The sequence below is a fragment of the Cherax quadricarinatus genome, chromosome 83, assembly GCF_038502225.1.
Source record: "Cherax quadricarinatus isolate ZL_2023a chromosome 83, ASM3850222v1, whole genome shotgun sequence".
Lineage (NCBI taxonomy): Eukaryota > Metazoa > Arthropoda > Malacostraca > Decapoda > Parastacidae > Cherax > Cherax quadricarinatus.
The window spans coordinates 3,175,998-3,320,176 of NC_091374.1; the positions used below are offsets into that span (position 1 = coordinate 3,175,998).

The following is a 144,179-nucleotide window of genomic DNA, read 5'->3' on the forward strand; positions in this document are numbered from 1 at the left end:
TGTGAATGTTGGGGCAGTGTGAATGTTGTGGAAGTGTGAATGTTGTGACAGTGTGAATGTTGTGGCAGTGTGAATGTTGTGACAGTGTGAATGTTGTGGCAGTGTGAATGTTGTGACAGTGTGAATGTTGGGGCAGTGTGAATGTTGGGGCAGTGTGAATGTTGTGGCAGTGTGAATGTTGTGACAGTGTGAATGTTGTGGCAGTGTGACTGTTGTGGCAGTGTGAATGTTATGGCAGTGTGAATGTTGTGGCAGTGTGAATGTTGTGACAGTGTGAATGTTGGGGCAGTGTGAATGTTGGGGCAGTGTGAATGTTGTGGCAGTGTGAATGTTGTGACAGTGTGAATGTTGTGGCAGTGTGAATGTTGTGACAGTGTGAATGTTGTGGCAGTGTGAATGTTGTGACAGTGTGAATGTTGGGGCAGTGTGAATGTTGGGGCAGTGTGAATGTTGTGGCAGTGTGAATGTTGTGACAGTGTGAATGTTGTGGCAGTGTGAATGTTGTGGCAGTGTGAATGTTGTGGCAGTGTGAATGTTGTGGCAGTGTGAATGTTGTGGCAGTGTGAATGTTGGGGCAGTGTGAATGTTGGGGCAGTGTGAATGTTGGGGCAGTGTGAATGTTGTGACAGTGTGAATGTTGTGGCAGTGTGAATGTTGTGGCAGTGTGAATGTTGTGACAGTGTGAATGTTGTGGCAGTGTGAATGTTGTGACAGTGTGAATGTTGTGACAGTGTGAATGTTGGGGCAGTGTGAATGTTGTGGCAGTGTGAATGTTGTGACAGTGTGAATGTTGTGGCAGTGTGAATGTTGTGACAGTGTGAATGTTGTGGCAGTGTGAATGTTGTGGCAGTGTGAATATTGTGACAGTGTGAATGTTGTGACAGTGTGAATGTTGTGGCAGTGTGAATGTTGTGACAGTGTGAATGTTGTGGCAGTGTGGTGAATGTTGTGGCAGTGTGAATGTTGTGGCAGTGTGAATGTTGTGGCAGTGTGAATGTTGTGGCAGTGTGAATGTTGTGACAGTGTGGATGTTGTGACAGTGTGAATGTTGTGGCAGTGTGAATGTTGTGGCAGTGTGGTGAATGTTGTGGCAGTGTGAATGTTGTGACAGTGTGAATGTTGTGGCAGTGTGAATGTTGTGGCAGTGTGAATGTTGTGACAGTGTGAATGTTGGGGCAGTGTGAATGTTGGGGCAGTGTGAATGTTGTGGCAGTGTGAACGTTGTGGCAGTGTGAATGTTGTGGCAGTGTGAATGTTGTGACAGTGTGAATGTTGTGGCAGTGTGGTGAATGTTGTGGCAGTGTGAATGTTGTGACAGTGTGAATGTTGTGGCAGTGTGAATGTTGTGGCAGTGTGAATGTTGTGGCAGTGTGAATGTTGTGACAGTGTGAATGTTGTGACAGTGTGAATGTTGTGGCAGTGTGAATGTTGTGACAGTGTGAATGTTGTGGCAGTGTGAATGTTGTGACAGTGTGAATGTTGTGACAGTGTGAATGTTGTGACAGTGTGAATGTTGTGACAGTGTGAATGTTGTGACAGTGTGAATGTTGTGACAGTGTGAATGTTGTGGCAATGTGAATGTTGTGACACTGTGAATGTTGTGGCAGTGTGAATGTTGTGACACTGTGAATGTTGTGACAGTGTGAATGTTGTGGCAGTGGGAATGTTGTGACAGTGTGAATGTTGTGGCAGTGTGAATGTTGTGACACTGTGAATGTTGTGACAGTGTGAATGTTGTGGCAGTGGGAATGTTGTGACAGTGTGAATGTTGTGGCAGTGGGAATGTTGTGACAGTGTGAATGTTGTGGCAGTGTGAATGTTGTGGCAGTGGGAATGTTGTGACACTGTGAATGTTGTGACAGTGTGAATGTTGTGGCAGTGGGAATGTTGTGACACTGTGAATGTTGTGACAGTGTGAATGTTGTGACAGTGTGAATGTTGTGACAGTGTGAATGTTGTGGCAGTGGGAATGTTGTGACACTGTGAATGTTGTGACAGTGTGAATGTTGTGGCAGTGGGAATGTTGTGACACTGTGAATGTTGTGACAGTGTGAATGTTGTGGCAGTGGGAATGTTGTGACAGTGTGAATGTTGTGACACTGTGAATGTTGTGACAGTGTGAATGTTGTGGCAGTGTGAATGTTTGTTTACTTATAAGTAAAAAATTAGTTTAAACAATAACATGTGTGTAAATTACTTAAAAAAATCCCAGTGAAAAAAAATGAATCTGACTTATTTCCATAAAACATACAAAATAAAACATACAAAATAAGGAAAACTTTAGAGAAATAAAAACTGGTTTACAATTGGTGCTGATAAGGTGATATTATTGACGTATTTTATATAAAGATCCTGGTTATACCGAGCATTTCTGGCAGCCTTAAAAATAACATAACTTATATCTGCTTGTAACATGTGTCAGCTATGGTCTGTATACATTGTACATATACTCGTAGAAATAAAGATTATTATAATTATTATTTCATTGTGGCTAGTAAGTGGATGGGTGATCACGGGGACATAGGTTCTACCGGAGTTACGAGGACATCAAGTCACCAGCAATAATAATAATCTTTATTTCTACAAGTACATGTACAAAGTATACAGACCATAGCTGACATCAGTGACATACTACTATATACAAAGTTCCTTGTTATGCTGAGCATTTCCCACAAATTAGGTCAGTTTTGTCTCAGGGATGCGACCCACACCAGTCCACATGCATCCAGGTACCTATTTTATTGATAGGTGAACATGGACAGCAGGAGTCTTAAAGGAAACACCTCCTAATGTTTCCACCCGTACCGGGGATCGAACTACGAACCTCAGTGTGTGAGTTCATTGCGCTACCAACCGAGCTACTAGATACCTTACTAGAAGTTAGTCACTTCGTTTCCCTTTTATGAGTTATCTTAGGTAATTTTCACATTATTACTATGTATGATAATTGTGATCATGTACATTTGTTCAGCTGTATTTATGTGTAGCTGTACTTAAATAAATTTACCCCGGTTGAAATTTAAACAAAATAAAATAGTTTACCTTTTAGATTGTCAGGCTGCACGTTTTCTCTTACTATTTTGTTGGTTCTTGTGGGAGAACGTTGATTCCTTCTGTTAGAGGCAAAAAATGTTTTGCTTAAGTTAAGTTTATTAAGGTATACACAAATACAGTTACATAGATTATCTTACGTAGCATCATATGTGTAGAGAACCTAGAATAACCCAAGAAAGTTAGTGCGTCATCGAGGACTGTCTTATTTCCATTGTTGTCCTTCAATCTTTTCCCCCAGGATGCCACCCACACCAGTCTACTAACACCCAGGTACCTACTTGCTTGCTAGGTGAACAGGGACAGCCAGTGTAATGAAACATGCCCAGTGTATCCACCCATGCCGGAGACTGAACCACGGAGGTCAGTCGAGTCATTGTAGTAACAGAAGTCATTATGCCAGTGTCAATAGCTTCTCTGATTATTTTTTTTTATAGAACGGAGTATATTTTTTTCAAAGTGAATATCCAAGTATTATTCACCAACATTAGAAACCGATGGAAAGTATTCTCCACTTACCGCATAGAAACCTGTTTACTTAATATAACTGGCAAATTAAAACTAACACAGTCCACACTTGGCTGAGAGGACAGAAGGTCTAAGGTTGACGTGATAAAAATATACAAAATACTGAAAGGAATTAATGGGTTAGACAGAGTCAGACTGTTCGAGAGGCGGATATTAGGTACACAAGGGCGCAACCTGAAGCTAAAAACACGGATGAGCCACAGTGTTATTAGGAAATAATTCATTATATAATAATAATAATAATAATAATAATAATAATAATAATAATAATAATAATAATAATAATAACAATAATAATATACAGACCATAACTAACACCAGTGACATACTATATAGACAATTCATGGTTATGCAGAGCATTTCAGGCAAATTATGGTTAATTTTTGAGCAAAATAAGTGTCAGGGGCCCAAGACTGTTCAATTGCCTCCCAGCATACATAAGGGGGATTACCGGTATACCCCTTGTTGTCTTCAAGGTGCTGGACAGACACCTCAAGTCAGTACCTGACCAGCCAGGCTGTAGTTCGTACATCGGTTTGCGTGCGGCCAACAGTAACAGCCTAGTTGATCAGACCCTGATCACAGACCGGGCAACGGGGGCGTTGACCCCCCGAAACCCTCTCCAGGTATAACAAAAATGAATCTTCATGTTTTAATTAACGCGTGTAATAAAAAATATAATTTGTAAATAAACAAAATTTTGACTTTCATTATTAAAATTACAGTTAACACGTAGAAGATTCTAGACTTTATTAGACCTCTCATTTTTACCACCAACTGCAAAATATATTTGATATATAAGCATATGAGTTATATATATATATATATATATATATATATATATATATATATATATATATATATATATATATATATATATATATATATATATATATATATATATATATATATATATATATATATATATATATATATATATATATATATATATATATATATAAACTTTATGTACTATGTATTCAGATATAAAATATATAATCATATACGGAATGTTATATGATTAGTTTTAAATTCTAAGTAATAAAAATGTATTAGTCGAAAAGATAAATTGCAATTATTTACAATAGTTATCCATATAATTTAGATGCTAGTTTTCTTTGTTGCATTATAAGAACGGAGAATGTTGTAGTAAGATGGAGAACATTGTTGGCCTCATATAAGCAGCGGCGGCGGTGGTCACCAGCAGTCAGACACAAGCTAAAACAAGAACCAGAAACTTACTGTAGACGCCACAAGCGCTACTACATTCCTGTGTGTGAAACACCTGAACTAGTTAATTATCTAAGATTATTGTGTGTTGATTCTAGAGCAAGAAGACACGGTAAACACAATGTCAGCTCCAGCAATTGGTATCGACCTGGGCACCACGTACTCCTGCGTTGGTGTGTTCCAGCAAGGCAAAGTGGAGATCATAGCTAACGACCAGGGAAACAGAACTACACCGTCCTATGTGGCCTTCACTGACACTGAACGACTCATTGGTGACGCAGCTAAAAACCAGGCAGCCCTCAACCCCAACAACACAATCTTTGATGCCAAACGACTTATCGGTCGCAAGTTCAATGATCCCATTGTTCAGACCGACAAGAAACATTGGCCTTTTGATGTGGTCAATGAGAACGGTAAACCCAAGATACGTGTTGAGTACAAGGGAGAGAGCAAGAGCTTCAATCCTGAGGAGATCTCATCTATGGTGTTAATAAAGATGAAGGAGACAGCTGAGGCGTACCTGGGTCAGAAAGTGAAGGATGCTGTCATTACAGTACCTGCTTACTTTAATGACTCACAGCGTCAGGCTACCAAAGATGCTGGTATCATCGCTGGACTTAACGTTCTGCGTATCATCAACGAGCCCACAGCAGCAGCCATCGCCTACGGCCTCGACAAGAAGACTGGCACAGGAGACTCCAGAGAACGTAAGGTGCTCATCTTTGACCTGGGAGGTGGAACCTTCGATGTGTCTGTTCTGAGCATTGACGACGGTATATTTGAGGTGAAGTCTACAGCATGAGACACTCATCTTGGTGGCGAAGATTTTGACAACGGTATGGTCAATCACTTCATGCAAGAGTTCCAGAGGAAATACAAGAAAGATATTAGCGGCAATAAACGTGCATTACGACGTTTAAGAACGGCCTGTGAACGTGCTAAACGTACTCTCTCGTCCTCAACACAAGCCAACGTGGAGATTGACTCGCTATTTGAGGGCATCGACTTCTACTCGTCCATCACTCGAGCCAGGTTTGAGGAATTGTGTTCAGACCTGTTTCGTAACACATTGCTTCCCGTGGAGAATGCTCTGAGGGACGCCAAGATGGACAAGAGTCAAATCCACGACATTTTGTGCTGGTGGGTGGATCAACCCGGATCCCCAAAGTGCAGAAGTTGCTGCAAGATTTCTTCAACGGTAAGAACCTCAACAAATCCATCAACCCTGACGAGGCAGTGGCCTACGGTGCCGCTGTTCAGGGCGCCATCCTTCGAGGTGACCAGTCAGACGGTGTCAAGGATCTGCTACTTCTGGATGTGGCACCTTTATCCTTGGGTATTGAAACAGCTGGAGGTGTCATGACTGCCCTCATCAAACGCAACACTACTATACCCACCAAGCAGACACAGATCTTCACCACATACTCAAACAATCAGCCGGGTGTCTTTATCCAAGTGTATGAAGGGGAACGTGCCATGACCAAAAACAACAATCTTCTGGGCAAGTTTGACCTCATGGGTATTCCTCCTGCACCAAGAGGAGTACCACAAATAGAGGTCACTTTTGACATCGATGCCAACGGTATCCTTAATGTGTCAGCCGAGGACAAGTCGACAGGCAAACAAAACAAGATCACCATCACTAATGACAAGGGTCGTCTCAGCAAGGAAGAAATAGAAAGAATGGTTCAGGAAGCAGAGAAATATTCAGAAGAAGGTAGTCGCCTGCGAGAAAGAATTGAGAGTAAGAATCGTCTGGAGTCTCTGTGTCTTAACCTGAAGAGATGCCTGAGTGAGGAGAACGTCTCCAGCAAACTGACGGAGGAAGAGAAGAAAAGTGTCACAGCCCAGGTGGAGGAGACACTTGTCTGGCTTGACAACAACCAGCTGGCAGAGAAGGAAGAGTTTGAGAGTCAACTCAGCAAACTGGAGGACCACTGGAAACCCTTGGCTGCCAAGATTTACGGTTCAGGAGCTCCAGGACCATATGGTCGAGGACCAGCGACACCTAACACTTCCAGTCGGCCAGGACCAACTATAGAGGAGGTCGACTAACTTACTTGATAATATATTTTTGTTTTAGAATTTACCTTCATCTATTATTTCTTCAATACTTCATGCACATTATTTTTGCAATTCATCTAGCCAAAACAGTATTTTGATTCACATTGAATTACCTGGAGTTTACCTGGAGAGAGTTCCGGGGGTCAACGCCCCCGCGGCCCGGTCTGAGACCAGGCCTCCTGGTGGATCACAGCCTGATCAACCAGGCTGTTGCTGCTGGCTGCACGCAAACCAACATACGAGCTACAGCCCGGCTGATCCGGAACTGACTTTAGGTGCTTGTCCAGTGCCAGCTTGAAGACTGCCAGGGGTCTGTTGGTAATCCCCCTTATGTGTGCTGGGAGGCAGTTGAACAGTCTCGGGCCCCTGACACTTATTGTATGGTCTCTTAACGTGCTAGTGACACCCCTGCTTTTCATTGGGGGGATGGTGCATCGTCTGCCAAGTCTTTTGCTTTCGTAATGAGTGATTTTCGTGTGCAAGTTCGGTACTAGTCCCTCTAGGATTTTCCAGGTGTATATAATCATGTATCTCTCCCTCCTGCGTTCCAGGGAATACAGGTTTAGGAACCTCAAGCGCTCCCAATAATTGAGGTGTTTTATCTCCGTTATGCGTGCCGTGAAAGTTCTCTGTACATTTTCTAGGTCGGCAATTTCACCTGCCTTGAAAGGTGCTGTTAGTGTGCAGCAATATTCCAGCCTAGATAGAACAAGTGACCTGAAGAGTGTCATCATGGGCTTGGCCTCCCTAGTTTTGAAGGTTCTCATTATCCATCCTGTCATTTTTCTAGCAGATGCGATTGATACAATGTTATGGTCCTTGAAGGTGAGATCCTCCGACATGATCACTCCCAGGTCTTTGACGTTGGTGTTTCGCTCTATTTTGTGGCCAGAATTTGTTTTGTACTCTGATGACGATTTAATTTCCTCATGTTTACCATATCTGAGTAATTGAAATTTCTCATCGTTGAACTTCATATTGTTTTCTGCAGCCCACTGAAAGATTTGGTTGATGTCTGCCTGGAGCTTTGCAGTGTCTGCAATGGAAGACACTGTCATGCAGATTCGGGTGTCATCTGCAAAGGAAGACACGGTGCTGTGGCTGACATCCTTGTCTATGTCGGATATAAGGATGAGGAACAAGATGGGAGCGAGTACTGTGCCTTGTGGAACAGAGCTTTTCACCGTAGCTGCCTCGGACTTTACTCTGTTGACGACTACTCTCTGTGTTCTGTTAGTGAGGAAATTATAGATCCATCGACCGACTTTTCCTGTTATTCCTTTAGCACGCATTTTGTGCGCTATTACGCCATGGTCACACTTGTCGAAGGCTTTTGCAAAGTCTGTATATATTACATCTGCATTCTTTTTGTCTTCTAGTGCATTTAGGACCTTGTCGTAGTGGTCCAATAGTTGAGACAGACAGGAGCGACCTGTTCTAAACCCATGTTGCCCTGGGTTGTGTAACTGATGGGTTTCTAGATGCGTGGTGATCTTGCTTCTTAGGACCCTTTCAAAGATTTTTATGATATGGGATGTTAGTGCTATTGGTCTGTAGTTCTTTGCTGTTGCTTTACTGCCCCCTTTGTGGAGTGGGGCTATGTCTGTTGTTTTTAGTAACTGTGGGACGACCCCCGTGTCCATGCTCCCTCTCCATAGGATGGAAAAGGCTCGTGATAGGGGCTTCTTGCAGTTCTTGATGAACACAGAGTTCCATGAGTCTGGCCCTGGGGCAGAGTGCATGGGCATGTCATTTATCGCCTGTTCGAAGTCATTTGGCGTCAGGATAACATCGGATAGGCTTGTGTTAATCAAATTTTGTGGCTCTCTCATAAAAAATTCATTTTGATCTTCGACTCTCAGTCTGGTTAGCGGCTTGCTAAAAACTGAGTCATATTGGGACTTGAGTAGCTCACTCATTTCCTTGCTGTCATCTGTGTAGGACCCATCTTGTTTAAGTAGGGGCCCAATACTGGACGTTGTTCTCGATTTTGATTTGGCATAGGAGAAGAAATACTTCGGGTTTCTTTCGATTTCATTTATGGCTTTTAGTTCTTCCCGCGATTCCTGACTCCTAAAGGATTCTTTTAGCTTAAGTTCGATGCTTGCTATTTCTCTGACCAGTGTCTCCCTGCGCATTTCAGATATATTGACCTCTTTTAGCCGCTCTGTTATTCTTTTCCGTCGCCTGTAAAGGGAGCGCCTGTCTCTTTCTATTTTACATCTACTCCTCCTTTTTCTTAGAGGAATAAGCCTTGTGCATACATCGAGTGCCACCGAGTTAATCTGTTCTAGGCATAAGTTTGGGTCTGTGTTGCTTAGTATATCTTCCCAGCTTATATCGGTTAGGACTTGGTTTACTTGGTCCCACTTTATGTTTTTGTTATTGAAGTTGAATTTGGTGAATGCTCCCTCGTGACTAGTCTCATTTTGTCGGTCTGGGGCTCCACGCATACATGTCTGAACCTCAATTATGTTGTGATCTGAGTATATTGTTTTTGATATGGTGACATTTCTTATCAGATCATCATTGTTAGTGAATATGAGGTCTAGTGTATTCTCCAGTCTAGTAGGCTCTATTATTTGCTGGTTTAAATTGAATTTTGTGCAGAGATTTAAAAGCTCGTGTGAGTGTGAGTTTTCATCAGAGCTGCCTCCTGGTGTTATTTCTGCAACAATATTATTTGCTATATTCCTCCATTTTAGGTGCCTTAAGTTGAAATCCCCCAGGAGCAAGATGTTGGGTGCAGGAGCTGGAAGATTTTCCAGACAGTGGTCAATTTTTAACAGCTGTTCCTGGAATTGCTGGGAAGTTGCATCCGGAGGCTTGTAGACTACCACAATGACTAGGTTTTGGTTCTCGACCTTTACTGCTAAAACTTCCACTACGTCATTTGAGGCATTAAGCAGTTCTGTGCAAACAAGTGACTCTGCAATGTACAGGCCAACCCCCCCCTTTTGCCTGTTCACTCTGTCACATCTGTATAGGTTGTAACCTGGGATCCATATTTCGTTGTCCAAGTGATCCTTTATGTGGGTCTCAGTGAAAGCCGCGAACATTGCCTTTGCCTCTGCAAGCAGTCCACGGATGAAAGGTATTTTGTTGTTTGTTGCTGGCTTTAGACCCTGTATATTTGCAAAGAAGAATGTTATCGGACTGGTGGTATTGTTGGTACTGGGGGGGGATTTTTTTTCCGGCATTAGTATCTGTATCTGTTGGTTTGGAGTGGAGGCCATCGACTGTGGTTCCACTCCAGGAATGACTGGATTTGGTGTACGATTTCTGCCATTTCCTGCCAGTTTTTTTTCCTTCCTGGCACTAAAAAACCTCTCCCTCTTGAGTGTCTGTGGCTACCCAGGTTTTCCCATGGCCTGGATGTTTTGTATCTTTTTGTCCCCTTTAGATGGTATGCCTGGCAATTTAAGTTATAGCACAGTCTTTCCTGTACTGAAGAGGTACACATTTCAGGGTGAAAAAGCTTACAGGAAGGGAGTTTGCATTTTCCTGTTGTCATATGGACATGACATTTTCTAGGGTGGTCATAGTTGCATGTCCCATCTGTTTTTCCAGATTTCCCATGCCAGCAGATACCAAGTGCATAGTATGTGCACAGGCTTGGTTTCCGTTTGCCTTGGGTTTCTGTGACTGTATTCCCTGTTGGTGCATGTTTCCCTGTCTTATTCCTATCCTCCCTAGCACCAACAATGGAGCTCCCACCAGTTGTTTTTGGTAATTTATCCTCACTATTGCTATTGGAGTCCTCTTGTTTGCTATTTCCTGCGGTATTTCTTGTTTGCAATATTGGTTTTATCTTATCTTTGACTACACTTGTTTCCCTACTATGGCTCCTGTCTTCTATGAGGTCATTTATATGTATTCCTTCCTGCGTATAATTCCCGACTACCTGGACAAAATCTCCAGCTTCACCATTACTGTCTCCCAGGACAGTATCTCCAGCTTCACCATTTCTGTCTCCCAGGACAGCACCTCCAGCTTCACCATTACTGTCTCCCAGGACAGCACTATCAGCCCCACATTTACTGACTACCAGGACATCACCTCCAGCCTTACAGTTTGTGACTACATGGCCAGTATCAAGGGCAGTACCATTCAGCCCAGACTTTTTATGTTCCCATCTGTTGTAGAAAGCTTCCAGGTTTTCTATGAAAGCAGCTTTGATGTTGTCCTCTTTTAATACCCTTGTGATTTTAGTCCACAGATTTTCCTCATTTGGGCATACCCAAAAACACTTCTCTGTTTTAATACTGCTTGTAGCTAGTTCTGGGATATCTGCACAAGGAGCGTGACACCAATTTCCACAAAAATGACAATTTATCCATGTGGAAGCCCGTTTGTTTGACTGACCACAGACTACACACAGCTTCATAATGATGTGAATGGTTGATTTACTGCAATTCTACTAGCAACCTCTTGAATATTATATTAATAACCTTAAATGAAGCTCTAGCTATTTGTATTTCTGTTTCTAACTCTTTTTGTATATTGGACAGCTTACCGTCACGTTCCTGATTTTTAATGTTTGTGTTTATAAGGGCGCCTACAAACCCATCCGTTTACAGTCTGCTTTATTGTTCAACGAAACTGTTTGAAACCAGTCCCGGGTTCGGACCAGTCAAGGGTTCGGACCAGTCGATCTGCTCTGATCAGTGGGTCACTTATTTAAAACATACTGGTCGGTGATTTGAGCTAACACATGAAGGATCTACTGGAAATTATCTACCCGAGTAATATGTGATTTGACTGATACAAAAGTATAACTTGCGTGTTGAAGAGCCGGTGATATCTGGCAGCTCCTACAATGACGTACAGTCGACCTCTTTGTTTATCAATCGCTGTATCTGGCTTTTCTATTTTTGTTTTTTCCGTCTCCACCACAATAAATGCTATATTATCACTATAGTTGACTGGTGCAAATTTTGGAGGAAGGACGCTTTTTCTGTAGTAATAATTGCTTCTCGTTGTGTATATTGCGACCGCTGGTAACTACAGGTTATATGAAATTCACAGTAACGTCTGGTATTTCAAGAAAAAGAAACTAATGAAAGTCACTCCACTCCACTAAGTACCATTATAATACTGGTTAGTTGCTACTACAACACTGTATTCTGCTATTCACTGGTATCACTAGATTATATGCGAGTACACTAGCAAGCCAGGAAGATTATTAAAAACAGCTGACCTGTGGTAAGTTTCTGGCGACTTCTGGCACCTGCCTCTATAGGCTTATCACTTCAATTACAAATTCACCTGTTTTCAAATGACACTTTAGCCTTTATCATCAATATACTAGGGAGCCACTGTAGTATACACTATACACTATGTATACTCAATGCTTTCAGGGAGACTTTCTTTCCTCTGACACAAAGTTCAATTATTATTATTTTTTTCACACGGGAAACAGGCCTATGATTCCCCTCTGGCAGTAAACTCTGCTAGGTAATGCACACTAATTCTCCTTTTTTGACTCAGTATATAATGTTTTCCGCCCAAGATTGGTTCCAGGCGCTAGAGGGATGTATCGTATAGGATTGATGACACAAATTAAAGTTCTAGCACGTAAGAGCGACCGTGAAAACAAGAGAAAAACCGGGACAACGAGGCACGCTGACAGTCACGCTAAGTCACATGAAGATGTAGTGTTTGAAAATTATTTATACAAATAAAAAAATATATTGTATATCTTTGTTTACTTTGAGCCTTTGCAAACACGTGACATAGATATGAGTTATACGCACTAATTAGCACGATAAGAAACACCACAATAAGTGTCAGGGGCCGAAGACAGTTCAACTGCCTCCAAGCATACATAAGGGGGATTACTAATAGACCCCTGGCTGTCTTCAAGAAGGCGCTGGACTGCCTCGCAAGACCCTATGTCTACCTCTTATACAATGTCATATGGACTACGCTTGCTCTTCATGGTACTCTGCCTTAACAAAAAACTGAAAGATAAACTGCAAATCACCCAGAACAAAATGGTAAGATTCATCTTGGACCTGGGTCCAAGAGAGCATGTAAGCCAGGATGAATTACAATTGGATATCCTGAATGTGGAAGACAGAATAAAACAAGTGAAGTTAAATCAAATTTATAATACTGCTCAGTGTCCAGAATATCTTTCTGCCAATTTTGTCAAGGTTGGGAACCGAAGCAATCATAGTATACTAGGTGGAGAGAGCACATCTTTGTAGTACCCACAGTCAGTGGCCAGGCTTCAAACACCTTTTATTGTACAACAGAGGATGGAACGGATTGCCTGCACATGTCAAAGCCAGTCATATCATGAACCAGTTCAAGAGTGTCAAAATGTACCTAATGAATGTAGCGACAAAAAGAGAGGAGAATGATTATATATTTTATAGCTAACACCCATATAAATGTAAATAACTTATTTTACCTTATTCCTAGTATATCTCCTTTATAGTATTTTCAATTCTTCCTTCATTATTAACTCCCTTGGCTTGATGTATTCCTCCATTTACCCCCTTACTTCCATACAAAAAAATTTCGCCATCATAAAGGACAGAAAAACAAGGTCAGAAAAAAATAAATTATTCAGATTTTGCACAAAAATAGTCACCCCTTGCCATGTAATTTTTTACCCCCTCCCCAGGGGTAAGTTTACCCCTGGTGTATCACTGTCCTGGGTTGTCTACACATGTTGATATGTATGATAATCTATGTAACTGTATTTATGTATACTTGAATAAACTCACTATCTAGTGGTGGTGTAGTAGTATCACCTAGTGGTGGTAGTGGTGGTGTATTAGTACCACCTAGTGGTGGTGTAGTAGTACCACCTAGTGGTGGTAGTGGTGGTGTAGTAGTATCACCTAGTGATGGTGTAGTAGTACCACCTAGTGGTGGTAGTGGTGGTGTAGTAGTATCACCTAGTGGTGGTAGTGGTGGTGTAGTAGTATCACCTAGTGGTGGTGTAGTAGTACCACCTAGTGGTGGTGTAGTAGTACCACCTAGTGGTGGTAGTGGTGGTGTAATAGTACCACCTAGTGGTGTAGTAGTACCACCTAGTGGTGGTAGTGGTGTAGTAGTACCACCTAGTGGTGGTGTAGTAGTACCATCTAGTGGTGGTAGTGGTGTAGTAGTACCACCTAGTGGTGGTAGTGGTGTAGTAGTACCACCTAGTGGTGGTGTAGTAGTACCACCTAGTGGTGGTGTAGTAGTACCACCTAGTGGTGGTGTAGTAGTACCACCTAGTGGTGGTGTAGTAGTACCACCTAGTGGTGGTAGTGGTGTAGTAGTAGTACCACCTAGTGTTGGTAGTGGTGTAGTAGTAGTACCACCTAGTGGTAGTGTAGTAGTACCACCTAGTGGTAGTGTAGTAGTACCACCTAGTGGTGGTAAGATAAGATAAGATTTCGTTCGGATTTTTAACCCCGGAGGGTTAGCCACCAACGTCAAAGACCTGGGAGTGATTATGTCGGAGGATCTCACCTTCAAGATCCATAACATTGTATCAATCGCATCTGCTAGAAAAATGACAGGATGGATAATGAGAACCTTCAAAACTAGGGAGGCCAAGCCCATGATGACACTCTTCAGGTCACTTGTTCTATCTAGGCTGGAATATTGCTGCACTCTAACAGCACCTTTCAAGGCAGGTGAAATTGCCGACCTAGAAAATGTACAGAGAACTTTCACGGCGCGCATAACGGAGATAAAACACCTCAATTACTGGGAGCGCTTGAGGTTTCTAAACCTGTATTCCCTGGAACGCAGGAGGGAGAGATACATGATTATATACACCTGGAAAATCCTAGAGGGACTAGTACCGAACTTGCACACGAAAATCACTCACTACGAAAGCAAAAGACTTGGCAGACGATGCACCATCCCCCCAATGAAAAGCAGGGGTGTCACTAGCACGTTAAGAGACCATACAATAAGTGTCAGGGGACCGAGACTGTTCAACTGCCTCCCAGCACACATAAGGGGGATTACCAACAGACCCCTGGCAGTCTTCAAGCTGGCACTGGACAAGCACCTAAAGGCAGTTCCTGATCAGCCGGGCTGTGGCTCGTACGTTGGTTTGCGTGCAGCCAGCAGCAACAGCCTGGTTGATCAGGCGCTGATCCACCAGGAGGCCTGGTCACAGACCGGGCCGCGGGGGCGTTGACCCCCGAAACTCTCTCCAGGTAAACTCCAGGTAAACTCCAGGATAACCCAAGAAAGTCAGTGCGTCATCGAGGACTGTCTAACTTATTTCCATTGGGGTCCTTAATCTTGTCCCCCAGGATGCGACCCACACCAGTCGACTAACACCCAGGTACCTATTTGCTGCTAGGTGAACAGGACAACAGGTGTAAGGAAACGTGTCGAAATGTTTCCACCCGCCGGGAATCGAACCCGGGCCCTCCGTGTGTGAAGTGGGAGCTTTAGCCACCGGGGCCACCGGGTGGTAGTGGTAGTGTAGTACCACCTAGTGGTCGCAGTGGTGGTGTAGTAGTACCACCTAGTGGTAGTGTAGTAGTACCACCTAGTGGTGGTAGTGGTGGTGTAGTAGTACCATCTAGTGGTGGTAATGGTGGTGTAGTAGTACCACCTAGTAGTAGTAGTGGTGATGTAGTAGTGCCATCTAGTGGTGGTAGTGGTGATGTAGTAGCGCCATCTAGTGGTGGTAGTCAGAGTTAGTCAGGTTATCAGTGATGGTGTTATAGTGAAGGTCAGAACAGTGACCAACCTCAAGGTCACTAAAGGTCAGTTGAACTTCAGTGGTCATACAGAAGAGACATGTTGCTTCTCCACCTGCCACCCCGCCGGCTTTACTGCTTCCTCAGCCTTTTAATACACCTAAATAAAGTAAGTATTGTCTGGTGACGTATTTGTCAGTACAACAGCAGAGTTGAGCTGCAGCTCCTGGTCTCCACCACCAGTTTGGTCACCAAAATATTAATATTTTAATAGTCTTAATTTAATTTTCTTTGGGGTCAAATGTCTTGGAGGGGGAGGGGGGGGTGATTGACCTTAGTGGAGTGGTTTTGATGCGAGGAACTGGAGCTACTTCCCTTCTGATCAAACAATAACTCTCACACTAGGCGTTACATAACCCATAATGGTGTATCCAGTTCTGGGCTATTTTTTTTTTTTTTTTTCATTATTGAAAAATAACTTAGTGAAGGTTTCTTGATCCAAGGACCTTGCGCCTTGTGATCCAGATATAGACTTCCATGTATACAAATTGTTAGTTTATGTGAAAGAAATATTTATTTAAGAAACATGGCTTACTGAGTTGAACATAAACGTTTATAGGAGTCAGGCAGTAATGTTACTAGTTTATATTACATGGTAATGTTTACCCGTGTGTGTAATGTTCATGGTTATAATGTGAATGTGTTTTGTTTCAGGTGTGGTAACAGGGGTGCTGTGCCTGGCTGTGTCTGCTGCAACATTGATCAACACAGCAACATTGACCAGTCTGAGGGGTGGAGACAACCACACTAGTAAATGGTCTGACCCCATAACATTTTTTTTTTTATATTTTATTGAAAATACACTTCATTACAACAATGAACCCTGTAACCAAGGGTGAAAAACAATTAAATCATAAAACATACAATGTTGCACCATACTGGCATACACAGTTTACCTATAACCTATTACATGTGACAGACAAAAGCTAACAGATACACACTAGAGATACATATAACTGAACATACGTTATACAAGAATCACCTACACCAAAAATACAATACATTAATATACACATCACTGACCATATTATGAACTTCGCCTTTGAACAGCACTTGCTATACATGTACCTACATGGCTAGGCTCACAAAGAAAATGGTACAGTGTATATGGTACTAACCAGTAACTTGGCCTGACACTACATCAGGTTATAAATTTAACTAGAGCAATTTAATAAGGACATACATGATGCATGCATCTGTTAAAACCAATAAAAGAACATACTACCGTATAGTGACTTATACCGGCCTTTCCCACTTCCCTAAACAGATTACAACTCGTGCCTAATAAATTAATTATTTCCCCTCCTACACACTATGCCAAACGACACAGCGGCTACATCATACATTCCCCAATACACCTAAAACATAGGTATGTTATACCACAAAAATACAAATGCATACCCAATCATACAATTATAAACCAGACATGTATCCAAGCCCTCGCCTTGCATATTACGTAATTGTTCCCTCTCAACATGATCTCAATAATGTTACTCCCCCCCCTCCCTGCTATACCCACCCCTCTGGACATCCCCACATAGTTGCATATGTCAGGATCACAAGATGTCTTTGACTTTCCATAATTATTAACATTAAGTATCATGATATCATACCTGAATTAGTTTACAATGGGAGTCACTATCTTTTTTGCTGTCCCATGCAGCGTTATACGCTACTACAAAGGCTTTCTTCAGAAGACATTAATTAACAATATGAATTAACACAAAGAACACCTGAACAAAGAACACCCAATTACACAATCCTTTTCACGTGCACCTAACATTCACCCACACACATGCACGCCAAACCAACATCTTTCGTTTGGCAAGCCCGTTTGGTACACCCCTCCTTTTATCGGAGGCGTTACACAACAATCTAAACTAGCTCCCCCCCCTCTCACAACTCTAGCAACTCCCCAACGGTGATTGGCCTATAACCCTCAGTGAAATCTTCCTCCCATCTTCTTCCATAAATTTCCCGATTCCTATTCATTGTCCAACAAAAACACCTCGCTAAAACTCGTTTCCTCGTCTCCCCATTATCCACCCCTCTCATTCCCAACGATATGTACACGAAATCCACCATTATATAAGCGACACCCCGTGCTACATTCTCCCCCACCCACCCTATATCAAGACAGTGCTCTCAACACCGACACCCCAGTCCCTCCTATCCTCCTGACCACTTTCCCCAGCCATTCCCTCACTCTCCCTAAATAATCGCAAAAGTATATGCCACGTGATAGGTTGTCTCCAACTCCCCACATAACCCACACCAACCCTCCTCAACGACACCTCTATTTCTGAGGACTGATCCAGTAGGCAGAATCCCGTGTAAAAATTTAAACGTGATCTCACGCACCCTGGGCCCTAGCTTTAGTTTACCAAACAGACTCCATATAGTGCCTCATGCATACATCGGGAACAGCCCCTCAATTGGGGCCGTCTCCTCTACCCTCAATATTCGATATAAATCCCTCACCTTTAATTTCTCTGGCACGTGCGCCCACAAAAGTGCCCTCAACAAAATCTCTCACTCCCTCCATTCCCCACCTCCATACATTCCCCTCAAAATGTCATGCAACCTTTGCATGTGTGGCCTCCTCTGTCCCCCTAGTCTTTTCCACTCCCACCTGATGAAAATGAATTTCACCCCTCCTTCCCAGGTCCAACAAACCTAAACCTCCCTTCCTCACCGGCAAAGTCACCACCTCCCTCTTCATCCATTCACATCCTGAGCCCCATAAGAACCTAAAAACACCTCAAAGAATACGAGTAATCTCAGCCGTCATCAATGGAAAAACTGCTGCTACATACCATACCTTACTGTACAGCAATACATTAATAACAATCGCTCGTTGCAATAATGTCAAGTGATAAGGCCGTAACATCCCCAACCGACGTTCCACACGTTCCACCATTCTCGACGAATTCACCTCCCTAGCCTCCCGTGTGGTCACCCCATACAAAATGCCACATATTAATAACTGCCCTTCCCGCTTTCTCACCACGTCACAGTCCCAATCAACTCTCTCTCTCCACGCCCCCAGCCCCATGATCTTTGTTTTCTCTACATTTACCGTCATACCTGTCGCCCCTCCAAACATGCAAACCACCCCTCCCAGCTCAATCTTGTTCCCTTCCGGACTAGGAGTGTCGTGTCATCTATGTAACCTATCACATGATGCCTAATCAAGCCCTCCTTCGACCCCTCCCTCCCACACACTTTGGTTTCTACCAACCTATAAAATGGATCTTGCACACATGCAAATAATAACTATGATAGTGGGCAACCCTGCCTCAAGCCCCTATCCATATTCACCACACTTCCCACACGTCCATTGATCTGAATTCTCGCTTTTGCCCCCTTGTACAACGTTTCAACCCACCCCACAATCTCATCCCCAAAACCTTGTTTGCTAAGGATCTGTCTTAAACCCTCCCTTTCCACCTGATCATAAGCACCCTGCCAATCAATTGCCACCATACCCCTTCCTGTGTTCCCTCAAAATTCTCAACAAACCCCTTTAGAATTCTGTGCCCCATTACCATCGACCGTCCTGGCAACCCTAGTTGACCTTTTGATACTACTCTTCCCACTACACATTTTAACCTATTCCCCAAAACCTTCGCGAACAATTTGTAGTCCGCACACATGAGAGTAATCGCCTTGTAATCCTTAAGTGTACTCTGCACCTTACCCTTAGGCACAAGCACAACGACCCCTGTACTTTGCTTCTCGCCCAGTTCTCCTCCCTCTTTCATTCTATTGAACAGCGATACTAAAAAACCCCTTAACTGATCCCAATTTTTTAAGTAAAATTCACTTGGCAGTCCATCAATACCTGGTGCTTTGCCCCTGCGCATGTCTACAAGCGCCCTCCATATCTCCCCTTCTTCAATATCACCACCCAAAGCTTCCCTGTCCTTTCTCCCCAGAGCTACGGGCTCTACAGCACACACCCCTTCAAGATCCTCCCTATTTACCCCTTTACTTTTCCAATATTGCCCATACCACTCGTCTGCGAACATACTCATCCCCTCCGTTGTTTTTAACACCTGCCCCTCCCTAAAACCTTTCACCTCAGAGTGCACTTCCAAATCCGCTATCATGGTCGCTGTCCTCCTCTGCTGTTGCCTCTGCAACACACCTGCCATGGTTTGTCCCCCAATAGCACTTCCTCCACTCCCGCATGAAATCTCTCCTCCTGCTCCTCTCAACCTTCTCTTCAGATCATCCATTGCCTCTGTTTGGAATACCCCTCCCACCACTCCTTGCTCATGATAGTATCCTATTCTACTTTCCAAATAATTTGTTAATCCATACTTTAGTTGATTTATACGCTTCCCCACACCCACGTAAAACCTACAAATCCTCTCCTTGGCCACACTGTCCCACCAACGTACAACATTATCAACCCTTTTTGCCTCCTCACTGAGCTTCCTCCACAACGAAGCAAACCCTCCCCCCCTCCACTTCCTCATCCTCAAGGAGTCACGTGTTTAATTTCCAGTAGCTTTCAAACCATTTCACTAACGAATCCCATGCCACCCCCACCACCACTGCCCTGTGATCTGAATAAATTGCTTATATGGTATTAAAAGACTACTGAAACCCCTTGCGTTATATAGATCCTATCCAGTCTAGCTGCATAATCCCTCCTTACATACATATGTTGCACTTCACCTATTCCACCCCAAAATGCATCTCGTACCCCAGTATCTCTACACAAATCTCGCAACACGTTTGAGAAATATCCCACCCCCCCTGGCGTCACATCAACTCTCCTTATTATGCAAGTCCAATCTCCCCCAATCAATGCAACCCTGGGTAACACACAAGAAATAGACCAGATCATCCCTTACAAATGCTGATTTTACCCTCACATCATTCTCCGCCGGAGCATACACTCCAACAAGACACGCGTTCACGCATCCACTACCCGTCCACTCTCATTATTCTTCCCTCACCTCCCCCCCTCAAACCGTTGCAAAACAAACGGGCTTGCCTCACGAATTAAAACACCTACTCCGCCTTTTAAACGTGTCGTTGGCATTACAAAAGCCTTATATCCATTCACCTCCAGCAATTTTCCCATTTTCAAGTTATGCTCTTGTATAAAAGCCACATCTTCCTTGTAACGATACAGCAGTCCTCTCAACCATACACACTTACCACTATTACATAAACCATTAACATTAATTGTCATACACCTTAGGCCTGCTTATGTTTTCCACCCACGTTTCCCCACCTCATTTTTCCACTGTCCTGTAGCCTCATACACACCCTTGGCACTCACCCCACCCCCTCCACTCCTAACCCCTTGCTGGCATTTGTTTCTCTTTGCCTCTACACACACCTTCAATCCCCGCCTTTTCCCCTGGTCTTTGTGCTGGAGTGAGGACGTCATCCGAGTCAGACATGACTGCTGCCCGCTTCCTCGACACTTCCTCTTCCACCATGCTTGTCTCCTGACCTTCCTCATTGTGCACCTCCACCTCTATCACCTCATGCCCCTTCTCACTACTTGGCAAAACCAACATTTCATTTCTTCCTCCAGACCCGCATGCTTCCCCTTGTCCCGGTACCTGTTCTCCCGTCTGTACCTCTGTCAAGGTTTCCTCCGAGTTAGGGAACATCTGCAAAACCGTCTCAAGCACTACATCAATTTCTACATTCATTCCGTCCTTGTCCGCCCTGGGCGTCACATCCTCTGCAGACGCACTCAATTGCTTCACTGCACCCTTATGCTCCACCTCACGTTGCAATTCCTCCACTTCCTCACTCCACAACCGACCACGCCTACGTCCATCCTGGCGGTTCTGACCAGTCACCGTAGGTCCTCGCCTCGAAATGTCACTCCTTGGTATTCCCTGGCCCGTCCTCCGCCTCACACATTCAGCCGCTATGTGACCATAACCATCACACAGTCTACAAGTTCTACGTTGTCCAGCGTAAGTTACAAGTATTTGTGTCCTAAATTCCTCGAAAAACACATACGAAGGTATTGGTTGCCTCAGAGTCATCTTGAGGCTAAAACTACCTTCTGGATAACCCTCATAAGCCCCTGCCGTCCACTTGCCTTGTTGAGCTACGTGTACAGTTCCAAACTTCCCAAACACACTACGTAGGTCAGCTTCATTCGCCTCGAAAGGCACATTACGTAACTTAACATACGTAAATTGGCTCGAAACATCGACCATCTTTACCAGGATGCCCTCATTAACCTCGATAGCAACATCCTGATAATGATCGAGTAGATCCTCATACACCTGTGATGACAGGTAGTTTCCACCATGAAGGTCGCAATCCTCAATCCCATGTCTCTCAAATAATCAGAGGCAACAACGTCAACGCCGAATCTTGATTAATTGTACCTCAGTAATTCTATGCCAACAGTGTTAATTCTGCGGCGCACCCCAACCACAATTGTGACAGCCTGGCTAGCACTTGCGCCTGTCAGAGAGGTGTAGCAAACGTCTACCCTCACCGGCAGCTGGGCGAGGAATGGACAGATAAGATAAGATTTCGTTCGGATTTTTAACCCCGGAGGGTTAGCCACCCAGGATAACCCAAGAAAGTCAGTGCGTCATCGAGGACTGTCTAACTTATTTCCATTGGGGTCCTTAATCTTGTCCCCCAGGATGCGACCCACACCAGTCGACTAACACCCAGGTACCTATTTGCTGCTAGGTGAACAGGACAACAGGTGTAAAGAAACGTGTCGAAATGTTTCCACCCACCGGGAATCGAACCCGGGCCCTCTGTGTGTGAAGCGGGAGCTTTAGCCACCAGGCCACTGGGCCCCATAACATGTGTTATGTGGAGATACAGCAGTTGGAGACGTCGTTAGTGATGGGCGGGGCCCACTTGTAAGGTATTTCCAGGTTATGAGTCCACTAAAGTTTGGTTATTGAAGTAAATAGTAATTGTATTAGGTGGAAAGGTGGTAGGGAGAGTATAGGAAAGATTGTAATTTGTATCAAAAGTAACTTAGTGGGAAGTATTAACTTATCTCCCGACCAGAGATGAAATCTCTGGCCAGGAAATAATGAATGTATTCTATAGGTTGCCTTGAATGAGGTAAAGTGAAAATTGGAGAAATGGGTTGTAAAGTTAAGAATTGAAGACTGTAGGAAGCAGAGATGAAACGTGTAATATATCACGGCTCAGTTGATAGTGGCGTCAACTGAAGAACCGGGATTCGATCCCGGGCACAAGTGAGCATGTTCCCTTATATCCATTGGCGCTGTTCACATAAGAAAGGAGGAACACTGCAGTAGGCCTACTGGTAGGGGTCGCATCCTGGGGGAGTATAAATACCCTAGTAAAATTGTCATAGATGTTATCCTGACTTGATTGTGTAATTGTGTTAATCTACCGGGATAATAATTATACCGAGATAATTTAGTGTGGTGAGGGTAATGGTAGAAGTGTTGATGCTGGGTGTGGTGAGGGTAATGGTAGAAGTGTTGATGCTGGGTGTGGTGAGGGTAATGGTAGAAGTGTTGATGCTGGGTGTGGTGAGGGTAATGGTAGAAGTGTTGATGCTGGGTGTGGTGAGGGTAATGGTAGAAGTGTTGATGCTGGGTGTGGTGAGGGTAATGGTAGAAGTGTTGATGCTGGGTGTGGTGAGGGTAATGGTAGAAGTGTTGATGCTGGGTGTGGTGAGGGTAATGGTAGAAGTGTTGATGCTGGGTGTGGTGAGGGTAATGGTAGAAGTGTTGATGCTGGGTGTGGTGAGGGTAATGGTAGAAGTGTTGATGCTGGGTGTGGTGAGGGTAATGGTAGAAGTGTTGATGCTGGGTGTGGTGAGGGTAATGGTAGAGGTCTTGATGCCGGGTGTGGTGAGGGTAATGGTAGAGGTCTTGATGCCGGGTGTAAGGAAAGACTATTAAATCAGGCATATCTATTATTAAGACAAAGGAGCATTGAAGCAGGCCTATTGGCCCATGTTAGGTAGGTCCAGCTCTCAACCACTTATTTGTCTAACCTGGCTTTTAAAATTACACAACCAAAGTTTAGCTTCACATATCGGGATAATTTTCCTTAGGCAGAATATATTATAGCCGGAAAAATCAGTAACAATTCCTCAAATTGTTGTAGAGGACCTGGCCAATTTTATGCTCTGAAGTCCCCAAAATATTTTCAGTATAGCCTTGTGGGTTTAGCGCTTACGACTCCAGAGTCTGTATTAGAGCATCTGGGGGGGGGAGCATTTGTTTTAAAATTAGGTTATACAGTGTATATTTACAGTATCTGTACTGTATAGTCCTTGTGGCTTAGCGCTTCTTTTTGATTATAATAATAATACAGTATCTGTAGACTGATCTTACCTAGACTCCCTTGATTTTACCTAGACCACCTTGATCTTACTTTTACCTCCTTTCATCCTCCTTGCGCCGCCACTGCTCTGCAAATTAGTAAGGCCTATACCTGGAGTATGCTGCATCGTTGTGGTGTATATATATAACACTTTGTAGGTCTACAATTATTTAGTTTCTACTATCAAAATAACTTATAGAATTAGTTGGTGTTAAGTAGGATAGGGAAAGTATAGAACTGGACCATCTGCTATATGCATTATGAATGCATATAGCAGGGGAGAGTAATCTCCCCCGAAGACATAGATTACATAGAACTGTGGGCCTGGGAACCCACCAACGACCTTCAGTAGCTGTGCGCAGTCTGTTACTGCACGTGGTTTCTGTGGGGATGTTGGTGGGTTCCGGGCTTTGGGTAGTGGTTGTGGTGGGTGTTCTACGTATTTTATGTCTTTGGCAAGTCTAATGTTGCTTTGTTTATTAAGTTCACAGCAGCGCTGTATAGCCCTTGTGGCTTAGCGCTTCTTTTTGATTATAATAATAATAATACTAAGTTCACAAAACTGACACTTGGGGAGGAAACTTTAGACGTTTCAATATAACCTGGGTTGTTTTGAGACCATTTTCGACGGCACCTGTCCTTAGTTTTGATACCTTTTTTCCTGGACCAGATTTCTCTAACTTTTGTTATGTTTTCACATTATAGTGTACAATACCAAGCTGGTAAGAGACATTGTGACAGGTATCATTATTTATGAAATGTTTTACTTGGGGAGTAGACTATCTGTCGACTACAGAGGTGACAGCAGTCTTGGAGACTAAATTGTCGAGTTAATTTTGAGCTCTTATCCTTCAACCTTGATAAAAGATGATCAGTCTCTTAGCCAGACTTTATTTACTTCTAATTTCTTACCTAACATTGACCAACAGGAATATTGGAGTTTCTTTTCATGTCTGTTGTAATTTCCTGTTGAACTTTATTATTGAAGGTTAACTTGTCGCAATTTCCCCACTGTTTTTTGTACTGACACTATTTCAGCTACGAATATTGTTACTATTACTACTATTAATGTTACTACTACCTCCACTACTACCAGGACTTGCTGCTAGATTGACTACCAGCACTTCTGTTATTGCCAGTACTAATACTACCACCATTATCACTACCGCAAATCTTACCAGTACTACCCACACTTCTGTTATTACTACTGCTTTTACTGCTACTGTATACCACTCCTATGCTGTTTTTTTGAAACTTGGTCAACTGACGTCCTTTCTAATTTCACCCCCCCCCCCTCCCTTTCCATGGTTTTCGCAACTTTCTTGTTGTCTATTATACTTTTTGACTCTTGGTCTGACTTGATACTTGTCCAAGAGAAACCAAAAAATCGTCTCGAATTGCTTCTCCATTGTTGGTTTCCGTAAGTATTGTAAGTAGTTTTATATATTTAGGTAGTTAAGAATTAACTGGAGAATCTGCTATATGCATTATGAATGCATATAGCAGGGGAGAGTAATCTCCCCTGAAGGCATAGATTACGTAGAACTGTAGGCCTGGGAACCCACCAACGACCTTCAGTAGCTGTCTGCAATCTGTTATTGCACGTGGTTTCCGTGGGGATGTTGGTGGGTTTCGGGCTTTGGGTAGTGGTTGTGGTGGGTGTTCTACGTTTTTTATGCCTTTGGCCAAACTGTGCAAAGTTAAATATTGATTTAGTGAGTTTCACACAATTTCATCATTTTGGAAAATTTAAGCGACGTTCAGGTTCCTATGAATAGAAAAGTATTATCGTTCAGAATTGCAGTTGGTCTGATAGCTTGTAAGTTGTGAAGTTAACTCTTCTGGCACCAGTATGTTAATGATGAAAATAATGAAAACCTCTGATGTGAAGTGTTAGTCGGCAGAAAGGATTCACTAACATCTGATGGTGATGAGTATAGTTAGGAAGGTGATTGATTGGTATTAGTGAGAATAGGATTATTAACCCTGCTGGGTTAGAAACCCAGAAAGAGTGGGGATTGAATGTAGTGGTCCTCAGGTTGTGTCTAGGATGCCAACCACAACTGGCAGGTAAGGTAGGTTATGAATTAAGGCTAGCATAGTGGTGTGTTAGGAAACTGGTATACGGCAGGACTCCAACTGGTTAGATAACCCGTAGTGTTGGTTGTTAGCCTAGTGTGCTATGAGGGACGTGGAAGTGTAGGAGAAATACAATGTTATCTTAATGATCCTAACTACCTTCATGTTAAATCTGGATGCCCTTCAATGAGTGTCTCTGTACTAGTGGATGTATCTTGATACAAGCAGTTGCAAGTGCCCTCCCCTTCCTTGGATCAAACCCGATTGCCAAACATTCCCCAAGCTGTGTATAACCGATATGGATAATTTCCCTTAATAGTTAAGGGAAATTTTAATTGGGTAACTGTACACGTAAGTAAAATAAATTGAATGGGGGGAGGAGCAGCTGTAAACTCTAGGGGACAAGTCGATGAAAATCAATTAGGTTTGAATCGGAGGAGAGTAGTGCAAATGGATAGATTTTTTCCAGTTAGACGCCTATATTTAAGGTATATTAGGAGTAGATTTGGCTAGGTTATGTATCTTATGGTGTTTACCCTCCAACTTGTTTACTTGCAGCAGAATCCTCTTGTCACTGGTGTTCTAATGTCATGGCAGACAAGGTGATCGTAAGTGTTTGCAGTGAAGATGGTGTACGTCTGTCCATTGCCCAGCGTCTCAACACTTTTAGCTTCCTGACAGTACAAACAAGGTCATTAAATTTAAAAATGTATCATACCTCAAACTACTAATAATAGCAGTGTTGAGGATGTTCGCCTCAATACTACTAATTGTTAGTAGGGTTGGGGTAGGCATATATTTTTTTTTTTCCCCGAGCTTAAAGCTCCCGAATTGTGTGAATGTTGTCCTCCTGCTGACAAATACAGCAGTTGAGGCTTGTCTCAAATTTCCTTTTTTTATTTAGTTTGTGTTCAAGGAACACGTGTGTGTTCCTTTAACATTTCTTTATGATAAAGATAAATAAATTGTCTATTACATTTTAATTAACTCATAAGTTTATAGAATCTTTTAGGTTGAAGAGGTCGTCCGTGTTGTGGGCAGCTGCTGTGTGGCGACGTCCGTGTTGTGGGCAGCTGCTGTGTGGCGACGTCCGTGTTGTGGGCAGCTGCTGTGTGGCGACGTCCGTGTTGTGGGCAGCTGCTGTGTGGCGACGTCCGTGTTGTGGGCAGCTGCTGTGTGGCGACGTCCGTGTTGTGGGCAGCTGCTGTGTGGCGACGTCCGTGTTGTGGGCAGCTGCTGTGTGGCGACGTCCGTGTTGTGGGCAGCTGCTGTGTGGCGACGTCCGTGTTGTGGGCAGCTGCTGTGTGGCGACGTCCGTGTTGTGGGCAGCTGCTGTGTGGCGACGTCCGTGTTGTGGGCAGCTGCTGTGTGGCGACGTCCGTGTTATGGGCAGCTGCTGTGTGGCGACGTCCGTGTTGTGGGCAGCTGCTGTGTGGCGACGTCCGTGTTGTGGGCAGCTGCTGTGTGGCGACGTCCGTGTTGTGGGCAGCTGCAAGTCTTCAGAGATGTCATCACCAGCAGTAACTCGCCAAAACAATGTCTGCAAAGATAAAAGTATCGACATTACTAGATTTATGAACTGCAGTAAGCAATAGTTTGAAGTCTATGTATTTAGAATGCTTCCTTCACCATTTTGTAGAAAGAAAAAAATGCTAAAATATTTTCAAAGCTGACCCATCAAAAATTATCATGAAATTGGAGTAATCCAAGTTTTTTTAAATTACCACAGGTTGATGGAACTGGAAGAGCTGGAGGTGTTGGTGTGGTGAATTGCAGAGGAGTGACTAGTGGCGCCACTATTCTTGACCTCCATAGCTAAATGGCGCCAATGACCTGGAGGAAAGGGGTGATGACGTCAGTGGTTGTGGGGAGGGGAAAGGTCGTTAATGAAAGGGTCGAGAGTTGGCTGCTGGTGGAAGGGTTTAGGAGTGAGTAGTTCTTACTGGTGGGAGGGTGATGGGGTAGGGGGGGAGGTGGTTGTCACTTAGTAATTACTAAGGGACTAACACAGTCTTGTTACTGTGTATTAACGTGGCTTTAACCTTGATATTTGAAATGCCCTTGACAGTAGCCCAAAGACACTCGTTTGCCACATATTCGTAATTCTAATGAACAATATCAATGGAAACTCTCCTTGATGTTGGGTTTACGTATCTGACATTGCTTGTGGGCTTGGGGCTTAGTTTTGATAGTAGTGGTAAGCCGTGTCTTCCTTTGTAGAGTACACCTGAATTTGCATGACAGTGTCCTCCATTGAGGACACTGCAAGACTCCATTCGCTGCCTGGATGAGGTAGAGTGCGGTCGTGCTTTGCACCCCTCTACTGTTTTCCCAGACGAGCTACTCTGTCAACATGGCGCCAGGTGTGCGCAGGAGAGTAAATACTGTGGGCATTGAGCTCATTGGTGGGGCTTTAACGCCTACGTCAGTTGATGTGTTATTGCCCAAAAGTGTAAGAGAGACATACGGCATCAGAGACGAGGATTTGTATGGAGTGGCACTGAACGGTGTGTATAGAATATTCGTGAAGGTGCTAACTGCTCAAGTATACGAGGCGTTGATGGATCATTATCAAGATGTCAGCATTAACGTAACACCGGCAGTGAGGGTCAAGTTGACGGATGTATCACGACATTATTCGTGGGTTAAGCTCCGCAACATGCCTTTTGAGGCTGATGAAGTGGATATTCGCAATGTTTTCGAACGTTATGGAACTACATCTAGCCCAACCTGGTAAATGGGTAAAAGGAGCTTACACAGGATATCCTGAGGGTTCTTTCAATCTCAAGGTGATGCTAAGGCATCCTATACCCTCGTATGTATATCTCGAGGAGTTTAGAACCCAGGTAATGGTAGCGTATGCTGGGCAGAGGCGTACATGCCGACTGTGTGGCGAATATGACCATATGGCGGCAGACTGTGGCAAGCAGAATATGGCTCCTGGGCCGGCAAGGGGTGGAGCACCTGCGCATGAGAAACCGATGCCTAAGGAAGAACGGGGGCAAGAAGGAGGGCGTGGTCGCTTGTGGAGTGAAGAGGTGGTGGCTCCTGTGGAATCGGAAGGAGAAGTGGTCCATGAATCACCTGGCCCATCAACAGTACAGTTGTCAAGTGAGGTGCAGGTGGGTGCAGCAGTGCAAGCTATTGAGGAGGAGTTGGAGGCGGTGATACAGGCTATGTTACAGTCTATGGAGGTGGAGAGTCACAGCGAGCAGGAACCTGAGATCAGGGCAGGTGTGTGTGGGGGGGGGATATCAGGTGGCACCTGTGATGGACAGTGCGAGTGCCATGGAAGAACATGGAGGCGGTTTAAGGGTGGTAGAGGTAGAAGTTCATTGTGCTGGCTCTCAGGACTCAGATATGGAAACTGAGGGAGCTACAAGGAAAAGGGCAGCAACGTCAGATTCGGACGATGTTCTGACGCCGGCGCAAAGGCCAGGGAAAAAGACATGGGGTTATGGTACCCAGAGTGATTCTACTAGAGGGCCACAACAGAAGGGTGGGGGATGGTTGGGAAGGAGGGTGGAGTGTGTGGCAAAGGCAAAGCCCAGGGGAATGGTCTGAAAGGGAAGAGTCTTGACATGAGGCTGGGAGGGAAACCTTAAACTGGCCTCAGGTGTGTAACAATAAATATTAATGGTCTGTGTAATGGTGTTAAACGTGAGTGCTTCAGGATGTTTTTGAATAAATACAAAGTTGACGTAGGTTTTGTGCAGGAGCACAATTTTAAGCTTGGTCGTGAATTAGTGGTGCCTGGGTATCAGGCTTACGTGTTGCCGTCTGAGCGTTTAAAAGGAGGAGTGGGTGTGTTGATCAGGGAGGCGAGCCCGTTTGTATTGCACAGGAAAGAGGGGGGGAGGGGGAAGAGTATTACGTGTGGAAGGATGGTGGATGGGAGAGAGAGTGGCGTTTGTGTGTGTATGCCCCAGCAGAAAGTGACGCGAAAGTAAAGATGGATTTTGTGCGGGAGGAGCTTGTGTACTACCTATGCACGTTATCGGCTGTGGCAATTGTGGGGGGGATTGGAATTGTGTAGTTAAGAGGGCAGATGTGGAACCCAGAGGAGTGAGATATTGTTCCTCAGTCTTGGGGGGCCTGCTTAGAGATCTTCAGTTATGTGATGCTTTCGGGGGAGGTTTGTGGGAGGTTGAACATACATTTATAAGACTGGGATATGCGGCTCGTTTGGACAGGTTATATTTATCACAGAGGGTTTCGGTAGAGTTTTTTAAAACTATTGAGATGGTGTCTTCCGATCATAGGGCGGTATTAGTGGAGGTGGGGTGGGATGCTTTGGATCGTAGGCAGGGAAGTTACTGGAAACTGAACACGATGGTTTTGGGGGACAGGGAGGGAGTGGAAGGTTTTGCAGTATTTTGGGAACAGCTCTGTGCAGACAGAAGGACTGAGGAGGATGTGGTAGGAAGGTGGGATAGTGTGGCTAAGGTAAGAATACGTCAATTTTATGTGAGGGAGGGCAAACGCGTTAATCAATTGCGGTATGGCTTTGTCAAATTATTTAGAATCTAGATTACGGGATTGTTACGAGGGATGGGGGCGGTGGCGGTGGCCGGGGGCCGGGGTGTACCCAGTGGAGGATATACACATGTTGAAGGAAAGGATAAGGGATTTGCAAGAAGAACGGCTTGCGGCATTACGGGTACAGGCGGGGTTGGACGAAGTACTCTGGGGTGACAAACCATCGGCTTGTGTGCTGCGAGGACAGAAGGTACGACAGCGAACGACTACAATACCGGGATTGCAAGTCATTTCTTCGGTGGGGGATTTTAGAGAGGGTCAGGTATTAAGGGAAACCACAGGGATGAGTGCATATGCAAATAGATGATTTGAGGAATACGGGAAAAGTAGTGGGGTGGATGGAGAGGTTCTTGGGCAGGTATGCGAGTATGTGCCGTACAAACTGGGGAGGAGTGATCGGGAGGCACTGGGTGGGGTCATTGAGGAGGAGGAAATATGGAGAGCCCTTATGGACATGAGGAAGGGAAAGGCACCCGGGATCAATGGTTTACCATGCGAATTTTATGTACAGCACTGGGGTCTGCTTAGGGGCTTCCTAGTACCTGGAGTTTACCTGGAGAGAGGTCCGGGGGGTCAACGCCCCCGCGGCCCGGTCTGTGACCAGGCCTCCTGGTGGATCAGAGCCTGATCAACCAGGCTGTTACTGCTGGCTGCACGCAAACCAACGTATGAGCCACAGCCTGGCTGATCAGGAACCGACTTTAGGTGCTTGTCCAGTGCCAGCTTGAAGACTGCCAGGGGTCTGTTGGTAATCCCCCTTATGTATGCTGGGAGGCAGTTGAACAGTCTTGGGCCCCTGACACTAATTTTATGGTCTCTTAACGTGCTAGTGACACCCCTGCTTTTCATTGGGGGGATGTTGCATCGTCTGCCAAGTCTTTTGCTTTCGTAGTGAGTGATTTTCGTGTGAAAGTTCGGTACTAGTCCCTCTAGGATTTTCCAGGTGTATATAATCATATATCTCTCCCGCCTGCATTCCAGGGAATACAGGTTCAGGAACCTCAAGTGCTCCCAGTAATTGAGGTGTTTTATCTCCGTTATGCGCGCCGTGAAGGTTCTCTGTACATTTTCTAGGTCAGCAATTTCACCTGCCTTGAAAGGTGCTGTAAGTGTGCAGCAATATTCCAGCCTAGATAGAACAAGTGACCTGAAGAGTGTCATCATGGGCTTGGCATCCCTAGGGTTAATGAATGCCATGAAAGGAGGAGGTAAGATGGGAGTGCTGTTAAACAGCAGAGTGTGCAGCAATATTCGCAGCCTAGATAGAACAAGTGACCATGAAGAGTGTCATCATAGGCTTGAGGGATATTCTTCTACAACAGGGGTTTGGCGAATAAATAGTGGGGTGGGTGGATACGTTGTACTCAAACGCGAAGGTATGGGTGCAAATCAATGGGTATGTGGGGGAGGGAGTCAACATGGAGTGGGGTCTTTGGCAGGGATGTCCATTATCACAACTATTGTTTGCATGTGTTCAGGATCCCTTTTATAGGATGGTGGAGGATCATCTAAGGACAGGGGGAGAGGGTGAGCAGAAGCCTTGGCCTGGTTTGGTGGGCTATGTTGATGATACAACTATTTTGGTGAGTGAGGGGACAAGGTTAGGACTTTTGGGGGAAGTTGTACGCAATTTTGGGAGAGCGACTGGTGTCAGCATAGTTGCTGATCCCCTTATGTGTGTTGTATAGCGTACTATAGTGCCATCCATGTGCTTTATATAGAAAATCCCTTAGGCCTGTGACTGTATGACGTCACGGGGTACAGCTTGAGGCAGTGAGACGAGCTGCCTCGCTCTCAGTCGGCGTATAGACATCCATCCAGGCAGTGACACGGCAGGCTGGGCTCATCCCTTACCACAGTCTGACAATATATAGTGTTACCATCCAACAAGGTGTTTACCTTCAACCCTCGTATCTCCAACCGAACCCCACACAACACTGGGATGAAGGTGAATCTGGAGAAGTCAATGATAATGGGGCTGGGAGAGTGGGCAGGGACATTAGAATGGGGATGTGATGTTGTGCAGCGGTGGACCGGGAGTCTGAAAATCTGCGGTGTTATATATGAGGCTAACCTGAGTGCTGCCAGGGTTAACAATTTGAATAGGATGGTGGAACAGGTACAGCGTCGTTTGGGAATGCTGCGACCTCACCATTTAACCCTTAGGCAACGTGCAATTGTCATCAATGTATTACTATATAGTAAAGTCTGGTTTGTTTCGGCTGTGATGCCGTTAACAGGAACGGCGATCACGAGTATTCTTAGAATTGTGGGGTTCAGGGTGCAACTGGTTGCGAAGGGAGGTAGTGACATTGCCGGTATGTAGGGGAGGGTTGGGTTTGTTGGACTTGAGAAAGCGTGTGAAATGTGTTTATTAAGAGGGAAGTGATGAGTGCAGGTGGATGGAGGGGGGTTCAGCTAGATAAGGTACATGCTCACCTGAGGAAATGGTATGGAGGGGCGGAAATGAAGGAATGTGAAAGTGTTACGTGCCTTAATGTTAGCCAGGGAACCGGGAAAAGTAAAGGTGGGAACTTTGTGTGAATTGTGAGAGGGACATGTAGTGGTGCCGGTTGAAGGGATCTACCCCATGTATGCTTGGGATGTAATATGGCGAAGATTTAGTAAATTAAGGATACGGCCTAGGACACGTGAGGTTATGTATCGTTTCCTGCATGGGATTTTGCCAACGGGAGCGATGCTCCAAGATAGGAGGGTTATCGAGGTTGGGGGGTTTGGCAGATGCAGTGGGGAAGACAATGCATATCATGTTGTCTATTTTTGTGAAGGTTTGGAGTGCATCAGGGTATGGATGAGTAAGGTAGTGGTGAGGGTGGGGGGTCAAGGTGTGTTGAGTCTTGATATGAGTGGTGTGGATGAGGGTGTGGTAAGGGGTTTAGCATATGTAATCGTGGACTACATATATGTTTTGTGGGGTATGAGGGGGAAGGAGGGTGGGGATGTGCTGAGAAGGACTTTGGCGGCGACGTTTTATCGAACTTTGTGTCGCAATAGAGACATTTTTGGAAAAAGGTGGGATGAGGTTTTTTCTGAGGGTTATAGGAGACTAACAATAGGGAATTTATTGGCGCTATAAGGGACCTTAACTGCCGGGGTGAGCAGGTTGGTAAAAGGGGGGGGGGGTTCAGGGGTATTCAACGGGCTCGCCTCCTTGGGTGTGCAGTGATGGGTGGTTGGGTGTGATTGGAGGTACTCGTGTGGGACTAGATGAGAGGTTGTGAAAGATTAGTTTTGCTTAGTTCCCTTGATAGGGAAGGTGTAAATAGCAGCTTAAATATATCACATTTATTAATAGATAACCTATAAATTATATAACATGTATATTGTTTGGTAGCGTATTATATTCCGCTTGTACTGCTCTTGCAATTGAATTTTAACCTTTCATGAGAATGTATTCCTTTCACTATGGTTCCTTGAAGCACTTGAGTTTTTTTTTTTTTTTATTTTTTTTTTTTTTTTTTTTTTTTTTTTTTTTTTTTTTTTTTTTTTTTTTTTTTTGCCATTTTGTAACGTGTTCCTGCAACAGTTTGCAGTATTACCTATTATGTAAACATGTGTGGATGAGGATTAGTTCTCTAAATCAATATTTTTGTACATATTTGTATGTAATATTAGATAGGCACGTGATAGAAGGCACAGTGATAGTATAGTCTTGTGGAATGTGTGTTAAGTTTTGGTAAGTTTGTATGTGGTGTGTTAGATGTTATAAGGAGGTTAGTGTTGTTAACTTATTAAAGTCTGATAGACCATTTGGATAATACTTATTCATGTCGTAGTCTTGGATTCTTTAAAATATGTAGATAACCTAGTATTGTACCGCTATGTAGCATGTTTACCTGGAGTTTACCTGGAGAGAGTTCCGGGGGTCAACGCCCCCGCGGCCCGGTCTGAGACCAGGCCTCCTGGTGGATCAGAGCCTGATCAACCAGGCTGTTGCTGCTGGCTGCACGCAAACCAACATACGAGCCACAGCCCGGCTGATCCGGAACTGACTTTAGGTGCTTGTCCAGTGCCAGCTTGAAGACTGCCAGGGGTCTGTTGGTAATCCCCCTTATGTGTGCTGGGAGGCAGTTGAACAGTCTCGGGCCCCTGACACTTATTGTATGGTCTCTTAACGTGCTAGTGACACCCCTGCTTTTCATTGGGGGGATGGTGCATCGTCTGCCAAGTCTTTTGCTTTCGTAGTGGGTGATTTTCGTGTGCAAGTTCGGTACTAGTCCCTCTAGGATTTTCCAGGTGTATATAATCATGTATCTCTCCCTCCTGCGTTCCAGGGAATACAGGTTTAGGAACCTCAAGCGCTCCCAATAATTGAGGTGTTTTATCTCCGTTATGCGCGCCGTGAAAGTTCTCTGTACATTTTCTAGGTCGGCAATTTCACCTGCCTTGAAAGGTGCTGTTAGTGTGCAGCAATATTCCAGCCTAGATAGAACAAGTGACCTGAAGAGTGTCATCATGGGCTTGGCCTCCCTAGTTTTGAAGGTTCTCATTATCCATCCTGTCATTTTTCTAGCAGATGCGATTGATACAATGTTATGGTCCTTGAAGGTGAGATCCTCCGACATGATCACTCCCAGGTCTTTGACGTTGGTGTTTCGCTCTATTTTGTGGCCAGAATTTGTTTTGTACTCTGATGAAGATTTAATTTCCTCATGTTTACCATATCTGAGTAATTGAAATTTCTCATCGTTGAACTTCATATTGTTTTCTGCAGCCCACTGAAAGATTTGGTTGATGTCTGCCTGGAGCTTTGCAGTGTCTGCAATGGAAGACACTGTCATGCAGATTCGGGTGTCATCTGCAAAGGAAGACACGGTGCTGTGGCTGACATCCTTGTCTATGTCGGATATAAGGATGAGGAACAAGATGGGAGCGAGTACTGTGCCTTGTGGAACAGAGCTTTTCACCGTAGCTGCCTCGGACTTTACTCTGTTGACGACTACTCTCTGTGTTCTGTTAGTGAGGAAATTATAGATCCATCGACCGACTTTTCCTGTTATTCCTTTAGCACGCATTTTGTGCGCTATTACGCCATGGTCACACTTGTCGAAGGCTTTTGCAAAGTCTGTATATATTACATCTGCATTCTTTTTGTCTTCTAGTGCATTTAGGACCTTGTCGTAGTGGTCCAATAGTTGAGACAGACAGGAGCGACCTGTTCTAAACCCATGTTGCCCTGGGTTGTGTAACTGATGGGTTTCTAGATGCGTGGTGATCTTGCTTCTTAGGACCCTTTCAAAGATTTTTATGATATGGGATGTTAGTGCTATTGGTCTGTAGTTCTTTGCTGTTGCTTTACTGCCCCCTTTGTGGAGTGGGGCTATGTCTGTTGTTTTTAGTAACTGTGGGACGACCCCCGTGTCCATGCTCCCTCTCCATAGGATGGAAAAGGCTCGTGATAGGGGCTTCTTGCAGTTCTTGATGAACACAGAGTTCCATGAGTCTGGCCCTGGGGCAGAGTGCATGGGCATGTCATTTATCGCCTGTTCGAAGTCATTTGGCGTCAGGATAACATCGGATAGGCTTGTGTTAATCAAATTTTGTGGCTCTCTCATAAAAAATTCATTTTGATCTTCGACTCTCAGTCTGGTTAGCGGCTTGCTAAAAACTGAGTCATATTGGGACTTGAGTAGCTCACTCATTTCCTTGTTGTCATCTGTGTAGGACCCATCTTGTTTAAGTAGGGGCCCAATACTGGACGTTGTTCTCGATTTTGATTTGGCATAGGAGAAGAAATACTTTGGGTTTCTTTCGATTTCATTTATGGCTTTTAGTTCTTCCCGCGATTCCTGACTCCTAAAGGATTCTTTTAGCTTAAGTTCGATGCTTGCTATTTCTCTGACCAGTGTCTCCCTACGCATTTCAGATATATTGACCTCTTTTAGCCGCTCTGTTATTCTTTTCCGTCGCCTGTAAAGGGAGCGCCTGTCTCTTTCTGTTTTACATCTACTCCTCCTTTTTCTTAGAGGAATAAGCCTTGTGCATACATCGAGTGCTACCGAGTTAATCTGTTCTAGGCATAAGTTGGGGTCTGTGTTGCTTAGTATATCTTCCCAGCTTATATCGGTTAGGACTTGGTTTACTTGGTCCCACTTTATGTTTTTGTTATTGAAGTTGAATTTGGTGAATGCTCCCTCGTGACTAATCTCATTATGTCGGTCTGGGGCTCCGCGCATACATGACTGAACCTCAATTATGTTGTGATCTGAGTATATTGTTTTTGATATGGTGATATTTCTTATCAGATCATCATTGTTAGTGAAGATGAGGTCTAGTGTATTCTCCAGTCTAGTAGGCTCTATTATTTGCTGGTTTAAATTGAATTTTGTGCAGAGATTTAAAAGCTCGCGTGAGTGTGAGTTTTCATCAGAGCTGCCTCCTGGTGTTATTACTGCAACAATATTATTTGCTATATTCCTCCATTTTAGGTGCCTTAAGTTGAAATCCCCCAGGAGCAAGATGTTGGGTGCAGGAGCTGGAAGGTTTTCCAGACAGTGGTCAATTTTTAACAGCTGTTCCTGGAATTGCTGGGATGTTGCATCCGGAGGCTTGTAGACTATCACAATGACTAGGTTTTGGTTCTCGACCTTTACTGCTAAAACTTCCACTACATCATTTGAGGCATTTAGCAGTTCTGTGCAAACAAGTGACTCTGCAATGTACAGGCCAACCCCCCCCCTTTTGCCTGTTCACTCTGTCACATCTGTATAGGTTGTAACCTGGGATCCATATTTCGTTGTCTAAGTGATCCTTTATGTGGGTCTCAGTGAAAGCCGCGAACATTGCCTTTGCCTCTGCAAGCAGTCCACGGATGAAAGGTATTTTGTTGTTTGTTGCTGGCTTTAGACCCTGTATATTTGCAAAGAAGAATGTTATCGGACTGGTGGTATTGTTGGTACTGGGGGGTGGTGTATTATCTTGTATTTTGTGCGTGAACTTCACGTTATGTAATGTTGTTTTGAAAGTTTGTATTTCATGATTGTCAACATTAATAATTTTTATTTTATTGGTGGTGTATATTACTTTTACTTTTTACGGTGTATGTGTATAGGAATGTATGTTTCATATTTGTTTTAGTTGTAAATTAAGTTTTTGTCTTGTTGTTCATGCACTACCAACTCTTGGTAAATACTCATTAAGGTTTTGATGAGGTCAGGGTACAACCATTAATTAGGATAATTAATGTATGTTATTTAGAACGGTGACTGTACATATGTTAAGGGGGGGAGAAGTGTCAGCTGTGTCTGCACTGGCAATAATGATTATTGTAAAAGGAGAGTTTGTAGGATGTATTGTGGGTTATGTATATGGTTGTAATATGACCATTATGTTTATTTTCTGTACTGGGATTGTGTACTAGAGGTTTTGTAATATCTAGTATGGTTTTTAATTTTATACTCTTATACATTATTGTATTTGTTCTATGTTTTAAATAAAAATATAAAAATAAAAAAAGTTGTTACTGGTGGGAGGGTGATGGGGTAGGGGGGTTGGTTGTCACTTAGTGATTACTAAAGGATTAACAGTCTCGTTACTGTGTATCAACGTGGCTTTAACCTTGATATTTGAAATGCCCTTGACACTAGTTAACCCTTTGGGGCCTAGTTCCTAGGCCTTTTGTGTATCCATATGCTCTCGTGCTACCGTCCACAGGATGGATATGGGGTGCACAATAAACTAGCCACTTCGGTGGCAAAATCTAAATCTTGACACTAGCCCAAAGACACTCGTTTGCCACATATTCGTAATTCTGATGAACAATATCAATGGAAACTCTCCTTGATGTTGGGTTTACGTATCTGACATTGCTTGTGGGCTTGGGGCTTAGTTTTGATAGTGGTAAGCCACTGCACCCCCTGCGTTCTAGGGAGCACACGTTGAGGAGCTTCAAGCGTTCCCAGTAACTGAGGTGCTTTATCGCAGTTGTGTGCCGTAAAGGTTCTCTATACATCTTCTAGGTCAGCAATTTCACCTGCTTTGAAAGGTGCTGTTAGTGTGCAGCAATATTCCAGCCTAGATAGAACAAGCGACCTGAAGTGTGTCATCATGGGCTTGTCATCCCTGGTTTTGAAGGTTCTCATTATCCATCCTGTCATTTTTCTAGCAGATGCGATTGATACAATGTTTTGGTCTTTGAAGGTGAGATCCTCTGACATGATCACTCCCAGGTGAAATTGCTGACCTAGAAAATGTACAGATAACCTTCACGGCACACACAACTGCGATAAAACAATTCAGTTACTGGGAATGCTTGAAGTTCCTCAACCTGTACTCCCTAGAACTCAGGCGGGAGAGATATATGATTATATACACTTGGAAAATCCTAGAGGGGTTGGTACCGAACTGCTACATATCGGAGTAGTTGAAATTTCTCATCATTGAACTTCATTGTTTTCTGGTTGATGTCCGCCTGAAGTCTTAGTGTCCTCAATGGAGGATATTTGTCATGCAAATTCGGGTGTACTCTGCAAAGGAAAAACACGACGCTGTGGCTTATATCCCTGTCTGTAGATATGAAGATGAGGAACAAGATGGCAGCGAGTACTGCCCTTTGTGGAACTGAATTTTTCACCGTAGCCGCCTCAGACTTTGTTTACTACTACTATTTATGTTATATTTGTTAGGAAATTATAGGTTCATCTACTAACTTTTCCAGTTATTCCTTTATCATGCATTTTGTGCTATTACACCATGGTCATACTTATTAAAGGCTTTTGCAAAGTCTGTGTATATTACATCTGCATTTTGTTTGTTTTCTAGAGCATCCAGGACCTTGTCATAGTGGTCCAGTAGTTGGGACAGACAGGAGCGACCTGCTCTAAACCCATGCTGTCCTGGGTTGTGTAACTGATGGGTGGCGATCTTGCTTCGTAGAACCCTTTCAAAGATTATGATACGAGACGTTAGCGCTATCAGTCTGTAGTTCTTTGCTATTTTTTTAGACACCCCTTTGTGGAGTGGGGCTGTGTCTGTTGTTTTGAGCAACTGTGGGACGACCCCCGTGTCCATGCTACCTCTCCATAGGTTATAAGCGCGTGACAGGGGCTTCTTGTAATTCTTGGTAAACATGGAGTTCCACGAGTCTGCGCCTGAGGCAGAGTGCATGGTTATGTCATTTATCGCCCTTTCGAAGTCATTTGGCATCAATATAATATCAGATAGGTTTGTGTCTACCAAATATTCTCTCATAAAAAAAATCATTTCGATCTTCGACTCTGCCTGGTTAGCGGCTCGCTAAAAACAAGTCATATTGGGACTTGAGTAGCTCACTCATTTCTTAACGCCAATAAAATTGAGAAAAATAAAATCGGACTTCTTGTTTGAAACAGCATATTTTTTTCGAAAACAGCTGTTTATCATTCATTTTAGTTCATTTATTTGTAATTTAATTTCCATGTTGAGAGCCCTCCAAAATTAAGTCCCCCTGGCCCCTGAGGTCTAAATCCAGCCCTGTGGACAGGCACCTGAAGTCAGTACCTGACCAGCCGGGCTGTGATTCGTACGTAGGGTTGCGTGCGGCCAACAGTAACAGCCTGGTTGATCAGGCTCTGATCCAATATGAGGCCTGGTCACAGACCGGGCCGTGGGGGCGTTGACCCCCGAAACTCCAGGTATATACCTGCAACTGAAAGGATGTTAAATTCTATAGGCGTATCTGCTAGGTAGGTATCTGGGATATGATGGTATGGTATACCAGTGATGTAAACAAACTCGAGAGTTGCTATAACCCTTACGGGGCTAGCGCTTCCCCTAAATATAGTAAAATTAATAATTATCGTATGTGGGTTGATGGGGTGTTGCTAATGAATTAAACATACGGGTTTAGCGCTTGTCTCTGAATATAATAACTTTGAGGTCTCCCTAACCAAGACCATGTTCACGCAACCAGTCTTAATGGAAAATACTTTAAATAATAAAAAGGCACAATACAGTGACTGGAATAATACACAACTCTCATAGAGGAGAGAGAAGCTTACGACGACGTTGCTGTATAGCCCTTGTGGCTTAGCGCTTCTTTTTGATTATAATAAAAATTCTCTCTCTCTCTCTCTCTCTCTCTCTCTCTCTCTCTCTCTCTCTCTCTCTCTCTCTCTCTCTCTCTCTCTCTCTCTCTCTCCCCCCTCTCTCCCCCTCCCCCTCTCTCCCCCACCCCTCTCTCCCCCTCCCCTCTCTCCCCCTCCCTCCCCCCTGTGTATGGGTTATTTATGTATAACACTGGATAATTCTGGGTATCCTGTAGTAGAACTGCCGGTTAGGATCAGGACTAGTTTAATATAACGATGCAACATCCCCCAATGAAAAGCAGGGGTGTCACTAGCACGTTAAGAGACAGTACAATAAGTGTCAGGGGCCCAAGACTGTTCAACTGCCTCCCAGCATACATAAGGGGTATTACCAATAGACCCCTGGGTGTCTTCAAGCTGGTACTGGACAAACACCTAAAGTCAGGCTTTGATCCACCAGGAGACCTGGTTACAGACCGGGCCGCGGGGGCGTTGACCCCCGGAACTCTCTCCAGGTAAACTCCAGGTACATAGTGAGCCGCAGTGTTTTGATAGCCGAACAGGTTACAGAGGTAATGAACTATTTACATGTTTATATCTGGTTACACCTCTTCAAGGGGGGGCTCCTTGGTGCGGTGAAGAGGCTCTTGGTCTGAAGAATTAGACCTTTTGGTCTCTTTCCTCAGACCAAGCCTAATTACCTCCCCCCCAATTCCCCCTTCCCTATCCCATCCTCCCCATCCCCCCTTTCTCCTTCCAATCATTCCCCTATCCTCTTCCTGTTTTCAGCCTTTGGGATTCTTCCCACAGGCACTCTAGTTCCTAGGTAGGGGGAAGGATACCGTGGTCCATCACATAACGTTTAGGTCCTTGGTGGTGGTGTAGTTTGCCGTGGAATCTGGATCACCAGGGGATGTCCTGATCTCTCACGTCTCCCGGGGGGTATTTTTGGATGTCTTTTGGGTGACGGGTGTATCTCGGGAGGTTGCCTTTCAGATTCCAGGGGGTGGTGGCCGAAGGAAGTATGCTTTGTGGCGGGTGTCCAACCGCCCTCTTTCGTTACCGAGGTGGTTTGGCGGATGTGAGGTTGCTATCCCAGATTGCTGGTTTACTGGCAGGAAGGGTAGGGTATGGCACGGGTTCTATGCTGCATCTGCATTACTTGCGGTGCTGGGGTTCTCCTGGGTGCAGAGGGGGAGTTACAGCCTTTTCTTTCCTCCTACGAGCTATTCCTCTACATTCTTTTTTCTAAAAACAAAAAGAAAGTGACATAACCATGGAGTCCCAAGTCCATGAACCTGCTCTCCCCTTCCGGGCCCCTTCCTGATACCGCACCCTGCCTCATCCCTTGACCACTCTTCGGACATTTCTAATGCCTCTGTACTTCTTGCTGGTGCCGTTTCGTCATCCACCCCAGGTTCTGGGGCTCTGCCTGACTCCTTTGATACATATGACCTCTGCACTTTTTTAACTATGCTTCCGTCTCCTCCCTCTTTGGTGCAGCGATTTTCGGATTGCCCACCCATCCCACACTGGACCAACTCGGGTCCCACACCTAAAAGCCCAAAACCATTACTGATAATACTTCTTCACTTCTCATTCTACTCAGAAAAGACTGGCACGTCATGCACTCCCTTTACACGCCATGTTTCAAAATACACAATGGACTAAGTTTTTTTTTTTTTTTTACTCTGCGACCGACTTCTACGACCTATCTTTCCGGTCACGTTGGTAGATATATCCTCTCGTGCTCTCAAGAGTGGTACATGCATCGTCACTGTCCAGCATACTAGCCAAGCTCACGATTTCTCTCTCTTTACAACCATAGATGCTATTCCTGTCACGCACCTCAAGGGAGGTTCCTTGATGCTGGTGAGGGACTCTTGATCTAGGGAATTGGACCCCTCAGGGAAGGTTCCTTGATGTTGGTGAGGGGCTCTTGATTTAGGGAATTGGATCTGTGCTCCAGTTCCCTGAATTAAGCCAGAATGCCTTCCACATCCCCCCCAGGTGCTGTATAATCCTACGGGTTTAGCGCTTCCCCTTGATTATAATAATAAATAATAGGGAATTGGATCTGTGCTCCAGTTCCCTGAATTAAGCCTGAATGCCTTCCATCCCTCCCCCACATGCGCTGTATAATCCTACGGGTTCAGCGCTTCCCCATGATTATAATAATAATTTCACTAGACGTTCTGTCATCTCTGATCATCCATTGCACCTCTATGGCTCGCGTATCGCAGAACGTGATACGGTCAGGTTTCTCGGCCTTCTGTTTGACCGTAGGTTATCCTGGAAACCTCACATTACATCTCTGAAGGCAACTTGCCATAGCCGGCTGAACTTCCTTAAAAACCCTCGCTCATCTTTCATGGGGGGGGGGGGGGCTGATCGACTACATTCAGCCCTAATTTTATCGAAACTCGATTATGGCGACCAGAAATATTCAGCGGCCTCTTCTAAAGGGACATCGAAGGATCCCAATGGAAATAAGTCACTGACATTTTGGGGGTTATCCTGGGCTCTCTACATATATGCTGCTATGTATGATTATCTATGTAGCCGTATTTGTGTATACCTGAATAAACTTACTTAACCGTTGTATCTGAGAACCTCTGCAAAGACAGCACTCACCTATTTGTGGTTGCAGGGGTCGATTCATAGCTCCTGGCCCCGCCTCTTCACTGATTGCTACTAGTTCCTCTATCTCCCTGCTCCATGAGCTTTATCATACCTCGCCTTAAAACTATGTATGGTTCCTGCCTCCACCACATAACTTTCTAGGCTATTCCATGGCCTGACTACTCTATGACTGAAGAAATACTTCCTAACATCCCTTTGATTCATCTTGCTGTATAGCCCTTGTGGCTTAGCGCTTCTTTTTGATTATAATAATAATTTGATTCATCTGAGTCTTCAACTTCCAATTGTGACCTCTTGTGTCTGTGTCCCATCTCTGGAACATCCCGTCTTTGTCCACCTTGTCTATTACGTGCAGTATTTTATATGTCGTTATGTCTCCCTTGACCCTCCTGTCCTCCAGTGTCGTCAGGCCGATTTCCCTCAACCTTTCTTCATAGGACAATCCCCTTAGCTCTGGGACTAGTCTTGTTGCAAACCTTTGTACTTTCTCTAATTTCTTGACGTGCTTGACCAGGTGTGGATTCCAAACTGGTGCTGCATACTCCAGTATGGGCCTGACGTAGATGGTATACAGTGTCTTGAACGATTCCTTACTGAGGTATCGGAACGCTATCCGTAGGTTTGCCAGACGCCCATATGCTGCAGCAGTTATCTGATTGATGTGCGCCTCAGGAGATGTGCTCGGTGTTATACTCACCCCCAGATCTTTTTCCTTGAGTGAGGTTTGCAGTCTTTGGCCATCTAGACTATATTGTGTCTGCGGTCTTCTTTGCACTTCCCCAATCTTCATGACTTTGTGCGAGTGATGGTGAAAGTGTTGAATGATGAAAGTCCGGGCCAGATTTCGGGGAGGGGTCCCAGCCCCCCCCACCAGAAGGGGCCCCACCCCCACAACCAGAAGGGGCCCCACCAAATGATGAAAAATATTATACTGAGAATTGAATAGATCGCAAAAAGAGAAAATGTATGCAAGAGTTTGAATTGTGTTGGGAGTCATCCGATTGCTAGTATTACATCATCGGTACGAGCACGTCATCAGCTGCATGACGTGAGGATAACTCACAGCACATCATCATCCTGGGTGTGCAGGGCGCTGCAGTATGAATGACTGCTGCTTGATTGTGGTCAGTATGTGAACAACAGTGGTTGTGAAAACCGGCTACTAGCGAGCAAAAAGCAAGGGCAGCTTGTGAACCTGACGGTCATGAGCATAGAATCTGACATCTTGTGCTCCTTGGATTTTAATGGAGTAATCAGAGACGTTTCCCTCAGAAAAGCATGGAATGTACCTGACTTGCAATATTTTATCTGATTGAAGATAACTCCTCAAAAGTCTGTACATTACTTTTGAGTTACACTTGCAAATGAACTGAAAGGCTGCAAAAATACACTATAAATCCAATTATTTTATTTCTTAATCTTAAGACCCCTCAGGGAAGGTTTCCCCTCAAGGAAGGTTCCTTGATGTTGGTGAGGGGCTCTTGATTTAGAGAATTGGATCTGTGCTCCAGTTCCCCGAATTAAGCCTGAATGCCTTCCACATCCCCCCCCCCAGGCGCTGTATAATCCTCCGGGTTTAGCGCTTCCCCCTTGATTATAATAATAATAATCAGGGAAGGTTCCTTGATGCTAGTCCTCTTCAAGGGGGGCTCCTTGGCGTGGTGAAGAGGCTCTTGGTCTGAGGAATTAGACCTATCGGTCTTCTTCCTCAGACCGAACCTAATTACCCCCCAATCTCCCCTCCCCTATCCCATCCTCCCCATCCTCCCCTTTTTCCTTTCCTCCTCCTCCTCCCCACTCCTCCCTTTTGCCCTTCCTCTTTTTGTCCTTTGGGATTTCTCCCACAGGCACGCTAGTTCCTAGGTAGAGGAAAGGACACCGGGGTCGATCCCATTCCGTTGAGGTTTCTTGGCGGTGGCGTAGTTTGCCGTGGAATCTGGATTGCCTAGGGATGTCCCGATCCCTCTCCGATATCCCGGAGTAGCTTTGGGTGTCTTTTGGGCGACGGGTGTATCTCTGGAAGCCACCTTTCGGATTCCGGGGGTGGTGGCTGAAGGAGGTATGCTTTGTGGCGGATATCCGGCCGCCCTCTCTTTTGTCCACCGAGGTAGCTCGGCAGATGTGAGGTTGCTATCCCAGATTGCTGGTTTACTGGCATGAAGGGTAGGGTATGGCACGGGTTCCATGCTGCATCTGCGCTACTAGCGGTGTCGAGTCCTCTTGGGCGCGGAGGGAGATTTCTGGCCCTTTCATTCCTCCTAGGAACTATCCCTCCCCGGTCCCCCCTTTTTTTTTCTTTTTTTTATTTTTATTTTCTTTTCTTCTTTCTTTTTTTTTCTTAAAAACAAAAAGAAAGAAGTAACCTAACCATGGCAGCCCTAGTCCATGAACCTGGTACCCCCGGGCCCCTTCTTGATACCGCACCCCGTTCTGACCCCGCCTCGTCTTTGGACCACTCTTCAGACATTCCTCATGCCTCTGTACCTATTGCCGGTGCTGTTTCCTCACCTGCTTCAGGTACTGAGGCCTCGACTGACTCCTTCGATTTACCAGACCTTCGCTCTCCTCTGACTATGCTTCCGGCCTCTCCCTCTACGGTGCGGCAATTTTCAAATCGCCGACCCGTTCCACGTCGGACCAACTCTGGTCCCACGCCTAAACGTCAACGACAATTACCTGCTGATGATACTTCTCCACCTTCACCTTCTCGTTCTTCTCAGAAAAGATCGACACGTCCTTCACTACCTTTCCACGCTCAGTTTCAGACTGAACAGTGGACTAAATTCTTCACTTTACGACCAACTTCCTCTACTGCCTATCTTTCTGACCATAGTATTGGCAAGGCACTCCTACGCCATGTTGGTAAAGATATTTCTTTTCATGCTCTTAAGAGCGGTACGCGCATCATTACCGTACAGAATGCTACCCAGGCTCGTGAGCTCTCTCGTCTTTCCCATATAGATACTGTTCCTGTCACCCTTGAAAAACATCATTCCCTCAATTCTTGTAGTGGTACCGTTATTCTGCCCCATACCATAGTTCAACAAAATTTCCAGACATGTGGCACCGACATTCTAGAACAGCTGGAACTCCAAGATCTCCCAATCCTCAAGGTAGACACTTACGTTCTTCCTGCCCGTGGGCGGAGACGATACCCTAGCAATGTGGCTCGTTTAACTTTTGACAGCCGAGAACTCCCATCCTCAGTTTATATAGCAGGACATCGGTTACAAGTTCGAAAGGTGATCCCTACACCACAACAGTGTAGAAATTGCTGGCGATTTGGCCATCCAGCGAAATATTGCAGATCTATCGCCGAATGCCCAGTCTGTGGTGCCGATGACCATTCTAATACGTCTTGCAATCGATCTCCCTCTTGCCTTAACTGTCATGAGGCTCACCCTTCGTACTCTCGCCGTTGTCAGGTCTATTTAAACGAGCGGGAAATCCGTTACCTCAAAGAGACAGAAGGTCTCCCTTATGCCATGGCAGTTTCTCATCTCCGCCTCCAAGGGAGACTCCCACGTGTTTCTTATTCCCGTGTTTCAAAACGTCCCCCCACTTCTGGTATCCCATCTTCTACACCCACCTCTGTGGTTACCTCTCCCATAATCACTCCTGTATCTAATCCTTTTGCTGTCCTCGGCTCAGACGTCCCTACTTCAACGCCTCAGTCTAATCTCGCTTCTTCGAGTTCTCTCTTACAAGCCTCAGTATCGACGAGACCTCGTACGACACCTCTTCCCAATCGTCCCTCTACTTCTCAAAAGTCAAAAAAAGGTCCGGTAACACCTCCTACCCATCTTCCACCTCCTCATTTTACCCTCCCTGTCTCTGTCCCTAGTTCTTCCCCTCTCACTGGCTCAGTTACAAGTGCAGAGGTTCACCCTCCTCCTCGTAATGTACCTTCCTCCCCTGTTCCCTCCCAAGTTTCTTCCTCTTCTGCTACCTCCCAGGTTCCTGTCTCTTCTGTCCCCTGCCACGCTTCTCCAGTTCCCTCCACCCTTTCGCCCCCCCCTACCTTGGTACAGTCCAATACAGTTCCAATCTTTACTCATCCTCCCCCTACCATTCCCAATATTGTCTCCCATACAACATCTCTGAATTCTGAAACACTTGAAGCAATCTCTGAATATATTGCAGAGACCAAACCATCAATGGACACTGATCCACCTTCCGCTCTTTCTCTCTCCTCTGCTCCATCTGCGCAACTCCTTTCTTCACAGCGCACCGTTCCTTCGCTGCTTGAACATTTTCCACTGCCTCCGCATGTGGACTTTTCTAACCCTCCTAGTCCGTAGGAACCCTTACCTGCGGATTTCAAGTATCTTTATCATTGCCATTCATGGCCTTTTTACAGTGGAATATACGTGGCCTCAGGGGTAATCGGGGTGAGCTTCAGATGTTACTCTCCCAGTTTGCCCCTGTTGGTGTTTGCTTACAGGAACCAAAATTACACTCTGCTGTTATTTCTCACATCTCAGGCTATAATTTATTGTATTCTTCAGATCCTTTTCCTGATGGGACCTTTAATGAAAGTGCCCTTCTTCTCCGCACTGATATTCCGTACCATCAGCTATTTGTTCATACTTCGCTGCATTACACAGCAGCCCGTATCCACTTACATAGGTGGTATACGCTCTGTTCTTTATATCTCTCTCCTTCTCGGGCATTATCTATTCCGGATTTTGCCTTCCTTGTTTCGTCATTACCGCCACCAATTCTGTTACTTGGTGATTTTAATGCCCACCATTTCCTCTGGGGAGGGTCTCACTGTGATTCCCGTGGAATTCAGTTAGAGGCTTTTCTTGCCACCCACCCCCTCCATGTTTTAAATACAGGTACTCACACCCATTTTGATCCTCGGACTCATACTCTCTCTTGCATCGATCTCTCAGTTTGCTCTTCCTCCGCCGCATTAGACTTTACTTGGTCTGTTCTCCCGGACTTACATGACAGTGATCATTTCCCAATCATTCTTACTTCCCCTTCATATTCGCCACCTCTTCGCACCCCACGCTGGCAATTTAATCGGGCAAATTGGAACCTTTACTCACACCTGACTGTTTTTAAAGAGGTTCCTTCTTCGTCCTCCATCGATGAGCTTTTACACCTCTTCTCATCCTCCGTTTTCACCGCAGCTTCTCATTCTATACCCCAAACTTCGAGCAGGCATTCTCAGAAATGCGTGCCTTGGTGGTCTCCTGCTTGTGCTCGTGCAGTACGTTTGAAACGCGCTGCATGGGGCAGGTACCGGTACAATAGAACCACAGAGCGACTCCTTGATTTTAAACAGAAGCGTGCGATCGCTCGCCGTGTCATCCGTGACGCTAAACGCACTTGCTGGCGAGATTATGTCTCCACCATCACCTCTGCTTCCTCTATGAGTGCAGTCTGGAAAAAAGTACGAAAACTGAGTGGTAAATATTCTCCTGACCCGGCTCCTGTTCTGCGGGTTGCCGGTGTTGATATAGCAAACCCACTAGATGTTGCCAATGAAATTGGCAATCATCTGGTCCGTATTTCTCAGGGACTCCATCTATGCCCCTCATTTCTTTCCTCAAAGTCTGCCAGAGAGTTAGCACCCTTGGACTTTTCTTCTCTCAGAGAAGAACAGTATAATGTGCCTTTTACACTTCAAGAACTGGAGGCAACACTCTCAGCTTGTCGATCATCGGCAGCTGGGCCCGACGACATTCATATTCGTATGCTACAACATTTACATCAGTCAGCCCTTGCAGTCCTATTACGCCTTTACAATCTTATTTGGTCACAAGGAGTTCTTCCACAGCTGTGGAAATCCGCCATTGTTCTCCCTTTCCGCAAACCAGGCACTACGGGACATGAAACCTCCCACTATCGTCCCATTGCTCTTACCAGTGCAGTTTGCAAAGTAATGGAACGTCTAGTAAATAGACGTTTAGTGTGGTATTTAGAGACACACAACAGTCTCTCCACTCGTCAATATGGCTTTCGTAAGGGACGTTCTACCATAGACCCCTTACTGCGCTTGGATACGTATGTTCGTAATGCCTTTGCGAATAACCACTCAGTTATTGCCATATTTTTTGATCTTGAGAAGGCATATGACACAACTTGGAGGTATAATATTTTAGCCCAAGCCCACTCCTTAGGCCTTCGAGGCAATCTACCATCCTTCCTTAAGAACTTTTTAACTGACAGGCATTTCCGTGTTCGGGTTAATAATGTGCTCTCCCCGGACTTTATCCAAGCTGAAGGTGTCCCCCAGGGATGTGTTCTGAGCACAACACTTTTTCTCCTTGCTATTAATGATTTGGCCTCTAGTCTTCCATCAAATATTTGGTCATCACTCTATGTTGATGACTTCGCTATTGCCTGTGCAGGCGCTGACTGTCACCTCCTTACAGTTTCTCTCCAGCATGCAGTCGACCGTGTTTCCAATTGGGCCACCACACATGGGTTTAAATTTTCCAGCACTAAAACCCACCAAATCACTTTCACTAGACGCTCTGTCATCTCTGATCATCCTTTGTACCTCTATGGCTCACGTATCCCTGAACGTGATACAGTCAAGTTTCTGGGCCTCCTCTTTGATCGTAGGTTATCCTGGAAACCTCACATTACCTCTCTGAAGGCAACTTGTCACAGCCGGCTGAACCTTCTTAAAACCCTTGCTCATCTTTCGTGGGGAGCTGATCGTCGAACCCTCCTTCACCTACATTCCACCCTTATTTTATCGAAACTTGATTATGGTGACCAGATCTATTCAGCGGCATCTCCTGCTACTCTCTCTAGCCTTAACCCCATTCATCACCAAGGATTACGTTTATGCCTTGGTGCTTTTCGCTCTTCCCCTGTCGAAAGCCTCTATGCAGAAGCGAACGTTCCATCCTTATCCGATCGCCGTGATGCCCATTGCCTGCGCTACTATGTACGCTCTCATGATCTCCGCAATCCTTCCATTTATAGAATGGTCACTGATATTAGTAGACATTCTTTATTTGTTCGCCGCCCCTGCTTACTCCGTCCCTTCTCTCTTCGCCTTCATTCGCTCTTGTCTTCTCTTCAACTACCACCTTTCTATGTACATGTAGCATCACACTTTTCCCTACCCCCCTGGGAAGTTCCAGCTGTTCGAGTCTGTTCTTTCTCCCTCCCTTGCTCGAAAGCCCAACTGTCTACGGTCGCTTCCCGCTCTCTTTTTCTTGACCACTTTCACTCTCATTCTCATGCCATTGCTGTGTACACAGATGGCTCTAAGTCTTCTGACGGCGTAGGATTCGCAGCAGTGTTTCCGGACAGCGTCGTACAAGGGCATTTACTATCTTCAGCTAGTATTTTTACTGCTGAATTATATGCCATCCTTACAGCACTTATCCGTATTGCATCTATGCCTGTGTCATCATTTGTGGTTGTCTCAGACTCCCTTAGTGCTTTACAGGCTATACAAAAATTTGATACACCTCACCCCTTAGTCCTCCGTATCCAACTTTGGCTACGCCGCATCTTTACTAAGCATAAAGATATTGTTTTTTGTTGGGTCCCTGGTCATGTTGACGTACAGGGCAATGAACAGGCAGACACTGCTGCGCGGTCAGCAGTACATGACCTACCAGTTTCTTATAGAGGTATTCCATGTACGGACTATTTTGCTGTAATATCTTCCCACCTTCACACCCGTTGGCAACAACGTTGGTCTACTATGCTCGGCAACAAACTTCAGTCTATTAAACCGAGTATAGGTTACTGGCCGTCTTCTTATCACCAGTGTCGAGGTTGGGAGACTACTCTCTCCCGTCTTCGCATTGGCCATACTCGTCTTACTCATGGATATCTCATGGAGAGGCGTCTTGCTCCTCTCTGTGAGAATTGCCAAGCTCCATTATCAGTCAGCCACATTCTGTTGGACTGCCCACTTTATCAACGAGCACGCAGAATTTACCTCTGTCGTCGTCTTCGCCCCGCTGCTCTCTCTTTACCTTCCCTTCTCGCTGATGGACCCACCTTTCATCCGGACTCTCTCATTGACTTTTTGACAACGACTGACTTACTCCACAAATTTTGATACGTTCAGCCCTTTCTACTTGTATCTCTTGCTACCCTCTACCCCCGTACTATCCCCTGCCCCGCTGTTTTCTGTAACCTGCTGATCATCCCCCCTCCCTTCTGCCATCCAATTCCCTTGCTTCCTTCCCTACCCTGCAGCGCTGTATAGCCCTTGTGGCTTAGCGCTTCTTTTTGATTATAATAATAATAATAATCCTTGATGCTAGTGAGGGGCTCTTGATTTAGGGAATTGGATCTGTGCTCCAGTTCCCCGAATTAAGCCTGAATGCCTTCCATATCCCCCCAGGCGCTGTATAATTTATTTATTTATTTGTTTACAATTTGAGCACACATACAGAGGTACAAAAAAATACAGATAAGAGCAGCATGCCAAAGCCACTTATACTATGCATAGCATTACGGGCTGGCTTAAGATTAACTAATCCTACGGGTTTAGCGCTTCCCCTTGATTATAATAATAATAATAATTAATCTTAAGAGGATAGTACGTATACTGAGAGTGGCGAAACTTTTCCAAGGAGAAACTTAAAAAGTCTTCTAACCATTAGTTAGACCTTATTAATGCAAGGGGCCCTCCACCAAACTGGGCCCCGTCCCCCCATCACCTAAATCCAGCACTGATGATTTTTTTTTCTTTATGGGTTTTTCTTTCCTTTTAGGTCACCCTGCCTCGGTGGGAAACGGCCGACCGGTTAAAAAAAAAAAATTAAGTTACCCATTGAAAAATATTTTCTTTAGTTAGTGTTGACAAGAGATCAGCTGAGGTGACGGCAGCTGCCAGGACCATCACAATCATCTATCTCACTCTTAAAATGGGACATTTATTCTCTAAAAGGAAGAGCAGAGTGACAGAACACGACAAAGCTTTACTGGTGTGTGTTAAACCCGGTTGTGTGAGCTGTGGTAAGCCACCTGGACGGTGGCTTGGTTAAGTGGCTTAGTTCTCACGTGTTTGTTATTATTTGTGAATATATGGCTTGTAAAACTGATAAGTTGATAAGTGAGACTTGTGCAACATTTGAGTTGGTTTATTATGGAAATGTTTCGCCCATACAGTGGCTTCTTCAGTGCAGAAATAAGGTGGGAGGTGAGGAGTTTGAAGTAATCAGTCCCTCAGCCTGGTGTTAATGTGTTGAGTTGACAAAAGTCAAGATTGATGGACTGAACAATCTTGACAAAAGTCAAGATTGATGGACTGAACAATCTTGAAAAAAGTTAAGATTGATGGACTGAACAATCTTGACAAAAGTTAAGATTGATAGACTGAACAATCTTGACAAAAGTTAAGATTGATAGACTGAACAATCTTGAAAAAAGTTAAGATTGATAGACTGAACAATCTTGAAAAAAGTTAAGATTGATAGACTGAACAATCTTGAAAAAAGTTAAGATTGATAGACTGAACAATCTTGACAAAAGTTAAGATTGATGGACTGAACAATCTTGACAAAAGTTAAGATTGATAGACTGAACAATCTTGACAAAAGTTAAGATTGATAGACTGAACAATCTTGAAAAAAGTTAAGATTGATAGACTGAACAATCTTGACAAAAGTTAAGATTGATGGACTGAACAATCTTGACAAAAGTTAAGATTGATAGACTGAACAATCTTGACAAAAGTTAAGATTGATGGACTGAACAATCTTGACAAAAGTTAAAATTGATGGACTGAACAATCTTGACAAAAGTCAAGATTGATGGACTGAACAATTTTGACAAAAGTCAAGATTGATGGACTGAACAATTTTGACAAAAGTCAAGATTGATAGACTGAACAATCTTGACAAAAGTCAAGATTGATAGACTGAACAATCTTGTCAAAAGTCAAGATTGATGGACTGAACAATCTTGACAAAAGTCAAGATTGATAGACTGAACAATCTTGACAAAAGTCAAGATTGATAGACTGAACATGTTGACTCCAGGTTGAGGGACTGATTACTTCAAACTCCTCATCTTCATCTTCCACCTTCTTCTAAACTGGACTGAAGAATCTACAGTGTGGGGGAAACGTTTCCGTAATAAAGTTACCTAATTGTCTCATTTATCCACTTCTATTTGTTACTCTTGAGTTGTGTGTGAATTGTGTTTTATTGCAAGGTGTTGGACTCTTACGGTTTTAGCGCAAATAATTCTTGGGGAATCTAGGTGTATTGGCTCTTAGTAAGTCTTAAATTGTTAGAATTGTGGGTTATTGTTAGAATTTTGAGTTATTGTTAGAATTATGGATTGTGAGAATTTTAGCTTTTGTTAGAATTTTGGGTTATCAGAGGTAATTTACATATATGTTACCTGGAGAGAGTTCCGGGGGTCAACACCCCTGCGGCCTGGTCTGTGACCAGGCCTCATGGTGGATCAGGGCCTGATCAACCAGGCTGTTACTGCTGGCTGTACGCAATTCAACATACGCGCCACAGCCCGGCTGTTGAGACACTGGTAAAAAGCTTGTCTTGGGAGGCAAAATTGGCAGATGAGCCAAGGTATAGTGGTGCCATCTCCCTTTATATTGAGGTGAGACAAGTTTCCAACATGGCAGTGAAAAGGCTGGAGACAGTGATGTTATGTTTCAGAGGAGTTTGTTGTCTTGCATAGTACCATACCTATCAATTACCTAGGATAACCCCCCAAAAAATCAAAGTTATTTATTTCCATTGGGTGTCCTTGTATTTCCAATGGGCTCCTTGTATTTCCAATGGGCTCCTTGTATTCCCAATGGGGTCTTTGTATTTCCATCGGGGTCCTTGTATTACCATCGGGATCCTTGTATTTCCATCGGGGCCCTTGTATTTCCATTGGGGTATAATTCAGACAGTGGAGGAGGGGCATTTAGAAAGGACAGACCAAAATAAAATGACAAAGAGTGTATACTCTCGGGTGGAAGGAAGGAGGGATGAGGATTGTCCCTGGCAGGGTTTGAGGGAAGGGTGAATGTTTAAAGAATAAAATGACTTATATTTTAACTAAATTCAGTAAACTTCTTATTGTTAGTTTTCTTCTCAAGAAGACCTAAGTCATAAAATTACACTTGTTCAAACAAATTACGTATTTGATTGTAAAATATTGTATACAGTACAGCCTCTCCTCACTTAATGGAGTTCCGTTCCTAAGACCACATCGGTAAACGAATTCGTCACTAAGCAATAATGGTAGTGAATTTGTGTCAGTATCTTTGATATTGTTTTAATGTCACCTTTGCACCATTTATAACATTTTTAGTATATTTTTAAATGTTTATACAGTAGTGTACTGTATATTGTAATAAACAGAATAAATCAGCTCTAATATACATTATTTAGGTATGCATACTGGTCAGAGAGCCCATCCTAAGTCTGAGGCATCGGTAAACGAGTACGTCGCTAAGTGAGGAGAGGCTGTATATATCCTGATACATTTTCAATCACACATCAGCCCCCTCCCACCAGGGTAGGCTGACCTCCCCTCCTCCAAAGAAAAAAAGATACACATAGTGTCCAGATATTACAGTTCAAATAATACTGAGAACTGAAACATCCTCACCCCTCCTCCAGAGTGCAGGCACTGTAATTCCCATCTCCAGGACCTTAATGTGGCTGTTCATTTTTCCTGAATATCTTCATAAATGTTATCTTAATTACTTTGCTCCAACAGCACATGAAATGCTGTTGGATCAAACTTGCTAGTTGCTCCAGATCCTACCACTTTAAGGGGCATCCCCTTAAAGAGTAAGATGACTTGTATTGTTGATAATGAATGACACATGAAAAAGAGAATACTTGAGTTATTTCTGATGTAGTGTCATTCTTTGATCTTTTAATCCATTTAAATATCTCACAGAATCAAAAATAAAATGTGTTCTTTTTACACGTATATTGATGAAAGCATTTTTTCAGCAACTAAAAACAACTCGAGACAAGATCCATCAGTACCAGAAGCGATCAGAGGCAACAGTTGAAAAAGACAGACAACTTGCAAAGAAGCTTATACGAGATGGTAAAAAGGAGTAAGTACACATATTTAAGTATCGAGATATTTGTACTTTAAAGTCTTGATGATCTTTCCAACTTTCTATGAGGGGTTTGCAAAGGAAGATGGTGGCTGCAAGAATGTAGCTCAGTGTTCGCAAGAGTTGCTCTTCCTAAGAGTATGCAGTCTTCATTTCAGCTACCTGTGTCAACACCTTGATGGGGCTACATTGTCTGTCCTCCTCTCCAGTGGTCCCACTGTAATTTGCTAACTGACACCAATATGTTATTTTAACTATGACCCCTATATTGTTTTTTGCAGATGTCCAAGTTGTATGCAGATATAATTAATTATATTAAGTAAAAGGACATATGTACAACTAATGCAACTTTTTATTGTGGCAACATTTCGCTCTCTGCGACAGTAAAACGTTGCCACAATAAAATGTCACATTTGTTGCACATGTATCCTTTTACATACCACTATTGCCATTTTGTGGAACTTTTACTCTGCTACTTAATTACTTGATAGAAAAATAAATGCACATGAACTACTATTTATCACATCATGTACAGTTGATGTTGTTATGAGAATAATAATTATGTGATGTCTGCTGCATAAAGACATCATTAAATATTTTATGCAGTTACAGTGGAACCTCGGTATAGGACCCTAATTCATTTCAGAAGGCTGTTCGAGTGCCGCTCCATTTGAGTATCGAGTAAGTTCTTCCCAACCAATTTTCTGTTTGGTTGGCTGTTATCGCTAATCGTCGTAGGCTCCATGGTGACTCATTCATACAAATAATACAAAAAACACCAAAAAATGTGAAGAAACACGAAATAGATTACAGCGAAGTTCTGGCAGGTCATATTTGTTTGGTCGAGTGCTGAGCTTTGTTTGAGTAGGTAGCTGATCATATACCGAGGTTCCACTGTACAGTTTATAAATCCATGTCAGAGGTGAAGACTAATCCATAATCTTCACCTCTAAACAATACAGGTATTTTCTTTATATCTAACTTTGCTTCTTTCTACAGACGGGCCTTGTTACTGCTGCGCAAGAAGAAGTTTATAGAGGAACAGCTGAAGAAAACCGACGGAACACTAGATAATATTGAAAAAATGATTCAGGACATTGAATTTTCTCAGATAGAAATGCAGGCATGTATATTTACAACTTCGCCATTCCTAAATGAGAGAAAATAAATAAATATATACTGTAAATATATAAATAAATATATAAATAAATATATATAAATAAATATATATAAATATATATATATATAAATTTTTTTTTTTTTTTTTTTTTTCAACAAGTCGGCCGTCTCCCACCGAGGCAGGGTGACCCAAAAAAGAAAGAAAATCCCCAAAAAGAAAATACTTTCATCATCATTCAACACTTTCACCACACTCGCACATTATCACTGTTTTTGCAGAGGTGCTCAGAATACAACAGTCTAGAAGCATAAACATATAAAGATACACAACATATCCCTCCAAACTGCCAATATCCCAAACCCCTCCTTTAAAGTGCAGGCATTGTACTTCCCATTTCCAGGACTCAAGTCCGACTATATGAAAATAACCGGTTTCCCTGAATTTTTTTTTTTTTTTTTTTTTTTTCAACAAGTCGGCCGTCTCCCACCGAGGCAGGGTGACCCAAAAAAGAAAGAAAATCCCCAAAAAGAAAATACTTTCATCATCATTCAACACTTTCACCACACTCGCACATTATCACTGTTTTTGCAGAGGTGCTCAGAATACAACAGTCTAGAAGCATACACATATAAAGATACACAACATATCCCTCCAAACTGCCAATATCCCAAACCCCTCCTTTAAAGTGCAGGCATTGTACTTCCCATTTCCAGGACTCAAGTCCGACTATATGAAAATAACCGGTTTCCCTGAATCCCTTCACTAAATATTACCCTGCTCACACTCCAACAGATCGTCAGGTCCCAAGTACCATTCGTCTCCATTCACTCCTATCTAACACGCTCACGCACGCTTGCTGGAAGTCCAAGCCCCTTACCCACAAAACCTCCTTTACCCCCTCTCTCCAACCCTTTCGAGGACGACCCCTACCCCGCCTTCCTTCCCCTATAGATTTATATGCTTTCCATGTCATTCTACTGTGATCCATTCTCTCTAAATGACCAAACCACCTCAACAACCCCTCTTCTGCCCTCTGACTAATACTTTTATTAACTCCACACCTTCTCCTAATTTCCACACTCCGAATTTTCTGCATAATATTTACACCACACATTGCCCTTAAACAGGACATCTCCGCTGCCTCCAACCGTCTCCTCGCTGCTGCATTTACCACCCAAGCTTCACACCCATATAAGAGTGTTGGTACTACTATACTTTCATACATTCCCTTCTTTGCCTCCATAGATAACGTTTTTTGACTCCACATATACCTCAACGCACCACTCACCTTTTTTCCCTCATCAATTCTATGATTAACCTCATCCTTCATAAATCCATCCGCCGACACGTCAACTCCCAAGTATCTGAAAACATTCACTTCTTCCATACTCCTCCTCCCCAATTTGATATCCAATTTTTCTTTATCTAAATCATTTGACACCCTCATCACCTTACTCTTTTCTATGTTCACTTTCAACTTTCTACCTTTACACACATTCCCAAACTCATCCACTAACCTTTGCAATTTTTCTTTAGAATCTCCCATAAGCACAGTATCATCAGCAAAAAGTAACTGTGTCAATTCCCATTTTGAATTTGATTCCCCATAATTTAATCCCACCCCTCTCCCAAACACCCTAGCATTTACTTCCTTTACAACCCCATCTATAAATATATTAAACAACCATGGTGACATTACACATCCCTGTCTAAGACCTACTTTTACCGGGAAGTAGTCTCCCTCTCTTCTACACACCCTAACCTGAGCCTCACTATCCTCATAAAAACTCTTTACAGCATTTAATAACTTACCACCTATTCCATATACTTGCAACATCTGCCACATTGCTCCTCTATCCACTCTATCATATGCCTTTTCTAAATCCATAAATGCAATAAAAACTTCCCTATCTTTATCTAAATACTGTTCACATATATGCTTCAACGTAAACACCTGATCTACACATCCCCTACCCACTCTAAAACCTCCTTGCTCATCCGCAATCCTACATTCTGTCTTACCTCTAATTCTTTCAATTATAACCCTACCGTACACTTTTCCTGGTATACTCAGTAAGCTTATTCCTCTATAATTTTTACAGTCTCTTTTGTCCCCTTTCCCTTTATATAAAGGGACTATACATGCTCTCTGCCAATCCCTAGGTACCTTCCCCTCTTTCATACATTTATTAAACAAAAGTACCAACCACTCCAACACTATATCCCCCCCTGCTTTTAACATTTCTGTCATGATCCCATCAGTTCCAGCTGCTTTACCCCCTTTCATTTTACGTAATGCCTCACGTACCTCCCCCACACTTACATTCTGCTCTTCTTCACTCCTAAAAGATGGTATACCTCCCTGACCAGTGCATGAAATTACTGCCTCTGTTTCTTCCTTAACATTTAAAAGTTCCTCAAAATATTCTCGCCATCTACCCAATACCTCCATCTCCCCATCTACTAACTCCCCTACTCTGTTTTTAACTGACAAATCCATATTTTCCCTAGGCTTTCTTAACTTGTTTAACTCACTCCAAAATTTTTTCTTATTTTCATTAAAATTTCTTGACAGTGCCTCTCCCACTCTATCATCTGCTCTCCTTTTGCACATGCATGTACAAGCATATATATGCATGTATACACATCCCTCTGGGTTTTCTTCTATTTTCTTTCTAGTTCTTGTTGTTGTTTATTTCCTCTTATCTTCATGGGGAAGTGGAACAGAATTCTTCCTCCGTAAGCCATGCGTGTTGTAAGAGGCAACTAAAATGCGTTGCCTCTTACAACACGCATGGCTTACGGAGGAAGAATTCTGTTCCACTTCCCCATGAAGATAAGAGGAAATAAACAACAACAAGAACTAGAAAGAAAATAGAAGAAAACCCAGAGGGATGTGTATACATGCATATATATGCTTGTACATGCATGTGTAGTGTGACCTAAGTGTAAGTAGAAGTAGCAAGACGTACCTGAAATCTTGCATGTTTATGAGACAGAAAAAAAAGGACACCAGCAATCCTACCATCATGTAAAACAATTACAGGCTTTCGTTTTACACTCACTTGGCAGGACGGTAGTACCTCCCTGGGTGGTTGCTGTCTACCAACCTACTACATATATATAATATATATATATATATATATATATATATATATATATATATATATATATATATATATATATCTATATATATATATATTTTTTTTTTTTTTTTTCAACAAGTCGGCCGTCTCCCACCGAGGCAGGGTGACCCAAAAAAGAAAGAAAATCCCCAAAAAGAAAATACTTTCATCATCATTCAACACTTTCACCACACTCGCACATTATCACTGTTTTTGCAGAGGTGCTCAGAATACAACAGTCTAGAAGCATAAACATATAAAGATACACAACATATCCCTCCAAACTGCCAATATCTTTCTTTCTTTCTTTCAACACACCGGCCGTATCCCACCGAGGCGGGGTGGCCCAAAAGGAAAAACGAAAGTTTCTCCTTTTACATTTAGTAATATATACAGGAGAAGAGGTTACTAGCCCCTTGCTCCCGGCATTTTAGTTGCCTCTTACAACACGCATGGCTTACGGAGGAAGAATTCTGTTCCACTTCCCCATGGAGATAAGAGGAAATAAACAAGAATAAGAACTAGAAAGAAAATAGAAGAAAACCCAGAGGGGTGTGTATATATGTGCTTGTACATGTATGTGTAGTGTGACCTAAGTGTAAGTAGAAGTAGCAAGACGTACCTGAAATCTCGCATGTTCATGAGACAGAAAAAAGGACACCAGCAATCCTACCATCATGTAAAACAATTACAGGCTTTCGTTTTACACTCACTTGGCAGGACGGTAGTACCTCCCTGGGCGGTTGCTGTCTACCAACCTACTACCTATAATTCTTCCTCCGTAAGCCATGCGTGTTGTAAGAGGCAACTAAAATGCCGGGATCAAGGGGCTAGTAACCACCTCCTCCCGTATAAATTACTGAATTTAAAAAGAGAAACTTTTGTTTTTCTTTTTGGGCCACCCTGCCTTGGTGAGATACGGCCGGTTTGTTGAAAAAAAAAAAATATATGTATATATAAGTGGAATAAGAATCTTTCCTCCGTAAGCCATGCGTGTTGTAAAAGTCAACTAAAATGCCGGGAACAATGGGCTAGTAACCCCTTTTCCTGTAAAGATTACTAAAAAGAATAAGAAGAAGAAAATTGTCAAAGTGGGAAGTCTGAATGTGCATGGATGTTGTGCAAATGATAAGAAAGAGATGATTGTGGATGTTATGAATGAGAAGAAACTGGATGTCCTGGCTTTAAGTGAAACAAAGCTGAAGGGGGTGGGAGAGTTTCAATGGAGAGGAATAAATGGGATTAGGTCAGGGGTTTCAAATAGAGTTAGAGCTAAAGAAGGAGTAGCAATAATGTTGAAGGATAAGTTATGGCAGGAAAAGAGGGACTACAAATGTATAAATTCAAGGTTTATGTGGAGTAAAATAGATTGGATGTGAAAAGTGGGTTATAGTAAGTGTGTATGCACCTGGAGAAGAGAGAAGTGTAGAGGAGAGAGATTCTGGGAAATGTTGAGTGAATGCATGGGGAGTTTTGAACCAAGTGTGAGAGTAATGGTGGTTGGGGATTTCAATGCTAAAGTGGGTAAAAATGTTATGGAGGGAGTAGTAGGTAAATTTGGGGTGCCAGGGGTAAATGTAAATGGGGAGCCTTTAATTGAGCTATGTGTAGAAAGAAATTTGGTAATAAGTAATACATATTTTATGAAAAAGAGGATAAATAAATATACAAGGTATGATGTAGCACGTAATGAAAGTAGTTTGTTGGATTATGTATTGGTGGATAAAAGGTTGATGGGTAGGCTCCAGGATGTACATGTTTATAGAGGTGCAACTGATATATTGGATCATTATTTAGTTGTAGCTACAGTTAGAGTAAGAGGAAGGTGGCAACAACAAGTAAGAGGAAGGTGAAAGTGTATAAACTAAGGGAGGAGGAAATTCGGGCGAGATATAAGCGACTATTGGCAGAAAGGTGGGCTAGTGCAAAGATGAGTAGTGGGGGGGGGGGTTGAAGAGGGTTGGAATAGTTTTAAAAATGCACTATTAGAATGTGGGGCAGAAGTTTGTGGTTATAGGAGGGTGGGGGCAGGAGGGAAGAGGAGTGATTGGTGGAATGATGAAGTAAAGGGTGTGATAAAAGAGAAAAAGGTAGCTTATGAGAGGTTTTTACAAAGCAGAAGTGTTATAAGAAGAGCAGAGTATATGGAGAGTAAAAGAAAGGTGAAGAGAGTGGTGAGAGAGTGCACAAGGAGAGCAGATGATAGAGTGGGAGAGGCACTGTCAAGAAATTTTAATGAAAATAAGAAAAAATTTGGGAGTTAAACAAGTTAAGAAAGCCTAGGGAAAGTATGGATTTGTCAGTTAAAAACAGAGTAGGGGAGTTAGTAGATGGGGAGAGGGAGGTATTAGGTAGATGGCGAGAATATTTTGAGGAACTTTTAAATGTTGAGGAAGAAAGGGAGGCGGTAATTTCATGCACTGGCCAGGGAGGTATACCGTCTTTTAGGAGTGAAGAAGAGCAGAATGTAAGTGTGGTGGAGGTACGTGAGGCATTACGTAGAATGAAAGGGGGTAAAGCAGCTGGAACTGATGGGATCATGACAGAAATGTTAAAAGCAGGGGGAGATATAGTGTTGGAGTGGTTGGTCTTTCTTTCTTTCTTTCAACACATCGGCCGTATCCCACCAAGGCAGGGTGGCCCAAAAGGAAAAACGAAAGTTTCTCCTTTTACATTTAGTAATATATACAGGAGAAGAGGTTACTAGCCCCTTGCTCCCGGCATTTTAGTCGCCTCTTACAACACGCATGGCTTACGGAGGAAGAATTCTATTCCACTTCCCCATGGAGATAAGAGGAAATAAACAAGAATAAGAACTAGAAAGAAAATAGAAGAAAACCCAGAGGGATGTGTGTATATATATATGCCTGTACATGTATGTGTAGTGTGACCTAAGTGTAAGTAGAAGTAGCAAGACGTATCTGAAACCTTGCATATTTATGAGACAGAAAAATGGACACCAGCAATCCTACCATCATGTAAAACAATTACAGGCTTTTGTTTTACATTCACTTGGCAGGACGGTAGTACCTCCCTGGGCGGTTGCTGTCTGCCAATCTACTACCTATAGGAGTGGTTGGTACTTTTGTTTAATAAATGTATGAAAGAGGGGAAGGTACCTAGGGATTGGTGGAGAGCATGTATAGTCCCTTTATATAAAGGGAAAGGGGACAAAAGAGATTGTAAAAATTATAGAGGAATAAGTTTACTGAGTATACCAGGAAAAGTGTACGGTAGGGTTATAATTGAAAGAATTAGAGGCAAGACAGAATGTAGGTTTGCGGATGAGCAAGGAGGTTTCAGAGTGGGTAGGGGATGTGTAGACCAAGTGTTTACATTGAAGCATATATGTGAACAGTATTTAGATAAAGGTAGGGAAGTTTTTATTGCATTTATGGATTTAGAAAAGGCATATGATAGAGTGGATAGGGGAGCAATGTGGCAGATGTTGCAAGTATATGGAATAGGTGGTAAGTTACTAAATGCTGTAAAGAGTTTTTATGAGGATAGTGAGGCTCAGGTTAGGATGTGTAAAAGAGAGGGAGACTATTTCCCAGTAAAAGTAGGTCTTAGACAGGGATGTGTAATGTCACCATGGTTGTTTAATATATTTATAGATGGGGTTGTAAAAGAAGTAAATGCTAGGGTGTTCGGGAGAGGGGTGGGATTAAATTATGGGGAATCAAATTCAAAATGGGAATTGACACAGTTACTTTTTGCTGATGATACTGTGCTCATGGGAGATTCTAAAGAAAAATTGCAAAGGTTAGTGGATGAGTTTGGGAGTGTGTGTAAAGGTAGAACATAGAAAAGAGTAAGGTGATGAGGGTATCAAATGATTTAGATAAAGAAAAATTTGATATCAAATTGAGGAAGAGGAGTATGGAAGAAGTGAATGTTTTCAGATACTTGGGAGTTGACGTGTTGGCGGATGGATTTATGAAGAATGAGGTTAATCATAGAATTGATGAGGGAAAAAAGGTGAGTGGTGCGTTGAGGTATATATGGAGACAAAAAACGTTAAATATGGAGGCAAAGAAGAGAATGTATGAAAGTATAGCAATACCAACACTCATATGGGTGTGAAGCTTGGGTTGTGAATGCAGCAGCGAGGAGGCGGTTTACCTGGAGAGAGTTCCGGGGGTCAATGCCCCCGCAGCCCGGTCTGTGACCAGGCCTCCTGGTGGATCAGAGCCTGATCAACCAGGCTGTTACTGCTGGCTGCACGCAATCCAATGTACGAGCCACAGCCTGGCTGGTCAGGTACCGACTTTAGGTGCTTGTCCAGTGCCAGCTTTAAGACTGCCAGGGGTCTATTGGTAATCCCCCTTATGTATGCTGGGAGGCAGTTGAACAGTCTCAGGCCCCTGACACTTATTGTATTGTCTCTTAACGTGCTAGTGACACCCCTGCTTTTCATTGGGGGAATGTTGCATCATCTGCCAAGTCTTTTGCTTTCGTTGTGAGTGATTTTCGTGTGCAAGTTCGGTACTAGTCCCTCTAGGATTTTCCAGGTGTATATAATCATGTATCTCTCCCGCCTGCATTCCAGGGAATACAGGTTCAGGAACTTCAAGCGCTCCCAGTAATTGAGGTGTTTTATCTCCGTTATGCGCGCCGTGAAGGTTCTCTGTACATTTTCTAGGTCAGCAATTTCACCTGCCTTGAAAGGTGCTGTTAGTGTGCAGCAATATTCCAGCCTAGATAGAACAAGCGACCTGAAGAGTGTCATCATGGGCTTGGCATCCCTAGTTTTGAAGGTTCTCATTATCCATCCTGTCATTTTTCTAGCAGCTGCGATTGATACAATGTTATGGTCCTTGAAGGTGAGATCCTCCGAAGTGATCACTCCCTGGTCTTTGACGTTGGTGTTTCGCTCTATTTTGTGACCAGAATTTGTTTTGTACTCCGATGAAGTTTTAATTTCCTCGTGTTTACCATTCCGGAGTAATCGAAATTTCTCATCGTTGAACTTCATATTTTTTTCTGCACCTCATTGAAAGATTTGGTTGATGTCTGCCTGGAGCCTTGCAGTGTCTGCAGTGAAAGACACTGTCATGCAGATTCAGGTGTCATCTGCAAAGGAAGACACGGTGCTGTGGCTGACATCCTTGTCTATGTCAGATATGAGGATGAGAAACAAGATGGGAGCGAGTACTGTGCCTTGTGGAACAGAGCTTTTCACCGTAGCTGCCTCGGACTTTACTCTGTTGACTACTACTCTTTGTGTTCTGTTTGTGAGGAAATTTTAGATACATCTACCAACTTTTCCTGTTATTCCTTTAGCACGCATTTTGTGCGCTATTACGCCATGGTCACACTTGTCGAAGGCTTTTGCAAAGTCTGTATATATTACATCTGCATTCTTTTTGTCTTCTAGTGCATCTAGGACCTTGTCGTAGTGATCCAGTAGCTGAGACAGACAGGAGCGACCTGCTCTAAACCCATGTTGCCCTGGGTTGTGTAACTGATGGGTGGCAACCTTGCTTCTTAGGACCCTTTCGAAGACTTTCATGATATGGGATGTTAGTGCTATTGGTCTGTAGTTCTTTGCTATTGCTTTACTGCCCCCTTTGTGGAGTGGGGCTATGTCTGTTGTTTTTAGTAACTGTGGGACGACCCCCGTGTCCATGCTCCCTCTCCATAGGATGGTAAAAGCTCGTGATAGGGGCTTCTTGCAGTTCTTGATGAACACGGAGTTCCATGAGTCTGGCCCTGGGGCAGAGTGCATGGGCATGTCATTTATTGCCTGTTCAAAGTCATTTGGCATCAGGATAACATCAGATAGGCTTATGTTTACCAAATTCTGTGGCTCTCTCATAAAAAATTCATTTTGATCTTCGACTCTCAGTCTGGTTAGCGGCTCGCTAAAAACTGAGTCATATTGGGACTTGAGTAGCTCACTCATTTCCTTGCTGTCAACTGTGTAGGACCCATCTTGTTTAAGTAGGGGCCCGATGCTGGACGTTGTTCTCGACTTTGATTTGGCATAGGAAAAGAAATACTTTGGGTTTCTTTCGATTTCATTTATGGCTTTTAGTTCTTCCCGCGATTCCTGACTTCTATAAGATTCCTTTAGTTTAAGTTCGATGTTTGCTATTTCTCTGACCAGTGACTCCCTGCGCATTTCAGATATATTGCCCTCTTTTAGCCGCTCTGTTATTCTTTTTTGTCGCCTGTCTCTTTCTATTTTACATCTACTCCTCCATTTTCTTAAAGGAATAAGCCTTGAGCATACATCGAGTGCCACCGAGTTAATCTGTTCTAGGCATAAGTTGGGGTCTGTGTTGCTTAGTCTATCTTCCCAGCTTATATCGGTTAGGACTTGGTTTACTTGGTCCCACTCTATCTTCTTGTTATTGAAGTTGAATTTGGTGAAGGCTCCCTCGTGACTAATCTCATTATGTCGGTCTGGGGCTCCGCGCATACATGTCTGAACCTCGATTATGTTGTGATCTGAGTATATTGTTTTTGATATGGTGACATTTCGTATCAGATCATCAGTGTTAGTGAAGATGAGGTCTGGTGTATTCTCCAGTCTAGTGGGCTCTATTATTTACTGGTTTAAGTTGAATTTTGTGCAGAGATTTAAAAGCTCGTGTGTGTGAGTTTTCGTCAGAGCTGCCTCCTGGTGTTATCACTGCAACAATATTATTTGCTATATTCCTCCATTTTAGGTGCCTTAAGTTGAAATCCCCCAGGAGCAAGATGTTGGGGGCAGGAGCTGGCACATTTTCCAGACAGTGGTCAATTTTTAACATTTGTTCCTGGAATTGCTGGGACGTTGCATCCGGAGGCTTGTAGACTACCACAATGACTAGGTTTTGGTTCTCGATCTTTACTGCTAAAACTTCCACTACATCATTTGAGGCATTTAGCAGTTCTGTGTAAACAAGTGACTCTGCAATATACAGGCCAAGGCCCCCCCCCCCCCTTTGCCTGTTCACTCTGTCGCATCTGTATAGGTTGTAACCTGGGATCCACATTTCGTTGTCTAAGTGATCCTTTATGTGGGTCTCTGTGAAAGCTGCGAACATTGCATTTGCCTCTGCAAGCAGTCCACGGATGAAAAGTATTTTGTTGTTCGTTGCTGGCTTTAGATCCTGTATATTTGCAAAGAAGAATGGAGGCAGTGGAGATGTCCTGTCTAAGGGCAATGTGTGGTGTAAATATTATGCAGAAAATTCCGAGTGTGGAAATTAGGAGAAGGTGTGGAGTTAATAAAAGTATTAGACAGAGGGCTGAAGAGGGGTTGTTGAGGTGGTTTGGTCATTTAGAGAGAATGGATCAAAGTAGAATGACATGGAGAGCGTATAAATCTGTAGGGGAAGGAAGGCAGGGTAGGGGTCGTCCTCGAAAAGGTTGGAAGGAAGGGGTAAGGGAGGTTTTGTGGGCGAGGGGCTTGGACTTCCAGCACGCGTGCATGAGCGTATTAGATAGGAGTGAATGGTATTTGGGACCTGACGATCTGTTGGAGTGTGAGCAATGTAATATTTAGTGAAGGGATTCAGGGAAACCGGTTATTTTTATATAGCCGGACTTGAGTCCTGGAAATGGGAAGTACAATGCCTGCACTCTAAAGGAGGGGTTCGGGATATTAGCAGTTTGGAGGGATATGTTGTGTATCTTTATACGTATATGCTTCTGAGCACCTCTGCAAAAACAGTGATTATGTGTGAGTAAGGTGAAAGTGTTGAATGATGATGAAAGTATATTCTTTTTGGGGATTTTCTTTCTTTTTTGGGTCACCCTGCCTCGGTGGGAGATGGCCGACTTGTTAAAAAAAAAAAAATAGTGGAATTGTAAATGATTTTTTAACACCTAAAACTATGCCTTTATATCATCCTCACTCTTAATATATTTATTCCTTAGTATTAATTGGGATGGGAATATTAATTCAGAGATTTTTCATTTAGAAATACATTTAATTCATTTTTAATTATTGAGTTACAAGCAAAGGTATGATAATGGCAGGAAGATATACATCTACTTAATGTTCAATCGATTCACATTGTCAACATTCATGGCAACAGTATCCTGATTCAATTGTGTCCTTTCAGGTGGTTGATAGTCTGAAGATTGGCAATGAGTCGCTGAAACAGATCAATGCAATGCTCAGTATTGAAGATGTCGAGCACATCTTGGATGAGACTCAAGAGGCAGTGGAAAAACAACGGGTATGTTATGAATTATTGCCAAAATACTTTTTCCCTTTACCCACATCGGCCTATTTTCCATGAACCTGTGATCTAACATGGGTATTAGTTATGATCTCACAGGTATTAGATAGACTTGATTTCAGTTATTAGTCTTGACCTTATAAATATTAGATAGTCTTGGTCTTGTGGGTGTTGGTCATGACGTCATACATGTACTAAATAGTCGTGATCTCATATGTCATGACTGATCTTAGCGTCAACAGGTATTAAACAGCATTGACTTCATATATTCAGGTACGTATATTTGATAGTCTTTACCTCACACCGGCATATCCTGCCGATTCTGGCTTAATCAAGAGTATTACAGTATCAAGGCATCTTCTTCCTTCCTTGAAAGAAATACAGTATTGGAAGTTTGCATAATATTTTTGATTCACAGTTTGTCTCTATGGGAAATGACCATCTTGGTAAAAAAAAAAAAAAAAAATATGAGTCGATGATTTAGAGTTTTATATTTTGTTGAAACTTAAAATATTTTACTTATAGGAAGCTGATTTAAGTAGATATTACAGATTTATAATTAAAATATACATGTATTACTGAAAGTAATTACAGTACAATGTGTGTTGTAGGAGGTGACTAAAATGTCGGGAACAAGGGGTTAGTAACCCCTTCTCCTGTATACATCACTAAATTTAAAAAGAGAAACTTTCGGTTTTCTTTTTAGATCACCCTGCCTCGGTGGGATACGACTGGTTCATTGAAAAAAAAATTACAGTGCAATATTAATTACTGTATATATTAACCCTTGACTGCTGGTTGCCTAGCTGTTTATTAACAACACATTTTGGCCTGAAATTATCTATTTGTAGTTACAGGAGCAGATTATTACATTCATGGAGAACACTAAACCCATAATGTTCATACACATCTTGGGGGGCGGGGGTAATGGTAGGCAATCAGGTTCAGTTTCTAGGATCAGAAGTTCCTCACCAGCATCTCCTGTACCCTTGAGGGGTACAGGAGATGTTCTATGTTAATGATGTCCCAACTTCAGTAATTATTCATTATTTTTTTAGATTTCCAAGGCTTGTAGCACTATTTGCCTCATTGAATCAGTCTCATTGTTGCACCCTACTGTTTACGAAGATATCATATATATATATTAACTCTAATTTTAGTATATTTTATGGGGAAACTATAAATACATAGAGATCATATGGTATCTGGGGAATAGGAGGCAATTGGGTTTGATTCTAGGAAATGAATGAAGAGCCCCTCACTGACATTTTAAGGGACATACTATAGAATTTTTTATACGTAGGGTTTTTGTCCACTTAATACAGGTCCCCCTCAACATTCGTAAGGGTTAGGGGATCACGAGCCTTGCAAATGTTTGGTGCCCCAATATATTGTAGGGAAATATAATGTAATACTGCTTCCTTAACTTGTTGAATCATAAAATACATGAAAATGTCATAAATTGTACTAAATACATACATATTATGGTTTAATAACATATATGTTATTAAATACCACTGCAAGTCCCTACTACCCTCCCTCCGACCCCCGCAACTGGCAGCCAGCCCTCCCACCACTGTGTGGTGAGTGTTTTGTTTGTTCATTATTTGCTATTAAACTACAGTATAAATAATGTAAACCCATCCATGACTGCATATTGGAATGGCTATTTGGACAGGTATTGGATGGTGACGTCAAGTGTTTACTCTTGAACACAGCAAAGAATCAAACATTTCTGCTACTGCTAATAATAATAAATACGACCGAATTGAAGAAGGAAATTGTACAAAAATATGAGGGTTGAAGCAATAGTGGAGGGAGTGGTTGACACATCGTCAGCATGGCTTTGTTTATGCTGGAGTGAGCATTAGTCTCCATGCTCTTCCAAACATTTCATAATTCATTGTGTTTGTTGCTTGTAGATTGAGTGCGATTGGAGTGGTAGAGGCAGTGATATTTAATAACATACATGTTATTAAATACCATTGCCTCACCCACTACCTCTACCATTCCAATCGCACTCAATCTACAAGCACCAAACACAGTGAATGATTGTGAAATGTTTGGAAGAGCATGGAGACTAATACTCACTCCAGCATAAACAAAGTCACACTGACGATGTGTCAACCACTCCCTCCACTATTACTTCAACCCTCGTATTTTTGTACAATTTCCTTCTTCAATTCGATCGTATTTATTATTATTAGCAGTAGCAGAAATGTTTGATTCTTTGCTGTGTTCAAGAGTAAACACTTGATGTCACCTTCCAATACCTGTCCAAATAGCCATTCCAATATGCAGTCATGAATGGGTTTACATTATTTATACTGTAGTTTAATAGCAAATAATGAACAAACAAAACACTTACCACACAGTGGTGGGAGGGCTGGCTGCCAGTTGCGGGGGTCGGAGGGACTCACAGGTGGCGGGAAACTTAAATGTGATTTGGCGGCTGGGAATTCGCGAATGTGTGAAGCATGCGAATGTTGAGGGAGACCTGTAATTCTTCATTTGTATATACTGCAGTATCATTTCTCTTATACCTGTCATGGTTTCACCTTTTCTTCTTACTTCATCATACACATGTCAGTACATGTAGAATAGTAAGCAAATGCACTTGTTTCTGCAGGAGATTGATGCTCTTCTAAGTGGAGGGTTGCTAACAGAGGAAGACGAGACTGCTGCGGAGGAAGAACTGGATGCCATTATTGCTGATGCTATTCAGAAACGGCTACCTGAGGCTCCCACAGATGTTGAGAATCCAGAAGTGGTGCTTCCTGATGTTCCTGAAACTCTGCCGGGTATAGTTTTTCCATGTGGTGGTTCAATCAGGTCATGCTTTAAATATGAATGCAATTTACATAACATGGTTAATTAGGCATCAGCATGAGCCTTTCCAATGCCCTACTATTTTATTTATTCATTCATTTATATGTGAAGATCTAAACCTGTGGGGGGTTGTTCAATGCAAGTGTGAAAGGCTTGAGGCTCCTTCTGTGTGGGAAGTCATTCACTGCAAGTAGTAGTGTATTATTATAATCAAAACAAAGGGTCAAACAGCACTGCAGGGCAGGGGGGGGGGGGGTGCTGGAGCAGAGATAATAGTGGAGGTTCATTCTTTTGTTTTCTAATAATGGCCAGGTCTAATCAAGTAGGCTGTTTTGGAGCTATCTAGGACTCGAGACCCCTCATGGAAGGTTCCTTGATGTTGGTGAGGGGCTCTTGATTTAGGGAATTGAATCTGTGCTCCAGTTCCCCGAATTAAGCCTGAATGCCTTCCACATCCCCCCCTGGGCGCTGTATAATCCTACGGGTTTAGCGCTTCCCCCTTGATTATAATAATAATAGGACTCGAGAACAAAAGTACAAGATATTTCTCCCATTTGTTAGTAGATTTTGTGTACCTTTAAATTTGATATCAAGGAGAAGCACTAAACCTATATAGCACTTAAGAACAGGAGGTAATCAGTTTGATTTAAGGAAACACATCTCATGATTCCTGCTAGGGGAGCTGTTTCCATAGACCTGCCATCTGATGGACTGAAATCTAGTAGGCCTAGTCTTCAATGACAGCCCCCCTAGCAGGAGTTATGAGAAACTGGTATGAGGTAGGCATACTGTCTACAGGGAGGGATAGATCCAGTTGATGTCTTCCACTGTATTATAGGATAGTCTGAGGAGTTATCATTGGAAAGTGTATTTATGCTTCAGTATACAGAATATCATGGGAAGTGCTAATCCCATAGGGTTTATACAGTGCTTGTGGGGAAGGATGCAAGGAATTGGAGCACAGGTTCAGTACCCTAGATCAAGAGCCCCTCACCAATATAAAGGAACCTTCCTTGAGGGGTCAGTATAATAAATCTTCTTATCAAAATGTTAATGAAAGTATGTGTTCATAGGTTTCTCTCTTTCAGAGGCAGAGAAGAAGGCGCAGAAAGAAAAGGTTGCTATGGCGGCATCCTAATACTTGGCTTATGGTTCCCCATTCATATATGCTTCCTATGGGATTGCCTTGGCTCGAGTACCCTGAGTGCTGACTTTGCTAGACAGTGGTACATCAACAATATTCCAAGTACAGTATTCAGTGTAATAAATGATCTCCAATAAGATTGAATTTTATTAGGGCTCAAATATTTCGTTAAGATTGGCACAGTTCTTACATATTGCATCATTGCAGACATCTTTAAATGAAGTCAGCCAACAGTAATGATTTATAAATGCACTCATGAAGAATTATGTTAACCCCTTGCACACAAGACATTTTGTGCATGTCAGACTTCATATTTTTACCAAAAAAGTGGTAAAATATTTTTATATTTCCTCCATACCACACAAAACTGTTTTGAATGACATTAATAATTCTCAGTGTAGAATTTTTTTTTATTCCACATATGGTATAATGAATATCAATCAATTTTGGACACATTATTATATTTGCCACAAAGCAGTATAATTCAAACTCTAGTCTTGTTTAAGGTACTTTCTGCATAAACATTGATGTATCTGCAACCATAAATGGGTAAATTACTGACAAGGATAACTAATATGACATTTTATTGTGACAACATTTTGCACTCCTGGAGAGAGAAATATTGCCATAATATAATATTAGTTGCATCTGTATCCATTTAACTAATGTTTTCTCAGTAAATGAAAAAGAATACTATATAAAACAAAAGGAACATGTGAAAGAATTTGGAATAATTATGTCAGCTGACCTTTCTCAAAGAATACAATAAGATAAAGGTCACGACAGGGTGGATATTGAGAACCTTAAAAACAAGGAAATAATGCCAGCAATGATATTTTTCAAATTTCTAGTGCTTCCTCCTCTTCAAGGGGGGCTCCTTGGCGTGGTGAAGAGGCTCTTGGTCTGAGGAATTAGCCCTGTCGGTCTTCTTCCTCAGACCGAACCTAATTACCCCCCATTCTCCCCTCCCCTATCCCATCCTCCCCTTTTTCCATTCCTCCTCCTCCTCCTCACCCCTCCCTTTTGCCCTTCCTCTTTTTAGCCTTCGTGATTTCTCCCACAGGCGCGCTAGTTCCTAGGTGGGGGAAAGGACACCGGGGTCCATCCCATTCCGTTGAGGTTTCTTGGCGGTGGCGTAGTTTGCCGTGGAATCTGGATTGCCTAGGGATGTCCCGATCCCTCTCCGGTATCCCGGAGTAGCTTTGGGTGTCTTTTGGGCGACGGGTGTATCTCTGGAAGCCACCTTTCGGATTCCGGGGGTGGTGGCTGAAGGAGGTATGCTTTGTGGCGGATATCCGGCCGCCCTCTCTTTTGTCCACCGAGGTAGCTCGGCAGATGTGAGGTTGCTATCCCAGATTGCTGGTTTACTGGCATGAAGGGTAGGGTATGGCACGGGTTCCATGCTGCATCTGCGCTACTAGCGGTGTCGAGTCCTCTTGGGCGCGGAGGGAGATTTCTGGCCCTTTCATTCCTCCTAGGAACTATCCCTCCCCGGTCCCCCCTTTTTTTTTCTTTTTTTTATTTTTATTTTCTTTTCTTCTTTCTTTTTTTTTCTTAAAAACAAAAAGAAAGAAGTAACCTAACCATGGCAGCCCTAGTCCATGAACCTGGTACCCCCGGGCCCCTTCTTGATACCGCACCCCGTTCTGACCCCGCCTCGTCTTTGGACCACTCTTCAGACATTCCTCATGCCTCTGTACCTATTGCCGGTGCTGTTTCCTCACCCGCTTCAGGTACTGAGGCCTCGACTGACTCCTTCGATTTATCAGACCTTCGCTCTCCTCTGACTATGCTTCCGGCCTCTCCCTCTACGGTGCGGCAATTTTCAAATCGCCGACCCGTTCCACGTCGGACCAACTCTGGTCCCACGCCTAAACGTCAACGACAATTACCTGCTGATGATACTTCTCCACCTTCACCTTCTCGTTCTTCTCAGAAACGATCGACACGTCCTTCACTACCTTTCCACGCTCAGTTTCAGACTGAACAGTGGACTAAATTCTTCACTTTACGACCAACTTCCTCTACTGCCTATCTTTCTGACCATAGTATTGGCAAGGCACTCCTACGCCATGTTGGTAAAGATATTTCTTTTCATGCTCTTAAGAGCGGTACGCGCATCATTACCGTACAGAATGCTACCCAGGCTCGTGAGCTCTCTCGTCTTTCCCATATAGATACTGTTCCTGTCACCCTTGAAAAACATCATTCCCTCAATTCTTGTAGTGGTACCGTTATTCTGCCCCATACCATAGTTCAACAAAATTTCCAGACATGTGGCACCGACATTCTAGAACAGCTGGAACTCCAAGATCTCCCAATCCTCAAGGTAGACACTTACGTTCTTCCTGCCCGTGGGCGGAGACGATACCCTAGCAATGTGGCTCGTTTAACTTTTGACAGCCGAGAACTCCCATCCTCCGTTTATATAGCAGGACATCGGTTACAAGTTCGAAAGGTGATCCCTACACCACAACAGTGTAGAAATTGCTGGCGATTTGGCCATCCAGCGAAATATTGCAGATCTATCGCCGAATGCCCAGTCTGTGGTGCCGATGACCATTCTAATACGTCTTGCAATCGATCTCCCTCTTGCCTTAACTGTCATGAGGCTCACCCTTCGTACTCTCGCCGTTGTCAGGTCTATTTAAACGAGCGGGAAATCCGTTACCTCAAAGAGACAGAAGGTCTCCCTTATGCCATGGCAGTTTCTCATCTCCGCCTCCAAGGGAGACTCCCACGTGTTTCTTATTCCCGTGTTTCAAAACGTCCCCCCACTTCTGGTATCCCATCTTCTACACCCACCTCTGTGGTTACCTCTCCCATAATCACTCCTGTATCTAATCCTTTTGCTGTCCTCGGCTCAGACGTCCCTACTTCAACGCCTCAGTCTAATCTCGCTTCTTCGAGTTCTCTCTTACAAGCCTCAGTATCGACGAGACCTCGTACGACACCTCTTCCCAATCGTCCCTCTACTTCTCAAAAGTCAAAAAAGGTCCGGTAACACCTCCTACCCATCTTCCACCTCCTCATTTTACCCTCCCTGTCTCTGTCCCTAGTTCTTCCCCTCTCACTGGCTCAGTTACAAGTGCAGAGGTTCACCCTCCTCCTCGTATTGTACCTTCCTCCCCTGTTCCCTCCCAAGTTTCTTCCTCTTCTGCCACCTCCCAGGTTCCTGTCTCTTCTGTCCCCTGCCACGCTTCTCCAGTTCCCTCCACCCTTTTGCCCCCCCCTACCTTGGTACAGTCCAATACAGTTCCAATCTTTACTCATCCTCCCCCTACCATTCCCAATATTGTCTCCCATACGACATCTCTGAATTCCGAAACACTTGAAGCAATCTCTGAATATATTGCAGAGACCAAACCGTCAATGGACACTGATCCACCTTCCGCTCTTTCTCTCTCCTCTGCTCCATCTGCGCAACTCCTTTCTTCACAGCGCACCGTTCCTTCGCTGCTTGAACATTTTCCACTGCCTCCGCATGTGGACTTTTCTAACCCTTCTAGTCCGTAGGAACCCTTACCTGCGGATTTCAAGTATCTTTATCATTGCCAATCATGGCCTTTTTACAGTGGAATATACGCGGACTCAGGGGTAATCGGGGTGAGCTTCAGATGTTACTCTCCCAGTTTGCCCCTGTTGGTGTTTGCTTACAGGAACCAAAATTACACTCTGCTGTTATTTCTCACATCTCAGGCTATAATTTATTGTATTCTTCAGATCCTTTTCCTGATGGGACCTTTAATGAAAGTGCCCTTCTTCTCCGCACTGATATTCCGTACCATCAGCTATTTATTCATACTTCGCTGCATTACACAGCAGCCCGTATCCACTTACATAGGTGGTATACGCTCTGTTCTTTATATCTCTCTCCTTCTCGGGCATTATCTATTCCGGATTTTGCCTTCCTTGTTTCATCATTACCGCCACCGATTCTGTTACTTGGTGATTTTAATGCCCACCATTTCCTCTGGGGAGGGTCTCACTGTGATTCCCGTGGAATTCAGTTAGAGGCTTTTCTTGCCACCCACCCCCTCCATGTTTTAAATACAGGTACTCACACCCATTTTGATCCTCGGACTCATACTCTCTCTTGCATCGATCTCTCAGTTTGCTCTTCCTCCGCCGCATTAGACTTTACTTGGTCTGTTCTCCCGGACTTACATGACAGTGATCATTTCCCAATCATTCTTTCTTCCCCTTCATATTCGCCACCTCTTCGCACCCCACGCTGGCAATTTAATCGGGCAAATTGGAACCTTTACTCACACCTGACTGTTTTTAAAGAGGTTCCTTCTTCGTCCTCCATCGATGAGCTTTTACACCTCTTCTCGTCCTCCGTTTTCACCGCAGCTTCTCATTCTATACCCCAAACTTCGGGCAGGCATTCTCAGAAATGCGTGCCTTGGTGGTCTCCTGCTTGTGCTCGTGCAGTACGTTTGAAACGCGCTGCATGGGGCAGGTACCGGTACAATAGAACCACAGAGCGACTCCTTGATTTTAAACAGAAGCGTGCGATCGCTCGCCGTGTCATCCGTGACGCTAAACGCACTTGCTGGCGAGATTATGTCTCCACCATCACCTCTGCTTCCTCTATGAGTGCAGTCTGGAAAAAAGTACGAAAACTGAGTGGTAAATATTCTCCTGACCCGGCTCCTGTTCTGCGAGTTGCCGGTGTTGATATAGCAAACCCACTAGATGTTGCCAATGAAATTGGCAATCATCTGGTCCGTATTTCTCAGGGACTCCATCTATGCCCCTCATTTCTTTCCTCAAAGTCTGCCAGAGAGTTAGCACCCTTGGACTTTTCTTCTCTCAGAGAAGAACAGTATAATGTGCCTTTTACACTTCAAGAACTGGAGGCAACACTCTCAGCTTGTCGATCATCGGCAGCTGGGCCCGATGACATTCATATTCGTATGCTACAACATTTACATCAGTCAGCCCTTGCAGTCCTATTACGCCTTTACAATCTTATTTGGTCACAAGGAGTTCTTCCACAGCTGTGGAAATCCGCCATTGTTCTCCCTTTCCGCAAACCAGGCACTACGGGACATGAAACCTCCCACTATCGTCCCATTGCTCTTACCAGTGCAGTTTGCAAAGTAATGGAACGTCTAGTAAATAGACGTTTAGTGTGGTATTTAGAGACACACAACAGTCTCTCCACTCGTCAATATGGCTTTCGTAAGGGACGTTCTACCATAGACCCCTTACTGCGCTTGGATACATATGTTCGTAATGCCTTTGCGAATAACCACTCAGTTATTGCCATATTTTTTGACCTTGAGAAGGCATATGACACAACTTGGAGGTATAATATTTTAGCCCAAGTCCACTCCTTAGGCCTTCGAGGCAATCTACCATCCTTCCTTAAGAACTTTTTAACTGACAGGCATTTCCGTGTTCGGGTTAATAATGTGCTCTCCCCGGGCTTTGTCCAAGCTGAAGGTGTCCCCCAGGGATGTGTTCTGAGCACAACACTTTTTCTCCTTGCTATTAATGATTTGGCCTCTAGTCTTCCATCAAATATTTGGTCATCACTCTATGTTGATGACTTCGCTATTGCCTGTGCAGGCGCTGACTGTCACCTCCTTACAGTTTCTCTCCAGCATGCAGTCGACCGTGTTTCCAATTGGGCCACCACACATGGGTTTAAATTTTCCAGCACTAAAACCCACCAAATCACTTTCACTAGACGCTCTGTCATCTCTGATCATCCTTTGTACCTCTATGGCTCACGTATCCCTGAACGTGATACAGTCAAGTTTCTGGGCCTCCTCTTTGATCGTAGGTTATCCTGGAAACCTCACATTACCTCTCTGAAGGCAACTTGTCACAGCCGGCTGAACCTTCTTAAAACCCTTGCTCATCTTTCGTGGGGAGCTGATCGTCGAACCCTCCTTCACCTACATTCCACCCTTATTTTATCGAAACTTGATTATGGTGACCAGATCTATTCAGCGGCATCTCCTGCTACTCTCTCTAGCCTTAACCCCATTCATCACCAAGGATTACGTTTATGCCTTGGTGCTTTTCGCTCTTCCCCTGTCGAAAGCCTCTATGCAGAAGCGAACGTTCCATCCTTGTCCGATCGCCGTGATGCCCATTGCCTGCGCTACTATGTACGCTCTCATGATCTCCGCAATCCTTCCATTTATAGAATGGTCACTGATATTAGTAGACATTCTTTATTTGTTCGCCGCCCCTGCTTACTCCGTCCCTTCTCTCTTCGCCTTCATTCGCTCTTGTCTTCTCTTCAACTACCACCTTTCTATGTACATGTAGCATCTCACTTTTCCCTACCCCCCTGGGAAGTTCCAGCTGTTCGAGTCTGTTCTTTCTCCCTCCCTTGCTCGAAAGCCCAACTGTCTACGGTCGCTTCCCGCTCTCTTTTTCTTGACCACTTTCACTCTCATTCTCATGCCATTGCTGTGTACACAGATGGCTCTAAGTCTTCTGACGGCGTAGGATTCGCAGCAGTGTTTCCGGACAGCGTCGTACAAGGGCATTTACTATCTTCAGCTAGTATTTTTACTGCTGAATTATATGCCATCCTTACAGCACTTATCCGTATTGCATCTATGCCTGTGTCATCATTTGTGGTTGTCTCAGACTCCCTTAGTGCTTTACAGGCTATACAAAAATTTGATACACCTCACCCCTTAGTCCTCCGTATCCAACTTTGGCTACGCCGCATCTTTACTAAGCATAAAGATATTGTTTTTTGTTGGGTCCCTGGTCATGTTGACGTACAGGGCAATGAACAGGCAGACACTGCTGCGCGGTCAGCAGTACATGACCTACCAGTTTCTTATAGAGGTATTCCATGTACGGACTATTTTGCTGTAATATCTTCCCACCTTCACACCCGTTGGCAACAACGTTGGTCTACTATGCTCGGCAACAAACTTCAGTCTATTAAACCGAGTATAGGTTACTGGCCGTCTTCTTATCACCAGTGTCGAGGTTGGGAGACTACTCTCTCCCGTCTTCGCATTGGCCATACTCGTCTTACTCATGGATATCTCATGGAGAGGCGTCTTGCTCCTCTCTGTGAGAATTGCCAAGCTCCATTATCAGTCAGCCACATTCTGTTGGACTGCCCACTTTATCAACGAGCACGCAGAATTTACCTCTGTCGTCGTCTTCGCCCCGCTGCTCTCTCTTTACCTTCCCTTCTCGCTGATGGACCCACCTTTCATCCGGACTCTCTCATTGACTTTTTGACAACGACTGACTTACTTCACAAATTCTGATACTTTCAGCCCTTTCTACTTGTATCTCTTGCTACCCTCTACCCCCGTACTATCCCCCGCCCCGCTGTTTTCTGTAACCTGCTGATCATCCCCCCTCCCTTCTGCTATCCAATTCCCTTGCTTCCTTCCCTACCCTGCAGCGCTGTATAGCCCTTGTGGCTTAGCGCTTCTTTTTGATTATAATAATAATAATCTAGTGCTTCCTCATTTGGAACATTACTCCATGTTGACATCCTTGTTCAGGGCAGGAGAAAATAAAGATTATTTACAGCCAGTAAAGCATTTAAATTACTGGGAACACCTTAAAATCTTGAATACATACTCATTGGAGAGATACACCTGGAAAATACTAAAGGGCCTGGGTCCCAAATCTGCATGCTGGAGGAAGTGAAAAGCAGGAGTGCGGTGGGAACACCAACATCGATGGTCCCAGACTGTATCAAACACTGATGGGACAAGTGTATAAGTCTTCAAGAGGAAGTGACAAGTATCTTCACCAGGCTGTGATAGACACATGGGTCAACAGCCTGGCCCCTGGGAGTAGAAACTCTTGGTATTCATCAAAGGTAACAATCATAAATAATGCAAGTCTTTCACTTAATTTTGTACTGATAGTCACTTTTTGTATCATTATAATGAAAGGTGCTATAAAAAAATATATACTATCTCAAAGTGATGAATCTTAATTAAATAATGCTGAGCACCTCTAAATTTATTTACCACTCGACAGTTTTCGGCTTTGCTCATTTATTACTTATTGAATACAGTAGTCTATGTCTTCCTCACAATATATTATATATCTATGGTGTGTTTTTAAGGTTGCCACATTAAGACAAAATGAAATTTCAATTGTTAAGAAACACAGGTTCCTATCTGTGGATGATGCAAGTGGTTTTTCTGAAACCAAACATATTGGGTTTAGCACTTAGTTATGAGTTTAATAATATTACTAAGTATATGGCTTTCTTATTGTGTGATAACTGCAGTTAACACTGGTTGGAGTTCCTTCGTGGCTCAGAATTTATGACCCAGGAGTATTAAGCATCTTGGAAGGCACACTTCACAATGTGTGAAGTATGTCTTTTTTAAGTGCTAAACCCTAAAGATTATTATCATGGAGGAGCACTAAACCCACAGGGATTATACATGACACTAAAGAGTTGTGTAATGTCTCATGGTTCAAGATAAGAGAGGCAGTGATTTTAAGGGAAGGACATTGGAAGAAAGTGAAGGGATTAGAATTAATGTAGTAAATCTGAAATTGAATTTTTTTTTATTATAATAATGTGTTAAACCTACAAGGGTCTTAGAAGAAACCAAAGCTATGGTGTATATGCATGGAGCAAGCTTATGCTTTGAGGACAAAATATTTTCCTTTTGTGTGCAAGATAAAATTCTCTCAGGGTAATGAATTACATAGGATTACTATAATGTGTGCCTATTAGAATTTTGTATAGTATAAATATTGGCTGTTTAGCACCAGTGCAAGGGGTTGATATTTTACATAAAATTTTTCTACAAAACATTGGCTGGCAGAGCATAATCACTCAATTTGCTATTAACTGGAGTTTAATTTATATGTATTCTCTGATTTCAGACTGTGTTGATAAGACAATGTGATTTACAAAATATTTAACAATCATGAAGCAAAACCTGAATATTTTGATCACATGAAAAAAATGGTACAGTATTGAATTTTTGAGCAACATTAATTTTTATCATGCAGTAATATACTGATTACAGTTATTTTACATGTTGCAAGTCAATTAATTTGCCCAAATTAATTGTAATCTTTACTGTATATCATAATTAACCATTTGATTTCTGTATAACAATTATAAAAATATTTTTTTATCTACTAAAAAATAAAACGTCCAGTGTTACAGGTTGTAAAATGACCTAAACAGCATTTGTTCTAGTCTTAAATGTAAGTCTTATAAACCATACCATGGGTTCTAACCCCATCCTTGGTATGGTTTGTTTGCAATCATGTCATTACAATTTCGTGAGTTAAGTCTTATAAGCTTGATGATTTGTTTTGTACCTTGTAGAATGTTCTAGGATAAATGTGATATATTTATATGAACTCTCAATAAATAATTGTGTGATTTTCTTTTTATCATCCTTAGGTTTATTGATAACATTTTTAATTTACATTCATTATTGCTGTCATGAAAACCATATAGGTCATTTAGCACTATACAGCTGTGGTAAAAGTTGAAGTGCTTAGTCTGTTGGGGTCATACAGTGCATGGGGAATGAGAGAGTATGAGGTTTGATCTAAGGAAGAAGGGTAGGTCAAAGTCCTTGGACCAAGAGCTCTTCACTAGCATGAAGGTACCCTCCCTCCCCTTAAAGGGTTACACTAAATCCCAATAATACACAACCCACAGTTTATGACAACATTTCAGTGTGACTTTGTAAATGGTCCAAGTCAAACCGAAATGTCGTCAAACTTCCCCCTCCTATGTGCAGGTTATTTGTGTATTGTCACAGTATTGTGCCTTTTAGTTCTAAATACCAATAATGCTGGTGGCTAACGCTCTCGCTTCACACGGCAAGTGCCTGGGTTCGATTCCCAGCCAGAGTAGAAACATTGGGCGTGTTTCTTTCCACCTGTTGTCTATGTTCCCCATCAGTAAAATGGGTACCTGGGTGTTAGTCGACTGGTGTGGGTCGCATCTTGGGACACTGACCTAATTTGCCAGACATGCAGAGCATAACAAGGGGCTTTCTATATAGTAGTATGTCATTGTTGTCAGCTAGGCCTGTATACCATGTAGTAAATAAAGATATTATTGTTATTAAAGGTTGCAGCAGTTGTATCCTTTCCTTTGTTAATGTAAGATTTGTATTGTACAGGTGTCCCTCATTTTATGCTGGTGTTGCAGGTCCTTGGCATTAGTACTAAGCTCAGGCAATGATAAACAAAATATTCAATATGCTTTTGGTACTGCCAATTACCTACACATTACTGATAAACAGGGTATCAACACAACAGCAAATTCACATAAAGCATGAGAAACCTGTATTTTGTTTGCAAGATAAAGAAATTACCCACTAATGGGAGGGATGAGAGGGGCATCGCCTGTTGAGCTCTTGATACAAGGAATTTTGAGCTATCATCCCCTTCCCTGGATCAACCAATTACCTCATTTTTCAGCACTGCACAACTTTTATGAATCTACAGTTTTCCTGTGAATATTACAAAAAAAAAAAATTAACTTTCTAGTAAACATTGTTGTAATATATTCCTGTCTAAAAAAAATTGCTGGACTAATGATAAATGCAGTAATACTTTAATTTGAATGTTCTGTTTTGGTTTTGACTTTCAAATAGAGTTAGAGCTAAAGAAGGAGTAGCAATAATTTGAAGGATAAGTTATGGCAGGAAAAGAGGGACTATAAATGTATTAATTCAGGAATATGTGGAGTAAAATAAAGGTTGGATGTGAAAAGTGGGTTATAGTAAGCATATATGCACCTGGAGAAGAGAGAAGTGTAGAGGAGAGAGAGATATGGGAAATGTTGAGTGAATGCATAGGGAGTTTTGAACCAAGTGTGAGAGTAATGGTGGTTGGGGATTTCAATGCTAAAGTGGGCAAAAATGTTGTGGAGGTAGTAGGTAAACTTGGGGTGCCAGGGGTAAATCAAAATGGGGAGCCTTTAATTGAACTATGTGTAGAAAGAGGTTTGGTAATAAGTAATACATACTTTAAGAAGAGGAGGATAAATAAATATACAAGGTATGATATAGCACGTAATGAAAGTAGTTTGTTAGATTATGTATTGGTGGATAAAAGATTGATGGGTAGGCTCCAGAATGTACACGTTTATAGAGGGGCAACTGATATATCGGATCATTATTTAGTTGTAGCTACAGTTAGAGTAAGTTGTAGATACGAAAATGGCAAGAGGGAGGTGAAAGTGTATAAACTAAGGGAGGAGGAAGTTCGGGTGAGACATAAGCAACTATTGGCAGAAAGGTGGGCTGGTGCAAGTATGAGTAGTGGGGGGGGGGGGTTGAAAAGGGTTGTATGTTGTGTATCTTTATACGTATATGCTTCTAAACTGTTGTGTTCTGAGCACCTCTGCAAAAACAGTGATTATGTGTGAGTGAGGTTTAAGTGTTGAATGATGATGAAAGTATTTTCTTTTTGGGTCACCCTGCCTCGGTGGGAGACGGCCGACTTATTAAACCCATGGGAGTCATACAGCTGGTTTTTATAACAATACTTGTAAAGACTTATATTTGTTTACAAATTCACAGCCTTTAGTAAATATAGGGATATTTGCCATCTTTACAACTGTAGGGTATTATATTAATTTTTATTAACATACTGGCTGTTTCCCACCAAGGCAGGGTGACCCAAAAAAGAAGAAACATTCACACCATCACTGTCTTGCCAGAGGCATGCCTACACTACAGTTCAAAAACTGCAACATACCAACACCCGTCCTTCAGAGTGCAGGCACTGTACTTCCCACCTCCAGGACTCAAGTCCAGCTAACTGGTTTCCCTGAATCCCTTCATGTTACTTTGCTCACACTCCAACAACATGAGGGTCACAGAACCTGGAGAATGGGAAGCACTTAGGTTTTATCCAAGTAACGGTAACTCCAGTTTATTAAACAAGTATAATAGAACCTATTATACATATACTGTGGGTTTTTTAAATTATTACATTAATAGGGGTGCTGAACCTATAGGGGTCATACAGTACATGGAGAAATAGGTTATCAGTCTTGATCAAAGGAAGGGGAGGCCAGGTCCAATTCCTTGGATCAAAAGTCCCTCACCAGCACTGGGTTCTACAGAATTATGCAGCATTGTATGACCCTGGTGGGTTTAGCACTTAGTGTTGATGATGATAATTACAGAATTACCAGTTACTGTATAATACCCATACAATCCTCTGACAAATTCAAATCTTACCATGTTTTAATGAGCACATATTCAGTTTCACCCCAAGCTGCACATTTATTTTGACAAACATGGTGAAGTCAGACATTCTTACAGTTCATGCTGGACCTTTATCAGTTATGATTAGCACTTAGTTATAATTATCAGTTGAGACTTAATAATAGTCCAGAATGGACCAATACCTAAAGAAATTGTGGGTTATTAGTGAATGTTATGGTAACTTTAATGAAATATCATTTAAGCTTAATTTTTGTCTAATTTAATGATGTACTACCTATAATAATTATAATAAAATGTTCCAATATTAATTGCAAAAACATAGCAGAATACAAAATATAGAACAAAACCATGTCAATGTTTACAGAAGTCCTCACAAACCACCTCAACCTTTGTAATATATGTAATATTTTTTCCACCTTGTGTTACATTACTATATTATTAGGGAGGTAATCAGGTTTTATCAGAAGGGTTGGGTAGCTCTAATTCTTTTGATTAAGTGAATATATAACATGAAATACAGATGCCCTTTACTTTATGGAGTTTAGATGTCCCAGGCTCATAGCTTAAGCTTAGTACAGCTGCCATCACTCAAGATCATACAAGAATTTTAAATACACTGTGTGGACAAACTTGTATAGTGAATGTACAGGAGGGCCTCATATACACAGCTCCCACTTTACGGTGTTCCACGTTTTTGTTGGCCTTCAACTGTAACCTGCATGACCCACATAAGTTACTGTGTGAGCAGCTGGGTAATCAAAGTTCAAGTACGTAAGAAGCCTCCTTCAAAGGAAGTGCCATGATGCTGGAAATGAGATCTTGATTTAGGAAAGTAGAGCTATTCTACCACTCTCAAAGCAAACTTGACTGCCTCTGATTTCCTATGCGCTATGGCCCCTATGGGTTGGACATTTTGCCATGAATAATAATTAAAAGTTTTGCTCCCAAAGAATAAGCCTTGTACACAACCTATTACACACTGAAATTCATAACAATCATTCGTGAAAAAATATTTATGCACGATCTACAAAAGACAATATTAGGAAACAAAAACATACATTAAGGGAGGTAACGCAGAGTATGGAAGATAAACAATACTGTGCTTGAAGTCATGATAATGGAACAAGGAACAATATTGTGCATGGAACACTTAGAAAACAGGAACAATGGGTGGTAAATAATTCAAAGCAAATAGTGACAGAGTGAAATGTTTGAAAAACAGAAACAACAGGAGAGAAACATTAACAGCAATACTCTATACACAAGGAAGCTGAAGCTAAAAAAAAAAAAAAGAGTCAAGCTACAGGAGCAAGGACAAGGAAGAAGGAGAAAAGTGAAGCAACAAAAGTAATACAAACACATCAGTGAAAGAGCCTATGATCACACTACTCATCATTCATGAAGAACAAGTCCAAAATATAAAAAGGTTAAAACTCCAAACAAAATAAAGCCTAACATGATCTACAAAATACACACCATATCTTAACTTCACAAAATATTCTAAATTGCAGTAAAGTAAATATTAGAGTACTGCAAGTCCTCGATTTACGAACACGTTGAGAATCTTGTATTGCGTATATCATTATTACACATACAGTGTATCATTATTATATCTTCTTTCTTTCAACATACCAGCCGTATCCCACCGAGGCGGGGTGGCCCAAAAGAAAAAACTAAAGTTTCTCTTTTTAAATTTAGTAATATATACAGGAGAAGGGGTTACTAGCCCCTTGCTCCCGGCATTTTAGTCGCCTCTTACAACACGCATGGCTTACGGAGGAAGAATTCTGTTCCACTTCCCCATGGAGGTAAGAGGAAATAAACAAGAACTAGAAAGAAAATAGAAGAAAACCCAGAGGGGTGTGTGTGTGTATATATATGCTTGTACATGTATGTGTAGTGTGACCTAAATGCAAGAAGAAGTAGCAAGACATACCTGAAATCTTGCATGTTTATGAGACAGACAAAAGACACCAGCAATCCTACCATCATGTAAAACAATTACAGGCTTTCGTTGTACACTCACTTGGCAGGACGGTAGTACCTCCCTGGGTGGTTGCTGTTTACCAACCTACTACCTAGATCATTATTATATATTATACACAATTCAGGAGGTCCCCAGTGTGTTTTTAAGTCGAGGACTTACTGTACTGGTAGCAGGTGGAAGACTGGGCCTCCATTACTACCTAGCACTGACTCACCCCTTCCCGGGGTTTCTATTCATGAACTTTCGTACATGTAAGGCAGCATTTGACTAGAAAATACTTTTGGTTTAGTAAACCTGTATCAGCAATTAGGTTCAAAACCTATAACTATCAACTAGATTTACTTAACATATGTTACAATTATCTGAAGATACTGTATTTATAACTGCCTAGTATACACTGAAAATTAAGCACTTTAGTAACAGGTAATATTTCAGCACAGTTCTGAAGGAAAAAACACTGACTTACAAAAATATGTTTAGCATTTTTGCAAAAATTCTAACCTACAACTTCCACTTCTAGAAAGATAATCTAGAGAGTGATCAGAGATGATCTAAGTCAAATGTTTCAGACTATACAGGTATAATACTCACAGGTATGGATCTGAAAATGCAATATACATTACAAGCTTTCACTGCAGCAACATTCCATCCAGGGTATAGCTTTATCAGGTCTGGACATCGAGAGAAACAGTCTTGATAAAATCTTTACTCTGCATGTTGTATCGTTAATTTGCTTTAAAAAGATGAAAAGGGACTCAAATTAATCATACAACAAAGAATGTGTTACACTTAAAATGTACATTAATTATTAAATTTGTACTGTAGGTAAACAAATTAAATACGTAAATTTAACTAAGCTACAAGTCTTTCAACAGCAGCCAAACTGCACTTTTAATAATGTAAAGCTACTGGCCATATATAAAACTACTGGAAAATAACTACCTGAAGATGGTATGAAAACATTAAGGAGAGAAATGTGTTCCCCTGACAAGGAAACACTTTGTTCATACATCTTAAGTAACATTTGAAACACCCATCACTAAGTCTTAGTAAACCTTCATGGTAATAGAATGTTTTTACAATATGGAGACGGTTCATGGTTCTTCCATTTCATTTAAGCTGACTACTGAACATGTATATTCCAGTCAACTTGTAGCTGCTGGGGAAAACAAGTTCAAAGCAGGAAATTAATCGTCAGTGTTCTTATGTGGTGATGAATATCTGTCGTCAGTTCTATCCACTTGTGTGAATTTTTGCACATTTAAAATAAAAAGAATTTCTAACACTGATATATATTTTTTATATAATCACATGTATTGAAGGCACGGTCTCTCCTTACACATCTCAATTTTTTCAATTAGTACTAGTATTAACAATATATGAACACAAATTTCTATTAGAAAATGCACTTAAATTACTGTTTGCACTAAAAGGCACCTTAAATTGGATTTAATAAATTATTTACTACAATTTCTGTGTAGCAAATAAAATTCTACTCGACTAGCAAAAGTAAATCACAGTCAAAGAGCACACACACACACCTGAGTGTCAGACTCCTCTCCAACTTCCATCATCTCATCTTCTGTATCGTCAGCATTGTCTGGTAGCTGCCCAGTACTGCAACCAGTATGCTCATGAAAATACACTATTGTACTATCCATTGCTACTGGACTCTCCATGTTATCTGACTGAAGAGATTGCATTTCCTCATCTCCAAACTGAATTTTATTATCAAAGCTTTCTATGACCTCAAGTGTTGTATATTTGGATGCATTTGTAATATTTATCAGCTTTTTCTTTTTGACTATAATGGTTTCCTCTCCTCGTAGTTCAACAAGCCTGGTCCTCACTTGGTCAGCGATGATAAAGAGGTTTTCAGGACTGAGACTTGGGTTTTCAGCAAGGGCTTGATATCGACACTTACTTGAATACTTATTTACAGCTCCCTGCACCACCATGTGAAACAGGCCATTGAAGACCAAAAAAATACAACAGGTTAAAATCAATTGTGAACTCATCAATGCAAAGGTTTTATCACAATGTACCCCAGCAGCTAAAATTTTAATATACTTGTACAAAAGAAACTGTATGTGGAATATGAAGAGACTTGTCATAGTTACAAAGTTATCAAGTACAGTGGTCCCTTGTTTATCGTCGTTAATTCGTTCCTGGAAGTGCGACTATTACCGAAATAGACGATTTTCAAATCAATTTTCCCCATAAGAAATAATGTAAATACAATTAATCCGTTCCTGACACCCAGAAGTATTAAAACAAAAAATTTTTTACATGAAATATAGATGTAGTACATAAACAATACAATGGGACATGATGAATGAAACATTAATAGTATAACACTTACCTTTATTGGCGATTCTTCTTAGTGTATGGAAGACTGGAGGAGGAGACAGATTGGATTAGTTACTGTTTGGAAGGGGAATCCCCTTCCATCAACACCTCAGGTACCAAGTCCTTTTCTGGGGTTACATACTTCTCTTCTCTGTTTCTTAATGCCACTAGGACCAGCTTGAGAGTCACTGGATTCTTGTCTCGCAAAAGAAGTGTCCAGAGAGCTCTGTTTCTGGCATCTCTTTAAAACTTCCCTAAAATGGGCCAAGACTATGTCACTGTGCAAGTTGCCGATATGGCTTGCAACATCCTTCTCAGGGTGATGTTTCTCCATAAATCTTTCCATCCTACCCCACATTTCAAAAATCTCCTTAATTTCTGAAGAAGGCACTCTCTTCCTCCTCCTCTGCAGTAAGATTCTGAGCTGCAATCTGTTGCTGTTCCTGCTGAAGCTCTTGCAGCTCCTCAGTGGTTAGCTCTTCATTGTGGTCCTCCATCAACTCTTCCACATCCTCCAAACTCACATCCAACCACATGGAACTCCCCAATGCCACAATAGATTTCACAACTGACTCAGGGTCATCCACAAACCCTTCAAAATCCCTCTTGTGGACACAATCTGGCCACAATTTTCTCCAAGTAACAACAACTTCCTTGATTTCCTTTTTCTTTGTCACGATGGAAGATATGGTTGTATGGGGTTTGTTATACATCCTGGCCAGTTTGGCAACACGTACGCCACTTTCATATTGTTCAATGATGCTTTTCTTAAATTCAATCGTATTTCTCACCTTCTTTACCAGAGACTTGGCACTAAGAGCTTTCTTTGGAGCCATGGTAGCTTATTTAGCACTTGCAAGCACTAAAAGGAATGGAATATTATGAAATATTTCGTATGAACAAGTGAGGACACCGTCACTCACTGGTAAACAATGGCACACTGGCTGGGAAGGGAGGCCGAGGCAGCTCAGAGCCGTCGGTATGCGTCCAGGACGAACGACAATTAGAGAATCAACTGACCATTTGCGAGCCAATGTTTGGACGAAAATAGCTCGATGATTTCCAAAAAGGACGATTATCGAGGGACCACTGTATTTATCAAGGCATTTATTAAGATAACTATTATATATGCAATAATCATTGACAAGACTGATCTTAACGACACACTAAAGAGTGTGAATTAGTGTCTTGAAGTTCGCTGATAAACCAGTCAGATCATAAATGAAAAGGTTTCAGATTGAACTGAGGTCGACGGAGACGTAGGGGCAAGTCTCTGCAAAGATTGTGGATTTCTCATCCACCACAAAGCAACTCAAAGTAATATCAACCATAGCTCGCCAGTGATCCTAGCATGCACAACCAAGCCTCAGTAACATTGTGAGTTGGTTCCAGAAGAAAAATTACTTAAAAAATAAAAGAATAAAAGTGAGCTATGCTTTCAAGCAAAATTTTCTCATTTTCTTAAACCACACTTAAGAGAGGAAACTTTAGACACTGTCAGTCCATCCAAGACCATTATTAAGTCACATCTCAGCAAGTAAAAACAAAGAAACCAAGAAGATAGGTTGGGAAAAAGGTGGTGGTGATAGTAGCCTAAATAGTATGGCAATAATAATAGTACAGATAGCAGTACTCTGTAATGAGAAAAAAAACATTAAAAATATTGTAATAACAGGGCATATATATTACTGTGCATCTCAAGGGGGCAGAGAATAAGGCAACATCAGCCTCTTACTAACATCCACAAGAGGCTGACAAAGAGCTAGAAGAAAAGAGGTGCACATGAGGTTTAATTTATCCTCTTCACTATTTCTTCAGTACTATAGTTATTTTGATTACATTTTACTACTACTACATTTCTATTTTACTACTAGAGCTACTATTATTTCTATTATATTTGCCGTTACTCCCATTACTACAGTACTACTAAATTCTTCATCCCTCATCCCAATCTGTCTTCTGATCTCTGCCTTTTCTCACTCAGTTGTGACTGAGTGGTGTTCCAGGATGGATTGAAACATTGTTTAAAAGTTTTTTCATATTCATTCATGTTCATATAGTTTATCTGGACATGATACATAGTTGTACAAGGAATTATAGTAGTTGGGTGTACATGCAAAAAGCCCCTTGTATGCAGAGTATTATGGGCAGACTTAAGATTAACTAAGCAATGATATATTCAGTGGTAAAAACATTATTGTAAACAGATAATTTACCACAAATGAGTATTATAAAGACAGGTCATATGGTCATTTACTGTGTTGCTGTGCATTCAATAGAATGGAGTATTCTATTAGGTAATGTAATTAAAAAATAACAAAGTTTGATTGGGTCACAGGTTAGACATTTATGAGATACAATAATGAGAAACATTTATGAGATACAATTATTCAGTATTTATTTAGTTGTGGGCGAGTAAGTGATTTTTGAGAAGAGACTTGAGTTTTTAAACAGACAGTGTTTCTTTTATATTTGCAGGTAATGAATTCCAGATTTTAGGGTCTTTTATGTGCATTGAGTTTTTGCATAGCATGAGGTGGACATGAGGAACATCAAAGAGTGATCTGTGCCTTGTGTCATGGTCATGTGTTCTGTTGAGGTTGGTAAGGAGACGTTTGAGGGGAGGGTTTATATCAGAGTTAAGTGTTCTATGTATGTAGTAGGTGCAGTAAAAAGTATGGATGTTTTGTATGGTGAGTAGGTTTAGAGTTTTGAATACTGGTGGAGTGTGCTGCTTGTAGTGGGAATTTATCATTATTCTGACTGCAGCCTTTTGTTGGGTAATTAATGGTCTGAGATGGTTTATTGTTGTTGAGCCCCATGTACAAATTCCATAGGTGAGATAGGGGTAAATAAATGAGTGATATAGGGCCAGGAGGGCTGACTATGGAACACAGTACCGTATCTTCAATAGTATGCCTACGGTCTTGGAAATTTTCTTGGAAACTTGTTGTATATGTGTTTGAAATTTGAGTCTATTATCAAGGTGGATTCCTAAGAATTTTCCCTCTGTTAGCTTTGTGATAGGTGATCCGTTTATCATTATGTTAAGAGGGACGTCTGTAGCTCTGTTACCAAACTGAATGAAGTAGGTTTTGTCAATGTTTAGAGTAAGTTTGTTAGTCCTCATCCAGGTAGATATTTTCTGTAATTTGGTATTTACAGTACAGTGGACCCCCGCATACCGTTGGCCTTACATAACATTAAATCCGCATACCGATACATTTTATCGCTAAGATTTTGCCTCGCATACCGCTAAAAAACCCGCTCAACGCTGTTCATCCGAGACGCGTCTAATGTGCGGCCTGAGCCAGCCTCACATGTTCCGCCGGTGGCATTGTTTACCAGCCAGCCTCCGCGGTAACATCCAAGCATACAATCGGAACATTTCGTATTATTACAGTGTTTTTGGCGATTTTATCTGCAAAATAAGTGACCATGGGCCCCAAGAAAGCTTCTAGTGCCAACCCTACAGCAATAAGGGTGAGAATTACTATAGAGATGAAGAAAGAGATCATTGATAAGTATGAAAGTGGTGTGCGTGTCTCCGAGCTGGCCAGGTTGTATAATAAACCCCAATCAACCATCGCTACTATTGTGGGCAACAAAACGGCAATCAAGGAAGCTGTTCTTGCCAAAGGTTCAACTGTGTTTTCGAAACAGAGATCGCAAGTGATGGAAGATGTTGAGAGACGCTTATTGGTATGGATAAATGAAAAACAGATAGCAGGAGATTGCATCTCTCAAGTGATCATAAGTGAAAAGGCTAGGAAGTTGCATCAGGATTTAATTAAAAAAATGCCTGCAACTAGTGATGATGTGAGTGAATTTAAGGCCAGCAAAGGTTGGTTTGAGAGATTTAAGAAGCGTAGTGGCATACATAGTGTGATAAGGCATGGTGAGGCTGCCAGTTCGAACCACAAAGTAGCTGAAAAATATGTGCAGGAATTCAAGGATTACATAGACAGTGAAGGACTGAAACCTGAACAAGTGTTTAATTGTGATGAAACAGGCCTGTTTTGGAAGAAAATGCCAAGCAGGACCTACATTACTCAGGAGGAAAAGGCACTCCCAGGACATAAGCCTATGAAAGACAGGCTTACTCTGTTGATGTGTTCCAATGCTAGTGGTGATTGCAAAGTGAAGCCTTTATTAGTGTATCACTCAGAAACTCCCAGAGCGTTCAGGCAAAAGAATGTCCTCAAGGCTAATTTGTGTGTGCTGTGGAGGGCAAACAGTAAGGCATGGGTCACTAGGGACTTTTTCTATGACTGGTTACACCATGCATTTGCCCCCAATGTGAAAGATTACCTAACTGAAAAGAAATTAGACCTTAAGTGCCTCCTGGTGTTAGACAATGCCCCTGGTCATCCTACAGACGTGGCAGAGTGACTTTATGGGGACATGAGCTTCATTAAGGTGAAGTTTTTGCCTCCTAATACCACTCCTCTCCTGCAGCCCATGGACCAGCAGGTTATTGCAAACTTCAAAAAACTGTGCACAAAAGCTCTGTTTGAAAGGTGCTTTGTAGTGACCTCAGAAACTCAACTGACTCTAAGAGAGTTTTGGAGAGAGCACTTTAATATCCTCAATTGTGTAAACCTTATAGGTAAGGCTTGGGAGGGAGTGACTAAGAGGACCTTGAACTCTGCTTGGAAGAAACTGTGGCCAGAATGTGTAGACCAAAGGGATTTTGAAGGGTTTCAGGCTAACCCTGAGAGGAGTATGCCAGTTGAGGAATCCATTGTGGCATTGGGAAAGTCCTTGGGGTTGGAGGTTAGTGGGGATGATGTGGAAGAGTTGGTGGAGGAGGACAATGAAGAACTAACCACTGATGAGCTGCTAGATCAACTTCAACAGCAAGAGGCCAGACCTGAGGAAACTGGTTCGGAGGAGGGGAGAGAGAAATTGAAGAAGTTGCCTACTACAAAGATTAAGGAAATCTGTGCAATGTGGCTGAAAGTGCAAACCTTTATGGATGAAAATCACCCTCACACAGCTATTGCAAGCCGTGCTGGTGACTATTACACTGACAATGTTGTGAAACACTTTAGGGGATAAAAGGGGATAAAAGAGAGTGCAAAAATTATAGGGGGATAAGTCTGTTGAGTGTACCTGGTAAAGTGTATGGTAGAGTTATAATTGAAAGAATTAAGAGTAAGACGGAGAATAGGATAGCAGATGAACAAGGAGGCTTTAGGAAAGGTAGGGGGTGTGTGGACCAGGTGTTTACAGTGAAACATATAATTATTATTTTTTTTTATTTTTTTTATTATCACACCGGCCGATTCCCACCAAGGCAGGGTGGCCCGAAAAAGAAAAACTTTCACCATCATTCACTCCATCACTGTCTTGCCAGAAGGGTGCTTTACACTACAGTTTTTAAACTGCAACATTAACCCCCCTCCTTCAGAGTGCAGGCACTGTACTTCCCATCTCCAGGACTCAAGTCCGGCCTGCCGGTTTCCCTGAATCCCTTCATAAATGTTACTTTGCTCACACTCCAACAGCACGTCAAGTATTAAAAACCATTTGTCTCCATTCACTCCTATCAAACACGCTCAAGCATGCCTGCTGGAAGTCCAAGCCCCTCGCACACAAAACCTCCTTTACCCCCTCCCTCCAACCCTTCCTAGGCCGACCCCTACCCCGCCTTCCTTCCACTACAGACTGATACACTCTTGAAGTCATTCTGTTTCGCTCCATTCTCTCTACATGTCCGAACCACCTCAACAACCCTTCCTCAGCCCTCTGGACAACAGTTTTGGTAATCCCGCACCTCCTCCTAACTTCCAAACTACGAATTCTCTGCATTATATTCACACCACACATTGCCCTCAGACATGACATCTCCACTGCCTCCAGCCTTCTCCTCGCTGCAACATTCATCACCCACGCTTCACACCCATATAAGAGCGTTGGTAAAACTATACTCTCATACATTCCCCTCTTTGCCTCCAAGGACAAAGTTCTTTGTCTCCACAGACTCCTAAGTGCACCACTCACTCTTTTTCCCTCATCAATTCTATGATTCACCTCATCTTTCATAGACCCATCCGCTGACACGTCCACTCCCAAATATCTGAATACATATAAGTGAACAGTATTTAGATAAGGCTAAAGAGGTCTTTGTGGCATTTATGGATTTGGAAAAGGCGTATGACAGGGTGGATAGGGGGGCAATGTGGCAGATGTTGCAAGTGTATGGTGTAGGAGGTAGGTTACTGAAAGCAGTGAAGAGTTTTTACGAGGATAGTGAGGCTCAAGTTAGAGTATGTAGGAAAGAGGGAAATTTTTTCCCAGTAAAAGTAGGCCTTAGACAAGGATGTGTGATGTCACCGTGGTTGTTTAATATATTTATAGATGGGGTTGTAAGAGAAGTAAATGCGAGGGTCTTGGCAAGAGGCGTGGAGTTAAAAGATAAAGAATCACACACAAAGTGGGAGTTGTCACAGCTGCTCTTTGCTGATGACACTGTGCTCTTGGGAGATTCTGAAGAGAAGTTGCAGAGATTGGTGGATGAATTTGGTAGGGTGTGCAAAAGAAGAAAATTAAAGGTGAATACAGGAAAGAGTAAGGTTATGAGGATAACAAAAAGATTAGGTGATGAAAGATTGAATATCAGATTGGAGGGAGAGAGTATGGAGGAGGTGAACGTATTCAGATATTTGGGAGTGGACGTGTCAGCGGATGGGTCTATGAAAGATGAGGTGAATCATAGAATTGATGAGGGAAAAAGAGTGAGTGGTGCACTTAGGAGTCTGTGGAGACAAAGAACTTTGTCCTTGGAGGCAAAGAGGGGAATGTACGAGAGTATAGTTTTACCAACGCTCTTATATGGGTGTGAAGCGTGGGTGATGAATGTTGCAGCGAGGAGAAGGCTGGAGGCAGTGGAGATGTCATGTCTGAGGGCAATGTGTGGTGTGAATATAATGCAGAGAATTCGTAGTTTGGAAGTTAGGAGGAGGTGCGGGATTACCAAAACTGTTGTCCAGAGGGCTGAGGAAGGGTTGTTGAGGTGGTTCGGACATGTAGAGAGAATGGAGCGAAACAGAATGACTTCAAGAGTGTATCAGTCTGTAGTGGAAGGAAGGCGGGGTAGGGGTCGGCCTAGGAGGGGTTGGAGGGAGGGGGTAAAGGTGGTTTTGTGTGCGAGGGGCTTGGACTTCCAGCAGGCATGCTTGAGCGTGGTTGATAGGAGTGAATGGAGACAAATGGTTTTTAATACTTGACGTGCTGTTGGAGTGTGAGCAAAGTAACATTTATGAAGGGATTCAGGGAAACCGGCAGGCCGGACTTGAGTCCTGGAGATGGGAAGTACAGTGCCTGCACTCTGAAGGAGGGGTGTTAATGTTGCAGTTTAAAAACTGTAGTGTAAAGCACCCTTCTGGCAAGACAGTGATGGAGTGAATGATGGTGAAAGTTTTTCTTTTTCGGGCCACCCTGCCTTGGTGGGAATCGGCCTGTGTGATAATAAATAAAAAAAAAAAAAAAATAAAGGAACGAGAGGTACAGGCCACTATGGACAGATATGTTGTGCGACAGAAGTCCAGTGACTCTGAAGCTGGTCCTAGTGGCATTAAAAGAAGAAGGGAAGTAACCCCAGAAAAGGACTTGACACCTCAAGTCTTAATGGAAGGGGATTCCCCTTCTAAACACTAAGACTCTCTCCTCCTCCCATCCCATCAATCATCACCAGATCTTCAATAAAGGTAAGTGTCATGTAATTGTGCATGCCTTTTTCAGTTTGTGTGTATTAAAATTAATATTTCATGTGGTAATTTTTTTTTTTTTTCATACTTTGGGGTGTCTTGCACGGATTAATTTGATTTCCATTATTTCTTATGGGGAAAATTCATTCGCATAACGATAATTTCGCATAACAATGAGCTCTCAGGAACGGATTAATATCGTTATGCGGGGGTCCACTGTATTGGCAAGCGTGACTGGGCTCGGGTGAGAGAAGAAGTATGTAGTGTCATCTGCAAATAGTGTGGGTTTGAGTAGTTGTGATGCATTTGGTAGGTCATTTATGTATATGAGAAAGAGAAGAGGGCCTAGGACACTTCCCTTTGGGACTCCAACTGTAATTGGCTGTGCGGAAGAGTTTGCCCCATTTGTGTACACATATTGGCTTCTGTTGCCGAGGTAAGACTTTAGGTAGTTGAGGGAGTGCCCTCTTATACCATAGTGCGACAATTTTATATGGAGCAATGATCCACAATGGATTGAAACACTGTCATGAGCTCCCTCTCCTTGGTGCAGGTGTTCAGTGAACTGTTCATACATTCCATCAAATTCAGTTAATGACAAGAAATACTCAACCACAAAACACAAAACGAAGAACTTCACATGAGCCTGTATCTAAACACTCAAGGCCTCCCACGCACATGGTGTATTTATGGCAATGGCAAGAGAAGTAGCGAGCTTTACCTGGAAGGGAGAATGACTTCGGTTGGCCAGTGCCTCCAGCATGCGTAGGCTCGTTGATATTACTACCACCTCGTTTAGGCTGCTCCAGTCAGTGACCATTATGGTGGTGGAGAAATGGTGGTAGATTTAGAAAATATTTCTATCTTATAGTCATGGAGAAATGCTAAAACATTACAGACAGTTGGTATTGATACTTCTACCTACACAAAATATTACTGTAATTAATACTGTACAAAGCCAAGAGAGGAATTAGCTGACTTACCTAAAGTACTCTGGCATGAATAAGAATAGTGGTACCACAGCCCTGGCTCCTCTGAGAACTCTGAGGGCACCATACAGTGCTCCAGCAGCCAAGAGGGAAGGCCTGGTCTCAAGGGGCCAAGGCTCCACTAACACACTTTCCACAAGAAACCCACAGCACCAAGCCACCTGCAGCAACACTATCATAAATACTGTTACCCTCTGGAACACATCTTAGAAAGTATTTGCCCAGCACCCATTGCAGCCTCCCAGAAAGGATTATTGTTCTAATGTATTATCATTAATTTATTTGGGAAATGCTAAACTCCTGGGAGTCATGCAGTGCCTCCTGAATGAAAGGTGATTATGCTTGATCCAAGAACAGGGAGAGTAGCATATGTCAAGAGCCCTTCAATGGCATCAAGGGTATACTGCATTTACCTGAAGTGTTAAATTTATTGCAGGCAGGGGCAGCATCAAGGTGGGCTGAAGCCCCACAAAAAAAAAAAAAAACAAGTATTAACTTCCCCCAAGCCCTCAAATAAAAATAATAACACTGCTTCAAGACAAATTCCCTAGCCATCTCTTCCAACCCAGGCTGCTAACTCTAAGCCTCTCCTTTATAAAACCTTTGGAAGCAGCCCTGATTGTAGGTCATTCAGTGCCGGCAGTAGTAGAGGTTTGATCTCTGTCTTCTTGCAAGATGGTCACTATTCGTGTAAACAGGACTCTTGCAGGAAGATTATTATTCCAATTATTAACCCTGGAGGGTTACTAATGCAAGAAAGCCAAGCAGTGTACTATACATGGCATCTCACCACTGGTACAAAAGAAATTAATCATGGCACAAATATTTCATCAACAATAATAGCTCCAACACACTACCTTCCCTTTAGGCAAGTGCATTGTATTAGTGAAGGGATTTTGAGCCAAGGAATTGTACCTGCCCTCCCTTTGCTTGGATCAACCCACCAACCACTCTTGTTATCCAAGAGCTGTATGGTCCATATGGGCCTCGTGCTTTACATGAATATAATAACAAATTAATCTGCTGCATCCACACTGTTCACTTGCCCAACATTTAAAAATTAAGTGCTGTAGTAACAGATTCATACCCAAGAAATGCAGGCTAATATTTTAAATAGAAATCAGTCAAAACTTAACACAAAGAATAAATACTGTATATAGAATAAGAGATGAGTGTAAAATGTATAAAAATTAAATGCTGATGTACTGGCATAAGAACAAACAAGTGACAGCATGGCTAACTTAAAATATAAGTAGCAGTAGCAATATTAAAAACAAAGATTTAAGAGCACAGAAAGTTAAAAGTCTCAATACAGGAAGATCCCACTTATATGGCAGGTTAGGTTCTGGGTTACTGCTGTAAAGCGAAAATCGACTGAAGAGGCCTACTGTGTATGCAAAATGTTTCAGAATAAAGATACCTAACTGTTGAACATGTGTCTTACTTATTGATTTGGATAAGCTTGACTCACCATCTGGTCCTGGGAGTTGCAGGTGAGATAGAGGAAGTAGTTGAGGAAGATTGAGGGATCAGCATAGGTCACCTGAAAGTTTACCACCACCAACACTTGTCTCTCTAAGGACAGCAGTTCAGCATGTGTATACAAGTCTAGAGTTAATTGTAGGAGCCGAGACGTCTGTGTGATATGCAGCCAGGTTTTGAACATGCAAGAAAAATATGTAGAATGGATTAACTCATGAAATCATAACATGATTGCAAACAAACAACAGCATGGGTGAGGATACGCACTGGCCTGCAGTTGTACGAATTCCTTACCATGGGTTCTAACCCCACCATACCGTGGTTTGTTATAACAGATTCAATGTGTTTCTTTAAGATATTTCCCAATGCTCATTCATTCCTCTTAATGGAATAAAAGTTAAAATTCTGGTGTGCAAGAGCCATGACAAAACTTACTAAAAAACTAATACGTAAATCTGGAGATGGGAAGTACAGTGCCTGCACTCTGAAGGAGGGGTGTTAATGTTGCAGTTTAAAAACTGTAGTGTAAAGCACCCTTCTGGCAAGACAGTGATGGAGTGAATGATGGTGAAAGTTTTTCTTTTTCGGGCCACCCTGCCTTGGTGGGAATCGGCCGGTGTGATAATAAAAAAAAAAAAAAAATCTGTTCCTAACCAGCCAGCCTATCCTTCGCTTATCCTTCATTCACTGGAATTCCTTCAGAGTGTCCTGATGCTGAAGGGCTACTTATCCATTATTATAATCATGAGGGAGAGCTAAACCTGCATGATCATACAGCACCTGTGGGGAGGGAGGTGATGGAAGGTATTAATGGAACTGGAGCACAGATCCAATTCCCTAGATCAAGAGCCCCTCACCAGCATCAAGGAACCTCCCTTGAGGGGTGTTTATCCAAAAGACTGAAGCTACCCTCCTCTTCCTTGGATCAAACCTAATTATTTCATTCCCCCAGGTGCTATATGACCCATACCATTTAGTTCTAATCACAGGACTATGATCATGATGTGTGTTCACCTCAATGGGCTCTTTTTCCTCTAACTTGGAGACAATGAGGAGAGCAGTGATAGCGAGGAGTTGGACCCTAGGTACAGGGACACAGCGGACCTCCAGCACCCGGTCCACCAGCGCCACACTCTGGTACAGCGTCTCCTGCGACACCTCCAGGTAGCTCTGCTGACAAAAATGATATTCCAGGTGAAGCCCTTATTACGTGAAATCTTTGGGGTAATAAGTAAAAAGTGGTATGCTCGATCCTCCGTTCATTCATGGGATAGACAATCTACCTAACAACTGTATACTCAGGGTTAGTTGATTCTGTGTGGGAAAGTCTGTTTCGCTGCTTGTGAGGCTGACAAGTCTGACAATGCTGAGAGGATGACTCCACTTTCCCTGCACCAGGATTATCCATCTCCTGCACCAGGATTATCCATCTCCTGCACCTGGATAACCACTTTCTTTGCCCATGCCTTTCCCATACCCCTCAATGCTTCCCCCATCCCCTCAGTGCCTCACCCTAACCCTTGGATGTGCTGAATTCCCTAAACAGTACCTCACCTGAACCTGAATAAGCCAATCGACAAGGATAGCACGAGTACGCTGGTTCACAGAAGGATGGCTACCCACATAGCTGTGCCTCATGACGTAGCGGGCCTCCACCTCCAATAGGTACCTCATCACTTCCTGTAGGTAAAATCTGTGGAAAGTGCCTCATTATATTCAAAAAGAAGCAGTGAACCCATATGGGGTAGATATATTAGCAGCTGATATGATCCCACGTGAGCAATGCAAACCTACTGATCATGGGAGACTACCATGCAGAGAATTTGGAGCTGCACTGCACAGTGGCAAAGAAATGTTGTGGGCTAAGATGTTGGAGGTGGTGATGGGGGAAACTGCCAGCATGTCAGGGACACACAGAGAGAGAAAAGGAGATGAACCAGCAAGGATGGACCTAGTATTCACCCTGAGTGAATCTGTCGTGGATGACAGAATATGAGAAGGCCCCTTCCCTTGATGCTAGCAACCACACAGTACTAAGCTTCAAATACCTTAAGAAAGTACATGTATGCAATTGACAAGCATGGCATGGTAAGAAACCAGGAGAAACCAGACTTCAGAAGAGAAGACTACATAGGTAGGAGACAATTCTTGAAAAAAGTGTAATGGAAAGGGAAACTGGAAGGAAAAACAACGAATGAAAGGGTGAGAATGTAGCTTGAAAGTGTTCCTGGTTCACCCAGAGGTGCAGAAAAGCAAATGCTAAAAGTGAAAGAGCATGGAAAACATAAAAAGCAAATAGAGGAAATAGGGAAGTGAGCAAAAGACCCAGAAACGAATACACACAGGTAAGAAGAGAGGATTAGAGATAATTTGAGAATAACATCAGAAGCCAAATCTGAACCAAAGTTGCTATACAGTCACATTCAAAGAAAGACAACAGTAAAGAACCAGGTAACAGGGCTGAAAACAGGAAGAGTGATTACAAGGAGCGACCAGGAAGTTTGCAAGGAGCTGAACAAAAAAAAATTAAGAGAGTGTGCATATATATACACAACAGGGAAGGGAAGTAATAACTGAGCGAGCTGATACTTCGAAGACAATGGGACCAGATAATGTATCTCCGTGGAGTCTGAAAGAGGGTGCAGAGGCACTGTGTGAGCCACTAAGCAAAGTTTTCAACAAGTTTTTAAGTGATATAGAGCAACTACCAGAGGTGTGGAAGGCAGTATTTACGAAAGGAATAGACTGGTGGCATTAAACTACAGGCTAGTGTCACTGACATGCTCAGTACGTAAGATTATGGAGAAGATAATCAGGAGAGGAGCGGCGGATCATCTTTAAAGGTATTCACCACCACCTCGGTTTTAGAAATGGTAAATCCTGTCTCTCAAACTTACTAGAATTCTATGACAGGGTAACAGAAGTGAGGCACAGGAGAGTACAAATAGTCTAATATAAATGTGTTAGTACAACGCCTGGGGAATGGGAGGCATCGGGTTTGATTCAAGGAAAAGGTAGCTCCAATTCCTTTGTCAAAGAGCTCTCCACCAACATGAAGGAACCCCACCATCATTTCTTGAGAGTAAGATTTAAGTAATGGCGGAGCTTCACACACCTCCTCATAGTCAACATTGAAGTATGGATGATAACCAGTGGGACAACTGCTGCTGCTGCTCAGGTGATCACCTGCGGATTAGATTAGATTTTGCCACCGAAGTGGCTAGTTTATTGCGGAGCACAGAGCACGTGGTACATAATGCCTAATGCACCTAATAATAGTCAAACCAACATACTGTTTTAAGACATATATATATATATATATATACAGTGGACCCCCGGTTCGCGATGCTATCGGTATCCGATAAATCCGGTAACCAATGCATTATATCGCAGAAAATTTGCCTCGCTTCCCGATACAAAACCCGGTATGTGATGTGGTTCGTACGAGACGTGTCCATGTGTGGCCTGAACTGCCCCGTGTGTGCCAGTGTTCACAAGCCAGCCAGTGTGCACGCATCTAAGGATACATTCGGTACATTCCATATTATCACTGTTTTTGGTGCCTGTTTTTGCAAAATAAGTCACCATGGGCCCCAAGAAAGCTCCCAGTGCCAACTCTTCGAGACCAAGGGTGCTAATGACTGTTGAAATAAAGAGATAATTGCAAAGTACGAAAGTGGAGTGCGTGTGTTGGAGCTGGTCAGGTTGTATAGTAAACCCCAATCAACCATCTCTACTATAGTGAGCAAGAAAGCAGCAATCAAGGAAGCTGTTCTTGCAAAAGGTGCAACTGTGATTACGAAACAGCGACCGCAAGTGTTAGAAAATGTTGAGAGACTGTTATCGGTGTGGATAAATGAAAAACAGATAGCAGGAGATAGCATCTCTCAAGCAATCATTTGTGAAAAGGCTAGGCAGTTGCATGACGATTTGGTAAAGAAATTGCCTGCAACTAGTGGTGATGTGAGTGAATTTAAGGCCAGCAAAGGTTGGTTTGAAAGATTTAAGAATCGTAGTGGCATACATAGTGTGATTAGGCATGGTGAGGCTGCCAGTTATGTTGTGCAACAGAAGTCCAGTCACTCTCAAGCTGGTCCTAGTGGCATTAAAAGAAGAAGGGAAGTAACCCCGGAAAAGGACTTGCTACCTCAAGTCCTAATGGAGTGTCAATTATTCTTTTGTTATTTATTGTTATTGTAATTACTATTCTATTGCATTAAACTTAATATTTCATGTGGTAAGTTTTTTTTTCATACTTTTGGGTGTCTTGCACGGATTAATTTGATTTCCATTATTTCTTATGGGGAAAATTGATTCGCTTTCTGATATTTTTGGCTTACGATGAGCTCTCAGGAACGGATTAGTATCGCGAACCGGGGGGTCCACTGGGGCAGGGCAGCTAGTTTTCTGTTCCAGCGGCTCAGTGCGGCTGTTCAAAGGGGTAATGCCTGCTGTATTTTGGGCACACGCCCCAGCTCTGAGGAGCTGGGTGAGGTTTTCGCCTTATAATCGGTGATACACACCTAACAACATGTACCTTATATGCCACACACACATATATATGCATATGCATATATATATATATATATATATATATATATATATATATATATATATATATATATATATATATATATATATATATATATATGTAAGACTAAAGAGCAAAATGGCATATTATTATAATCAAGGGGGAAGCACTAAACCCGTAGGATTATACAGCGCCTGTGGGGGGATGGGAGATATTCAGGGAACTGGAGCACAGATTCAGTTCCCTAGATCAAGAGCCTCTCATCAGCATCAAGGAACCTTCCTTGAGGGGCAAAAAGGCATAATACCTTTTTTTTGTTCGTAATCTGCCTTTTCTATAAACTATTTTTATGAATATATAAAAGAACGGAGGGGGACTTGAACCGTGGTCCTGGCATGTAGCTGGCCCAACTCTGTGCCACATCCATTACGACTTAAATTGAGCGTATTTTAAAGAATGTTTAATCTTAAATCTGCCAAAAATGCATTACATAGCTCTGGGCTTTTCCATGTATGATAAACCTGTATATTAACTTTAATTAAAACTATGCAGTTTCCCCTCAAAGAAGGTTCCTTGATACCGGTAATAATGCCTTGGTTCAATGAACCGGACCTCCCCTCCCTTGGATCAAGCCTTCCCATTCCCCAAGGCCCCATGACTCCTACATATTTAACGCTCCCCTATGACTACTAATAAAACTACCAAAAACGAAACTCGTAATAAATGGTTTTGCATATTTTTACCAGTCGTATTACCACTATTATTATTAAAAGAGGTAATCCTGTTGTGTCCATACAACGCCTGAATATGAAAGCAAAAAGTAGACTAAAAAGTACATTAAAAACTCACCAGGTAACAGGAGGACTTCATCCTGGATGGTCTCTGACCGTCGTCGCTTCTGGTACGGCTGGGGTGTCCTCACTCCTTCCACTCTCTTGGTCACCCTCCTGGGGCGTCCACACACCACAGAACGTCCACCCTGTTGCCGGGTTACAATCTGACTTGATTGAGGCGGGTTTTTACTTCTTACAAGAAGTGCCTTTTTCGTTAAAACTTGTGGTGGATTGGTATGCTGGAGCGACCTGAGTGGTCTCAGGGGCTGGGGTTGCCCAAGTTGGGCACTCATCTTACACTCTTGGCCGCTTATATCATCTTGTAATGGCATCTGAAGCAAGCAGGAACTCCTGTTACCCATGGAGACGTTACTCTGAGCTGGATAGTGGAATGCAAGGCTCTTGAACAATGGAACCCCGAAACACACACCAGTCACTGAACAGGGATAAGTTGCCATAGGAAAGCAGTTAGCAGCGCCACTTGGTATCTTATGAGGTCGAGGGAGGCAGTAGGTATGAATAGGCAAGGTGGGGTGTGGGTAGGGTGGAATCAAGGTGTAGAAGTGACACCCTTGATGATCATCATGGTCTGTGTATGAGGTGTTCCACACACAAGGGGTGTACATCACCAGGGTCACTCTCCTTCTCTGCCTTCAACAAGAATCTCGAGTTCTGTTTCTTTTAGTTTCCCCACATTGTGCATGTTCCGGGTTTTAACCCTTGAATCAGAGATTTAAATCAATATTTTATTCATTCAAAATACCGAAAGGAAATTCATCTGAAGCACAAGTTTACAAACGTTATTTTACCAATATTATTACTATACTTAATGGGAAAAGCTGAACTCAAGAACTATACAGCGATTGGAGAATGGGACGAACTCAGTTTTGATCCTAGGAAGAGGAAGATACAATTAGTTCAGGAACTTTTTAGCATCAAAGAACCACCCCATTCTAGGAGAACCCTTGCCACTTACAACAGTTTACCTGGAGTTTACCTGGAGAGAGTTCCGGGGGTCAACGCCCCCGCGGCCCGGTCTGTGACCAGTTGTAATCTTCAACACAAATATCGAAAAATATTAATTCTAAGTTAAGAGATGAAGCTTCACAAAGTTTTTGCAGTAATTAGTGCAACAAATTAAAACTAAGTTACACTCAATGCTTGAAATAAGTACCAGGTATACAATTTATCTTTATCAGGCCTAATATAAATCAGCTCCCTAAAAACATATACATCAACAGGTATATTTCTCCTTAGAATACGGATTCCAGTATTCTTGTCTAGAAGTGCAAAACAAAGTTATTTGCATCCTTAAATGCTCCTAGTGTAGCCGATAGGCTTTAAACCCCATTAACAAACCAAGCCTACCCAGGCGCCCAGATTTCTAAGTCTGGAACTCCTTATCCGCCCTTTCCTTGGATCAAACCTGAATTCCTCCTATTTCCCAGTCGCTACATGACCTATACGTGTTTAACGCTTCCCCAGAAATAATAAATCTAACAAAAATTCCTTTTTTCTTAATCATAAGACAACAGAAAAACATCAGGGGCAGCGGATACAGGCGAGGGAATTTACATGATTTATCCGGTAAGAGAAACACCGAGCACGGCTGAAGTGTCTATAGCACGGCTGAAGTGTCTATAGCACGGCTGAAGTGTCTATAGCACGGCTGAAGTGTCTATAGCACGGCTGAAGTGTCTATAGCACGGCTGAAGTGTCTATAGCACGGCTGAAGTGTCTATAGCACGGCTGAAGTGTCTAGAGCACGGCTGAAGTGTCTAGAGCACGGCTGAAGTGTCTAGAGCACGGCTGAAGTGTCTAGAGCACGGCTGAAGTGTCTAGAGCACGGCTGAAGTGTCTAGAGCACGGCTGAAGTGTCTAGAGCACGGCTGACGCGTCTATGGCACGAGCTAAATGACCCCTATGAGTTTAGAGCTTCCCTAGGAATTATATTGATCCCCAAATCCAGTTATTATTGGAAAGCACTGAACCCGTAGGGGCTGGCTGGTTTATTAAGCTGAGAGTATATTAACCACACGAGGGTCATTAATTAAAGCTGCTTATCACTTGTACACCTCCAATGTGTATATATATATATATATACACATACACCTGTGTATATACAGATGCAAGACTCGATGTGTATGCAAACCCTGTCCAGGTAAACGGTATATAGATACAAACCTGTGTATATACTAGCCTTTAGGTGTATATGCAGATACAAGTCTCGGTGTGTATACAGAAATATACACTGTATATACATAGATACAAGTTTCTCGGTGTATAAACACTGGGATACACCTCAGTTAGGCGCATATACATACCTTTCGGTACAAATACAGAGATATACACCTCTCGGTACAAATACAGAGATATACACCTCTCGGTACAAATACAGAGATATACACCTCTCGGTACAAATACAGAGATATACACCTCTCGGTACAAATACAGAGATATACACCTCTCGGTACAAATACAGAGATATACACCTCTCTGTGTATACATCCGTTTCAACAGTGGTCATACAACACCCTATACTCACTGCAGACTGACCTAGAATACACAAAAAAACACAGAATTCCCCGGTGGCCTACACTGACCACACACACTCCTACACTGTCAACAAAAATCTTCAGGTTTTGCTGAACCAGATTCGAAATTATTTCCGATTTATGGTTCACTGTTGAAGATTTTTGTTATTTAGATCCTGACCTATGAAAAAAAGGCTGAATGAATCCTTCCCCTTTTATATATAACCTAAGATAATCTTAAGGTTAACATGTACTGTAGTTATTTTGAGTTGTGGATTTCTTGATGTGAGTACACCGAGGGTTTTTTTTTTTTCAGTGTGCCTTATATTCCTTTTAGGTGGCTCTCTCAGGTGTATATTAGCTAAAATATATACACCTCTTGATGTATATGAACTTGAGAGATAGATGCCCACCTATCGGTGTATACACAGATAATCACCTGTGTGTATATATGTCTACACGGGGTGACTACGGTAAACAATATGGTTGTCTCCCAATGAAATTACTTGTATGCATGTAATGTTGAGGTACATACAGGTAACACCCTACAAAATTTTCCATATCTGCCCGCTGGTCATTCCTGAACCGGATGCAATCAGTGAAAAAAATTAATTGAATTAATTACTTAATAATTAAGTGACTGATTGAAGAAAGTGGGTATAGAGTATACAAATTAATCGATCGTGTGGTGGATGATAATTAGCCTAATTAATTGCTAGCACATGTGTGGCTACGATTTATACAAGAGTAAAGTGCACAGGTGGTCCACTGAGCGAAGTAATTGGGTAAATAATCTTATGTAGACAATTTCCGGGTGTGACGTCAACTGAAGAGGAACTAATGAGGATATGTGAAGGGGTTAATGAAATAATGCAGTAAGGTGCTGGGGCTGACTTGGGACACTGAGAGAGACTTGTTATTGTTAACGTCTCATAATTCCAGTATGCCCAACAGATTAACCCAGGGAGCATAGGCTTATGCACCTGAGGGAATGGAACAGTAATTAGTCCATTTTGAGGGATCAATAAATATGGATGGCCATGGAGTTGAAGTGCCTATATGCAGTAATGTGCTGGGGCTGACTTGAGACACTGATCTGATAAGAAATGTCACCATATCAAAAACAATATACTCAGATCACAACATAATTGAGGTTCAGACATGTATGCGTGGAGCCCCAGACCGACATAATGAGACTAGTCACGAGGGAGCATTCACCAAATTCAACTTCAATAACAAAAACATAAAGTGGGACCAAGTAAAGCAAGTCCTAACCGATATAAGCTGGGAAGATATACTAAGCAACACAGACCCCAACTTATGCCTAGAACAGATTAACTTGGTGGCACTCGATGTATGCACAAGGCTTATTCCTCTAAGAAAAAGGAGGAGATGTAAAATAGAAAGAGACAGGCGCTCCCTTTACAGGCGATGGAAAAGAATAACAGAGCGGCTAAAAGAGGTCAATATATCTGAAATGCGTAGGGAGACACTGGTCAGAGAAATAGCAAGCATCGAACTTAAGCTAAAGGAATCTTATAGGAGTCAGGAATCGCGGGAAGAACTAAAAGCCATAAATGAAATCGAAAGAAACCCAAAGTATTTCTTCTATGCCAAATCAAAGTCGAGAACAACGTCCAGTATTGGGCCCCTACTTAAACAAGATGGGTCCTACACAGATGACAGCAAGGAAATGAGTGAGCTAGTCAAGTCCCAATATGACTCAGTTTTTAGCAAGCCGCTAACCAGACTGAGAGTCGAAGATCAAAATGAATTTCTTATGAGAGAGCCACAGAATTTGGTTAACACAAGCCTATCCGATGTTATCCTGACGCCAAATGACTTCGAACAGGCGATAAATGACATGCCCATGCACTTTGCCCCAGGGCCAGACTCATGGAACTCCGTGTTCATCAAGAACTGCAAGAAGCCCCTATCACGAGCCTTTTCCATCCTATGGAGAGGGAGCATGGACACGGGGGTCGTCCCACAGTTACTAAAAACAACAGACATAGCCCCACTCCACAAAGGGGGCAGTAAAGCAACAGCAAAGAACTACAGACCGATAGCACTAACATCCCATATCATAAAAATCTTTGAAAGGGTCCTAAGAAGCAAGATCACCACCCATCTAGAAACCCATCAGTTACACAACCCAGGGCAACATGGGTTTAGAACAGGTCACTCCTGTCTGTCTCAACTATTGGATCACTACGACAAGGTCCTAGATACACTAGAAGATAAAAAGAATGCAGATGTAATATATACAGACTTTGCAAAAGCCTTCGACAAGTGTGACCATGGCGTAATAGCGCACAAAATGCGTGCTAAAGGAATAACAGGAAAAGTCGGTCGATGGATCTATAATTTCCTCACTAACAGGACACAGAGAGTAGTCGTCAACAGAGTAAAGTCCGAGGCAGCTACAGTGAAAAGCTCTGTTCCACAAGGCACAGTACTCGCTCCCATCTTGTTCCTCATCCTCATATCCGACATAGACAAGGATGTCAGCCACAGCACCGTGTCTTCCTTTGTAGATGACACCCGAATCTGCATGACAGTGTCTTCCATTGCAGACACTCAAGGCTCCAGGCGGACATCAACCGAATCTTTCAGTGGGCTGCAGAAAACAATATGAAGTTCAACGATGAGAAATTTCAATTACTCAGATATGGTAAACACGAGGAAATTAAATCTTCATCAGAGTACAAAACAAATTCTGGCCACAAAATAGAGCGAAACACCAACGTCAAAGACCTGGGAGTGATCATGTCGGAGGATCTCACCTTCAAGGACCATAACATTGTATCAATCGCATCTGCTAGAAAAATGACAGGATGGATAATGAGAACCTTCAAAACTAGGGAGGCCAAGCCCATGATGACACTCTTCAGGTCACTTGTTCTATCTAGGCTGGAATATTGCTGCACACTAACAGCACCTTTCAAGGCAGGTGAAATTGCTGACCTAGAAAATGTACAGAGAACCTTCATGGCACGCATAACGGAGATAAAACACCTCAATTACTGGGAGCGCTTGAGGTTCCTAAACCTGTATTCCCTGGAATGCAGGCGGGAGAGATACATGATTATGTACACCTGGAAAATCCTAGAGGGACTAGTACCGAACTTGCACACGAAAATCACTCACTACGAAAGCAAAAGACTTGGCAGACGATGCACCATCCCCCCAATGAAAAGCAGGGGTGTCACTAGCACGTTAAGAGATCATACAATAAGTGTCAGGGGCCCGAGACTGTTCAACTGCCTCCCAGCATACATAAGGGGGATTACCAACAGACCCCTGGCAGTCTTCAAGCTGGCACTGGACAAGCACCTAAAGTCGGTTCCTGACCAGCCGGGCTGTGGCTCATACGTTGGTTTGCGTGCAGCCAGCAGTAACAGCCTGGTTGATCAGGCTCTGATCCACCAGGAGGCCTGGTCACAGACCGGGCCGCAGGGGCGTTGACCCCCGGAACTCTCTCCAGGTAAACTCCAGGTAATGCCTAGTCGACAGGCTTCAAGCTTGGTACTCCAACCAAAAAATTCTTAAGTTATCCCTTCAGCGGAGGACCTTCATGACAGTGAAGGGCTCTTGATCCAAGGAGTTAAGAGTTACCCTCCCCTCCTTGGATCAAACATGAGTACCTCCCATTTCCCAGGCACTATATGACCCGTACGAGCTAAGCACTTCCCTATGATTATGATAATATGGCCACCATTACTTCCAGCTTTCTCTAACTAGATGGTGATCCTTCCTAGATGATAGTAACCACTCATAGATGATAGTGACCATTCCTAGAAGATATTATATGCTCCGGCAGGCAGATGAGACATATGAAAACCTATAAGCACTTCTTCCAGAGAGTCTTGTAGGGATGAACAAGAAGAAGAAGAGAAGATTTCGTTCGGATTTTTAACCCCGGAGGGTTAGCCACCCAGGATAACCCAAGAAAGTCAGTGCGTCATCGAGGACTGTCTAACTTATTTCCATTGGGGTCCTTAATCTTGTCCCCCAGGATGCGACCCACACCAGTCGACTAACACCCAGGTACCTATTTGCTGCTAGGTGAACAGGACAACAGGTGTAAGGAAACGTGTCGAAATGTTTCCACCCGCCGGGAATCGAACCCGGGCCCTCCGTGTGTGAAGCGGGAGCTTTAGCCACCAGGCCACCGGGCCACTTGCGATTATGCCACTGTGGAAAATTGCATTTACTTGGATTTATCATTATATACATAACAGTAAATGAACATAGATAATTATTATTTATCAGTTAGACAAGTAGGAATTTGGGACACCTAGGTCGCACGCAAAAAATGTCCCCCTTCGATACCTACCACTGTCATATCCACAAGTTGCTCTGGACCTATTAATTAAATGAAATATACATCACCAGGAATGCTGGTAAATATATAAATTTGTGGACTGTATATTAAAATTAAAAAAGGATTATAGTATATACACACATTTATATAACAGAAGGAGAATATATCTTAATCATAACACTCACCAATTTGACTGGAGATTAATGTCATGTACAGGACCCCTCCCCCCCCTTTTGCCTACGTTTATGAAGAATTTACTGGCCAGAAATTAAACATAATTTAGACAGCTTATCTGAGGTTCCTGGAGTTGTCCTGTCCTGTCGCCTGATTCTCAAATTATGCAGGAATGCACATCCAACAATTTCGCCTCCTATTTGAGAGGTGTCAGCCCAATTTTAACCTCTAGAGCACGAAAATTCCTTCCCATTACACTAACGTTGTATCCAATTCAAATTAAAAATGGCGACTCTCCTGTCTGCGCAGGCGCAGGTCCAGTTTCCCATTTTCTATAATTCTTTTAAATACAGTATGGTCATCTATTTACATATAACTACTGTATTTCTGGAAAATATATACAGTATTTTCCACAGCCACTGCTGTTGTGTCATCACTAGACACATTCAGGTTGCATGTATTTCAGCTCACTTTTTCCTCCTTTTAAGAGAAGTTCCTGGATGCTAGTGGGGGTGCTCTTAATCCAAGGAATTTTAATTACCCTTCCCTTCGGCTCAAACTTGATTACTTCCCATTTCCCACGAATATAACATTTTTTTTTATTTTAATATCCCAGGGTCATTGCTGGGTTAAATTTAACCTTAACTGGCAGCCGGTTTACGTCAGTAGGGAGGAAATGCAGGAAGAAAAATTCCATTACCGAGATTCGGTGGAAGACATATATACCGGGGTGGATGGCAGCAGACACCAGTGTTCCTGAAGGTTGATCATTGCGATGAGGATCTCTGTAAGTGACTGGGGACCTGACTCAGCAGGAGGGTCATTATGGGGCACGTAGGCTATTCACCACCAGTCACGGATACTTATTTAATCCCGAAAATAGGGATTTAACTCTCTGTACAATATACATTGAAAAACACACTTCGTGATTAAGCTTTTAATTGACTACTGGACTGGAGACTTGACTCCAAATCTGACTGACCACTAACTAAAGGTTAGGTAAAATTCGTTAGAAAAGAGGATGTTTTGGTCATCTGCCCAAGGCCTTCCACTGGCTTACCCCTCCACACCTCTAAAAATTATGGTCATAATTATAACCTGGAATACTTGACTAAGGATTTAACTATCAGTTAACTGATGACTTGGAAGTACAGTTATTAAGGTCGCAATTTATCTGTAGACTCTAATCAACAAGAAGTAAACTGAGTTAGCCAAAATAAATGTCGAATGAATACATACTGAGAAATACTACCTGAAATAACTGTTGGGTATTTCAGGTAGGTCCTTCTGAAGGGCGCTATTACAGGTTAACAACTTCTCCATAATCATAATAATAGAACTCACATTATTATTATTAGAAACAAAAAGAAATAGAACTCACAGGGATGAATAAGCTATGGTTGTATTCTGCAGGTGAGAGTGATGGAGGGGCTGCTGGTGGTGCTGGTGTCCTGCCTGGTCACGGCTGCTGCCCAAAACCAGGAACAAGCTAGTAAGCTCTTATACCTGTCACATACACGTCTTATCTTTATTATTATATTTAATGATAATATTCAGTAATGGTAATACTAAAAATAACTATTATAGTATAATAATTTATGTATTTCGTTTAAGATATTATGATAATGTAAATTATTTTTTAATATCAATTTCAAAAATTTTTTCTTGTGTTTTTTTATGTTATGTTAAATTTATTTATATTTGGTAATAGTTGTCGCAAAAAAAAATTTTCTCTCAAAATGATTAACTATTCTTCTTTACTTTTCAGGTCAGAGATTCTTTATAAAGAACTATTCCACTACAACAGAGACGAGCTTGTCTGTAATTACCTCCGTTGTTCCCTATATCTGTTTCCTCAGTAAGTTGTTCCCTATCTCTGTTACTTCAGTAAGTTGTCCCTAGTATCTGTTACCTCAGTAAGTTGTCCCCTATCTTTGTTACCTCAGTAAGTTGTACCCAATATCTATTACTACAGTAAGTTGTCCCCTATATCTGTTACCTCAGTAAGTTGTCCCATCTCTGTTTCTGCAGTAAGTTGTCTCCTATATCAGTTACCTCAGTAAGTTGTCTCCTATATCAGTTACCTCAGTAAGTTGTCCCATCTGTTTCTACAGTAAGTTGTCCCATCTCTGTTTCTACAGTAAGTTGTCCCATCTCTGTTAAGATAAGATTTCATTCGGATTTTTAACCCCGGAGGGTTAGCCACCCAGGATAACCCAAGAAAGTCAGTGCGTCATCGAGGACTGTCTAACTTATTTCCATTGGGGTTCCTTAATCTTGTCCCCCAGGATGCGACCCACACCAGTCCACTAACACCCAGGTACCTATTCGCTGCTAGGTGAACAGGACAATAGTGTAAGGAAACGTGTCGAAATGATTCCCGGCGGGTGGAAACATTTCGACACGTTTCCTTACACTATTGTCCTGTTCACCTAGCAGCGAATAGGTACCTGGGTGTTAATCGACTGGTGTGGGTCGCATCCTGGGGCACAAGATTGAGGACCCCAATGGAAATAAGTTAGACAGTCCTCGATGACGCACTGACTTTCTTGGGTTATCCTGGGTGGCTAACCCTCCGGGGTTAAAAATCCGAACGAAATCTTATCTTAACAGAGATGGGACAACTTACTGTAGAAACAGTAAGTTGTCCCATCTCTGTTTCTACAGTAAGTTGTCACATCTGTTTCTTCGGTAAGTCCCTATCGAGAGAACACAGCTTCCTCAGTCATCTTTCGAGATAAAGATTTGTTGTGGACTAGGTTATGTAACCCTGGGAAGTGTGTGTCTATCTGTAAATACACTGAGAATTTACGTTAAACCTCCTTTTAGAGATTAAACTATCTTTGATGGTAAACATGTATGTACGTGAGTCATGTATGTAGCATTATACTCCTGGAAGTATATGTCTATCAATGTAGTTTTAAAAATAGGTTGGATAAATACATGAGTGGGTGTGGGTGGGTGTGAGTTGGGCCTGATTAGCTACTAGGCCGGACGCAGTGACGTGTGACGTGTCTGACCTCACTAGGTCAAGGCATTGGCTTAAGCCGGTGGGAGAATTGGAGCTGCCTCGTATAGACCAGTAGGCCTGTCGCAGTGTACCTTATTTCTTATGTTCTATCCCCGCCCGTGGTATGGTTTGTTTGCAATCGTGTTATTACGATTTCGTGAATCATTCTATTAGTGGGATGGATCTGTGAAGGACCTGCCTAGTATGGACCAACAGGCCTGCTGCAGTGTTCCTCCTTCCTTATGTTCTTATATATGCAGTGAGAATTTACGTAAAGCCTCATTTTAGATAAAAATATCCTTGACTGGTGGTAAATGGGTTGCATGCAGCCATTAATTAATGACCCTCGCGTAGTCGATTAACTTTACACCTAATTAACTAACAAACCAACAGTAATACATGACATTTCTTTCAGCTGGTGCTATGCCCTCTGCGTGCACAGGTCGGAGTCTTCGGCGCTCCCGAAAAGTTTGGCTCAACCTGGAGAACTCCGCCTCTGTCCCTCGGCTGGATGCCGCAGTACTCTCCTCCGACGTAGCTTCCTTCGGTCCTGGCGAAATGGTTGACGAAGACCCAACAGCCAAAGAGAAGTTCTTCTTCACGGTGTATAGGTCCGTCACGTCTGTCGTCACCGTCACCACCACCTCCACCAACATCTCCACCACTGTCTCCGTCTCTGCTATGTGTACCTACGCCGGCTTTACTGGACCAGTCTGCTAATTCCTGTGTACAAATGGGCGCTGGCTTTGTGTGTACATGTGGGTTCTAGCTCTTTGTGCACACATGGGTGCTTCTTCTCATATGCACATGGGTGCTAGCTCATTTATGCACATGAGTACCATCTCTCCTGTACATATGGGTACTAGCTCCTTGTGTACAAATGTGTGCTGCCTTTCATGTATATGCATTATTGCCAGCTGTGTACACAGGTGCTAGTTCTAGTGTACACGCCGTAGTGGGTACTAGCCGCAATGTTAAGAGTAATTTCTTCAGCTTTGTAAATAATTGTTATATAGTGTGTATATGACCCCTCAATTAAATACTAACTCCAATGCCTTGATGTCTATAACCTGTCCAGAAAAAGCTACCTATTACCTGGAGTTTACCTGGAGAGAGTTTCGGGGGTCAACGCCCCCGCGGCCCGGTCTGTGACCAGGCCTCCTGGTGGATCAAAGCCTGATCAACCAGGCTGTTGCTGCTGGCTGCACGCAAACCAACGTACGAGCCACAGCCCGGCTGGTCAGGAACCGACTTTAGGTGCTTGTCCAGTGCCAGCTTGAAGACTGCCAGGGGTCTGTTGGTAATCCCCCTTATGTGTGCTGGGAGGCAATTGAACAGTCTCGGGCCCCTGACACTTATTGTATGGTCTCTTAACGTGCTAGTGACACCCCTGCTTTTCATTGGGTGGATGGTGCATCGTTTGCCAAGTCTTTTGCTTTCGTAGTGAGTGATTTTCGTGTGCAAGTTCGGTACTAGTCCCTCTAGGATTTTCCAGGTGTATATAATCATGTATCTCTCCCACCTGCATTCCAGGGAATACAGGTTTAGGAACCTCAAGCGCTCCCAGTAATTGAGGTGTTTTATCTCCGTTATGCGCGCCGTGAAGGTTCTCTGTACATTTTCTAGGTCAGCAATTTCACCTGCCTTGAAAGGTGCTGTTAGTGTGCAGCAATATTCCAGCCTAGATAGAACAAGTGACCTGAAGAGTGTCATCATGGGCTTGGCCTCCCTAGTTTTGAAGGTTCTCATTATCCATCCTGTCATTTTTCTAGCAGACGCGATTGATACAATGTTATGGTCCTTGAAGGTGAGATCCTCCGACATGATCACTCCCAGGTCTTTGACGTTGGTGTTTCGCTCTATTTTGTGGCCAGAATTTGTTTTGTACTCTGATGAAGATTTAATTTCCTCGTGTTTACCATATCTGAGTAATTGAAATTTCTCATCGTTGAACTTCATACTGTTTTCTGCAGCCCACTGAAAGATTTGGTTGATGTCCGCCTGGAGCCTTGCAGTGTCTGCAATGGAAGACACTGTCATGCAGATTCGGGTGTCATCTGCAAAGGAAGAGACGGTGCTGTGGCTGACATCCTTGTCTATGTCGGATATGAGGATGAGGAACAAGATAGGAGCGAGTACTGTGCCTTGTGGAACAGAGCTTTTCACCGTAGCTGCCTCGGACTTTACTCTGTTGACGACTACTCTCTGTGTTCTGTTAGTGAGGAAATTATAGATCCATCGACCGACTTTTCCTGTTATTCCTTTAGCACGCATTTTGTGCGCTATTACGCCATCCTCACACTTGTCGAAGGCTTTTGCAAAGTCTGTATATATTACATCTGCATTATTTTTATCTTCTAGTGCATTTAGGACCTTGTCGTAGTGATCCAATAGTTGAGACAGACAGGAGCGACCTGTTCTAAACCCATGTTGCCCTGGGTTGTGTAACTGATGGGTGGTGATCTTGCTTCTTAGGACCCTTTCAAAGATTTTTATGATATGGGATGTTAGTGCTATTGGTCTGTAGTTCTTTGCTGTTGCTTTACTGTCCCCTTTGTGGAGTGGGGCTATGTCTGTTGTTTTTAGTAACTGTCCAACGACCCCCGTGTCCATGCTCCCTCTCCATAGGATGGAAAAGGCTCGTGATAGGGGCTTCTTGCAGTTCTTGATGAACACGGAGTTCCATGAGTCTGGCCCTGGGGCAGAGTGCATGGGCATGTCATTTATCGCCTGTTCGAAGTCATTTGGCGTCAGGATAACATCGGATAGGCTTGTGTTAATCAAATTTTGTGGCTCTCTCATAAAAAATTCATTTTGATCTTCGACTCTCAGTCTGGTTAGCGGCTTGCTAAAAACTGAGTCATATTGGGACTTGAGTAGCTCACTCATTTCCTTGCTGTCATCTGTGTAGGACCCATCTTGTTTAAGTAGGGGCCCAATACTGGACGTTGTTCTCGACTTTAATTTGGCATAGGAAAAGAAATACTTTGGGTTTCTTTCGATTTCATTTATGGCTTTTAGTTCTTCCCGCGATTCCTGACTCCTAAAGGATTCTTTTAACTTAAGTTCGATGCTTGCTATTTCTCTGACCAGTGTCTCCCTACGCATTTCAGATATATTGACCTCTTTTAGCCGCTCTGTTATTCTTTTCCGTCGCCTGTAAAGGGAGCGCCTGTCTCTTTCTATTTTACATCTACTCCTCCTTTTTCTTAGAGGAATAAGCCTTGTGCATACATCGAGTGCCACCAAGTTAATCTGTTCTAGGCATAAGTTGGGGTCTGTGTTGCTTAGTATATCTTCCCAGCTTATATCGGTTAGGACTTGGTTTACTTGGTCCCACTTTATGTTTTTGTTATTGAAGTTGAAGTTGGTGAATGCTCCCTCGTGACTAGTCTCATTATGTCGGTCTGGGGCTCCACGCATACATGTCTGAACCTCAATTATGTTGTGATCTGAGTATATTGTTTTTGATATGGTGACATTTCTTATCAGATCATCATTGTTAGTGAAGATGAGGTCTAGTGTCTTCTCCAGTCTAATAGGCTCTATTATTTGCTGGTTTAAATTGAATTTTGTGCAGAGATTTAAAAGCTCGTGTGAGTGTAAGTTTTCATCAGAGCTGCCTCCTGGTGTTATTGCTGCAACAATATTATTTGGTATATTCCTCCATTTTAGGTGCCTTAAGTTGAAATCCCCCAGGAGCAAGATGTTGGGTGCAGGAGCTGGAAGATTTTCCAGACAGTGGTCAATTTTTAACAGCTGTTCCTGGAATTGCTGGGATGTTGCATCCGGAGGCTTATAGACTACCACAATGACTAGGTTTTGGTTCTCGATCTTTACTGCTAAAACTTCCACTACATCATTTGAAGCATTAAGCAGTTCTGTGCAAACAAGTGACTCTGCAATGTACAGGCTAACCCCCCCCCCTTTTTTTTTTGCCTGTTCACTCTGTCACATCTGTATAGGTTGTAACCTGGGATCCATGTCCAAGTGATCCTTTATGTGGGTCTCAGTGAAAGCCGCGAACATTGCCTTTGCCTCTGCAAGCAGTCCACGGATGAAAGGTATTTTGTTGTTTGTTGCTGGCTTTAGACCCTGTATATTTGCAAAGAAGAATGTCATCGGACTGGTGGTATTGTTGGTACTGGGGGGGGGGATTTTTTTTCCGGCATTAGTATCTGTATCTGTTGGTTTGGAGTGGAGGCCATCGACTGTGGTTCCACTCCAGGAATGACTGGATTTGGTGTACGATTTCTGCCATTTCCTGCCAGTTTTTTTTCCTTCCTGGCACTAAAAAACCTCTCCCTCTTGAGTGGCTGTGGCTACCCAGGTTTTCCCATGGCCTGGATGTTTTGTATCTTTTTGTCCCCTTTAGATGGTGTGCCTGACAATTTAAGTTATAGCACAGTCTTTCCTGTACTGAAGAGGTACACAGTTCAGGGTGAAAAAGCTTACAGGAAGGGAGTTTGCATTTTCCTGTTGTCATATGGGCATGGCATTTTCTAGGGTGGTCATAGTTGCACGTCCCGTCTGTTTTTCCAGATTTCCCATGCCTGCAGATACCAAGTGCATAGTATGTGCACAGGCTTGGTTTCCGTTTGCCTTGGGTTTCTGTGACTGTATTCCCTGTTGGTGCATGTTTCCCTGTCTTACTCCTATCCTCCCTAGCACCAACAATGGAGCTCCCACCAGTTGTTTTTGGTAATATATCCTCACTATTGCTAGTGGAGTCCTCTTGTTTGCTATTTCCTGCGGTATTTCTAGTTTGCAATATTGGTTTTATCTTATCTTTGACTACACTTGTTTCCCCACTACGGCTCCTGTCCCCTATGAGGTCATTTATATGTATTCCTTCCTGCGTATAATTCCCGACTACCTGGACAAAATATATAAAATATATAAAATAATATATAAATATATAAAAAATAAAACTGCCTTATTAAAAATAAGTAAATAATATCGTAGTGTCTTCAACTAAGCTACAAATTTTTTGTCAATATATAATAACCTAATATTAATAAAAAAAATTACTTCTGTATTTAAATAGAAAACCGATTTTTTTATATAAATCCAACAAAATTACAAATTTCTTAATGTTGTGTATTATATTAAAATTCCTATGTACTGTTATAATAAAAATATATAATTTCATCATATCTAATATTAGAAAAATATTAACTGGGGTTTTGGAAACACTCAGTTTTCAAGACTCGTCATGTATACCCGTAAAGTTAAGTCAAAATTACTGTTATAACAATAGGATTATAAAATAGACAAAATAGCATTTGCCTATATCAATGAAGTTCTTTGGTAAGAATATATAACTTATAAGAAAATAAGTTTCCATATGTCATGGCTTAATTTAAAGCCTACTATACTTAATTTAAAAAACTGAAAAAAATTCACTATGACTTGTAGGAAAAAGATGCAAAGATTGATTTATAAAACCACTGACCACACTCGTCACCCTATTTTGGCCTATATATATATATATATATATATATATATATATATATATATATATATATATATATATATATATATATATATATATATATATATATATATATATATATATATATATATATATATATATATATATATATATATATATATATATATATATATATATATATATATATATATATATATATATATATATATATATATATATATATATATATATATATATATATATATATATATATATATATATATATATATATATATATATATATATATATATATATATATATATATATATATATATATATATATATATATATATATATATATATATATATATATATATATGCCAGTTGTTGCCAAACTATTTTACGTAAGTACGAGGACGTCCCCATTTTAACCCTCTAAATTTTTTGCAAAATCCTACATGCAAATAGTCAGAATTTCAGACTCCGTCAAGTGAGAAAATCCATCAGTGGCTGAATGAGCAATTCTTGCTGTCAAGCTTGGTAGATCTATGTAATAAATCAGCGCCCCCCACAGGAGACCGGGAACCACACGCTGGGAATCATTGCTACAAGTCTTCTAGTGTCCCCCACGGCAGCTAACCCGTTAAGACTTAGTGGTTTTATAGGTCTTCCTGTTGCAGAACCTGTTAGGAACTTGTAATTTTCCTGCCGACTCTTCGCACCACAGTCATCATTTGCTGGCTGGTGTAGGGGCAGGAGGCATAGACTTTTTTGCAAGAAGATCCATTGTACCCTTGTTTGATGGCTGCTTCATACAGAGCGCGAGCCTCGCTCTTGCTCTCTGGTTTCGCCCTGTAAATAGCATTATTAGATGGATCCAAACAGTACACTGGAGATTATATCGTAAAAGCGACACATTGTGGAATCAGGTTTTATTATGACAATTCTCCGTGTAAAGCTTTATGAAGTTAATAAGGCTCTAAACGAAAGTGTCACAGCAACAGCTTATTCAGGAACGAGGCTCCTCTTCAGCGCCATTAGTTGCCTTCGCTAGAAATATTTGCAAACCAATAAAGGAGTTATGATATTGAATGAAATAGCTTTTATCAGTCCACTAGTTAACAGAGCTCTGCCTCTCCATAAAAGAATTTTTTCAGGGGGCATACATCGCCAGGAGAATGGGAGGTAAACAGATTATGAATCTAGTTTACAGTCTTTAAATGCAAGAAAAATGCAAGTGGCAGAACTTACTGGAGGACTTGGAGAATAAGTTGCTCAACAGAGTCCATCCCAAGTTTAGTTCTGGAAGCTAACTCACAAACTAGCCGCTGTCCACACTTAGAAGAATCAGCAGCCATTGCTAGCCTCAAGTAAGTGTCCACTGGGATGGTCGCCTGTCAAGCAATAGCACTCAGTATTTATATTCACGGGAAAGCCTTGAACCGTAGGGCTTATAAAGCGCCTAGAGAATGTGAGGCAATTAGGTATGGTTCAAGGAAATGTATAACAGCTCTAATTTTCTTCATCAAGCGTGGACTGCTCGGGAGAAATTGTGGTGACTAATGATAATAATAATAATTTAAGAATTATAAATATGTTAATAAAAAATATACATAATTTTATACATTCAGGTAATCCTACTTGCTACGTTATCTGAAAGATTAAGACCTATTTTAGGAAGTACTACACAGTTGCATCTAATGGTAATAATTATAACTTATAATTTTTAAAGGGTGGACCGGAAGGCCTCGGTCAGATGACCAAAAGCTCCAGCTGTGGGTCATCATATGACTAAGACCCGCGTCAGGAAACACTTGTCCTGTTTCCTAATGAACCCACCTAACCTAACCTACTTCTCATGTTTCCTGGCGAATGAACATATTTGAGGTGGAGAAAGTCGAGTCTGGCACATACCTCTTCGTCGTTGGGAGGACCAAAGATGTTTTCTGCAGAAGTGCTGCTTCTTCTCCTCCGGTAGCCGTGACTTCCTCCAACACTTCCAGCGTTACTATAGCTACTAATTTCGACCACTCCATCATCTCTGTACCCGCCTCCAGAAAGACCTTCCACACTACCGATGGCACCATAGCTGCTAGCTCCATTCCCGCCACCACCTCCAATAGCACTAGCATCACTTACATACACTCCGCCACTAAGTCCGCTTCCATACACTCCGCCTCCAGTACCATCTCCATATTCACTACTGTGACCGCCTCCAGTATCTCCTCCATAGCCTCCACCGCTTCCATTGATTTCTTTTCCACCTCCATTATAACCTTCTCCTCCATGGTTGACTCCTCCATAACCTCCACTGCTCCCATGGATAATTTCTGCTCCACCACCATGACTACCACCCTGACTAACTTCGTGACTGCTACCCTTATCATAGCCTACTCCACTAACTTCGTGATTACCACCTACACCATGACTATCACCCCCACCATATCCTCCACTAGCCACTTCGTGAATACCATTCCCTCCATGCTCTCCTTCACCACCATGTCCACCACCTCCACCATACAATCCTCCACCCTTACCATAGCCTCCTCCGCCACCTCCATGACCATTAACTTCATCATAGCCTCCGCCACTTCCATAACCATGGCCACTACTTCCACCATAGCCTCCGCCACCTCCATTACTACTATCATGACCACTACCTCCACTATAGCCTCCTCCACCATTTCCATGACCACCAACATGTCCGCCAATACTATATTCTCCCCCACTATAACTACTCCCATGACCACCACTATAACTATTTCCATGACCACCACTATAACTACTCCCATGACCACCACTATAACTACTCCCATGATCACCACTATAACTACTCCCATGACCACCACTATAACTACTCCCATGACCACCACTATAACTACTCCCATGACCACCACTATAACTACTCTCATGACCACCACTATAACTACTCCCATGACCACCACTATAACTACTCCCATGACCACCACTATAACTACTCCCATGACCACCACTATAACTACTCCCATGACCACTACTATAACTACTCCCATGACCACTATAACTACTCCCATGACCACTATAACTACTCCCACGACCACCACTATAACTACTCCCATGACCACCACTATAACTACTCCCATGACCACCACTATAACTACCATGACCACTGCCCCCACTATATACTCCTCCACTAGGTATAGTGTAAACAGCAACATAGCCACCTGAAAAAAAATGAATAATAGAATAATAATAATAGAATAATAATGATCTGTATTAACATTCGACAATGGCTAGCACATTATTGCACTTTCTGCTGACCATTTTTTCAGAATACATACCTTCCTGACGACCACAACAGTGTCACTCCTAGTGGTACGCATTTCCGATGTGACTAGTCAGGTAGGATTTATAGAGACATGTTACAGAAGCTTTTATTTGGAAACACGTTTCGCTCTGTATAGAGCCTTATTAAGTCATTCGTGCGACTTGATAAAGCTTCACCCACAGGGCGAAACGTTGTCAGGGATGCCTTCTCTTCAAGACTAACCTTGATGGTGGCCGCCGCCGCCACAGCCTCCTTTCTTCCCACAGCCTTTACCGCAGCCGCCACCCCCATAGCCTCCTCGTCCTCCACGGCAGCCTTTGCCACTACCTCCATAGCCTCTTCCACCACATCCTTTCCCTCCGCCACCGTAACCTCCACGGCAGCCTCTGCCACATCCGCCACGACCATAGCCTCCGAAGTAACCTCCACTGCACTTCGCGTACAGTGATAGGAGGCCTATCTTAATAGCACCTGGCAGGAATATATATATTAATGCATCCCCAAAAATAAATGATTTTAAAGTAAATAACACACTAGGTTTTAAAGCCAATTAACCAAAGAAACGGATGGACTGCATATACAAAGTACGGTTTCTGTTGTTTTATAATCCAAGTTCGTAGTTATGAACCTAGCGTTATGTAGACTTTACTGTTCACTGATATGTGGTCATTGCTTAACTTACCCAGAATACCAAGGGCAGCGGCACCAGTAGCAGCCCCAGCTATACCCAACCCTGCCAGGGTACCACCACTCCCTAGACTGATGCTCGTCCCTAGGTTGCTCAGGGTCAGGGCACTACCAGTACCACCCAGAAGGAGTTGAGACTCCACGTAGTAGGTCCCCAGCAGAGCCACCAGCAGGCAGCAAGCAACTCGCCAAAGCCTCATCTTGATGCTCTTTCTGTTGCTGTCAGTCTGTAGGGAATACGTTCAGTCCTGCATACTGACATTAATGAAGAAACGGCACAAGTGCCCTTGTTACTCACTTTCTGCATAATCATGAGATAAAAATACAACGAAGGTTTTCTTTATGTATCGAGCACCAACTTAAAAATTTCAGTGTTTCATATGTTGTATAGATTTATATAGGTGGCTACATACCATCCATTTAATAGCCAGACACAACAGTGATTAACTGATGAGAATTAACATTGTAAAATGTTATTATTTCGATTAGTGGGCCATAAATATGATATAATTCACTTCGATTATGTGTGTTTCCAAGTTTCCTTAAAACTATTGTGACAGCTCGAGAATAACTATGCCTATTTTGAGCCTTTTATGTATATTCGCCCAGCAGCCTGAAGACTACAAGGCAATACTGGCCAGTTTATGGGTAGTCAGGCTTGCTGACATACACCTATAAAAACGTATATACTAGCAAAACATGTTTGGGCACCCTTCTGCCAGTTAATTACGGTCTGTCCAAAAAAGCTCACCGAAAAAAATCTCATATATATACGCTTGCTGGAATCGAGTCGACTATGTGTCATGATTGTGACCAGATCTACCTGGAGCTCATTACCTTTGTAACTTGCTCTGCTATCAAGACTTTGGGGCCCAGTCCCTGGACCCATTTTGTATCTCTAATCTTTTGACTACCACCCACAGGATGGGTATGGGGTGCATAATAAACATATTAAACTAACTATGCCCTCACACGTAGTCAAAATAACCATTACATGAAGACCATTGGTATATCCAACACTCAGTGTGACTTACCTCACTATAAATACTGTAAAAGATTGTTAAATCAACCAGTGGTCCTCAGCTGGTTTCCTCTTATAAATGATACATAGGTGACTTACTTTCAGTATGCAGACTCTAAAGAATTGTATCTCTTGTTGTATGTACACGCGGATTTGATCTCTTAATTTTAGGAATTAGAGCATTCTTGACTAGTAGTTTAGAGGTTTTGTGCAGCCCTGATGACCTTGTAGTCAATAAACTTTAAATACAATTAAACAACTAATATATACGGCTTTGTTAGTGATTACCAGGAAATTCGACTAAGCAAAACTTGTCTGCTGGCAGCAGACAGTGCTGGTGCGAAAATGAAGCTGCGATAATTCTTCGCCCTGGCTTATATACCTCTGACTTTCTCAGCTCGACGCCTCAGTGAATACATGGACGACATCTTGAGAGATGTTACACATTCTCTCTCTCTCTCTCTCTCTCTCTCTCTCTCTCTCTCTCTCTCTCTCTCTCTCTCTCTCTCTCTCTCTCTCTCTCTTTCTCTCTCTCTCTCTCTCTCTCTCTCTCTCTCTCTCTCTCTCTCTCTCTCTCTCTCTCTCTCTCTCTCTCTCTCTCTCAGAGCAAAATGTAAATTAACATTTAAACAAAAATGTGAATTTTTAAACCCCACTTTCAAAGCATAATTAATGTTTCAGAATTATCAGATGTCACCTAAATTCGCTAACACATCCCAGTCTCTTTGTATTACAATCAAATTAAGACATAGTTACCTCTTGCAGGTTCCCAGTCATATTTCCCTTCCTTAATTATACCAACTTCAGTAATAATTCTCATTTCACGTCACAACCAAAGCAATTATAGTAATTATTGTTACGAAACTCTTAATTATATATATATATATATATATATATATATATATATATATATATATATATATATATATATATATATATATATATATATATACATATGCGTGTATGTGTGTGTGAATTCAAATGTGAAAGAAAATCTCATCTGGACCTAGTTGTATGACCCATACGAGTTTAACGCTTCCCCCATGACTAATACTCTTCCCGGGACAAAATATATGTTTAATTATAATGTGTCTGAGAACCTCCATGTCACTAGTGACTGTTAAACTGCATAATTTGTTTTCTTCAGCCTCCTATATAATTAGTAATGCCTGGAAGTATCAATTACAGAGATTAGATTTTGCCACCGAAGTGGCTAGTTTATTGTGCACCCCATATCCATCCTGTGGACGGTAGCGCGAGAGCATATGGATACACAAAAGGCCTAGGAACTAGGCCCCAAAGGGTTAACATAAATACATATGGAGTTATATCTACATATCTATAGTTCACTTATCTGTTACAAGCAAATTTAGGAAATTTGGTTAGTATATCTGGTATCTTATTTTCATTAATAAGATATCTTGACATGTCACATAGGTTATTATACTGTCTGTCTCTGTATTCCTCAATAAGTGGACAATTAAGCACATAGTGTTCAAGAGAGTGACCATATGCCTGATCACATAATTTACATTTAGTTTGATCATCATCTGTGTGTCTCCCAAACTGCCAGAAGTACTTGTAACCAAGCCTAAGCCTGGCCACTACAACATCAGTCAGTGTTCACATTGCACGTTGCTCCATAAACATACTTATCTACGTTCATGTTATCATAGTGGGTTATAGATCTACTCAGGCTTCTAACTGCATTCCTATAACAATCATTTCCATTATTTACTTCTCTCCTAACATTATTCCTAATGCTAGACACAGTTATACCAAAGTTATATTCTACATTCTCCTTCTGGGTACTCTTCTTGACTAACATATCAACTTTATCATGAAGGAGTAATCCAATGTGTGATGGGATCCATAGCAATTGTACATTAATTCCTTTGTCCCTAATTTTTGAGTATCTATACCTGGCTTCTCCAATGAGCATGTTGTTGGAGTCATTATATGAGTCAAGAGCCTTCAATGATGACATAGAATCAGTAATGATGATAGAGTCAAGCTCAATGTCATAGGTTAGCTTTAGCGCCATTAGGATTGCAAACAATTCAGTTTGCAGTGTAGACGCCCAGTTTTTAATTCTTATGCCTAACTCAACAAATTTATTATCGTTCTTAACTAGGGAGGTGGCAACAAGAGCAGATGCAGCCCTGCCAGAAGACTCCTGTTTAGATCCATCAGTGTATATAACTTGTGATAGCTTATTACTACCAGCTAGGTGAGAAATTTCTTCTTGAGCAGTTGCTCTAGCAAGAGATTTAAGGAAGGGATTACTAGCAATGAGCTTCTTGGGAGGGACTTGTAGGTATGTGATATTAAATGAACACATCTTCCACGGAGGGGTGAAATGCTCTTGTTGCCTACAGTGATACAGTTCATGCAGGTTATAAAAATGCAATTGCTCGTTTTCACAATCCATTGAGATCTGTGTGTATTTACCTCTAGACACTTGGTAAGATTCATTATGACAGTGTCTGGTCCGTTTCTCAACATTCTAATACCGAGTACAGTGTTAATCTCAACAATCCTATCACTGATACTAGAAATACCAAGCTCCTTCCTCATGTTAAGAACTTTTGTAGATCTGGGACAGCCAAGAATAATCCTGAGAGCTTCATTTTGCATTAACTCCAAGGGTCGGAGAGAACTTTCTCTAGCTAATATCAACATGGGAGCAGCATAATCAATTAAGGACCTAACATAGGCTATGTACGTCATTCTCGCGATTCTCACATTAGCACCATAGTTGGGATTGTAGCCAGCAACAGCTTTGAGAGCATTTAGCCTAGCTTTGCATTTCTTGTTTAGTTGTGGTATAGTGGATTTGTTAAAGGGTACATCTACACCAAGATATCTGTGAGTTTTAACGAAGCTAATGATTTCACCCTGCAAATAGATGGGTGGGGGATGTCGTTTGCTTGTTAATATCTTTGTTTTAGAGAAAGATATTATGAGGCCGAGTCGATTACAAATTGCTTGAACTTCATTAAGAATGGTATTCATCTTCTTATGCCCTGTTGTATGGATCATGATATCATCAGCATAGCTATATGTTTAGGTGAGGCAGGTAGAGCATTTAGGAGAGCATTAATCAGAATATTAAATAGCATGGGACTAAGAACTCCTCCCTGCGGTGTACCTAAAGACATTTCTTTAGAATCACTTCTGAAGCCTTGGTAAAGGACAGAGGATACTCTATTTGACAGGTATCCTATTATCCAGCAGAGTAAGCTACCACCAATATTCATTTTGGCTAGTTCATGTAGTATAACGGCTCTGTTCGCAATATCAAATGCAGATTTTAGATCAAGAAAAGTGGTAAAACTAGTAGAGGCGTGTGCAGTGAGAAAGGTGGAAATACAGTTCTGCACACTTTTACCTTTCATGAACCCATAGAGGTAGGGGGAAAGTTGGTGTCTGATTCTGTAGTACAGTCTGTTAAGTATCATTCTTTCAAAAGTTTTACAAAGACAACTAGTTAAGGAGATCGGCCTAAATGTATCAGGCTGTTGGGGCTTAGGGATAGGCACAATGAGACTATTGGTCCAGGAATTAGGAAGAACGCCCTCAGTGTAACTGAGATTATACAGTGCCAACAAAGGGTTATCAGGCACGTGCCTTAGAGTTCTGAGAATATCATAGGTTATACCATCCTCTCCAGGAGCAGTTGATCGACCTTTAGTTAATGCATTATCTAATTCATACTCGGTAAAGAGGCAATCACTCTCATCAATATTTTGGCTCATAAAATTAATCAGTTTCAACATTTCTTCAGAAGTACTCTAAATTTTTTCTAATATGAGATGGAAGGTTTTCATGCCTGGATGTTTTGGACCAGTCATTTAGGAGGTCATTTGCTTTTTCAAGAGGAAAGGGATGAGCAACATTGCCAGTCTTTTTCCTGGTTATTTTATTTATACCTTTCAAAGCCAAACTTAAAGGGGTGGACCTATTTAATCCACTAACAAACTGTTCCCATTCCTGTTGCCTAAGTTCTTGCTTTCTATTCCTTGCATTTGTTAGTGCAGCTTGGAACGTTCTGAGCAGGTCTGGGGTTCTACATTCACGGTATGCTTTACCAATCCTCCTAGCTGCTGCATGTGTTAGACTGCGTAGCTGTGGATCATTATAGTATTTACATTGGTTTTTATTGTTATTTATAGTGGAGGGTTTTTGTTTCCTATTCCTGCCCACTTGATCTGTGAAAACACTCTCAATAGTGGTAACTAAATCATCATTAAATTTTTGTGTGCCAATGGGCTCGTAATTCTTATACCATTGATCCAAGTGGTTAATAAAGTTGTCTCTGTGTTCTGGGTTGAGAATAAGTTTCCTCCTTCTGTATTTAGCTCCTTGATTGCTGGAGATGTGATCAAGATTGACAGTTGTTAGTCTTGGGAAGTGATCAGATAGAAGATCATCAACTATGACAGAGTCATGCATCGTATATGATGTATTAAATCCAAAGCACAGATCTAGTTTGCCACCATATATGTGAGTAGGCTCAGTAGTGCCCACAATTCGAACATTATCATGCTCATTTAGCAATTTCACTAGTTTAGTTCCATTGGTGTTTGTTATAGACCCACCAATATTCTTATGTCTGGCATTAAAATCTCCAAGAATGATGGTAGGTTCACTATTGATGCGATCTGGTAAAGCATCAGGTCGAAGCTGGTTCGCTGGGGCATAGAGATTAAAAATGTTTATGGAAAAATCGCCTGCATATAATTTGACACCATGATACTGCATGTTAACTCGACTCTGCAAGGAAAAGAGTGAATGTGGCAAGTTCTTTCTGACATACATAAGAACATAAGAACATAAGAACGAAGGAACACTGCAGAAGGCCTACTGGCCCATGCGAGGCAGGTCCAAGTCCCTACCGGCTTAAGCCAATGCACCCAACCTAGTCAGGTCAGGTCACATTGACTCAAGGGAGGAACACGGCAACCGACCCGTTAGCACAAGCTATCAGGTCTAACTCACACCCACCCACATCTACTCATGTATTTATCCAACCTATTTTTAAAGCTACACAACGTTCTGGCCTCTATAACGGTACTTGGGAGTTTGTTCCACTCATCCACAACTCTATTACCAAACCAGTACTTTCCTATATCCCTCCTGAATCTGAATTTTTCCAACTTAAAACCATTGCTGCGAGTCCTGTCTAGGCTAGATATTATCAGCACACTATTTACATCCCCTTTATTTATTCCTGTCTTCCACTTATAAACCTCAATCATATCCCCCCTAATTCTACGTCTTTCTAGAGAGTGCAGTTTCAGGGCCCTTAGTCTATCCTCATAGGGAAGGTTTCTGATACATGGGATCATCTTTGTCATCCTCCTTTGTACATTTTCCAGAGAATTTATATCCATTCTGTAATACGGTGACCAAAACTGTGCAGCATAATCTAAATGAGGCCTAACCAAGGATGTATAGAGTTGAAGAACAACCTGAGGACTCCTATTATTTATGCTTCTTGATATGAAGCCAAGGATTCTATTAGCTTTATTGCGAACACTTATGCACTGTTGTCTTGGTTTCAGATTACTGCTAACCAGAACTCCTAAATCTTTTTCGCAATCCGTAATATTAAGATCTACATTATTTAGTTTATATGTGGCATGGTTATTGTCCTGTCCAACATTTAGAACTTTGCATTTGTCTATATTAAACTGCATCTGCCACTTCTCCGACCACTGCATCAGTCTATTCAAATCTTCCTGGAGTGCTCGAATGTCCTCGTCAGAATGAATTCGACGGCCTATTTTGGTGTCATCGGCAAACTTGCCGATGTCGCTCTTTATGCCCTCATCTATGTCGTTTATGTAGATTGTGAACAGCAGGGGGCCCAACACTGACCCCTGTGGAACACCGCTCGTGACGCTTCCCCACTCTGATTTCTCCCCATTTATGCAAACTCTCTGCTGCCTATTTGTCAACCATGCCTCTATCCAGGAAAAAATTTCTCCTCCTATTCCATGTGCTTTAATTTTCCTCAATAGTCTCTGATGTGGGACCCTGTCAAAAGCCTTACTGAAGTCCATATACACAATATCATATTCGTTACCATGATCTACCTCCTCAAATACCTTAGTGAAAAAAGTTAATAAATTCGTAAGGCAGGAACGTCCCTTTGTAAAACCATGCTGAGATTCGTTGATTAATTTATGCTTTTCAAGGTGGCTACGAACTGCCTCGGCAATTATTGATTCCATAAATTTTCCCACTATGGAGGTTAGGCTTATTGGTCTATAGTTCGAAGCTAAGGACCTGTCACCTGTTTTGAAAATAGGTATCACATTTGCCATTTTCCACTTATCTGGCACCATGCCAGTTTGTAGTGATATGTTGAAAAGATTAGCCAAAGGTGTGCTAAGCTCCTCTTTACATTCCTTTAGAACCCTTGCATACAGTTCATCAGGGCCTGGGGATTTGTTAGGTTTTAATTTATCTATTTGCCTAAGGACCATGTCACTTGTGACCCTAATAGTGCACAGTTTATTATCGTCCTGTTCTACATAATTTATCATTACTGGAATATCACTGGTATCCTCCTGTGTAAAAACTGAGAGGAAGTATGTGTTAAAAATTCTACACATTTCCTTATCACTGTCAGTGAGCTGACCCGAGGAACTTTTGAGTGGGCCTATCTTGTCCCTGATCTTACTTCTGTATACCTGAAAGAATCCTTTTGGGTTAGTCTTCGATTCTCTTGCAACTTTAACCTCATAATCTCTTTTTGCTTTTCTAATTCCCTTTTTTATTTCTCTCTTTAACTGAATATATCGATTTCTTAATTGCCCCTCTCCTCTTTTGATTTGCCTATATATGCCTCTCTTTTGACCAATCAGATATTTTAATCTATTGTTCATCCATTTAGGATCATTTTTGTTTGATCTGATTTCCCTATTTGGAACATAATTTGACTGAGCAGCTAGAACTATGCCCTGGAAAGCATCATATCGGCAACCATCACCACCTACCTGACCCCTAGTCAGGTCATTCCAGTTCAGCCCACCTAAGTAATTTTTCAGTCCTATGAAATCAGCCAAGCGAAAGTCAGGGACGGAGACTTGATTGCCATTATTAGGGGAATTCCATGATATGTTAAAACTGAGTGATTTGTGATCACTCTCCCCAAGCTCATCATTAACCTCAAGATTATTAATTAGTGTTTCCCTACTGGCAAGAACCAAGTCAAGGAGGTTATTTCCCCTAGTTGGCTCTGTCACAAACTGTTTTAAAAAACAATCCTGGATCGTATCAAGAAAGTCACCCGACTCTAAATTTCCTGTCAAATTGCTCCAGTCAATCTGTCTATAGTTGAAATCTCCCATTAGCACAACATTTTCGTATGTAGATGCCTTACGAATTTCGTCCCATAGAAGTTTACTGCACTCCCTATCAAGATTTGGGGCCCTGTAAATCACACCCAAAATTAGTTTTTCTCGGCCCTCGAGAAGCTGTAACCAAACAGATTCAGTGGCTGACGCTTCTAATTTAATATCTTGTCTAACACAACAATTTAAATTGTCTCTGACATACATCGCTACTCCACCACCTTTCCTGTTGACCCTGTCAGTGTGGAATAATTTATAGCCTTGTATGTGACATTCAGATGGCATCTCTCTATCTTTCAGATTGAGCCAGGTCTCTGTTATAGCAATAATATCTATGTTTCCTGCACTTGCAATTAATCTTAGCTCATCTATCTTATTTCTAACACTCCTGCTATTAGTATAGTAAACCTTAAGGGAGCTAGTCCCTTGCTGCCCTCTGCTGTCCCCCTTTGTTTTCTGACCTGTTCTATTGTCTTTATTTATAACTTCATGCTGAATGCCTTTTATACATTTACTGTTTCCAACCCTAGTGTTGCAACCTGCTTGTTTCCCACACACACCCATACCTCTATCTTCCATCAGTTTAAAATCATAGGCATTTCACCAATGGCCTTCTCAATCGAGTCTGCAAGTGCTACCACCCCTGCCCCAGAGAGATGAACCCCATCCCTTGCATACATATCATGTTTGCCATAAAAGTTGTTCCAGTTGTCAATGAATGGGATTGCAAGTTCCTTGCAGTATCTGTCTAGCCAGCAATTTACACCAATTGCCCTAGACAACCATTCATTTCCTACTCCCCTTCTAGGCAAGATGCTACATATGATTGGGATCCCTCCCTTAGACTTAATGAAATCTATAGCTGACCTGTACTTATCTAGCAGCTCTTCTCTCCTACCCTTCCCAATATCATTTCCACCAGCACTGAGACAGATAATGGGCTTGTTCCCATTACCTGACATGATATTATCCAGTCTGTTGACAATGTCCCCAACACCAGCTCCAGGGAAGCACACTCTATCTCTCATCTTCTTATTCCTATTACAAAAAGCACGGTCAACATATCTTACCTGAGAGTCACCAACCACAAGAATGCGCTTACCTTCATTAGCAGGGGCAGTAGTACCCTTACCTTCACTGGCCACTGAAGTACATTCATCCTGGAGAACAGAGAAGCGATTTCCTACCTTCAGATCTTCACTCTTAACTTTCCTTACTCTGATGCGCCTCCCATTACTGTGAACAACTCGCCACTTGTAGCAGGTGCTGGGCTGCACCTCACTGCTGGTACCCGTTGCTACCTCCCCACCTACAGCCTCCTCACAGTGAGAGACAGACTGCACCTCACTGCTAGAAGCCTCATTCCCCACATCTCCAACCACCTCACACTCTCTCCCAGGCCCATTGAGGTGGACCTTCAGCCTCCTAATCTCCTCCTGGAGAAGCAAGACCTCCTCCTTCAACTCTCCAAACTCAGTTTTTAAAACACTGCAGAAGCAAGCCATGCTTTGTAACCGTCCACGCTAATCCCCAAAGCAGCTCAGGGTCTGTGACCTCACGTGACGACTGACCACTGAACACTGAATAAGATAGTAAAACTATTATGCTTTGACTACAGTGTGCAGACACTTAAGAGCAAATAGCATAGTTTGTACGTCTTTATCTTCAGGACCTTTATTTTTAAGCATTTTTCGGCATCTTGGCAGCCAGTTAAAAGGCAAGTCTTGAAGGCAAGAGTCATGGGCTTCTTTCATCACCATGCTCAAGAGCATCATCCTGATTACATATATTTATTAAACTTGTCAGGATCTGTTCAAGATGCTCAATTTTTTTCTGGAAATTTGTTATAATATGAGGAAGGTCAGGCGAATCCAATGCCTCTCCGGAGGATGGCACTTCTGGGTTAGTGCTTTCTTTAACACCTATCACCTTAACAGGTACCATGGTTACATTAGTGTTCTCTGATGGTGCCTGTAGCAAGTCTGTTTCATCAATCATTGCTGGTTGGTCCTGTGCATCTGACTCATCTCCAGTTACCAGGGAGGTTACCTGTGTGGTGTCCGTACAGTGCAAGAATATCAGGTTTTTTTAATACACGTTAATAGTCATTCAGTTATTAAGGTCATTAACTGATCTATTTACATTCTGTCAACATAATTTACTAGATTAGGTTAGGTAATGTTTGTCAGGAAACAGGACAAGTGTTTCCTGAGTTATATGATGACCCAGAGCTGGAACTTTTAGTCATCTGACCGAGGCCTTCTACTGGCTTACCCCCTCCACTCATTTAAAAATTATGGTTACAATAATAACTGTTATACATCTGAGGAAAGGCGAGATATTAGACTTAATTAGGCATCTAATTGCCCGTGTACGACTCGTATTACTGTGTATAATTGCCCGTGTACGACTCGTATTACTGTGTATAATTGCCCGTGTACGACTCGTATTACTGTGTATAATTGCCCGTGTACGACTCGTATTTCTGTATAATTGCCCGTGTACGACTCGTATTACTGTGTATAATTGCCCGTGTACGACTCGTATTACTGTGTATAATTGCCCGTGTACGACTCGTATTACTGTGTATAATTGCCCTTGTACGACTCGTATTACTGTGTATAATTGCCCGTGTACGACTCGTATTACTGTATAATTGCCCGTGTACGACTGGTATTACTGTGTATAAGGGTTCTAACACACTTCAGGGCAAGTTGAAAGAAACATTTGGGAATTAAGAATAGTCAAGTAACTCAAGAAGGTAATAATGATTATAAATGTAGGGGAAGGCTAATTACCTTTAATTTCCACGTAATATATGGATGACTTGCCCTTTACACAGTCTAAAATATAGTTCACAGTAAACCAGTGAATAAATTTCCAGTATGACATAAAATTTAGTGTATCAAAATATTTAAGAGGATAGGTTTTTTCTCATTCCAGTCAATATAGTGTTTGTCATTTGCTTTTGACGAAAAAAACAAGATGATGAGATCTATTAGGCTATATAGCTGCTTAACTTCAACCAATATAGTATTTCTATATATAGATAGAAAGTTCAAAGATTGTGTTGCCTCTTCCCAGGTGGCCCTCTTATTACTTTCTCCCATATACCTTATTCCTTTCCCTTTTCCCCCTCTCTCTATATTATCCTCCACCTTTCTCTTCCTTTCCTTTACCTTCTATGTCTACTTCCTTCTTCGTTTCCTTTACGCACGTTTATATCTTCCTACTCCTTTCTTTTACGCCTAATCTTCCCTCTGACTCCCCCTCTGCCTTCTCTCTCCTTCTTTATGTCACACACACCAAGTAAACATTTCGCCCACTGTGGAACTTTATTGTCTTATTTCGCTGTTTAGACTGTTATTAAGTCTCGTTTCGCTCTGTGTAGAGCTTTGTCACCCCATATTTCGCGGCCAGTTTGCGTGCTGGCAGCACGCAAACTGGCGTACGAACCACAGCCTGGCTGGTCAGGTACTGACTTTAGGTGCCTGTCCAGTGCCTTCTTGAAGACAGCCAGGGGTCTATTGGTAATCCCCCTTATGTATGCTGGGAGGCAGTTGAACAGTTTTGGGCTCCGGACACTTGCTGTGTTGTCTCTCAGTGTACTCGTGGTGCACACAGCTCTGCCCTGCAGCGTTGTTGACCCTTTGTAGTTTAGCGCTTAACCCGATTACGTTATTCTCATCTTTCCAGTAGTGACAAACAAGTGGCAGACGGTGGAACAATACTTGATCGTATTAAGCATCTCTTAATGGCTTCTAATTGTCTCCTTAACTACTTGATTAGTACTGTAAGAAAGTGATTTATTGATCTTCTGATCAGAGACCCCAAATTATTTCCCAGGTATTTGGTGATTATGTGCGTTATATGTGGTTTGTTAATTAAAGATCACACGAAGATTCGAAGTGATTATAGTTTTTTTACCATGTCCAGTTGCTTAATAAATGTCATTACCTGCTGTATGACAGTTCCTGGGGTCGAACCCTGGCTACCACATTCCACTCTAACTTTCAACCCGCTGCCGTGATTTGAATTCGTATATACATTCAGTCACTAGTACTCTCTCTCTCTCTCTCTCTGACACAGAGGACGGTTTACCTGGGGTTTACCTGGAGAGGGTTTCGCGGGGTCAACGCCCCCGCTGCCCGGTCTGAGACCAGGCCTCATGGTGGATCAGGATCTGATCAACCAGTAGCTACAGGAGTGAGGATGGGTTACAGACAGGGTACAGTATTTTGGGCAGTATTTCAGGCTGTCAGACTAGCTGTCTGAACATTTTCTGCTGTTACAGCATCTCTTGCTGTGTTCTCGACTCCTCCAACCAGATAAACAACAACAAATTAACCAGGAACTTCAACAATCCAGGAAGAGATGACGAGCAGTTGACTCTGTCAATCACAGCAGTGAATCACTCAATTCTTCTTTAATGGCCGTCATCAAGCAATCACGTTTAATTTCATCAAATTCAAACCTATAGCGTAGTTTAACAAAATTATCAGTTTTAGATTGTCAGTAGAAGTTTCAATGGTACAACTTCTGCTGCTACTATTACTACTGCTACTGCACAACTACTACTACTACTACTACTATTGCTACTACTTCTGTTACTACTACTACTGTCACTACTACTATTATTACTACTACTGCTACTACTACTACTACTACTGTCACTACTACTATTATTACTACTACTGCTACTACTACTACTACTACTGTCACTACTACTATTATTACTACTACTGCTACTACTACTACTACTGTCACTACTACTATTATTACTACTACTGCTACTACTACTACTACTGTCACTACTACTACTACTACTACTACTACTACTACTACTACTACTACTGTCACTACTACTACTACTACTACTACTACTACTGTCACTACTACTACTACTACTACTACTACTACTACTACTACTACTACTGTCACTACTACTACTACTACTACTACTACTACTACTACTGTCACTACTACTACTACTACTGTCACTACTACTACTACTACTACTACTACTACTACTACTACTACTACTACTACTACTACTATTAATAATAATAATAATAATAATAATAATGGTACAAATTTTGTTGTATTTTGTGTTATAACTGTCAAATGCATCATCTGGTCGGCTTCAAACTTCTACTGTTGATATTTTCCTCAGAGGAAACATTGTCCTGGTGTAGTACGTGTAGATTATCACGACCCAGTTTTACAGATTAAAATAGTTTCTGTTAAATACTTAGAGAAAACTTTATATTAATTTTGACTTGTGTACGCCCCGGTAGGTTTTTTTGGAATAAATTACACATATTAAAACATTGCTTTCCATGCTGGTAACTTGTTTAGGTTAGGGTCAGTACCTGATCAACCGGGCTGTGGTTCGTACGTCAGGTTGCGTGCGGCCAGCAGTAACAGCCTGGTTGATCAGACCCTGATTCACCATGAGGCCTGGTCTCAGACCGGGCCGCGGGGGCGTTGACCCCACGAAACCTTCTCCAGGTAAACTCCAGGTATACAGTGACCCGCCACTGGAGGTTCTGGTCATCTGACCAAGACCTTCCACTGGCTTCCTGGTCCACCCCAACGATGCATGTATCACGAGTGCCCTGAAGACCCTGCATCATTCACACACATACTGATCCTCGTGGGATCCCAATAGCCTATATTAAATCTCTCATATATTATATTCTCTCGTATACCCCCATATATCACCGTTTACATCGTTATTATAATCATAAATGACAGGATGGATAATGAGAACCTTCAAAACTAGGGAGGCCAAGCCCATGATGACACTCTTCAGGTCACTTGTTCTATCTAGGCTGGAATATTGCTGCACTCTAACAGCACCTTTCAAGGCAGGTGAAATTGCCGACCTAGAAAATGTACAGAGAACTTTCACGGCGCGCATAACGGAGATAAAACACCTCAATTACTGGGAGCGCTTGAGGTTTCTAAACCTGTATTCCCTGGAACGCAGGAGGGAGAGATACATGATTATATACACCTGGAAAATCCTAGAGGGACTAGTACCGACCTTGCACACGAAAATCACTCACTACGAAAGCAAAAGACTTGGCAGACGATGCACCATCCCCCCAATGAAAAGCAGGGGTGTCACTAGCACGTTAAGAGACCATACAATAAGTGTCAGGGGCCCGAGACTGTTCAACTGCCTCCCAGCATACATAAGGGGGATTACCAACAGACCCCTGGCAGTCTTCAAGCTGGCACTGGACAAGCACCTAAAGTCAGTTCCTGATCAGCCGGGCTGTGGCTCGTACGTTGGTTTGCGTGCAGCCAGCAGCAACAGCCTGGTTGATCAGGCGCTGATCCACCAGGAGGCCTGGTCACAGACCGGGCCGCGGGGGCATTGACCCCCGAAACTCTCTCCAGGTAATAATTAAGCGCTAAACCCATAAAGGTCATATAACGCTGTATCATTGGACACAACTTAGGATTTCGAACAAAATTTTTCGTAATTAACTGTGAGTATAATAGCTGACTAATAAATTAGATATATAGACTTCTGTTGGTCTGAAAATGTAAATATTTAATATAATATTGTTTTTGAGATTTTTTCCAGTTATTTAGACCGGACATCAGTTTTTAACATTGTTGTTTGTTAGGTTTGATAAGCTGATAAATATTTAAGTTGATACTTTTAATAAGGGTCAGCTATGTATATACAATATTTACATAAAAAGTTGTCATATGGGTATTAAAGTGTATATATACTGTATTATATATCCCTCCACGTGTACATACACTCTCAGTGCACACACATCAAGAAAGATATACTAATCAGAATATATATGGTTAGCACAGGTTAAGAGTAACACCTGGGTAGGTACACATGACTGATGCACTGACGGTGACTGAACGGTTCGTGGAGTACGTGGTGATGGTGGCTGTGCTGCTCGATGTCCTCCACACGGTGAAAAAAAACTTCTCACGTTCAGAATCACTGTCACTTGCAGCCAAACCATCCTCTGCAATGTTAGCAAGAAGGTCCGCGTTGTCGTTTCTGATGCTGCTAAGGAGCTCAGTGCTGTCTGTTCCTTCATTCACGTTCGACCTTCTAGCGCGAAGTAGCCGACGGCCCGAACAAGCTTTAGTATTTGCCGCAACTGCCGCAGCTGTCAAACAATCATAGATAAAACAAAACGTTATATATAATACCATTAAGTTCCCATGATGCTGCAGTGTCTGACAGTTGTGATGAATGGTTTGAAAAACCGACAAGTTGAAGATTGAGACACTTATGCAACATATGGGAATCTTTATTCAGGAAACGTTTCGCCACACAGTGGCTTCATCAGTCCAATACAAAGTCCATCAGTCTTGTAGATTGATGGACTGAACACATCGACTCCAGGCTGAGGGACTGATTACCTCAAACTCCTCCTCTCCTTACACCTTCTGCTTTGTATTGGACTGATGAAGCAACTGTGTGGCGAAACGTTTCCTGAATAAAGATTCCCATATGTCTCAATCTTCAATCCATTAAGTTCAAAGTTGTCACATAATACCCCTAGGTTAAAAAAAAAATGTTCGTATCGGTAGGAAGGGAGATGAAAAGGTCCGTGTTGTCACCGGTATTGTCTAGCCCAGTTAGGTTAGGTTAGGTTAGATCTGTTAGGAAACAGGACAAGTGTTTCCTGACGCAGGTCTTATTTATATGATGACCCACAGCTGGAACTTTTGGTCATCTGACCGAAGCCTTCCACTGGCTTACCCCTCCAGCTACTAATGTCGTAGTGACGACATTAGTAAATAGCAAGGTGATGCCCAAACTGACGGGATTTATTTTTGATGTCAGTGTCCCGTACCTTGAGTGTTTTAGATGGGACTGATTTAAGTTACCCAGTAATTTAGAGAGGTCGAACAATTTATGTTCTTTCAAAACATTACTAAACACTCATACACCAACTTATGAAATACAACAACAACGATGGAGAAGAAATATTAAAGTTTATATTTAAGAGTGACAGTATGCCAGAAGAATCAGAAAATAGGTAAGAAACAACTGCAGGTGCATAGGAAGATAAGTGGTCTAACTACTTCGCCTCAAAGTGACGAGTATAACTTGTAAGTTGCGTATCTTTAGAACATTTGCTCTACATATACTACTTATAATGATGACTTACTTTTGTAGCAGGTGTAGGGGACAGTTGATACGAACGAAGACAGGAACGTCCAGGTGGTGGTTGAATAAGACTTGATGAAGAACTTGCCCTTTTGTCCATCTGGAAAAATGACTCTCATAACTTGTTCTGCTGTCAAAACTTTAGGATCCAGTCCCTGGACCCATTATGTACCTCTGTAATGTTGAGGTACAGTCCCTGGACCCATTATGTACCTCTGTAATGTTGAGGTACAGTCCCTGGACCCATTATGTACCTCTGTAATGTTGAGGTACAGTCCCTGGACCCATTATGTACCTCTGTAATGTTGAGGTACAGTCCCTGGACCCATTATGTACCTCTGTAATGTTGAGGTACAGTCCCTGGACCCATTATGTACCTCTGTAATGTTGAGGTACAGTCCCTGGACCCATTATGTACCTCTGTAATGTTGAGGTACAGTCCCTGGACCCATTATGTACCTCTGTAATGTTGAGGTACAGTCCCTGGACCCATTATGTACCTCTGTAATGTTGAGGTACAGTCCCTGGACCCATTATGTACCTCTGTAATGTTGAGGTACAGTCCCTGGACCCATTATGTACCTCTGTAATGTTGAGGTACAGTCCCTGGACCCATTATGTACCTCTGTAATGTTGAGGTACAGTCCCTGGACCCATTATGTACCTCTGTAATCTTTTAACTACCGTCCACAGGATGGGTATGTGGTGACTACCGTCCACAGGATGGGTATGGGGTGACTACCGTCCACAGGATGGGTATGGGGTGACTACCGTCCACAGGATGGGTATGTGGTGACTACCACCCACAGGATGGGTATGTGGTGACTACCGCCCACAGGATGGGTATGTGGTGACTACCGCCCACAGGATGGGTATGTGGTGACTACCGCCCACAGGATGGGTATGTGGTGACTACCGCCCACAGGATGGGTATGTGGTGACTACCGCCCACAGGATGGGTATGTGGTGACTACCGCCCACAGGATGGGTATGTGGTGACTACCGCCCACAGGATGGGTATGTGGTGACTACCGCCCACAGGATGGGTATGTGGTGACTACCGCCCACAGGATGGGTATGTGGTGACTACCGCCCACAGGATGGGTATGTGGTGACTACCGCCCACAGGATGGGTATGTGGTGACTACCGCCCACAGGATGGGTATGTGGTGACTACCGCCCACAGGATGGGTATGGGGTGACTACCGTCCACAGGATGGGTATGTGGTGACTACCGTCCACAGGATGGGTATGTGGTGACTACCGTCCACAGGATGGGTATGGGGTGACTACCGCCCACAGGATGGGTATGTGGTGACTACCGTCCACAGGATGGGTATGTGGTGACTACCGTCCACAGGATGGGTATGTGGTGACTACCGTTCACAGGATGGGTATGTGGTGACTACCGTCCACAGGATGGGTATGTGGTGACTACCGTCCACAGGATGGGTATGTGGTGACTACCGCCCACAGGATGGGTATGTGGTGACTACCGCCCACAGGATGGGTATGTGGTGACTACCGCCCACAGGATGGGTATGTGGTGACTACCGCCCACAGGATGGGTATGGGGTGACTACCGTCCACAGGATGGGTATGTGGTGACTACCGTCCACAGGATGGGTATGTGGTGACTACCGTCCACAGGATGGGTATGGGGTGACTACCGCCCACAGGATGGGTATGTGGTGACTACCGTCCACAGGATGGGTATGTGGTGACTACCGTCCACAGGATGGGTATGTGGTGACTACCGTCCACAGGATGGGTATGTGGTGACTACCGTCCACAGGATGGGTATGTGGTGACTACCGTCCACAGGATGGGTATGTGGTGACTACCGTCCACAGGATGGGTATGTGGTGACTACCGTCCACAGGATGGGTATGTGGTGACTACCGTCCACAGGATGGGTATGTGGTGACTACCGTCCACAGGATGGGTATGTGGTGACTACCGTCCACAGGATGGGTATGTGGTGACTACCGTCCACAGGATGGGTATGGGGTGACTACCGCCCACAGGATGGGTATGTGGTGACTACCGTCCACAGGATGGGTATGGGGTGACTACCGCCCACAGGATGGGTATGTGGTGACTACCGTCCACAGGATGGGTATGGGGTGACTACCGCCCACAGGATGGGTATGTGGTGACTACCGCCCACAGGATGGGTATGGGGTGACTACCGCCCACAGGATGGGTATGTGGTGACTACCGTCCACAGGATGGGTATGTGGTGACTACCGTCCACAGGATGGGTATGTGGTGACTACCGTCCACAGGATGGGTATGTGGTGACTACCGTCCACAGGATGGGTATGTGGTGACTACCGTCCACAGGATGGGTATGTGGTGACTACCGGCCACAGGATGGGTATGTGGTGACTACCGCCCACAGGATGGGTATGGGGTGACTACCGTCCACAGGATGGGTATGTGGTGACTAAGGTCCACAGGATGGGTATGTGGTGACTACCGTCCACAGGATGGGTATGTGGTGACTACCGCCCACAGGATGGGTATGTGGTGACTACCGTCCACAGGATGGGTATGTGGTGACTACCGTCCACAGGATGGGTATGTGGTGACTACCGCCCACAGGATGGGTATGTGGTGCATAATAAACATATTAAACTAAAGCTCATAAGTTAAGTGCAATAAAGGCAGTATTATATCTTAGTTGATGTAAAAAAAAACTTAATTCCGAACTTAATCTAGGAGACCAAAGTTGACATATTTGTGGAATCAACTTATATTCATTAGCTGGTTAATTGGGTTTAAAACCTATCTGCTATACGAGGGTAATTAAGGCTCCATGTGACTGTTCACCAGCCAAGAATACATTAATGCAGATATTAGTAAAAGATATAAAAGTGGCAGTCATTGGATAAGAAAATCTCCCAGATGTATATAGCAGGAAACTAGGGAGTCCACACCTTGGATATCTGCTGAGAAGAATTATCTGTTTGTACTTGGATTAAAGACAATGGTGTATTATCTAGGTGTATGAGTCAAGAGTTGAAAACATGAACAACAAAAGATGAAAAAACTGGAATGAAAGCAAACTAATCTTATATATAGTGGGAGATATACACCTCTCGGTGTATATATAGTGGGAGATATACACCTCTCGGTGTATATATAGTGGGAGATATACACCTCTCGGTGTATATATAGTGGGAGATATACACCTCTCGGTGTATATATAGTGGGAGATATACACCTCTCGGTGTATATATAGTGGGAGATATACACCTCTCGGTGTATATATAGTGGGAGATATACACCTCTCGGTATATATATATAATGGAGATATACACCTCTCGCTGTATATATTATATATTTATGAGGGTAATTAAGGCAGTATGTCACCTGTACACCACCAGTCAAGAACTTTTAATTCTCTAAAGTAGGGATCAGAGTAAACTCACTATATATATATATATATATATATATATATATATATATATATATATATATATATATATATATATATATATATATATATATATATATATATATATATATATATATATATATATATATATATATATATATATACACACACTTCATTGTGTGTATATCTTGTTAATATTTACAATAGGACAAAGCCTCGTATATTACACGAACTGAACAAGAGAGACGTGTCTATGTTTTCTGAATTCTGGTTGTTCTAATTTCTGCCTAGTAACGACTATTACAGAAATGTTAAATCCGTTATTGTGCCTTAGTGTTAACTCATGGAAACTTAATTCTTAGCAAGCATATTAAGAGAGAAGTGTTGTACTAGTGATGTTAGTCACAAATACGCAAGGTAGCCTGAGGCTCAAGTCCAGGCTACGGGGTTCCAGGAGTCGTTGAGACTCTTTACCTTATAGTGGATGGGCCACTTGTGTTTTCTACCCTTCCTATTACCCAACACCTGGTTCGCCAGTTTTCTACCCTTCCTCCCTTAAGTGAGGTCTGTCAGGAAACAGAACAAGCGTTTTCTGACGCGGACCTTACACGATGACCCGCAGCTGGAATTTTGAGGTCATCTGACCAAGGCTTTCCACTGGCTTACCGGTCCACCCCTTTAAAAATTATCTTATAACAATTTCTGCTATCTATAATAATTTCCACTGGCTTATTCACAGGTCTACATATTACCTTCAGCGTCTTCTTGTGCAGAAGTGACGACAATAAGAAGAAGAAGGAAGCCCACCGCTGGTTTCTGTAAGTAGAAAGTTCTGTTATGACCCGAATTTTTTAAGTGTTACATATCTCTGTTATCTTACCAGCTGCTACCTTTATCAAATGTGTTCCCTCCGATTGTGGCAACAAGTCTTAATTATTTATGTGGAAGTAACGAGGGCGACCTCAACAAACCATTCAGTGTCTCATAATGAATCATACCTATTCTTAATCTGGGGGACTCGCGATAATCTTCATAATCTGGGG

The 144,179-nt window shown here is 42.5% G+C and overlaps 4 protein-coding genes and 1 pseudogene across 8 annotated transcripts in view; 3 read left to right on the forward strand and 2 right to left on the reverse strand.

The window, feature by feature from the left end:
• Nucleotides 1-4,772: 4,772 nt before the first annotated feature.
• LOC128702122 (heat shock 70 kDa protein-like) lies at nucleotides 4,773-6,949 on the forward strand (annotated as a pseudogene).
• A 45,031-nt stretch (nucleotides 6,950-51,980) lies between these two features.
• Nucleotides 51,981-71,782, forward strand: Vps20 (vacuolar protein sorting 20). Its single transcript, XM_053796157.2, has 6 exons — nucleotides 51,981-52,134; nucleotides 55,135-55,244; nucleotides 56,247-56,370; nucleotides 67,553-67,669; nucleotides 70,302-70,473; nucleotides 71,590-71,782. The coding sequence occupies exons 1-6, from the start codon at nucleotides 52,075-52,077 to the stop codon at nucleotides 71,637-71,639; spliced, it is 633 nt and encodes a 210-aa protein (XP_053652132.2). The 5' UTR covers nucleotides 51,981-52,074; the 3' UTR covers nucleotides 71,640-71,782.
• A 9,226-nt stretch (nucleotides 71,783-81,008) lies between these two features.
• On the reverse strand, nucleotides 81,009-106,337 carry LOC128702123 (uncharacterized). 5 transcript variants are annotated; one of them, XM_053796151.2, is made up of 11 exons: nucleotides 106,259-106,337; nucleotides 103,730-104,432; nucleotides 101,465-101,535; nucleotides 99,904-100,029; nucleotides 99,364-99,519; nucleotides 98,339-98,503; nucleotides 96,862-97,028; nucleotides 96,600-96,678; nucleotides 87,359-87,763; nucleotides 86,409-86,550; nucleotides 81,009-84,635 (listed from the first exon to the last, which is right to left on the reverse strand). In XM_053796151.2, the coding sequence occupies exons 2-10, from the start codon at nucleotides 104,337-104,339 to the stop codon at nucleotides 86,437-86,439; spliced, it is 1,893 nt and encodes a 630-aa protein (XP_053652126.2). In that variant the 5' UTR covers nucleotides 104,340-104,432; nucleotides 106,259-106,337; the 3' UTR covers nucleotides 81,009-84,635; nucleotides 86,409-86,436. The 5 variants fall into 5 exon arrangements, with proteins under 5 accessions (XP_053652126.2, XP_053652129.2, XP_053652127.2 ...); XM_053796154.2 differs by having other exon boundaries at nucleotides 103,730-104,045; nucleotides 106,270-106,331; XM_053796152.2 differs by having other exon boundaries at nucleotides 106,270-106,329.
• A 5,159-nt stretch (nucleotides 106,338-111,496) lies between these two features.
• On the forward strand, nucleotides 111,497-114,788 carry LOC138855148 (uncharacterized). Its single transcript, XM_070102648.1, has 4 exons — nucleotides 111,497-111,535; nucleotides 112,162-112,240; nucleotides 112,517-112,606; nucleotides 114,174-114,788. The coding sequence occupies exons 1-4, from the start codon at nucleotides 111,524-111,526 to the stop codon at nucleotides 114,476-114,478; spliced, it is 486 nt and encodes a 161-aa protein (XP_069958749.1). The 5' UTR covers nucleotides 111,497-111,523; the 3' UTR covers nucleotides 114,479-114,788.
• A 23,475-nt stretch (nucleotides 114,789-138,263) lies between these two features.
• Nucleotides 138,264-144,179, reverse strand: part of LOC128702250 (uncharacterized) — a 5,962-nt gene continuing 46 nt past the window's right edge. Inside the window, exons 1-4 of the mRNA XM_053796421.2 lie at nucleotides 144,108-144,179; nucleotides 143,889-143,984; nucleotides 139,735-139,833; nucleotides 138,264-138,723 (exon numbers count right to left, since the gene is read on the reverse strand). The exon at nucleotides 144,108-144,179 is cut by the window's right edge and continues 46 nt beyond it. Coding sequence (XP_053652396.1) covers nucleotides 138,404-138,723; nucleotides 139,735-139,833; nucleotides 143,889-143,984; nucleotides 144,108-144,179 — 587 coding nt within the window. The 3' untranslated portion in view covers nucleotides 138,264-138,403. The remainder of the gene's footprint in view (nucleotides 138,724-139,734; nucleotides 139,834-143,888; nucleotides 143,985-144,107) is intronic.

Excerpts from the sequence above, each read along its gene's own strand:
- Vps20 (XM_053796157.2), top strand. The coding sequence starts at position 52,075 with ATGGGACATTTATTCTCTAAAAGGAAGAGCAGAGTGACAGAACACGAC. Across the intron at positions 52,135-55,134 it reads AACACGACAAAGCTTTACTG|CAACTAAAAACAACTCGAGA; the intron begins GTGTGTGTTAAA and ends GCATTTTTTCAG. Across the intron at positions 55,245-56,246 it reads ATACGAGATGGTAAAAAGGA|ACGGGCCTTGTTACTGCTGC; the intron begins GTAAGTACACAT and ends TTCTTTCTACAG.
- LOC128702123 (XM_053796151.2), bottom strand. The coding sequence starts at position 104,339 with ATGTACACCCCTTGTGTGTGGAACACCTCATACACAGACCATGATGAT. Across the intron at positions 96,679-96,861 it reads TTCATGCCAGAGTACTTTAG|CCTAAACGAGGTGGTAGTAA; the intron begins GTAAGTCAGCTA and ends TGACTGGAGCAG. Across the intron at positions 87,764-96,599 it reads GAAGTCATTCTCCCTTCCAG|GGAGCTGTAAATAAGTATTC; the intron begins GTAAAGCTCGCT and ends ATGGTGGTGCAG.
- LOC138855148 (XM_070102648.1), top strand. Across the intron at positions 112,241-112,516 it reads CCAAAACCAGGAACAAGCTA|GTCAGAGATTCTTTATAAAG; the intron begins GTAAGCTCTTAT and ends TTTACTTTTCAG. Across the intron at positions 112,607-114,173 it reads TCCCTATATCTGTTTCCTCA|CTGGTGCTATGCCCTCTGCG; the intron begins GTAAGTTGTTCC and ends CATTTCTTTCAG.